Here is a 144,179-nt window from a genome sequence, read left to right as displayed (position 1 = left end):
GAAATTATAATCAGTCAATTAGCAAGCCTGATCGTCGCGAAAATACGGAGGTGTTGTTGCATGGAATGCGCTGTCAACTTTTCCATGACGTTGATTATGAAGCTCGATGGATGATTCTTCCATCGGGGTAAGGACTTGGGGTCATAATAGAAGTACATGAGTACATAGATGATATTAATAAGAAATTCTAGCGATCACTACTGGAACAAGATGAGCACTTTTGAATGTACACAGAAGAAAATATTAAGCTGAAGTTATTAAAGTCTCTTGTAAAATTTACAAAGTATTTTAACAGGTCTGAATTTAATAAAGTCAATGAGAGTCAATTTTGTAGATTTAACAAAGCTACTCTTGCTGTAGAGTCAAGCTACCCTTTACTAATTTTACAAAAATCTATAACAGATCTTACATAAATCTACCCTGCGAACATCTGACTCTACTTAGGAAGACTTCTAGAAGATCTGCATGACCATTTCTTGCCTCGTAAATATAAAAATAAATTAAAAATATTTTGAATTCCGAATTATTAGATTGAATTCAGCGTATGAGCGAACACGTTGATGCTAAACGAAACCCAAGACATAAAACTCAGGTTTGCGCTAGGTCCAGCAGACGAACTCTTCAAACCAATAGGCTCCCGTGACACTTCGGTAACACGAGACCCGTATTACGCGGTTATTCACGAGTGAATCAGTTTTTGCAACCAGATACCACACGATACGCGTCCGGTGCGTATCAGTGCACCGTCTGTACTCGGTTTAGATTTCTAGGAAGTCTTTCGTAATCGTCGATTCGTTCCTCGCCGACATGAATGACGGTGCCAGCGTCGGGCGTCGTTCGTGTACGTTACGGGGCGCCAAACCCTCCTATAAATATCGCATAGCATGACATTGCGTGCACCGTCGGTTCATGCCTTATCTATCTATCAAACACGCTGGGCTCTTTCGTAATTCACTGTGCGGACGTGGAGTCCGGTTAATCAGCGACTCCTAGAGAGAGAGTTCTGTGAAATGTGGTAACGGTTCCCCGTAAGCTTGACTGGCAGAGGCGTTTCTGTTAATACAAAGCTTGGAAATAGCAATGGTCTGGAGAGGAGTCTACTAGAGTGGCGTCTTTGACGCTCACGTGACGCTATTAGTCGCGCTGAACGCGCCGTTTGTTCGCCGTCGCGTGTCCAAGCGTACAAAGCTCGATTCACGTGAGGTTTCAGTCGCCTGACACGAGCCGCGTGAATACTTTGTAGTTCGAACGATACGAGCGTGATGTGTGCTCGAAGACTGTTAAAACTTGAAACTGATTACTGTAATACTATATATTCGTTCTATGATAAATTACTCGCGCTTACAAAGCTGGCTTACAAGCTAGCTTACAAGTCGTTTCATTGTGTAATTAAATGCAGTAGATCGGTAATCTAAATTATTCTGAAACCTTTCACACGAAGCTTTCAAAACACAGGGTAACTAAAAGTACCGATTACATTCATTTAGAAATTCCAGTACCTTTTTCTAATTCAATTTCAGAAGATATGTATAATATTATACATTCAAATAAGTGTTACGAACAGTGATGGCCTTTAAGCGATTTAACGAGCCAGTGATTTGTTTAAAAAAAATTCAATTATTCCTGAGAACAACGCAAGACGTGGGCGTATCACTGACCAGCTAATACATTTCAAGCACTCACGTTTTACGCAAGACGCAGTGTGTCCCCCCAAGGAAACGAACGTATTCGAAGGACACGTACGCGTCTCGCAAAGTGATTTGCGAACCCGGTGCGTTGCAACAAGGACGCAAGCGTTACACGCATCCGGGCTGCAGCTTGTCAAGTTTTTCAAGGACGAGCGGGCCCATCCTTGGAATTTCAATCAGTACATTTGCCTATCGCTTGACACTAAACCTCGTGCAACACTGAACAGCCTCGTTCCCTCCCGCGTATTCGGTAATCAGTGCCCAAACTTGGAATTACAAGCGGATATGAAGACATCGAGGACAGATACAATTGGAAAATTAGACAGCATAACGTAGTGTCAAGCTGCTGTACTTGCGAACCTAGAACTTATTTTAACTCGAGTTTCTATGATAAAAAGGACTGGATCGTAGCATCTAATATCCAATGATAAATCTTGATTACTCCTGGGAAGCTATTGGTGAGTGGGCAAGGGAGCTCCACGTGTGACCCTGTCCCGTACGTCTCAAACTCATTCGAATTATCTCAGAAGGTGGGCCACAAACAGGAGATTCTACTAGAACTAATCAGACTGTATTCGTTCGGCTCGCCTCTACTCCTTACCAGTTCCCCTCACTGTTGCCATTGAAAATTTCAGCAACGAAGAAAATTCTATAGAGAATAAGAGACCTACACTATCCAACTATAGAGAAAAGCAGTAACTACAGAAAAATACAGAACATTTTTCGCCCCTTGTTTTAGTGCAAAGTAGCAGTAAAATATTTGTAAGAGATACTGTTTTTCTTCATAGCAGACCTACTTAACCCATCGTCAGAGTAGTGACACTACTTGGCCCTCCCCCTTCGTTACCACACCGTCCATTCACACATCGAAATCGACCAGAAGCGAACATCGACTTCGTGTCGAGGGACCACGCGGCCACCCACACACCATGGCACGCGTAACAGTGCAGACACCTGCGTACACACATTCCCGAGTGGTGTGTATTTATAGCCGATAAACGTCTTGTTTACGCAGGCACGTGTTTCTTAGGCGCCTCTGGTCTTATAAAAAGGAAACCTGGGCGAGAGAAAGGAGAAAGACGTGGGAGGGAAAGAGCGTCACCCATCGTCGGTAGCGCGGAGGGAAAGAGGCACAGCTGCACTGCTCGCAGCACTCGTGCGACTGACGCATTAACGATGTTTTTCACTTGAGAGGCATTTTTGCGCAGTTAGCCGATAAGCCTCTTCTGACTCAGATGCCCTTCCGTTTCTGTCCTCAATGACAGCAGTCCCGCTGGCTGCTGCTGTGACCACCTATCTATAGGAACCGAATAACTCGTCCGACGAAAAACAACCGCGTTTCCCACTGGGCGTGTCGCCCATCGTCTCTCTTGTGTACCCTCGTGTGTTTGCATCTGTCCCTGGCGCAACCGCGCGCAAAAACAGACGCACAAAAGAGAAAATCGCGATGGCACTGTAACGAGATAACCGACGAGTTTGCGTTAGGAGCGAGTCGGGCACGCGACTGATAAGGGCCTGGCTATCGCGAGAGCTGTTGATAGCTTGCCACATTTATCAGTTCGCAGGACAATTGTACCAGCCGATATTTTGGTAATATTCATCGGAAATCTATAAAGCCAGAGACGTCATACGTTACGCTGTTTTCGAGCACCGTTGGTTATCTGCTGTAACTCGATACTCTTCGTATCTGCTCACCTTGAACTTTGTAGGTAATCTTTCTCTGTGGGGTAACAGGCGAGATATGGAGGCTAATCATTTCGTTACGCTTTGATGACGCGAGTTATGTTTACTGGGAATACTGAGTTGGGTGGGTCTGTCAGCGATTGATAAGAAAGCAATATAGTATTGGAGACTTGAATTATGGTTGCTGTGATGTGAATATGAGATTTGAGGTAGATCAAGACTTCCTGCTGCTCATAGAAAACAGATTCTAATACCGTAAACTGCTAGTCTAGAACTGATTCTGTATACCATCTACTTTTCTCTTATTTGATAAAGTAATTAGGATTCTATTGGATAATTGAATTGAAATGTAACTCTGAATGCAAAAAATTAGGATGCTTTTTCAATACAAGATAAGTACCGTGTAACCTAAGATTCATTGTAGCAACAATGAGGAGGAGGATCCACTGGATGTCTCAGCGTCCTTGGGCAGCCCCGATGAGACTGCTGGATTCGCTTCACGAATTACTTAGGAAGAACGTGAGGATCCTACTAAGGAGGAAGCTACACACAACTACCGTAGCAGCAGCTGTTTGGTGCAATTTCCATGGGCACACACTGTTGCAACGACAGAGAGAAATCGAGAGAGGATTGTGGGCTCAAATCCTCCTAAAGCAGCTCGCAGGTGTGCGCTAATGAGTCGAGCGACGATAATGGAAGGCTGGCTAGAAGGAACTCGGACACAATGGCTGTGTCCGGTTCGTTCGGACGTTTTCACTAGCTTCATAGTGGCTTCGTAAACGACTTTATCCAGCGTACTCTATGAACCGTGCGAACTTCCCTCCTATTTCACCTTTCCGAGCGTGTAAAGGGTTGTAAACAGGTTCCCAATTTGCAGAGTGTACGACTACTGACACTGATTAGCAAATTTCTTAGAGATCTCGACAAATTAAATCCACTGACATGTATGGATACAGGTGATCGATTATTTTCAATCATCGAAGTTACTCTCTACCTAACATAAGGTTAAATGTCCCAGTACCTGGACTCTTAAGATATCAAATTCTCAGTGTTTGCACAACCTTTTCAGCTATTTTTGTACACTTACTTGAAATGCACCTCAGTACCTGAATATACTATTTCATGATACTATTTTTTGTTCTTTTAGTAGGTACATTAGAATTCAAGCTCAAAATGAAATAATATGAAAGTTTGTATTCAAGTACTTGAAACACTTACCTTAACACACAATAAGTAAACCTTTCTTTTTTCTACTTTTTCTTAAATATATATCTGTTCTCCTCCAATTTTTTCTTAATTCTTATCTTTTTTCTCATTTCGCAGACCTAATGCTCTAATTTTTGCCAATTAGATCCACTTGATGCTTCAATTTGTACGATGTGTATTTTCAAAAGTGAAATCTGAAACTCTATCAGAAAGACGACACACTGTGATTTTTCTGCAAACGCAAGCGTCTGTTCGAACACGCTACTTTCGAATGGCAGACAAGAATTTGCTTGCGAGGTACGTTACAAGGATCTCATAGCCTACAGGGACATAGGCATCGGCGAGAAATCGGGGGGACCGGTTCTTCCGGTCGGTTTGAAGTTTCCTATTAATAGGCAGCAGAAACGCGCGGAATAGCAACGAGCGGGGAAGGAAAAAACAACTTTTGCGAATGACGAGACAAGGCGAGACTATTCACGAGAGACGTGTATCGAATCACGAATCCCGATCCTCTGGGGTGCATGTTATCAGTAAGGTTGTATAGCCACTTAATTGTATGGTAATTTTTCGGACCCGATAAAAACAGAAATCTTAGAGGACTACCTTAATTGGAAGGTATTCTATTCTAAAACAACAAAGGCACTTTTGCTGCTCGTTTCCTTCAAATTTATAGTCTTGAACATATCAAACTGAAGAGTACCTTGTCCTCTTCAGACAAGGATGAGATCACGAAAACAAGTCATAATCTAAACAAAATATTACCCAATCTTAAAAGATCGAAGTAGAAAAAGTACACAAAAGCCTTTATTCCTTCAACAAAAATCTGTCTTCTCACGAGGCAAACATATTACGCAAGAACCCAACCACCAGGCGATCAGGTGCAAAGAATCTCGAACACCTAGACAAACTCTAAACACAGAGGCGTCAAATCTTCGAGTTTGTTTTACCCGTAATCGCGTTCCCGAGAACTTCACAAGTATAATCCCATGTTTCCTAGTCGGAAAGGGTTGATCCCCAAGCTCTTCATAACGCCTTCATACGTCCCAGAGCCAGGTCAAGCCCTTCTCGCCGAATTATCGAGGCATGGTATCGATGTTTCGAGTTTCCCAGGCAAAGCTGAAGTGTACACAAGGAGTCGACGAGTCGTTTGTGTGTCGAGAGACCTGGCAACCAGGGAATCTCGTGTCCGTAAACACACAGACCTTTTCCACGACCGTTTCGTCAAGAGCTGTCCACGCGTTTTGTCACGAGCTGCCTTTGACACACTGTCACCAGGCGTAGAAGCGCGCGATTTCGCGTGTCAAGCTCAGAAATCGGCCCCCTCGGAAGCTACGAAAGGGGATGGTACAAGACTGGACCAGCGGGGGCGTCGATGAATCGTTGCAGGCTTTGTGCAGCTTGAGTTGACTTGTCACCGCTGCCTAAAACCGAGGGTAGCTAGTCGAGGGAGCAAAGCAAACGACGATGTTGCTCGTGGGAGAGGAACACGCTGATAATCGCGACGCAACGTTTATATTTGCCTCCGGAGACTGTGCCGCGTCCTGGATAGCCGAGGACAAATATCCCGCAGGACGAAAACCTGGCAGAAGAAAAACAGAAGTATTTCCAAGGAATAGAACGACGAGTTTACAAATAATTATCTCGAAGCGCTACGGGGCTTCTCTGCCCTGCCGAATCCCCCAATATACGTTTCTGGTAATATTTGTGTCTTTATGAGCTGTATGTTACTCCACGATATAAATACTGATCAAACATTGAGAGGGAATGATGTGGCAGAGAAAGAATGGAAAAATTGGTATTCTAATTGTTTGCGAAGCGATAAGACAGAAATATTGGAAAAAAATTCTCATTATGCTTTTCTGATGCACAGAGACAGGGGTAGTAATGCATATATATGAAGAAATTTTCGTAGACTCTTCATAGACTTCTAACACTATGTGACTTCAATTTTTATTACAACAGCTTTATTTTATGACTGAAACAAAGTCAATCCAGGAAGCTCGAGGAACTATACATTCACAGGAAGAGAATTCAAGCTCGTGTCAAACCTACTACATATTTAATTCAGAAACCCACACTAACATTAGACGCAAACCCAATCAAATCGCAAGACTGCAAGTACGAAGGTACCCCAAGGAACGTGTCAACGAGTTTTCTTAACGTACTTAACAAAAATACGAGCAACACCCGAGTGCAATGAATCACATGCCTAAGAGAGCACACATATCTCCGCGAAACGACGTCCTCGGGTCTGTCGAACAGATTCCGCGCACGAACGTATCTCGTAGAGCGCGAACGTTGTCCAAGGGGGACGAGCCCGAGAGGCGTTACATCAAGGTGGAGAAACAGGTTTCCAAAGCTCGGTCCACGCGCTCCGAGCGAAAGAGAAACTGAGAAGCGATGGGGGAGCGGCGACAATACCAAGGAGGCAGATGCCGCAGGACACGCCAAGGACTCGAACGCTAACGCACAGGACCGACGAATCCCGTCGTCCAATAAGCCGAAATGGAATCAACGGATAAAGAGCTCTTTTCCCGAGGACACGTACGCGCGCGCCACGAAGGAAGTCGAATGATCCGTATATAAAGACGCTCCCTCGTTGCGCGGACTTATCCCCGTTGTGATAACGGAAAATGGATCTAGCCCAAGAGGAGCAGAGGCGCGGAGAGGAGGGAGGATTACCTGAAAACTCGTCCAAAGGTTAATCCGCTTCGAGTTTGCTCGTACGCAGTTATATGCGCCACCAAGAGAACTACGGGATTCCAGGATTATGCGTCCAACATGACCCAGGCGGAGGAAAGCGCGAATATCCCTGGGCAGAGTTTCAGAGAGCGGGGCCAACTTAGCTGGGGCGCACAGTTGTGTACGAGATGCGTCCTGGTGCTCGAGAGCGCTTTGCCAGCGGAAACTGCTATGGTTAAAAGCGCAGGGTGACTCTATTATCTACGTTCAGGAGCTTTGTCAAGGGAACCGACGAAGGTACAGTAGCTGGAACACTTGGTTATTTCTGGTGAGCACGACTCTGGGGGATCTTCTCTGAAGCGCCTAGACGACAGGGTTGATTACTTGGCAGCGAGTAATCAACTGGGAACGAGCTTTGGAATCTGTGCCGAGAATAGGAATTGTTTTCTCCGAAAGGGAAATTGTTGCGAAGGACGATGTTAAAGTCTGATGGAATTTTGGATTAGATTAGTAGGCTGCGATTAAATTGCATTCTCCGAAAGCTCAATGTCGAGGAACCTTAAATAGCTGTAGGTACTTTCAGATTGAAGTTTCAATCGAAACATGAAGAATATAGTAAAACTTTAAAGAATACTATTTACTTCAAGTTTCTATTACACAAAAATGGACTGAAAAGTTACAAAATTTCAGAACCCTTCGGAGATTCTAAATTCTAAACTAATCACAATTTGTTTCTGTCATCATTAATTTGATGGGAAAACCCATTGTTCTTAAAATTATTCTGAAAACAGAATACTTCAGAGAACAATGTGCCAAATTACTAATAATAAATTTGAAAGTCTATAATATTTATTTGGCTCTTACAATAACATCAATCGACATATTATTGCCGCTACGAAGCTAAAACGAGCAAAAGAAGGTCGAAAATAACATTCTAGCAGACGGGTGCGAGCATCGCGGGTGTAGCTTCGACCAGTGTCGGGCTGTAACCTGTCAGAGAGACGCCGTTATTGCGGGCTCTCACAGAACGGTGCAGGTAACCTTTGTCCGCCGCCTCTAATTAAAAAATTCCTAGTGGCTTGTCGGCGAGGGAACTTGGAATCGGCGTCGGTCGACTCGAAATCCTCGGCGCCACGTAGTCGACTCTCGGCCAATCGGTTTCGTAAGAGCCTGTTTCGCGAGCTCTCCATCACATAATCGCTATTACGTAATCCAGAACGAATTTTGCATATTAAATTCAGATAACAGTAGGCATAAAAAAAATACCATAAAAATATATCATCGGTACATCCGACGTGGATTTGTTCCCACGAAGATATGGACAGCGGATATTAATTCGAGAGAGAGATCGAGATGTCGAGAATGATAATCAGACAATAACGAAAAGCTGGTCATTATTCTGTTACTGTTATACCATTATTCAGATTGCATTCTCAGTATTCCATGTTCAAGTTTTTGCTGCCCTATAAAAAATTCCAACACAATCTCAATCGCTGAAATGTTGCTCCTAGCGACCACCCACGAGATCTCATATTTTGCTAATGAGCTGATCCATTCTTCTCTTTATTCCTGATTGTTCCTATTAATAATCTGGCTTTCCAAACAGTTCCAGGTATCCCATCATTTTATTTTACTATGTATTATTTCACTGTGCGAATGTCTGTCGAAATGGAAGCAGATATTTAATGAAGAGACATCTCGACTTTCCCTACAAAGCAATCGCAAACCACGTTTTCCGCTAAATCAATCGTTTTCGCCATCAAATTGCCTTTCATCTGAAAATAAAGAGACAGAAGATATTCCCGGCGTTCATGCGCGCAATACACGCGAACTCGGTTCTCGAGGAGAGAAAGGAAGAGAGACTGGCGTCTCGGGAGAGGTAAACGCGACGTTAACAAACCAATTAGCAGTAAACCACCCTCCAGGCACGCAATAATTTACAGTCGACTACGCGCAATATACGTTGGTACCGACGTTCCTGGAGGAAGGAGCCCAAACAGAAGAAAGAAAAAAAATCTCTACAGAGTCCTACCAGTTTCCCTTTCGCGGATCCGAACTGCTTGTTGCAAGGGAGGAAAATGGAAGACCGTGCAAAGGAGGAAGCCGAAGATAACAGGATCGCGTAAATAAGGATACAGAGTGCACCTCCTCGGTATTACATACAGTGCACGACTGAACAGTTTCTTCGTTCCTTTGGGAGCAAAACCTAAGTCCTATATCCTATCTCACGGACAGTCTCTGTTGTTCTTACGCCCACAATATAAAGCTGGAGAAAACTGGGCAGGAGAAAGACCGCTTGCAGCGAGTCAGTGCAACTTGTCAGCACACCTGACACACTGTGCTCATAATAATCCCTACTGACTTCTAATTTTTTATACAAAGACGTTCCAGAAAAATCTCTAATGAACGTTTATTAAAATATAAAGCATTGAATGCAAAAGTGGAGTAACTTTTACTTTCTTCAAAATTGAATTTATATCATTAATTCTGTGGTTGTAAGACAGAAGGACCTAAGTCACATTTTCAAAAAATTTGAATTAAGGGCTGCATTGCACCATCAGAGTTTATACTTTTAGGAAGAAAAAGAAGCATTAAAAAAAATTGCATCAGTATCTCGGAAAGAAGAATATGTGACTTTGGTTGTTTTGCCTTGCAACCAGAATTTATTATAAAGAAACTATGTAAAATTGTCTATTTGTTCCGATTTTTTGGAGTAATGGTATTAGTTGTTGCTTCCAATGCCTTATATATAGAGTAATACGAATTTATGTACGCCAGATTGTATTTTATCTTTAATGGAGGAAGTTTTAGGGACGCCAATTACCCTTCTCGGCGGAATTCATGGCAGACTGAAATCACGAACTTCTCGCGGAATCTTTGATGCGGTCTTTAAATAAGCTCGTCTCTCACTGTCATGGTTACCAAAAAGCTCTGCTAACCGTGCCAGACGGCTACATTCTTCATTTATGACTTTCCCTGACATTATTCGTCGCTGACGCTGTTAGAATATTCCTCGCAGTGTCCTCTGGCTCTGTGAACTAATACAATAGGCCTGGGATCTCCCTCTGCGCGAGTACGCACGGAATTCAGAGGAAGATTCCCCCAAATCGTGAAAACCTCGACAGCCCTGTCTGACGAACCGTTCCTGTCAGTTACATCTACTATAATGTTCTTCGTACTCGAGAGCAAACGTATGGTACTGGGAGAGTCACGTAAATGGGCTCGACCATGATAAATTTTTAATTTCTGACCGTTCTGGGTTCCCCTATTCTTTTTAACGAAATCAAAGTGAGTATTCTCAATCTGACTAGAAAAATGGCCGCGAAATAGAAGGTACGTTGCATTAAGAAATTTTACGGAGAAGTTTAATAAACTTTTTACGATAATAACGAGAGAGATTTAAGCTTCTATGAAAGGAAGAACATTTAATAGGCTCTTCATTTATAATAATTTACATTGAGGAAAAGATACTAGACAATATTAGATAATATAATCTTAGAAACAGCTATCAACTGATTATGCGCTAACAAGAAGTCATTGTCTATTAAATATAAACGGTGTCAAGTGACAAATGGACACTGTGTCTTTATGTTTCTTTTATGTATCTACGAACTGCCGTAAACCAACTGCAGAATATTGAATACACCTAACTAGCCATTTTTTAAAGTGATACAGGTCTTCCGTATTTCCTTTCCCAACGATGTTTAAACTAACGCTTGCTATTTCTCTGGACACACTCTGACAATATAATACACAGGCATTGCGCAGCGAACTTGTGTCTCGCAATGCCCAAACCTATCCCTGCTTGTGCATAATGAGTAACTGTAAGGCAACGTTTCACAAGCCAGCCAATCCGCCGCCCACGCCGGCGCAACCACTCTTCTCCCGACTGACTTTTTTACCCGCTTGACAAGAAATTCTACGCGATGTAATGACGTAATAATGATCCTCTCTCCACTGCAACAACTTTCTTGTCCGCGAGACGTGCTCCCCCGCTGGGGTCAATGTCGACGCGATCGTTAATGACTCTGCTTCGTATCAGTATTTACAACGTCGCTCGCTTTTCACCGACGATAACGGGATGGGCAATTTATTTATTTTTTTTTTCTTTCCGATGTGATTAGCAACGCGAACAGGGAATGAAATTGGCCTCGTAAATGGACGACAGGCAAGGTTACGCAATTAAAGGGCACGGTGTAATCAGAAGTGATTAAAGCGACTTATGTACAGGGTGGAGTCGTTTTCATGGTGCGTTTAAAAAACTCTTTAGGTCAAATTGAATTAAAAGTGTAAAATTGTCTTTTTGCTGGAGGCTCTGTTTACGAGAAAATTGATTTTGAAATCTGCCGGCATAGGCAGGTGTAATTAAAATACCATTTGTTGGTAGACACCATAAAACGTATCATGTTTACGGAATAAATGGGATTCATTGAATTACGTGTGTATGGGCCAAGGACAGTTGGACAGTACAGTCAATACTGAGGGACAGAAGAGCCAGAGAAAGTTTACTTTGCATTTTCATCTTATTTTTGAAGGAAGATAACTTTGATTACCTAGTTAATCTACAACTTCATGCCCACCTTTATGTGCTCACATGTACCTCAACATTTCTGAATTATGGTCGAGGATTTTAGTTATTGAAAGTGAGATAAGATTAAAATTTAGTAGATCTGGAATAAAAAGAAGATTCATCCTTTTCGTGTACCGACGATGTTTAACAACATATGTGATGGGTACAAGAATCTAAATGAGAAACATTCACGAGTTATACATTTTTACGTGTGGCCCCTACCAAGATAAATTATATCTATTAATTCCTTTATCACACGAATTCAAATTGACTAAATAAACTTATCGTCCGAATGTGATAATAAATTGAATGAAATTGAAAAACCTAAAATTACAACTGTCATCGCCCAAGTAATAAATTTTGCCTGACAAAAAAAAGAAAAATAAAAAAAAAAGAATGTCGTCCTCTCCATTCGCGCAAATTTCTCTATCACTGAAATTTCTATATCAGTTGCCGTTTGTTTGAGATTCTCGAAAATGGTAGGCAAAGGATCCGGTCCAACCGGTTCCTGAACGTCTCGTACGATCAAGATAAACATTTTCGCGATAAAACACATTCATTAAGTATTGTCGAGGAGGCTCGGTCCTCCCATTTATCGCTCCCAACACATGCAAAAACATCACACGATGGTTTTCTTTTCGAAGTTCGAATTCGACCGTCCGAAATAGAAATAGAAACGAGAAAGGAAAGGGAGAGGAGGATCGTTTCTGATGTTCATGAATGTTAAATAACATTCGAGAAGAGGCGTGTTGTTTCGCGGCAGCCTTATACGATCCCCGTATTTGCATAAATTTGACAAATACCTCGTTACGAATTCGTCGCCTCACGCGGTTGCAGGCGAACGCATTTGCACGGGTTACGTCACAGTTGGGTCACCATGTGAAGGCTGTTTCCCCTTAAAAAATGCTAATTAATACGCCTTGCCTCGGAAGTGGGTTTTCACTTGGGAGACATTAGCGGATAAAATATTCTACAATTCCATGTAAACATCTTTAAATATCGCAAATCATTTGAAATTCCACGTCGACATTTACGTGGACACATCGTACAAGGTGACACTGAAAAAGAATATAAAATAGTTTTTTAAATAACAGAGGCTGGCCAAGCCTGTTACAAAACTTTTCTCGCGCATTAAATACATAAATAAACGTCTGCCAAGCATCATATGCACGCTCGCCTTGACAGTGAAAACCGGAGGAAATATCGTGGCATCAAAATCGAGTTTCACGTGACTAATTTTACCGCGTTCGATATATCCAACCCGTATCGCGTTCGATTTATTTTTAAGCAATACGTTCTCCGCGCCTCACAGATACCGATAAATCGCGCGCCTCCCGCGTAAGCCCCATAATCTCCCCGCGAATATCATTAAGCTGCTCGACGCGCTGAGGCAAAAGGAACGGTGCGACCAAATTGGCTGGTTAAAAATTCGCTAATAACGAAGTCGCCTTGTTATTATTAACCGCGGTGTACACGATGGCGAGGACGGGGCAAAGAGGGCGAAGAGGAGAGTTTCAAGTTCGCGGAGCCCCGACCAGCCAGCGGATATAATAAAGTTTAATCCCTTTATAAACTTTCCCGCTCACCATGGGCGATACAGCCGCGCCAGTTTCGTTCGGGAAAAACCGTAAGCCTTAACTAACTGGGCGGCGTTGAAATTACACCCAGGTGGGAAAATAAAGTCAACCGCGCCACCAGCAGAGATTTCGCAACAACGTACACCATTTGTTTAATAAGTGGAGCCAAAACCTACTCCTCGCTCTCCTCTGCTCGGGATTTCTCTCGTTTGGAAGAAAACGCTAGGGTGAGGTCGATAATAACGCAAAAATTCTGTTGGATTTGTCGAGCAAAGAAGGGGCCGAATGTTCCTTCTTCCATAAGGGAAATTTAATTAAGAGCAACTTTCATCTTTTGAAAAAGAAGCAATGGTCTGGCACGAGTGAACGGAACCCCTAGAAGACAGACTTCGAATTTCGCCCTGTCGTCTTTAAGATATTCCTTGGGGCGGTCCGTCTGCCCGAAGGGGTCGAGGTTCAGGGTCAATCCCCGAACCCGTCCTTCCTTTCTAGGATCCTTCTTTAGGCTTATTTCCACTATTACCTCGCGATTTTTCTTAACGACTGTTTTTAACTGCAGACAAACCGCGACGACTGTTCCCCACGGACAAATTGTTGTGAAGTGCAATCGACTCGTGATGAATATAATGGCTTCTGCTACATGCAGTGTAGTTGGTGAAATAATTATGAAACTTGTGTCAAGATATGTTTCATACAGTACTATATCTTGTAAGAAGCACAGAGATTTAGGATTCTTTTTAGAAGCACATTTCTATCGCCGCCATCTTAATTGAAATTCGCCGCCACGACAATCACAAGCTATAAATTTCTCTCGACATGGTTACAGCAGCATCTTTATAACCAGAGGCTGATTAAAATAAATTTTTTTCTCACTCTGTGATGCTTGCGTTCCTTCTCAGCACTTGAAATTTAAATGGATGAAATAGTATAGGCAGATAGATATCCTACATTCTCACTCATTCTATGCTAGTCATTCATTATTCTCTCTCTACTTCTGGGTGTGGTTCTAACAAGACAGTACTGTACAATTTTTCAATAGGTATTTTAAAAACTTATGAAATGTACTATTTTATGTAACAGAATACCACAATTCGTCTTTAATTGACGTTACACGAATTTTCAAAAATGACCCGCGAGATGCATCATTTCTCTCTGTACTTTGCTATTATTGACTGTTAATTTTAATCTGTTTAAGACACACGTTTCTAACGAGGACTCTCGTACTAATTTCCAAATTGCACGTCCATTCTGCACACAATGCATAAATCATTCTGCTTTGCCAATGCTATTGGAGTACATTTTCATCATTCTCTGCTCACAGAGAATGGCAAAACCCACCGCGTCTCGAATACACGATCGTCGATTGTATTTCGTCGAGTTCAATATATCGATTCCTATCGACCGTCGGAGGCGCCTCATTTCGAATATTTATCACTCCCTGTGTTGAATATTCATTCTCGACGTGGCTCGCAATCATAAATTTCGCTTGGTAGCGAAAACAGCATTCGTCGAATCGTGAAGACATTCAAAAGTTTCCGGTATAGATACACGCCCCTCTAACCCTGACATTTCGACTTGATTATTATGCACTCGCAATCGGCGAGAATTATTATATTATGCTGTCACGAGCACTCGTTCATTTCGAAATTCTGTTTAAGTCGACTTATAAAAAAAAAGGTGAGATGTAAATTTATACCTACTCTGAAACTTTGATTCTGTCACGATAAGTTTTATAAGGAAACTGACTTCCTAATTCCATTTGTACAAGATAGAGAAATCTCGAAATAAGTTTCAACAGATGTTACTATTTCATTTCTCTTAATCATCTAATAATGAACTATGCTCAGTCTCTGATTTTAAAAGCATACACATTCGCCTGACACAGCCGCGAACCTGAGCTTCGCGGCTAGATACACATACCTTCGTCTTATCGTTATCTCTAGTAAGCTTATATATGCGCGTCAATCTCATGAAACTTTGCAACGCTAAACCGTCAAGGAGAAAGAATTTGTATGCAGGTGCTCTCGACGTACACACAGAGAAATGTTGTTATCTCAAGGAAGAAAAAATCTCCGAAGTTATGCGAATAAGCGGTATTTTCCACTATATCAACAAAATACTCGAAAAATTCGAGAAATTCACCCCTGAAAAAATGTCCAGACCCTTATAATACACATAACTCCACGAATTTCAAATTAAATGCGAAAGCACGTACAGAATTTCACTTATTTTCGCGGGGAAACCTAACAATTTTTCGTCGAACGCTATCCCTCTATTTTTCAACGTTTGATTTTGCACATAAATCGAGATATCTATATCTTATGGAAATACAGTTTTTTTTATTGCTAACAAATCGATCCATCAGTTTTTAATTACAACTAGTAAAAAATACGATTTGAAGGGTTCAACATTGATTCTCATTAGTTCCACTGTGTCCCCTTTATTTACACTTCTGCACGTTTCATTAGAGTTCCCACTCGTTTATTACTTCCTTTGATCCTCTGATATCTCACAGCGGTAGTTTTAATAATACATGAAAGTAGAACTCGCAATAAAAAGTGGACTCAAATGAAACGTTTATTCAAGCAGTGAAAACCATAATTTGATTTAAGAAGAAGAAGAAATAAACAGTAACAAGCTCAACCCCCAATCTCTAATCTCAAACTCTGATACGAGTTCTCAAAGTTAACCCAGTCATTTCTGGGACACTCCGAACATGAATCATAAGTTCAGGTTCCCGAACGCCTTAATGAGATCGTAAAACGCGAGCAAACAAGAAGCCACCACCCTCGCGGATATAACTCGCTGCGTGTATAAAAATGGAGGGCATACATCGAAGGAAAACGAATTCGAGAGGCGGCTTTCCATCGACAAATGGCCGTCAACTGCGGAACACTGCCGCTCCTCGAGCGTAATTTATTTTTGGTTAAAACGCGAGTAACGCGCAGGGGACAAACCCTCGGACTCGTCGCACTTCAGTGAAAGTGGGATTTATAGGTCGCGTTGCGGCGCCAAAATGTCTCTATACGCGTCTTCTAACGCGAGGGTGATATCGAAGGGTGGCGGAGGGCGGGGTTTATGGATGAAAAAGGGAATCACGAGTGGCATAAATTCGAATCGCCTCCCTAGAAAAATGCCATTGAAATATCAACGAGCAAGGGGTTATATTACAGGATACTCGCGCCCATGTCCCATCTTACGTTCGAGTTTTTTCCCTGGATGCTTACTATGGAATTTGTAATTCGGTGTTGTTCGACCATCAAATATACTTCTTCGTATGAGATAGTATCTTAAATATAGGTGGAGGGCTGAAGTTATGATAAAGAAATGGTTTCAAATCTACGAGAAATAAATCTATACACATGGTAGTTTACTCTCATGTGATGCAAGAGATGTGGCCAACAGTCTTGCATTATCAAGAATAATGCATTTAACTCAATAACTAATTAAATATTTTTTTTAGTGGATAGATATACTTATTCTCATTATCTAATAAGTAAACGTTTCTTGCTAAAAAAAATAAGCTACTTATCAATTATACATAATTTTGCAAGTAAACTACAATACCTCATAAATAAAATAATTTGAAAATTTAAAATTGAATGTTCTCAAGAATGAAAGATGGGTTTGTCGGGTCGAAAATTCAACATTTTTAATCGAATACCATAAAAGGGTCAAAAATGTTTCGCAACACGATGGGATAGAGAGACCACCACCCAAGACAATGGAAACACGTTTATGGAAATTTTACGAGCTCACTTTGAAAGTTCACCCCTTTTTTTCGTCGACGCGTAAGTTCGAAAATAGCACGAGATGTGCATCATAATTTCGGAGGATTTTATCATAGCACTTTTCAAGACTGAGCAACGCGTCCAGGAAATCCTTTCAACGATGAAATATTCTGCTCTCTACAGCCACTTAACGGAGCTCGATGGCATTTAAACTCATATGTGCACCATTTGGTGTATTAAATGATTCCATAAGCACTCCTTAAAATGTCCGCGTCAGAGAATATTAATCATGCGAAATACAAGCTCTGCCTTCGTACAATCACGCCTTTGTTTGGCCCAATCCCAAATTATATCAAAGACAAAAAGAAACACAATAAAAGCGTAAAATGGCAAAAGTATTGTATACATCAAACCTAAGACGCATGCATAGTATACTAGGGATGCACGTTTGAAATTTAAAGTTTTCAGCGAATCACCTTTTCGCCAAAGCAAAAACAGGACAGCTGGGGAGGGACTTTTTAACAACATTCCCGGCGTTCGACCCGCTTAAATGCATCACGGTGGCGTGATCCCATGCAGTTGGCCTTGGAAGCTGCTAGAGCGTCAAGAGCTCCTCTCCTCGCTCGCTGGCCCTGACGTGGTGGCCACGGTCAAGGCTACGATCACCCTTCCTCTCTCCTCCTTCCCGATCTTTCCCCGCTCTTCGTCCCTACACACCATCCACCGTTTTATTCGAACACACAGGCGTGCTCGCCTTCGAAACAGGATAGACCGAACCTCGAACTGCATTTCAAAGCTTGCAAACCGCGGTCTGCAGAATACCGAAACGCAAGCCTGGACTACGCTACAATTCCTTCTGAGTTATTCGCGAACTTAGTTTATTCTATGCCTCACTGGAAACTATCTTCCAACACGATGAAAGATACACGTACGTTGTATAATATTCGTGTCTTGTTTTTGTGTATATGAATTGATGGAAAATTCTGTATAAGATTATCGAGAGTACTGCATGTCCCATGTAAAGCAAGAACTTGAGTATCTAATTCAAAAAATACCATTACGATGGAAGAAACACAAAGAATCATTAGGGTGGCATGTTTCATAATAGCAAGGTCAAAGATAGAACCAGAGGCGCCAGGATAGGGGGGACCCACTTCCTCAGGTAAGGGAAGAGGATCAAGTCGAAAATAAAATGTCACGTAACTTGTGCAGTAGGGGAAGATTTCAACAGGGACTGCCCATCGAATCGGTGGAAAATAAACAGAAATAGGACAGGTTCCAAGAGTGGATCTAAATATAGGATACACATACCGTGTGTGCGTAGTATTGGGTGAGGGGCTTCGTCGTAATCGTCATGTTTGCCGCCCTTCGTCTTCGCCTTACTATACTCGCGCACAGTTCTAGAGGACAATCTATAGGTGTCGTACACGGATACCTACGACCTATGTATCCGTGAAACAGAGGAGGTTGGTCTTTCATTCGTTTTTTACAAAACGTGTGACCGACTCGATGGACTTTTCTCCTTTGCTCTCACGAACCCCACCCACTTGAACCTGTTATTATGTTCCCAAAATAATACATTGAATTTTATACACCACACATAAGGAAAGCGTAAGCTTACTATACGATACTCCAAAACACAGTTTTCATAGATAAGTATACTTTTTAATGAAAACCACTTTTTGACCATTCATATCGTATGTAATTAAGTATATTTTATGTAATGAGAATGATATGATATAATGACACCTACGATGGCGTAAACTGATGTATAGTGAAAAATGTGAATACTATACAATAGCAAATTTATATTTTAGAAATGCCATTTTCTATCAATGTTTTGAATATCGTACGACTGATCAAATTTATGACTTGCAATTTGCAAATATTTTCGCGCAAATGTGTCCATGACACACATTGAGACAAATCCACCGAAAGCAGTTTTATTACAGTGTAAGAACTATTCAAGAATCTTGGAAACTTTTCAATTTCGAACCCTAAACTATATTGTGACGTACGTGGACGCGACAGTGTCGCAAAGCGGGCCGCCAAAGAGTTTCTTAATACCAGCAGCGACAAACAAGAAGTTACTTTGTCCGACCTATCTCTCCTACTTAGATCTGCGCGTTTCGGCCGCGGGCTTTGAAGAGGAATCGACGGTGTCGAATTACAGGCTCAATTCATCTGTAAACTTCCGCGCGATCGACTGTCGCGCGTTTTCTCGTGCCGCCAACAGTCCTTGTTCAGCCGTGTGTGCAACGAAGAGGAGACACAACGTTCGCCAGCAAAGTGTGTTATATTCCCTCCCTTAATTCTTTTCTCACAAAAGATACCGACTCGCTCCTTCTCTCGCGGGAACATAAAAGCCCTGCCGCCTCTCTTTCGTCATTTGTACCGTCACCATCTGGTTCCTCTCCTTCGGGGCGAAAGTATTTCGCGAAATGCGCATCGTCTCTCCTTTTCTCTCTCCTCGCGCTCGATTATTTATAGTCAACTATAATACCCGCCGCAAATGCGAAACAACTTCGCCGACCGAAGAAATGAAAATATTCCTCTCTCTCCTATCTCGCGCCTTTTTATACGAGCTTCGAAATCGTGCTATAAAAAGAAAGGAACGGGAAACGTGTGTGCTTTCCATACGGAATGCACGCGCCTTCACTCACTTAACCCCCTCCGCGGGGCTTTTTCTCGCACCCCCTAAACTTTAACGCGACACCTTCGAGGGCGTGACAAAAGCTCCATATATCGAAAATCCTTCACGATCCCCTAACGTTTTCTGCTGTCCCTACGGCAGCCCACTTTGTCTTTCACGACGTATACAGTGTAACAAAGATACTTGAAAGAATTTGCGTTTGTAATCATTGTAGCGTAAAGCTCTTAAATTGAAATATATATGGGAAGAAGACTTTTTTTCGAGAAATTTCACAGTAACTCGAGCGAGCAAAAGTAATTTTAAAGATTTGGTAAGAAATGTGGAAAACTCGAAGATGATAAGTATAATCAATTTTTTCTCGCGTAGCAACTGTAAGAGAATTGCCATTTATAGATACATATGTTTGTGATTCATCGAAGGTACCAATGGATCGAAATAGAAGTGCAAAAATGTTTAAAATTCATTTCTTAAACGTTCTGAATCTATCCTCGACATCCATTTCGATTTAAAAACTGGGATAAGATGCTTCTTGGAAGTACGATCAACGTGCAAGAGGATCAAAGAAGGTCGGAGTATCATTAAAATTGAATGGCAGAAAAACCAATAAGAAAAGGTAACATTTAAAAACGTTTCCAAGGTCGGTCAAATGTCGACTAAAACGTTAATTGAAAGGCGTAAAACATTCAAAAGTACTAAATAAAGCTTCAATCCAAATAAGTAACTCTTTGTTCCGGAGAAGTCATTTATAAAATCGATTTCCTTAAATAAAAAATGTTTCAGCTATATTACATTCATTAGCAAAACACCCAATGAAATGCAAAAATAACTCTCAACGAGTTTCGTCTCCTTCGTTATTCTTATCGACCATCCATGCACAATTTCCCTTTTCAAAGCTTTCCTTTTCAACGAACCATCCCTCTCGTCTTTAACGAGACCCGCATCCAAACAGATTTGATATATTGCGCTCGTAATGCTTTTGAAGATTGCAAAAAAATGCAAGCTCCCTAAGCGAGTGTTCCTAACTCGTTGATGAGGCTACAATTCGAGCGCGGAATTTAAGACGAGGCGCAATTTAGCGAAGCCACTCTAGTGTCATTGTAAAGGCCTGAATGGAAATGGGTAACTTTATCTGTGATGCGAAAGAAACGTTCCTTATCGACGTCATTGAAACGACCGACCCGAGGCCAGGAGGAGAGGTTGCGTGGGAGAGAAACGTGACCAATTTGATAAGGGATCGCGATAATTGTATTCTTACACGTTTGTGCCTGTAGACCTCACACAGAGAGCCATCGGCAGTATCGTGACCGCCGGGGACAATTACTGTTTGTAACGAGCCTAGTCGTTTTCCACCCTTCGATTCGATACCGCGAATCTAACCAAGTCTCGCTAACACGTAATATTTGCAATCCTGGGGGCGTTGCCTTCCACAGCTTTTCACATATCTTTAATATACCGTGTTTATTTAGGAATTTATCTCCACTGGCCCGTAACATTGTATCCGATAAAATTTTTGGCGGAATGAATTTCAATAGCAAGTACGATAGCTCGCTCAATTCAATGTTTCGCAGACAGTGAAGATTGTACGTGGCGTCAAAAAATTAAAACCCACTAAATACAATATTTGTGCATAACATTAGACATTAGAAAAAAGAGAATATAATAAATATACGTATAAAATATGTTACTATAATGAAGGTACCATATTCAAATTTTCAAATATCCCGCCAAAAATCCAAACATGACCAAAATATCGCATTAAAGGAAAAGAGGAACATGAAATATGAAAACTCACCGTGCTCTATCGCTGAAGAAATCGACCTTGCTCTTCTTCTTCATGATAGCCTGGGGCTGATGCAGCGGGCTGACGCTTGGCTCGCTGGTCGCCGGTGGCGAGCTGGATCCAGTGCTGGACGATAGCGAACCAGCCCTTCCACGTCCAGACTCGATCAACTGTGCCTCGGTGGTGCCTCGGCCGTTCGCCGATACATGATTCCCGTGGGTAGGTGGCCCAGCCGAGACAGCCAACGTGGGCCTGGTGTTCTGACGATTGCGTCGTTTTTTCTTCTTCGCTTCGTTCTCGTCCTGTCTGTTACCGGACGCGTTGCCGCCAGCGCCCGATGGCATCCAGTCCAAGTCCTTCTTCAGGTGGCCGCGGCCGCATCGGCAGCCGCACGCTTTAAACGCCAGATCGTAACCCTTCTTCGTCCACAGGTTCTGGTGACGCTGCCGCTCCGACCAGCTACGAGCGCGTCCACAGCTCTTCAGATACGTCAGCACCGTCTGCTCCCAGGCGTCGAAGCACTCGCGATGCATGAACTGGCCCACGGGGCAGCTCTCGTTGTTGCATGTTACCTTGACCGCGTCGTGCAACGCGTTCAAACGGATCAACGCGTCGCCCCTGAGGCACTCGCCGGTTGGCGTGCAGCAGCGGGTCGTCTGACTAGTCAGCAAGTTGGTGTTGTTGTCCATCATGTCGTTTAAACCACCGCTGCCAGCAGGTCCACCCCCGTTCTCTAATAATACTCCACCGTGGCCGTTTGCGTGACGCCGCGGTGCCATCACTTCGTCTATTATTTGCTGCAGAAACACGGCCGTTTTCGTTCGATTTATATCTCGACACGATTCCGCGGGAAAAACTGTCCCTTCGAATAACAGGTAGTAGACTAGCCACAGGCTGGTGAAACTTCGACACGCTCGACGCGTAGTCACGGATGTACCGATCGACCGATCGAACTTCAGATCCCTGGTTGCGCAACGGTTCCGCGAAGCGCACTCTGTTACTTCATCTTCGCGCAGTTCCCGCGTCTTGCCTGTACCCTCTCATGCACAACCATTCAATGATCGAAGCGTGTGGGACGCCGGTCGAATCGCAGAGACACACCACAGAAGTATCGAGTACAGGTGAAAAGATCGCAACGTCGACAAGAGGTTAGTCATCCACTGCTGTTTTCAGTCCCTTCCCAAAGAGATATCAAGGTCACTGGGCGCCACTACAGAATCGTGAGAGCCGCGTGCGTCGAGCGCCCCGGAAAGAAACTCTCCTTATCTCAACGTCGACTGTTTCTTCGTTCGGCGAAGTCAAGGTCAGCGTGGTCTCAGGTGAACCATCAACGATGTTCAATCACGGCACGCGAATACGGTCCGAATCCCGTGTGCAATGTTCACCGAAGGTCCAAACACTCGAAACGGCCCGCGATCCTTCTCGCGAGGGGCGCACGTCGTCGAATGACTCGTACCCGAATGTCAGGGTCACCGGGGGGGCGCGGAGCGCGCGCAGCGTGGAACGCAGTTTCGCGATCGTGAAAAGTCGTCCCCGATGACGCGTTCACCGGCGTTTTCTTTCTCGTGCACCACCACACACGCGCAGTCGACACGATGGACAGAGGTAGTTAGCGGGCGAACGAAGCGAAATACTTAAAGCAATACCGAGGCTCTTCTCCTTTCTTTTCCCTCTCGTGCACGCACTGAGAGCCGACGACGAAAAACACTTGCTCGCACTAAGGGTGCACCAGTCACTGAGCGCCGGCGACGACAGCGTGCCGGCTGCCGTGGCTCGGCGCGCGGGCGAGCGCGAAAGTAAGGTCCCATTGGGTGAAAGCGAAAGCAGCGTGGTGGGGGTCACGGCTAGCGCGCCAATCGATGCGCGCCGTTGTCGTCCCTCCGACGGGCGCACGCTACCGTTCTATGTCTCCCTCTCTGTTCCTCGTCTATGCCTGTCCTTCTCCCGGACGGACGCCAGCCGCTGCATACGCGAGCGCGCGTTTTACTTTTCGAAGCCGGCGAGGAGGCCGGCGAGGAGGCCTGCGAGAGGAATAATCGTCGAGATACGTGTGCGCGCACGTACCCATCGCGGATGTGTGCGACGCCACGGACGATTCAACACACGTAGGTCGCGGACTTACGCGCAGAAATCGTAACAAGATAATGTTGGCCGAATTGAAAATTCTGTTCTATGCAGGAGGATCCTGGGGCTGAGGGGTAAAAATGAAAAGGGTAAGGATGCAAACGTATCGAATTGATGTGATTGATAATGACGAACCTGGGACAGGTTAGGTCAAACATGGCGCTGGGTTTTCCCTTTTTTTGGGCACTAGATTGACGGTGTTCACCAAAGGGAGGTTATAGTTATGAGTAATTTTGTAGTTAATATTGTATTATAAGATGGTATTTTGAATATGGGGGAGGATGAACATTGTCGTTTGAAAGTTTTCGTGAATTTCTGTCGTTCTATGAGTGGATGCCTACGTGCCCCGCTTCACGTAAACATATCTAATTAGCAGTGACATAGCGCGCTTGTTCTGGCATACAAATTACATGTGAACAGGTTAAACTGGTTTATGAAATGGTTTTTCTAATAATATTTCAATGTTATATAACTTTTCTGCAATCTTATTCATACTAAGTATGCTCTTTTGGTAATTTAATCTTTTTGAAATATCTGTCGATTCTAATGTTTAAGGTTCCCTCTGAGCTGAAGTGAAAAACTTTGAATTTTGCTGCTGTACATAGATAGAATCTTTAGAAAGCAGTATATGCGAATGGTAAGTCACTAATTAATTACATATAACAAAACATTGTTTAGATTATGCGACAGTACTGCTAAATTCAAACTTTAAGTAATCGTTTCTCCTTTAACGCCAATATTTCATTGAAATATGTGCGTGTAAAGTCATGAGACATGTTTCTCTGTGCCCTTCGGCTAAAGATACAGAACATTCCGCTCTGAAAATTGAACATCAGCTTGCTTTGAGGTGTCATGTGTATCGCGCGCTCTCGTGGTCAGTAAATAACCCGCACCAGTGTTGGTGTGTACTGTACTCGCGACAGTCTTTTTCCCGAATGTGACTTCTGTCGTGTGTACTCTGGCTAGAAGGGAACGCTGGCTATGAAACGATTTCGTGTCTCACGAGGTGTAAATATTTACGCCTGCTGGCCCTTGGGTATATTACGTCGCAATTCTAGAGAGAACTTATAGTTCTTTTTGCGTAGAGAACACACTGAAGACTTTCTATATTTTTACCATCTAACTTATTCACGCGTATTCGTTTTTGCTTTAAACTCTTGTTTACGCGTATTTCTTAATAAGTTCGTTTCTTGTTCTAATAATAACACAAAAATGATTATTAACCGTGAACGCCAGTTTTAAATAATTGCGCCATGGTAGGATCGCTGTCCTGACCAATCACAGACTAGAAGCAACGTGAGAACCAATCAGAGGTTACGTTAGAGCGCGCAATATTTTTTGCTGTAGCTTATCCACCGCAAGGCACACGAATTGTTGAGTGATCATTCATATCTCAGTTACATAATTGTTCGTTGATACTTTTAATTGTTTTTAACGTTTACATTCAAATTTGATCGCGTTCTATCTACGAATTCTCTTATTTAACTGTGTGATACATTTAGTGCAAGTGAAGACTGAAGATTAGTTGAAATCGAAGACTTAACCTAATATACAGATGAGGTTGGTATATTAGTTATCTTATGAAATAGATTCAGCCACTTTTCTTAAAACATTGCAACAAATGTTTATCAGCACAATCATTCAAATTTCTCCTCAAGCTTTTAAACGAAATGTGTGATTTTCATAAATAACAAATATTTTATCGTAACGCGATTGAAATTTTCTTTTAAAATATATACCATGTCGAAAGCTATATACTTCGATTAAATCTGTTAGTTTCGATAAGATATACGTCTGTGATTAAGTAGTCGTCGAAGAAGACTGTTTATTTTACGTTAAATTAATGTGGATCGCATAACAGCGTCATATATTCGCGGAAAACTGACCATCGCATCGCGCGAGATTAACTTGTAGAACAGATCAGCCATCTTTAAATTTAACCAAGGTTGCGGTCAGATGATCCTGCAGTTTTATTTTTACTTTTATTCTCAGATGCCGACCGCTCAAGGAACGTCAAGAGCCACTTGACGAGATTTATTTGGAATCGAAGGCGCTATTCTGGATCGAAGCAACGATCACCGATGACGTGAGTACGTTCACACGTATCATTCTTTTCTTGCATTTCGATGTTATTACGTGTACTGAGGGAACTCACTTAGCGTTAGCTTGTAAGAAACGACCTTGCGATAGGAATCTCGATAGCTTGAAAAAATAGAATTGTGTTTACTTCGGCGTAATGCGAATCTGAAAATATCGCGAATGTGTTTATTGATAAATAAATCAGGCCTGCTCTCTTTCTCTTTATCTAAACGCTTGACTTAGCAAGTTGCACAAATAACGCGCAGATTATATATTTAACGGGGCAAAGCGTTGCGTTGTCTCTTATCGAGCCATTCGGCTTATCTGCGGCGAAGGTCATTAATGGCAGAGGTTTCGCATTTGGCAGCGTGCGAAAAGAAAGCAAAAAATAGCCTGCTACAAAAATAAATTGCATAAAATACATACAGTATACAGTGGGTCGTGAAAGTATAATTAAAGATCCTTTGATACATTATTATCTCGTAGTCCAAAGAAATGTTCACTTATCTCTTTATGTAAGCTTATGTAGCTTTACTAATTTTAGACTTATTATGTTAGAGTATATGAACAACTTGCTCGTATCACAATATTATTTCATTGGTGGAAATAATTTGTTTACGATTTACTATTCGAATTATATGTTTCCTTTTTTATCGGTATAAAAATATTGTTATCTTACATTCAAAGCTGCTGATAACACTTGAGATAAAAATAAATATTCGTATCTCATATGTAGGTAACTATTCATTTTCTTCGTTAGCTAATTTACATTTTTTATTTAAATTTCGTGTTAAAGGCTTCTCCGTAGTACGTACCTAATCTACTCAATCCTATTCCAAGTCTTAAAGAATAAATTTCTCAAACGATAAGTTAACCTACGTATTTCTTTCGCCGATAAGAGCTCTTAATTTCGACCGTCTGCATATTTTCGCGGCTCACTGTGCATCGCCACCCCGTCTGCGGTCGCCGAAGTTTCCGTTTATTCCCTTATCGCAGTGTCCTAAAAACGAATATGCTCGCGCGTCGAGAAAAAAAGGAGGGGAGGGAAACGATTATCGAGAATGCCAACGTCTGCGAATTTTTATCACGTGATGCACGTGTTCGTGCGGGCAGGCACATAGCTGACGATTATCGACGCCCACGCGAATGCGTTCGCGAAAGGTCCAACGATGTTCCCAGTATCGATATTTTAAATATTAATGAAAACACGGTCGATCAACGACGCAACGTGACCCCAATCGCGTCCATGGAATCAGTCTAGAATATTTGGCGTAATTTTTGAGCGATTCCCACGGGCATCGAGGTACCGTAGCGAACGTGAGGGAAAGAGAGCAAAAGTGCTATCGGGCGCGCGCATAACAAAGAGTCGATTTTGCCCGGCTGTCGGCTCGCGTGTGTGCTCGTGCGACCGAAAACCACGCGGCGAGTCGGCTCCTGGGACACCGGCGAAACGAGATACGTATTAGATTACGTTGCATAATTTTATCGGCGATCGTAAAGCTGTTACGAAACGTGAGACTCCCAATTCTCTAACGACGTGAGCCATAAATAACGCGTGTTGATCAAAATAACGTCAGGCCATCCTTGATTCCGGCTTTACGCTGTCGTTGATACGAGCCGTGTCGATTTACACGGGGTGTATCTTTTATCGACTCGGCGAGGAAACGTTGCGTTTGTATCAAATTGTAGCCATTTTCACCTGAGTCGCGTTACTGCCTCGAGCTTCTGGCGCCTGGGATATACTATTCCACTTAAATCGAAACATTTCATCCGTTATGGCGTGGATTTAGCACGCCAAGGGAGCTTTTATGTTGAAGACCGTCTTGAGGAATTAGAGTCCACTCAGAAATATAGATACTGATCTCTTTTCTACTGTAACTGTTTAGTCTTTCACTTACAAGATTATTTCAATCGACTCTCTATACCCTTCACTCTCGAATCCTGAATCTACTTTAGTTCCACGCACGTTACAGTTTGACTTTCCTCAAAGTCGTATCCCGAAACGTCTCTGAAACGTTCCCCATCAAAAGCAACCTTTCAGACGAAACACGAACAACTCGCAGCGCAGTAAATGCCGCGTACGTGACAAAAACTCGTCCTCGACGCCCCTTTTTTCCCTTCGTTGCTTTTTGTTTAAACATTCGACGACCGTGCGAAGAAAGTTGTCCGACATTTTACGACTCTCACGTGACGAACACCCGGACACGGCAATAAATAAAACGACACCTCGTACCTAGAGGACTCACGGCGTGTAAGTTGTCGAATTGTTCGCGGAACGGTGGAATTCGACATTCGGTACAATGGATCCCCGGGGCTGTTTATGTCGAGCCGTGTAAATATTGTACGGGGGTTGGGAGACACGGGGTGTTAGGAGGAATCCAGGTCAGTCGGTGGTTGAGTATCGAGGCTTACGCGAAAGCGGGGTGCAGCAGCCACCCCAGAAACAGGATGACGCGGAGGCATCCGAAAAAGGATAATCCAGCGTCCTCGAGAGGGCCCCGCATGAAAAAGTTGTTTTGATCGTTTCGGGTTTCTAGAACGGTGACCGTGAATGAGGCTTTGGCTGGTATACGACTCGCTCAGGGGGTTCGGATACTCGGGGAGGACCAGATGTCAGTGAAAGGGACACGGCCCTTCGGTTCTCGCCATAGGAACGTGCTAGGGCGCTCGATTAAAAAAATCCGAGGGTTAGATGCTCCAAACCGAGATCGGCCAGAGACAATTGGCCGGAAGAAAAATTTCTTCTATTCAGAAGGGGGAGCTGGGGGATGTAGCCTTATTGTTGGTCCTCCTTGGACCGATGGTCGAGTAACGAAGATTAATCTACTCGGCGACTTTCTTCCGTTTTACACCTTGACTTTTGTGAAATCGTGTTCCTTCTATAGGAATCAAAGGGTCGATTTTGGGATAGGGTAAAGGTAGCAGAGTGTGAGTTCAGGAAAGAGGTGAGATGGAACATGGAAGAAGTGCTTCAGTAGCTTCATGAGTTCCTAAATTATTTTTAAAGCAATTTGGATTATATTAAACAGTCTACTATTTAAATATTGTACATATAAGCCTATTAAGGAGGAAGAAAGAGTATTTACTAATCGTGCGATATTTCTCTTCTGGGGGCTTCTGAACTCAAAGCTAATTTAAACAAAGATAAACTAATATGTCAATAACACATAAGATTTCTTCAACTCTGTTTTTTTTAACTTCAGTAACGTGATAACATTTGCCCCACTGTGAAGAATATGATCCCTTCTACAAGTAGATCTCATTGTTCCAAGACATGGGGGTAATATCAAACACTTCTTCAATGTGATTCCCTATTACAAATTTATAGTGCCTTTATAGTCAAAGTATTTCCCGTATCCAATACAAGAAAAAAAGGGAAAAAAAGGAAATTGAAAGGAACACGAATTCATTCCCTATAGTGAGTATATGCGTAGGGACTGAAAAGGGTATGCTGGCGTAAGCGTAGTTTTCAAAGTCTCGGTGCAGTTTCGCGCGACAGCGATGCAGGGTGAACAGGGTGGAGGATGTCTGCTGGTGGTTCGCTGGGTGGTTTTGAAGGTTGGGGGCACCGGGTTGACCGTGGGGTGCTGGAAAGCGGGGGTGTAGGTCTAGGTTCAGGGGCGGCAGTGCCCGGGTGGGCGTGCACTTTCGGTTTCAGGCAGCGCATGCTCGCTGCACTCTGCTCCTCTCCCTCTGCAGTCGAGGGTTGTACGAGCTCGTAAACTTTCTAGCGTGTAAAATCCACCACCATCATCGGGCGCAGTCGTTTGGGAGCGCGTCGTTGGAATATACGCAGCGTCTCTTTTGCGTTGCTATCTCGTCGTGGTTGAAAATTGCAAAACATTGATGGACGAGCCAGTTCGGGTTAGCTCTTTCCGCGTTTCCGCCCTTGAATTCTACTGCGGCGTCTCTCGCCTTTCACAGACTTTCTCTCACACTCGTAGACCGTCACTAACTCAAACTGAACGCGCCCCTTTAGGATACGCGAAGTCCTTGGGACTCGTGATTTCTGCGTAGCAAACTTCGACGCGAACGCGACGACTTATACGCCACTTTTCTCTCTGACATACTCACTTAGCATTTTGTCACTGGAATCGATCTCGAGTTGGGTAAACTGTGTAACATGTTCAAAAGAGACCGCCGACTAATGACTATCTTTTTCGCGAAAGCTATTCGACCAGTTATAAATTATATCCATTTTAAATCCTGTTTCTTTCTCGTTCATTGCGAACCACGCCTCGCCACGACGAATGTGCACAGAATCGACTTGTCAAGATCAAGGGTTACGGGATAATTAATTTCGTCTCATTATTCACGCTGCCTCGTGTAACTGTAAGCAATTACTTTTCGCTTGAAAAGCAGGTGCTGCCATTATTCCAGCGAAAATTTCGTTTCGCTGTTGAAGTATGCAATTCTCGGAAATTTCACAGAGTAACTTCCGCAAGTGGTGGAACTGTAATCTAACGACTTGGATGTTCCTGTCAGATAATTGAATGTCCAAGCACAGTAGATAGGGAATACACGTATTCTTCATACGTAGTAAGGTAGAAAATTGATTCAGACATTACATGTACTAAAACGAAAAAATCAATTAGCAATTTTAAGTCAGTAGTTCAGTACTAGCTTAAGTAGGCCACTATTTCTTATCTTAAACCCTGAATTGAATCACATGTATCAAATGGATTTAGAATACCTAATCTACAAATATAATTTTGAACATTCCGACAGAGGAAGCCGATAAAGCAATTTAACTTTGTCGGTAGAACTTCAAAGGCTCACTGAAATCTAGCGGAGCCCTTTGAAGACCAATTCATTAAGTATGCAACATTGTCTTTTAACGAGGTAAGAACAGCAGCTACTGTTGGCATAATGAAATACAAAGCCTCGACTATATTTATTTCAAATTCTCAAACAAGGAGCAACGTACGAAAAATCGGCGTACATATCAGTCGAGCGTGTAGCGGAAAGTTTAATTAACGATCGCACTGTTCTCATTAGTAAAATACGTTCCATGGAAATCCCAAAAAAGTATAGAAAACGATGGAAAGGGCAACGAACACGGTCGAATAAAAGCAATTTTCGAGATAGCTGTACAATGTTGCTTAGACCCGAATAGGCGCGCTGAGGAAGCGTTAGAAAGCGAAACGAACGGTTGGTTTTCGGGCTTGGCAATTTGTTCACGGTAGACTCGGCTTATTTCCGTCGCTAGGCGAAGCTATTCATAGCGTACCGACATGCAATTGCATAAAGCTAGTGGATACGTTGACCCTAAGTGTTACGTAACTCGTGTCTAGTGCCAGCTATCAGCGGAACGATAACACAACCGCTCGATAGTTGGTCCGTCGCCGTTGTATATATGTATGAGAGAGACCGTTTGTGCCTAGCTCGTTGTATTATTCGCAATCTCGTCGTGCCTTATCTTTCGGTAACGTCCATCGACTTTCGAAACAAGCGTTCCGTTTGTATGCCGTTACACCGCGATCGAACAGACTGCGCGTCCCATTCGCTCTCCTCTCTCTGTTTCTCTTTCCCCCCGTGTGGAAACGTTACGGTAAACGACATCGCTGATATCGATACTCGCGGCAATAAGGATCGTCCTCGTAAACGTGCACCGTGAACGGTTACGGATAAAACAATCGGGAACGGGATTAAATTCGCGTTCGATAAGAATTCGATGACCACACTGAAAGGATTACCTATTACGTACTGAACCTCTTCAATGATTCTGTTTATCGCGAAGATAACGTCCTCGTGACACGATCGTCATCCAAATATCATCCTACATAAGCCGCGTTCGTTTTCTTCAGTTCGATATCTTGTTTTTATCAGGAGTATGCGGGATCCCAAAAAATATTCAGGATTTTTGAAAATATTCGGGATTCTCGAGAATGTTTGGGATCCTGAAAAGATTCAGGATTCTAGAATGTGTCGTTATTCTCAGAAATTTCAACAATCCGAATACCTTTGAGTTCTTCGAGCTTCATGATCGCGATGGATGGAATCAGATAAGAAAAATTTGATCGAAATGGCTTGGAACATGATTATATGATTGACTACTCATGCAGAAATATCTACTGGTATTAAAATTCTCCATTGTCAGAATTTTCGAAAGTTGCAATTACTTTCTACAACTAACGTAAACATTTCCGACTAAGAAGATGTGTAATCTTTGGAAACACAATGGCTTTCGGATTCTAGTAATTATTGGAAGGATAGAGAAACTTCAAAATGTCGGGGATCCCGAACATTCTCGGGAATTCTAAATATTTTCGGGATTTCGTCCCAATCTTGAGAAAAATTCACGTCCTAACCGGGATCCCGTACACCACTGTTGTTTATGTAACGCACTTGATGTTAATTGTAAATCGTTTCTTACGAGAAGATCAAATATGTCTACTACTTTCGATGATGCATGTCGATGTGAATAGGAAAGCGTGTCAATGAACTCGTAATGAGATCAAGAAACCTTTGATCACTGAGAGGTCTTTAAACTCGAAACCTAGTCAAGTCCAAGTGTACTCGCACTCACGTAGTTACGTAACGAATTTTTAAGTTTCTTCTTGAGAATGAAAGATCGTACGAATGTTAACTTTCTCGTTTTACCCTTAACAGAATATTATTTATAAACCGTCATTGTTTTGCCAAAATTAATCTCTCAAATCCATATTGTTATGAGATAATCTGGTATAAGTAGCATTTACACGAAAGTCGTGCAAAGTCGCGATCTAGCAAGGAAAAGGGAATATCTTGGCGAATGTGCTCCCCGCGGTGAGCGAGGGCGCACCTGCAAATTCATCACGAAAGAGTGCAACGATCTACTGGCATCTGGCAGCACATCGTTAGGTTAGGGACACGTGTTGAGCGTGTTCGCGTACGTCGCGTCGTTGGATCGCAAAGTTTGCCTCGAGCGAGTGTAGAAATACACAGGCGCGAGCAAAGTTTCTGACAAAGCGTGTCGGTTCGATGGCTCCTAGAACGCTCGCCAAGATCGAAACTGGGTTACGCACGGTAGCCTCGAAATAAGTGAGTGAGAGAATCGACGCAGTCGCGGTCAAAATTTGTGTTCGTTCGAAAAGTCACGTTCACTGTGTAATCAACATTGGAAGGGGAAAAATGGTCGTATAGGTCTTAAAGCCTCCTAAATAGATTCAAGTAGGTTAGACTTTTATAGGATTTGTTATTAACCTTTGTAAAATTAACAAAGGTAGCTTGACTACAGTAGGAGTAGCTTTGTTAAATTTGCAAAATCGACTCTTACTGATTCTGTTAAACACAAACTTTTTAGAGTACTTTTGTAAATTCTATGAGAGACTTCAATAACTTCAGCTTAACATTTCTTTTTCTTCTGTGAAGAAAGAAATTCAGCACCTCTACAGTTAATCCACTTATACTATTTTGTAAAAATATCTTTTAATATAAGTAGGTATCTGAAGTGAACTGAAGGTGATTCACCTGATGTAATATTTCACATATCTTGATAGAAGGATTAGTAGTAAGAGTTGCAGGAAGTTTGGTGAATCATTCCATCGTCCAATGTAAATGAATGGTAAAAGAAAAATAGGTGATAAACTAGTGTGCAAGCTTAGTGGTTGTAACTCGATTTCCTCGCGAATCTGGAGCTGCATTTACATTTCTCGAATTTCCCTAAGCTACCCTCTTGTACACGTACCTTTTGTTCGAAAACTGGTCTGACGAAAGATACCCGTCTAATCTGGTTCCTTTTGTGCACATCTGCAGGCTGACGCGTTCCCTCTATTCAATCGCTGAACTCGGATATTCGACCATGAGTTTCTTCTCCCAGGGATTAAATCTCTTCGTATAAATCGAATTCAAGTGGGACGACTCATTTTGACCGGTTCACGTGCTCCTCTGTGGCGTGTGTTCTTTTTTCGAACAGCTTCGTGCGGTTCAGCTGAATGGAGACACGTGTCTCGTTACCGAATTCGATTCCGTGATATAAGATTGACCTAAGAAACAGGTTTACACGCGGTATGAATCTTGGAACAGGATTTGCACTCTTCAAGTGAAATAAATTCAGGGTTATGCAGCTAGGCACAGCCATAACCGAGTAAGTAAAACGCAATGAAAAGCGAGTTTACAGTTCATCTGTCGTCCGTATACACATAAGTTTACGATTTTAATTCGTTATCGATTGTGATCTATCGAATCAGGTTTCCTTATGTGTTTATGGTACATGTATATAAAAGAAATATCCACGTATAAGGACTCGAATGTTTTTTTCATGAAATGCAGATGTAGGTAATTGATTCTAAGAATTAATGACCGAAAAATTTGAAAAAGACTTTCCATAGGAGCAGATAGATACTCGTAATAAAATAAACCAAATTCTATAAGAAGATTTGTTACATTTTAATCCAATATTTTCAATCACAGCAAAATAACAGCTCTGTTAAACGTATTCAAATTTCAAATTGGTTCCTGTCTTGTTTAAACTTTTACAGAACATGCTCAGTGGTTCATAAATCCTATTTAAAACAGTCGATGAGCAAGTGCAGCTCAAACGACAAAACAATTTTCTCTCGAGCAAAATCCCAGCTCTTCGTTACAATTCTTTACTTTCCCATTAAGTCTTCGCAAGCTTCTTACGCGACTTCTTCCGTTTCGCTGACAAACCGCAACCGTGGCCTCAGACGAAAGGCGAGTTCCGCCGTTCCTCGTAATCGCGATAATTTCAGGCGGCAGTATATCATTCGTGACATTCGATTCAACGAATCGTCCTTTTTTCCATGGGATTTCCAGCGTACATCGTTCCGTCGTTTATCGGACGTCTGTCCTCGCGGAGGCGCGCAAGCAGCCATAACTGCGGCGTGTACACGCTAATTGCACAACGGTGATTCACTGCACGCATTTGTTTCACCGTGGTCCGAACAGAGGGAACGGTCGTCTTAATTGCCAGACGAACGGATTTATGCTGGCGTACGTGCACCTTACCGCGGCGTAAATTTAATTACGCTCATATCCAGACATTGTGCGCGAGAGTAATTAAAATATTCGGTCGCATCTCGCATAAACGAATAGTCCTAGCGGTTTGAATTCGATTCTTTTAACGATCGAGAACGGTGCCTCGGGAATTTGTTAGACTTAGGGTGAAAGTATCAATTACTGTATGAGGGTCGAATACTGTGCTCCCCTTTTACTCTCACATGTAATAAAATATAGCACTATTAAATTGAAAGTATTTATTTCTTTTCATAAACTCGAATCTTAAAGTTAGATATTCTAATTGAAAACTAACATATTTATGCTTCTAAAACACTGTAAACACGATAATGGCACAGTAAGTGGCACACAATATTTATTCCGTGAATTTTTACGTGCGGCAGTAATTGGTGCATGAACTCTGTTTTGCATTTTAATTACCATCTAAATAGTTCCTAATAGTCACGAAAACATTCCTGTTAATAGAAAGAATATTGAACTTAATATAAATGCGTCGAGATGTTCGAATAAATGAAGCAATACCGTTTAATTGAACGAAAACTGAGACAGGTAACATCAACATGCACAGTAACTGGTACATTTACCCTACTTTGTTCAGGCATTACGTACAATATTCCTTATCGACCCGCGATCTGAGTTTCGACACGAACGTCGTTCGACTAAACTCCAGTGTCAACTTACGACTTCAGTGTGTACACGGGTATGATAGAACTTAATCGAAGGGCTGCAATTACGGCAGATAGCGTAGCTCGAAGCCATCGATCCCGCCTGGCCAGCGAGCTCGATCTCCGCGAAATTCGCGAAAACGTGATCTGGGATCTTATCTGTCGGCACAATGATTTATGATATACGCTGGTATATACAATTCAACCGATAACCGGACTAGCCTGAGCACGAGCTCCGTGGCACGAGAGAGCGAAGTGTCGGCCGATCACCGATAAAGCTCGACCATCAAAGTGCTTTCTAGGATCTCGCCGTGGGGTCAGAAGCGGGGCCAGCGACGATTTACGACGTTTATTATTGATAGAGCCGTTCGACCGGCGGAATCGAGTATGCGATCCTTGCGCGATGCCTTCGTAGACTGTCTCGATACGATGATCAAGCCCGAGTTCGAGGAAAAAACGCGCCGGGGAATTGAATCTGTTAAGGAGCTGTTAGGACTTCCTAAGGCAGCCCGGAACAATTTGTTATAGGTACTCGTAGCAAAGGGTAACAATAAATCAGTGGATATCTGCCATAGTAATAGGAGTCGGTGTATTACGAAATAGGTACCTATGCTACTTATATGAAAAATTGAAATGATGTATTTATGAGCATGAGAAGTTTCATAAAGGTGTTCAAATTTGAAGATTTAAATATACAAATGAGAGAACTTTTAGATAGGTATTTAAACACTGAGATTTTTTAATTTTCAAATATTCAAGGCCACGTATTTCGAAAATTTGTTTATAGAATATACAACTCTCAACACCTGAGTGTTTTTTTTCCATTCAATCTTTATTCTATTCTTTCATCTCGTTCTTCCATCGAGTATAAAGGAATAAAGAATCTTTTTACATTAACTGAGTAAAGGTTCAGAAATTATCTTGTAGTGGGTCTGTGTTAAAAAATGTTTTCTCAAACGGTCCCATAGGCCAACGTGAACCGTTCACCACGGAAACGAGAAGACACCATTAAGTTCCAATTAACGTGTCAGCCGCGGAATTGGACAGGCCTGAGCTCTCGGCGAGCAGTAACTCGCGTCGTCGAACGGGAATCGCTGCAATCGCCTTCTCTCCCACGTATCGCGCGAGCTTTCGCGATTAGATATCGGGAATCGCTCGGCGACCGTTTTCTAGCTACTAGTGCCCGATTAGATAGGACAGTAATTACGGAACAATGACCGACCGTCGGCCGTTAGCACCGAGACCACTACGTTGCCGCGAGAGCTCGTTCGCAAATCGATACCCGACCTTTGCTTACGCGCCTTCCACCCCCTTGCCTCCCCCCGATAATTTCGATATCTAACAAATCACGATTACCTGTACATACCTGTTCGTTCGGCCGTGAACGGTGAATTTACAACGCTGAGTTTAACACCGTTTCGTGATCCTGCCCGTTCCTCGTTTCTTCCTCGCCTCTTTTAAATCGCCCCCACCGTTTACGGCCATTCGTACATCTTTATTATCGTAACACGGTTATTTAAAGTCCAGCCGAGTTTTATGCCCGTGCAACGAAGCTTTTCGACTCTATGGCCCGTTCCTTTGATAGCGTTAGGCGCTCGAGAACGGGCCCGTGGGTTATGCTCGCGGAACGTGTTTATCAGTGTAAAACATGGCCAATGAATTTTGTTAACTGAAAATATGGAGTCAGTCACGCGATTCGGCCGATTCGTAACTTCTGTTTAAAGTAGAAAGGAATGGTGGGAAACATCGTTTCGAATTCCTGCATCCTCTCTTTATTCTCAAACGCATCTGTATAGGGAGAGGGAATATTTGCTCTTCTTCTTTGAACGTAACATTTCCTTGCGATGATACGGTGCTTCTGTTTCTGATGAGTTCGGTTTAAATCTGAGAGAACAGATTCCAATCCTCGAAAAATAGGACTGTTGAGAGAAAGTGAGGTTTAGTTCTTCGCTTGTATGACGTTATCTAACATCGTACATGTAAATGGATAATAACATCGATTTGTGGTGTGCTGATATTGACTATGGCAAAATTGAGAAACGTGTTTCCCTCATCTGATCTTTTATTGCTTAGGTTAAACCTCGTTTGCATTTAACAATACACTTCCAAGAAATTTCTGATAGCGAAACCTTCTTCGACACCTCGTAACGATCATTCTTTTCGAGGTAGGTCTTCGTCAAAGTAGGAATTCGCTCGTAAACGAAGTTGTAGCCTTTAGAAACGAGCATTCGAGGCAGACGTGTGTTATCGACCAGGGTGTGCGGCAACAGATTGAAAGGCGAAACCGACAGGTAAGCCGTGTGTCGGTGCAATGCATACGTAACAGTCGTTACGTTAATGACCAGCCGCGCGCCAGTGAAGTACGTAACCGAGCTTTCGGTCAATAATGAGCATTACGCTCGCGACCGAGAGCCTAGAGACGAGGCGAGACTAATCGATGTTGCTTGCCTGGGGAATCGATTTCTTTTCCTTTTGCCACGGAATACCTAAAGCGCGAAAAGAAATAATGCGTCTAACTCTTCCAATCAATTTCCTGTTTGACATTGTTAATGAACGATGACGGTGATTCTGTCGTTAATAGGCATTCAGTATAACGCGATACAAATATCGAAGGTCAGGTGTACTGATAACGCCAGTTTTTCTTCTTTTGTTAAAAAGTTGAGAGGTGGAAATTATGGACCCTAAGTTGTATGTATTTGGTGTCTAATGATGTGTAGAAAATTTATATTTGCAACTGTGAGAGTTGAATTACAGTACTAGGGGAAGAATATTCTATTAAATAAAAATTGTGTTTTTTTGTTTTTGAACTCTTTATCTCGAGTGTTTTTGAAATAGAACATCGATAGGAATGACTTGATTTAAGCGTGTAAGAGATACCATTTGCAAGGAAAATTTGAAATTTTAAAGATTTGAATATTTAAAATTTCGGAAATTCAAATATTTAAATTTATAAAATCTTGAAAATTTAAATATTTGAAAATTCGAAAGTTTGAAAATTTAAAAATTCGAAAACTTGAAATTTTTTAAAGTAACTAACCCGGAATGAAAATGGTAACTCCACGGAACACCTCTATATCCATTTTTCGGCACACTTCACGAACTTCACGTCAATTCACAATTGCAAATTCGCCTGTAACAACATTCCTCCATCGTGTCCTAGATCTACCTTTCAAATCATCGTCACGCATTCAGCGGTAGTACTAGAAAAAAAAAAAATACAATAACTCTCAGCTGTTTCGCAACTCCGTATACCCGTCCCTGCGAAAGCGAGCGTACGTGCTCCAATGCTAACATGTGTCACGCGGCGCAAACGATCGGTTCGTAGTAGCCAGCCGGCCTAGGTTCGCGGTAATCCAACCTAAGAAAAAGGAAGAGGAAAGGAAGGAGAAAAAGAGACGGTCGGACGGGGGCGAAGAAGGACGGAGAATTTGTCGCAGGCCAACGACCCATCGGCCTAGTTTTAAAATCCAAAACAAACCCGGTGGTTGGCGTCAATGGTCCAAGCGAGCTCAGTTTCTATGCGAACGAGGCTCTGGGCGTGCGCACGGGCGAGCAGCGACAAAGTTCCCCTACGCGAGTAGCCGAGAGTGGGGGACACCCCGTGGTCTTTCTTCCCCTCCGTTGACGATTCCCGCGCGCGGTTTTTACGAGCTCGTAAAAACTCTTGCGTTTTCTTTATCTACGGGAGACCGAAGCGTCGCTCGAACGATACGCTAGCACGATTGAAAAATCGCCGGGCGATTTAACGAGCGCAGCTGGAGCTCTGGGCGGGTGGTCTCTTTGAAGGGGGCGGGGGTGGGGCACTGGTTCTCGTCGCCTTGTCGTTGCCTTCTGTTCGGGGAAATTTATAACGGGCCTTTACGATGCGCGTAAAAATACATGGATGGGTGGTGCGACTGGGCAGGTCACGTGTGTAGCTTTTGGCAAAGATTTCTTCTTCCCTGCTGTCGAGGACAACTCTGAAACGCGGCCGCCCTCGCGCGACCCAGCAACGACGCCTCGATCATACGCTTTTATAGCGGTATTTATGGTTGGAAAACGTTGCCCGGGTAGTTAGCTTATCTATATTTCTCCTTTTGTTTTCAATTCCGACCGTGATTCCCGAGCTGCCGTAATAACTGGGATATCGTCGAACCAGCTGGCAGTCATAAACCGAAAATAGCGCTATAACTTCGTAAGTTATGACGTCACTGTTTCCATCCGACCCCGAGAAGAAGCGAAATGTAAAGAACGCGATGCGGGGGCGCGACTCGCGGGATCCTAAGAGGCGAGAAAAGAATCTTTATCGAACGAGAATAGGCGTGTCGTTGCTTTATGGTACATTGCCCTTTTTCTTTTTGGAAGTATTAAGACGTTCAAATCCAGTATACGGTTATAAATATTTCATGTAATATTCTGTTGCAACTGTCCAGTGTAGTTAATCAAATGAATGATTTTAAAATTCAGTGAATTGCGTTAACACACTCATGACACCATTTGAGCCGCTCAAATCACAATTTGGTTAACTCCTTGAAACAGAAGGCAAAGAAAAATGATATATCCGATAAGATTTTACGATTTCATGAAAATTGGATAGGCAATTATAGTAAGAGTCAGTCTACCAGCAGTAACACTAATGCAGAAGTTAGAATTGCTGGTGTCGCGGTCGATTGGTATAGGAAAGCATAATTCCCTATTGGGAAGGCATCGATTGAACGAAACCTTATATTCTGGCCCGGCTGAAATTCGAGAACGTCACGCTATGGCTTTCTTCCGCCTATGAATTAGTGACAAGGAAATTCTTAGGAGGCAGAGACGATTTCGGGTTGGCTGACGGTTTCGTGCCGTTATTTGGGGAACGTGAACACATTCTACCCTGTCGTGGGAATCGGGGATATGATTCCGACGAGACCAGTAATTTTTTGGAGTTACGTGTGGCTGAAGTCGATTGGATATCGATGACTTATCAATGCTCCGTGACAGCGTCGCCACAGAAAACAAAGATACAAGTAACAATCAAAAAATCGATAAACGTATCCATTCTAATGTCCGAGCGCAGTCCGTACGATTCAGTTGTCGACAACGCGCACAGCAGAATTTCTTTATGAACAGCAATACGATTCCATTGTGCGTGGAGGTGGGGAGAGGTATCGGGCCCCGTAGCGCTCTGATTATGCAAATTAGCGAGCATTCATCCGGCCTTACATTGTTCGACGTTATTGGGAGTGTACGCGCGGTGAAGTATTGTAGGTTCGGAAGGTTCGTGGCGGTCGAGGAAGCTCGTGTTGCCGATTTAACGAAACAATTTCGGCCGATCGAGGGTCCCAGCGTTTTTGTTGCTCCAACAAAAGAAGTCCCTGGGTCCGTGGGCCGATCCTGTACGCATACACGCACCTTCCCACTGGCGTAACGCGACAATCGTGACGTATTGACACGCATCGCTTAAAGCTGACATTTATAAACAGCGTGTCGAGGTACACAGAACTTTCATTCAGCTCGGGCATGATTACGCGAGTCGCGTGTTATCGGAGAAGGGGGCTTGCGAAATCGGACGCGCTGGTTTCTCGTGAACGAGGGACTGGCGCAGATAAAAAAGTATTGCGACTAACGTAATCCCTTTCTAAGACACCATCTGCGAGCTTGAAACACGAGGCGATTAATTAGATGACTATGATTGGCGCTGGCCTCAAGTCTTCTGATGCGAACAGGACGAATTCAATAGTACCGGCAATTTAGACAATGTCTGTAATTAACTGTGACCCAGCTCCGAGACTTCGCCTCTATAATTTCGGTGTTGACAATAACGGTTGATCAAATTGCAGAATCTAATGACGAGGTAGACACTGTCAGATGTTGACGCAAAAATTTCTGGGGCTTAATACGTCGGCAACCTTGCCAAATTTTTAAGATCTTTGATGAGTACACTCGTATTTGAACTCTTTCAAATACAAATATTTCTTATTGAAGTATGTAAAATACACGAAGTAAAATTCTATAATTTACTTTGGCTACAAATCTCATCTCAGACGAGTATATAAGGTTTACAAATGCCGACGAGATTAACATTTAATATCAGTTAGTATAAATAAGAAAGTGTAGGTATTTCATCCATTTCCAATAATGTGAGACTATCCAAATACTTATGCAGTGTAATTGTGTAAAAACGATATTCGAGATTATTTGTCTTCTTGGTTTTTATTTTAAATTTCAGATCTTTACTCCTCTTCGACGTATTTATATAATTTTCATAATTTCACGAATTTTCGTTATTCTTTACAGTAATATAGTTTCATAAAATAAGAAAATGAATAATATCGTTTCAAATCATTTAAGATCGCTGTAAGTATGAGTCTGAGTTCTAGTTGACTGTTCATCAGTCACAATAATTCTCTGAACGTCATCATCTCGATTGTCTTCGAAACGGTTGCATTTTTCAAGGCGTAATTCCACGGAGCATAGAGAGAATTCGTCGTGGTTTTTTGCTTGCCTCCATGGTCAGATTAATCAGACAGTTTTCCACGTAATCACGAGTCACCGCTCGAGGGAATCAGAACGAGGAATTCAGACACGAAGCTCGTGAACGGGCGGTTTATCGTTTTTCCTGGCATTTCATCTTCCTGCACCAGCCTCGAAAGGCTATCTCGATGGTTACTTACGATATATAGGCCTCTCGTAAATCGTGCACGATAAGCAACTATTATTGTCTTAGAGGCGATCAATTATGGGGACGGCTGACACGCGTTCTCACGCGAGAACAGGTATTAAGCCTTTCGCTGTTTAATAAAATGTTAATGCTCGGTGAAAAGGAGTTATCTCTCCGTAGTTCAAATTACCTGTATTGATTTCTTACGTAGTTTAAAGGATCCCGTAAGATGTAGTTCCTAGCTTAAACTATGAATTATTACTTTTATTTGGTCTAGAGCAATATCTAAGCATAACTGGTTTATATCTAGAACTTGCTATATTTAGGCTGTGAAATGGTTGATATCCTACATAAAATTATTGTGAAAGCAGATATTAAATGCAATGGGAATTAAACTATGATCGAATTACGATTGAATATTCTAAAATTAACAAAGGGAAAATATGTACATACATGTTATACTCTGTACAAAATTTGACTTAGTTTAGATAATTTAAAAAAATTAAAAAAACAATGTTAAGTGTCACCGTTTAAAATTCTATTTTCGACTCCATAATACCCTACGCTTGAAAAGGTTCTTACCATGTCCTGCCTATTCGGTTCCCTTAAACTCAGACGACAAACGTTCAAAGAAGCTTCACGGTTCATAATCTCGTCGAGCTGCTAACGACTTTTGAACGCCATCTGATTCACGAGCCAGTTTCCACGGGGCACATCTGCTGACGGATGAAAATATCTGGAGCAAAGGAGACGGGAGAAAAACAGTGAAAAGAAGAGCCGCGTTTTGTACCCAGCCGTGTTTTCTTTTGTCCCGTTAACGCATGCCTCTTTACGCGGCTGCCAAACGTTTTCGCCCGATGCGACGATAAAACCGCGCTAATCGCATTAGCGACTGCGAAGTGCAGTGAACCGTGTGCCTTCGTCCTTGAAAAGTGCTCCCTGAAGGGTCCTCCAGAGAAAAGGACCCATCTCCGAGTCCTTGCAGCCAGCGTGAAACGCAGCGAGGATCCTTTGATGCGCCTTCTCACGCGACCCTTATTCTTTGGCATTGACGTCATCGTATAACGCGGAATGTAAATAACGGCTGGGCCACCTACCAGGCCCTTGGGCAGACTCTTGTGTTTTAATATGACAAAGGGTGCGACAGATGCGCCTGCGTGCAGCGAAGATCGCTGTCATCTATGTTTGACCACGTGCTCCTCCTTTGGGACATCGTTACTGTCGACTCGATGGAGCGTTTTTAACTCGTGACGGAATACCCCTCGAATTTTCTCCTCAATTTCCACCTGGACTCGTTATTTTCATTCTTTTACCTCTTCGAGTAGAAAATTACGAGGATCCTCGGTGAGCAACATCTGGCAACTGTCTTTTATATTATATAATCGTATCGATCGTTCGGTTCTTAATTAGGCACTTCGGTGTCGTTTTTCTCGTAGACAATTCCAGGGGTCTGACCGGTCCATCTCAAAGAATAAAAGAGTCATTCTGGCAGACCAATTAAGTCGAATTAAGGGTACTAATTAACCGAAGGCGCACGCTCGAAGAGACAGGGTTGTTGGCATCAATGATTCATACCAGACGCTAATTTTCGAGCAGAGTCTCGCAATTAGCAGAGACTCGGGTTTAATTGATCGACAGAAGTCTAGTCTGCGAAGGAGCCTCGGTCTCCGATTTCTCGTGATATCTATCTAACCGGATCGCTCGGCCATGTGGTGATCGTAGAGCTCACGGAATCCAGTTCAAGCACTATGAAAACCAGTCATTGACGTTGATACGAAGCCAAGATCTAGTCTCATCGCTCAAACTCGATACCAGCAGATGCAGCCTCGGTGCACCTCCGACGCGTTGCCCTGACACAACAGCAACGGGGAAAGAAATCTAGAACGCTTAACCTGGCTTTACCGTTAGGCAATGTTCGGTCTCAGCTGGTCGGCGACCAAAGCGAGCGGTCCACGTTTTCAGGCCTTCCTTATTCGCTCCCCTAATGAATAACGACTCTTTCGACCGCCTTATTCGTCATGGAGCGTCCGATACACATGAGAAATAACCATTTTAGCAATGATACATTATTCGATCATTAATCCTGGCCAGTTAATCGTGCCAAACATTTCCTTCGATTCTCCGTCGCTGACTGCTTTCTCGCTGAACGAAGGTCCTCTCGAGTCGATGCTCTTACACTGCCTTACGGCCGTTCGAAAGTTGATCGATTTATCTTAATTGCTCTTCGTATCGATTCTGTTAATTTTAAGTGGATGGATTAACGTAGCGTTTATCTGCTCGGGATATTTAACCCTTTAGCATTCGTTGATTTACCGATGATACGTGCTATCGTGAAAGGTCCATTTGTTTGAACTATATGTGCATATGTCGATCGTAAATACAGATACGGTTGTTGTAAGTATTAGGTTTATACATTCATCTTCATGATAAGACTTCAACTTTCAAAAGAATGAGAAACTGTTTTTAACGAAAAAAATAATTTCGTATGCGTTAATTCATTCCATGACTCAGTCTTGTATTATACCTATCATTCGTGATTAATCTCTACTCTTTTGAAAATTCTCAAGTTTCTTTAAAGACCCATTCATTCTAAATGACTACATTCGCAAATTACACACTTGCTGTAAATATTTCCTACAATTCTATCATCTCGATTAATGTCGAGACGTACAATCACCTCTTCAGTCGTACCACACGTGTACCTTCTACCCACCTTATACAATCTGCGAGTTTCACTATTGGACTCGAACACCAACGTTAATTTCCCAAGCCGGTGTTCCACGTCCAGGTCGCTTCTTTTCCGTGACACGGTATTACATAAGTGATCGAAGGAACAAAGACGACTTAATCGTCGGACGTTGTCGGGAGAAAGTCGATGAAACCACGGGTCATCGGAACAGTCACGTCTCGTGAGGAACGATCGAGGTGGCGGAGAGTAGGTCATCGAATAGGACGGTCGTATAGGATAGGGCACGATCCATTCATACATCCCAAATTCGGTGAATCCTGGCGACGCGATCCCATCTCGGCGTTTCCTTTCGTGGAATCGCCGTTGCGTAACCACGCCACGAAAGCGGAATCGTGCGTTGCGCGAACGGGATCGGCGAACGTGTCGCTGAACAGTCGAGGAGTAGGGGATCACGAAAACGTCGTTTCGAGTGTGTCGAACTGATCACGCTTTTTTTTTCTGTCCTTTATATGGCCTCTGTCGGTCGAATAAAGCGACGGGACACCGGTTGCACCTCTGAGTATCATTTCGCGCACGAACGGAGAAAACAAATCGCTTTGAAGTTGCTCGAGGATCCAGTTTCAAAGGCGTCGGGTCGAAATTCCGTGCTACATGAGAAATTACTCGGGGGAACGCTTATGACGTAGTGGAAGCATCGAACTGAGCAACAACGTCGTGGTATAGTTATACATATTAAACTTTCACGATGAATAAATTTGTTTTGTCAAAAGTAGATGAGTCTTCGCGCGTGGAACGAGTTACCTCTTCTGAAGATAATAGGTTCACCCGTGGCTGGTGTGGTGATACTCATAATTCTTCTCTGTGCTATGAGACCATGTTTGAAAGGCTATTATTCACAGTCCGTATTGCTTATCTACGTAATTTATTTCTTATATTTGCTATAGGAGATATCCAGAGATAACTATGATAGGAATTGAGCGCTTGAATTTTTGCGTGTCTACATACTTTTTGTGCACTAAATAATTTTTTATTATTCGTATTGATACTACACCAGTTGAGGGTTAATAATCTGTTGGGTTCTCGCTCAGTTTACAATACTATACAAATAGGACGAGTCAGACTCGTCATAGAAACCTAAGGGGATAAATCTGTAGCTGTAAGACAAATAGATCTATCTCACATTTTCAAAAAAATTTAAGTTAAAGTCTTAATTGAGATATAGAATCTAGAGTCTAGAATATTTGCAAAAGGAAGAAAAGGGTTCACTTGAAAATAAGGGTTCAAGAAGACAGAAGTTTGTAAGATAGTATTATAGTTGAAAACTTTAGACGCCAATCTCTTGAAAACGAAAACATGAAACTTAGATCATTTTGCCTGACAACCACAGAAATATATGTCCACGAAATGAATTTACGATATAGTCAAATATTTAAAACAAAATGTTCATTTCAAGTCCCTATAGATTAGTTTTGAAAATATAAAAGGAACCGAGTAGGGAAGCATTCTGGTGAGGAAAATAGAGAGAACAGCGCAGCCTTTGAGATGTCCACAAAGTTGCTATCTAGCACAGTAGAGTTCGTTGTGCCTTTGTGCTTCAGCAAATTTCGCCGACCATATGCGAAGACGTTGTTCATATCCGCAAGAAAAGCGTCGCGCAGACGATAAACCAAAAAAGTCGTCCGGGTTTCGTGAGAAACGTTTCTCGCGTCACATGTTGTTACGCCAACGAATTCCAGGTCCGTCTGTCGTCCAAATCCTTTCATCGAATCCAGTACCACGTGGCGTAAGCACTACATTCAACGAATTAAGAGACGTTGCGCAGACCCGTTATTAGCGGAATCTCGCGATATCGTCTTAATTGCGCGATGATTAACGATCCGACATAAAACGATGGGTCTCGTTTTGCTTTCTACGCGGAGAAGTTATTACACGCTGCCGCGTGTCGTTTATTATGATCACCTGCGATCTTTTTATTGCTGTTATGATTAGTGCCATTACTGCTGCTAGATGGATCTTTCAATACGATACGAAAGAAAATAGTAGTTACTGTCGTAGTGTTGGTCGAACAGCGTCCGCGATCAAGTAATCAAACCTCTGGTACTACATATCTGCGGTGTTTATGGATCTAGATAAATAAGAAAGTAATTCAGAGAATTATTGAGAATTCAATTTTTAATTGAAAAATATGATACAACAGCTAAGTACTTTCATAGAATGTTCTACCAAGCAAGCTTAAAAGGAAGGCAAATAGCAACTAAAGCTGTTAAATGTTTCTTAAAGAATTTAGAAATAAACATTTGTACCCGTTTATCATTTCACAGTAAACATCTGAAATTCAGTAAATATTTACAGAATGATAACCATCGACGAAGCTCGATTCCATTCGAGCAAAAGCGCCTCGTGCGCCACGCTGACAGAGATATTCTATCAAGAGTGGAGGCAGTTTTCTCGGTGATTTCGGCTGATGCCAGAAAATTCTGAATGAAGATTGCTCGGCAGAACGTAAAGCAGCTGGCGATAAGCCACGTTTCCGTTCCCTTCGCTGACGTGCGTTATCGATCTGCCAAAAGAAGGACACAATCGTCAGCCGTGATCTACGCTGGAACGATTTCCCATTTCCCCATAAAATGAACGCCGATCGTCGATACGCGGCGCAAACATAATAATTTCTTCCGAACCACGACTCTTATCGTGTCTCGCGTGTGTCGCGCGCCCGGACGTAGCGTCATTCCGTAAACAGCCCTTCAGATTCTGTCAGCTACGATTAGGAAACCCCTGTTGTAGCTATCGACCTTCGCCGACTCGTCAGAGACCTATCGTCTTCGCTCCATATCCACAGGCGACCCAAGAAACGTCTCGTAACGTTTTACTACCTAATTTAATCGACGCGTCGTCGTAAAGCCTTCCCTGTTTCGCATCCGATAATTTCGATCGCCTGCGTCAGTGATATATACGTCGAATTTGCATTCACTGTGTAGTCGTTTTACCATAAAAAAAAGTAGATTACTTGACGGATCCAATATGAAGCTTCTTTCTGTGTTGGCTTGTAATATTTATCAATCTTTAGAGATGAGCTACTTTGGATGATTTAACGTAGGAGGAATATTCAAGAAAGTTGAACCCATTCGCGAGGAATGGTTTTCCAGCCACTGTGGATGTGTTAAATTTTAGGCGATGTTGGGATCTGGTGTGGAAGTGAATTAATAATCACTTAAAAACACACTAACTCATTAGGTTATCGTGATGGTAGGCTTCAGGGGCTCTTAACTTTCAAACTAAATTAAAGCCGTTCACGATTCTAGCTCGTTATTCTACGGGAGTAGGTTAAGAGTAATCTCGTATTGATTGAACTTGATGCTAGATCCATGCTGCGGGTACTATCCTATTTTACACCTAGATCATTATTGAAAGCAGTGAAAGTTTCATGGTCCATTTGTCAGAGAATCACGCTACCTACTCGCAGTATTTTCTTAACTCTGTTGATGTCAAGTATCTAATCCTTTCTAAAATCATAGAACTTTGCTTAGGTGTTTGCATTTGCGTTGAAATACATGTCCACGAAGTTATAGGATCAGCAGTGTCGCTTCCGGGGAGGTGCGCGAGCCTGGAAGTTGCGCCACTGGGGCAACTCGCTCGAGCGCACGCTACGCTCCTTTTTACAACCTCCCTCTCTTTTATTTGAATCCCTTCCACGTGCTGTGGTAGCCTGTCCTCCTCCATTGTGCGCGGTTCGTAACTCGTTTCGAGTGTAGCCGAGCTCTCTTCGTCGGTGCTATCCTTCCCCAACTTTTTCGTCCTCCCTGGGCTTGGCCCACCTCCCTTCCCTTTCCCCCTTTCCCTCTTTCCCTGTTCGCCGACGCTGCAGTCGGCTGCATCGCCGAGACGCAGTACGAGTTTGACCTTCGCTTTGTCCTCCCTCCCGTGACCGCACCCACACACGGTAGAAGGGCGATTATAAAGCACGCTCGATCGACGCGAGGACGCCCTTCGCGCTGGCTCTCTCTTCCTTTCATGTCGGTCTCCATATATTGAATCATCGCCACCGTTCCCTTCCTCAGTTCACCAAGCCTTTAACTGCGTCGCAATTTCGTTGCTGGGTTACCATCGTTTGGGACCACGCATTACTAATACTGTGTTCTTGGACGTATTTAAAATGTGTGGACTTGAAGGCGTGTAAACCTTATGGTAGCAGTGTTGAATGTCCAGATATACGTAATTGTAGGTCACTTAGGTCATTGAAGGGTCAGTTGCCATACGTTATTTATCATTGTTTATTTCTTTGTGGGAAGTCTGAAATTGGACGAAGAATTTTGAGGGCAGTAACCATGGAGAGTTCAGTATAGAAAGTAGTTAGAAGTGATGGGGAAATTTTTATACAAGTATTTTTATATTTTTTTAATATAGATTTTTATCACTTGATATGTTTTGATAATTGTGCAAATTCGATTGATTCTGAGCCAATTGATAAACTGTTTTTACAGTCTTTATCATAAGTCTGCTGCTACATCATTTATGAAAGATAATGAAATAAAGAATTGCTGTTCTCTCTGAGAGGATCAATTTGTGAGTTTAAGTATTTCATTAAATCTTTGCATTAGCTTGTCTTATCTTCTACATGTATCTAAAATGCACAGAACATTTACAGAGGAAAAATTAGTCAAGATTTCAATCGAGATTGATTCGAAGCTTAAGGTATGACTTGTACATGCAAAGTTATCGATTCATTTCTTAAAAACATTCAGTTCACGTGACTCTTAACTCTGCTTAAATTTATAATTTTTGTCAAAATGATTTAAGGATACGCAATCTTCTTTCAGTCCACGGATAAACATGCCATTCCAGTGTTAAATAATACTCATTACGATTGAATCGTACTAAAACCATGAATGTCAGCTTGTAAGAGTACAGTTGAATGTGACTTGAAACATTACTGAATGTTTTTAAATAACTTGCAAAAATTAGTACAATGATAACTTGTGAATTGTCTGGAATTTCAGTGATCTTACTACATTTCCAAGATTCTCGAAGTGGCACTCAAAAATTACTAACAAACCATAGGAATGCCCTAAAAGTATTAGAAACTTCACCAATAAGAATTATTCTTTGGAATAGTTGTTAAAAGCAATAATGCGCATATTACTTTCCATACATAAAACGAATCTCAATGAAAATACCACTCTTTCAAAAACTATCTAATTTGAGGTTCTGCTCTTAGAGTTACGCGAATTAGAAAGGTGGACAATAACACATCGATGACGGACTGACACATTAATAGCAGAAGTTTGTCGCAAAAGTTGATTGGAGCTGTTTTATTCGTTTTATGGATGCCGTATTGCAGCAGGCGCTCAAGAAGAACAGAAAACAAACGAGCCCCTCTCGGACATTCATCAGTTCGATTGATGGTCGACAAGGGGTGACAGCGTTTGTTTTCGTCGCTGTGATATCGAACGCCCAGTTTGCCTCCTCTTCGCGACCAGTTATAAATATTTCGCGGTGATAAGCTCGGAAAGCAAAAGAACCGACCGATTAGATTAGCGTATGGTACGAGTTACCGAGGATCATCGTGGTGACGCGATGTACTTAGGAACCGTTATTCGTTATGAAACAGTGAAATCGGACGATGGTACAATCAACTGTAACAGCATCCTTAAAAATGCAAATAATTATGAAGCGTCGATAAACATAAAATTAACGATGAGTGTATGTAGAAGTGTCGAGTTCATTATATCATCACAAAATGACGCGCGATTCGATAGTGGAAATGGTTTAATAAGTCAGAGGAATTATTTGATAGTTCAGGTGATCCATCTTTATCTTATCAAGTGTCGTCTGACGCAAAAGAAAATTGTTTTGCTATTTTCCTACAATCTTTTTCGTATTAATTTTGTATTACTGGTATTGTATGTATTACTGGAAGTATAATCGAAGAAGGGTTATTCAGAAACGTATGAAGTAACCCTTTCACCCAGTGTTTGTTTCTTGTGACATACTATAATGACAATAACGTTAAGTAAGCCTTGTAAGGAACCCTGAAATTGTTCGATGCGCCACCGAATGCTACTAGAATTCGGAAACAGCTCGCGCAAATGGAATGAAAAGGGGAAAAGAAGAGAAAACGACAATGATGTTAGTGAGTCACGCGGACTCCTCGCTACTCGCGTGCTCGTTGGCTAAAATGACGCTAAATCTGGAATAGGCGTGTCCAGCGACAAAAGCGAGAACGCTAACGATGCTCATCATCCTCGGGTAGGAACGCGGCCGCTGTTTTCTCTTCTCCCCTCGATTTCCTTTTTTCCCTCCCGAGCCGTGGTAACATGGCCGATTGTGATTCACGGGGCGACTAAATGTGGCGCAGAAGACGGGCCTTGCGTAATAAAACATTCGTCATCCCTCCCGCTCTTTTTCCGATCCGAAACAGGACGTTGTTTATGCGAAATTAAAGAAATTCCAAGCCAGGAGCGGTGCCTCACGCATGTGTATCGCTCCGCGTCCGCGTCATTAATAATCAATGACTCACGAGGTAGCAAAGGTCATCCGGGCCGATGATTACACGAAAAAAGAAAGATGATTTACGCGATCTGCTGGTTTGACTTCGGTCGACAAGCAGAAAGATTAAAATATGCGTTCAGTGCGCGTGTTAGAAGTTTACGACTTCGTTTGCACTCCTGGACGCTTGTATCCTCGTCAACTGGCGAGAACAATGAAGCCCCAGGGGTCATAAAGCATGAGACACCGAAGGAAAGCCGTTTCTCGAGGAACGTTAAAGGGGTCGAAAGAGGAAGAAAAAAATTAACGATCAACCGCGACCGAAATTTCCGTCTTAAGATGTTAGATAACCCCGTCTTCGGTGCCTCCTCCTCGAGGAACACGCGGGGAGAGCGTACGAGGAACAAAGGAGAGTCCTCGGTCTGGCTACTGATTAACATTCGCCCGGTAGCCGAGCCGTGTTAATTATCTCGGTTGCAGGCGATTTTAGCGGGCCACCGCCGAAAAGTGCAGCGGCGCGTGCACTCGACCGTGCGCGCGAGAGTGTAAATTAACTGCCGATACAATGGCCGACCCGTGCTCGCTCGTTCTTTCCGCTTTTTTCTCTGTGTTAACGCGGCCGTCCGGCAACCGTGTACAGAAAATTCCTGCCCGCCATTGGGAGACGGCGGGCATGCAAATTCGAGGGATTCATGCTCGAACCGGGGCGGGGTAAAAGTGCATTCGTGCACGTCGGCTACAGGGAGGCTCGTGGAATTTTGTAGCGCGATCGTTCGATAAATGCTCGAATAACAAACGAGCTGCTGCGCCTCGCAGAATCTCGTTGCAAGTGTTTTCGGCCGCGTAATGAGGATGAACGATGATGGTTCTCGAAGCTTCGTGGAACTTATCTTGGGCGCTTCGTTGTTGCTGCTTCGTCGTTCTTCATCTTCGGCCCGAGATCCCGAGGTTTTTGGATGTGTACATCCAGGAGGCTCCACTTGCGGAGAAACTCACTTTGATGGTGTCATTAGTGCAAATTAGATTCGCTGGGTTAACCACTGATGATGTAGTTGAGGATTTCAAATTATTGAGCGGCAGGAAGAACATTACAGAACAGAAGAAAAATATTGGGGTACGCATATACATGTTTACTGAAAAGAAAGTAGAAACAATATATCGAGTTACATAATACATACACTCGATACAAAGCAAATAGTATTCTGATAAAAGAAAAATAATAGGTAAACCTTATTAACCCTTTGCGTTTTGTCTTATTCTTACGTGGGTCGGTTCATCAATAGTAGTGGGTTAATTTTACTTACATTAAATACAGGATATTAAAATATTAAGAAACTACAATACTAAAATGATTTGGAAACTGTCTTTATTTTGCCGAATTACTTCCATATTCGAGGAGTACGTATTTAAAGTGGAACTTCGTACATGTTATTTCCATCTGGTAGCAGGCCTACATGTGCAAAGGGTTAAACGTTCGTTCGTGCCAGTCGGGAACAATCACAGGAGACAAGGGCTAAGCTAAAAAAACAAAGGGGTCTGAGCAATGCATCGAAACGATAAGAGAATCGAGGTGAAACGATAATGAAGCGCTATGACGAATCTCACGGAAACGCTCAATAAAGGCGAGCGTTACTGCGCAGTTCGCGGCTGGCAGAAGTTGGAATCACAGTTTACATAACAAACATTAGTCATGCATTCTTTCGTCTGGATTTAATCCCGAACCATTCGGGGAACTCGCGGCACTCGTGGAACTCGATCGTGTTGGTATTCTCCACATATGGTCTACCACCGATCGCGAACTACGACGGCGAGCACTTCGAAAATCGCTGGTGCACTGGCGCACAGCTTCGAAACCTCGGCGTGGTGTTCTTCTGGGACACGATTCTCCCGAGGAAACCGCGAGAAAAGCGCGAGAAAAGCGCGAGACATCGCGGCGACGAGAGTGGCTCGTCGAATCGCAGATGGCTGCCGGAGACCCACTGGCCCAGTTCCGCCCAGCTCGCTCCATCCCCTTGCATCGCTGCACCCTGCTGCATCTTGCGTGACGTCATCGCCCACCCTCGACCACCCGTAGCTGCACAGGCTACCCCTTCTGCACCGCTGCCGCCTCCACCCCTCTTCGAGTTCTCTTCGCTCGAGTCGACTCGGCTCGATTCGGTTCCGCGCCCCTACTCCACTCCGCTCCTTCTCCCTCGCAAGGAAAACGCATGGGGTGTGAAAATTAAAGGCGCCGCGAATTAATATCCCTGGAACTGCGCGAGACGGAGACTTATGGCGGTATATTTGATACAAAGTAGCCCTCTTTATTTCTCCCCGTGGCACTTTGAGCTACCATTCTTGTTGGAAAATGTGACTCGTGTTTTTTTCGAAGATGTATTAGGATCGACGATTTTTCTGTGTTGTAACATTGTGGGAGGTTTAAAATGGTTTAAAAGGTGGACAGTTTGAATTTGTGTTTATGTCGTGGGTATTGGAATTTTTTAGTTTTCATTGACCCCTAGAGATCATGGCCGTTACTTTTTTATGTGCTGTATTTCCTAGTACATCCTGGACAGTAACTTTCATCTTTACTTGACAGTTTTATCGCCTGCTCGTTCGTCGAAAGTTTTGCGATTTGCCAATATTTCACTCCCCTGTCCATTGCAAGCTGGACATCCACTTTCCGCGCGTCCACTTTTATGGCGCTTACAAGAACACTGTCTCGTAGGAAAAAACAGGAAGCATATCCTGTGGGGTATACTGTCTTCCTTGTCACGCAATCCAGCTGATAGTGTCGTCTTATTAAAATGCTAATTTTGTGATCGTTCAAGCGACGGTACTCAATGCAACTTCAGCTACTTGTACGAATTATTAAGTAGAAGACTGTACAAAATTTATAAAAGGTACACTATTAAAAAAATTAAAAGTTGCTTTGTGGGTACCTGTAGGACTTAAAGAAAAGTTAAAGCAGGTTTTCAGTAACTCACGTCTGACTAATTAAACCCTCGTACAATGAATGCAAGGTCACTTTGACCCTAAATATGGTACAAGGTGTCAAAAGTCTAATAAAATTATCTCACTTATCTCATGTATCAGGTGTATAGACAGTAAAAAACAAGTAAAGTGTAAGTATTATGTTCAAAATGTCTTTCTACATAAAATTACGAGGGTTAAGCATGTCCCAGTGAATGTAAGTGGTCACTGACAAGCTCTCGTTCTAACACTTCGTATATTTAATTTCTGATAACACGCGGACGCAGTGATAAGAACGGCGATGGAGGTTCGACAAGGTATCGCCCGGCGGCGCCACCAACCAGAAACACTTGGCGGTTCCTCTCGACCCCCAACTCCCAACAGTATCTTCGGTTTGTTTTACATTCGACGAACGATTGGAACCGCGCTCCGTTCGCTTCGATTTCACGGTCCTGCGAGTCGACGTTGATGCCGAGGGTCGAGTCAGCCCGTTTTAATAAAATGTAGATCACTAGGGCCGATCATTGTGATTTAAGTCGCTTCCCGGAGGGAAATTATACCGTCAACTATATTTCAAGCGCACGACCTTTCCGCCAGCGTTATTTATACGTTCCCCAAGTCAGCCACTTGGGATTTCCTCTGTTCCTCCCACGGTAACTCAAACACAGCGTTCTCGATCGACGTCCCTCGTGCGCGCCCATTAATCGCACACCCGTGATTCCCACACGGTTCAAACCTCATCGTGTCGCAGCCTATTCCCTAATTTTCATTTGGTTGCTACTAGCAACTTGCTAGGCAGTCGTGTAATCGATCGGAGTATCCTCGTCACGTTGTGTTTCTCGAACTTCAGAGGAGATCGTGTGGACAGCAGATACTTAATCCATTAACAGTTGCGAGACTTGCCCTGTACATTATAAATCTTATTCATTATTTTGTCGAGACAAAAAGAACATTTTATAATAACAGATATTATATAGACGACCACTAAATGAAAGAGAACCACAACAAAATTGCAATGACTTACAAAAAACTGGTGTACTCTAGTGCTATAAATGCTTTAATTTTTTCAGTTTGTAAAACGTTTTAGAGTCTAAAGGGAAAAGGAGAAATAGTAATGTAAAAAATATTGAGCTAATCTTTGGTATTCCCTTTCACGACAATAACATGAAAAACAGAATTCAGCAATATACATTCACCACAAAAAATAGTGAATGCAATAATGTATTTACACAACTTACCCCTTGGAACGCATTACACAGCAGGTGTGTAATACAGTACCTAGCCAACCAGACGAATGTGCAACGTCTTCTGTGTAATGTATAAAATCAAACCAAAAATGTCAGCTCCTGAAGATTGTTCATAAGAAGTCTTTTGTCTCTACGGGTCAAAGGAGTTCACTATCGCCCGTCGAGAGCCTCGCGTATCCTAATGATAGTCTCACTGCCTGCGTAATGCAGACGTTGGCCAAAATATTCGTGCCGGTCGAAGAGTCACGAACCGTTCTCTCACCCCTGCTATTTTTCGCGACCCACGCGCTGCCTACGTGGTTGCAGCCCGGTGCATACGTGCATTCGCGCACGTTGGTTTCACTAAGATGGAAGAAGACAGGCGACGAGGGGAAGTGCATCGCGCAGCGTTGCCCCTAATGAAACTGGCGGGCCATGGGGCCACGAGTGCGCGCGCGCGTTCTAGAGAGGCGAGTTTCGCGTGCAAGGGAGGTGATTTACGATGGGACGTGTGTGTTTTAAGCTGGATTGCATACGGGAGCGCGGAATGTGCGCTTTTTATGGCCAGAAAAGAATGGGCCAAGCATAAAGGCATCGCGCGAACCCATTGAAATTCAGCGGGCCTTTATGCGTGCACGCCACACCGGTCGGCCGAGCTAGCTGCCGAGGCCTCGCTACCGGTTTCGGTCCTCGTTTCGCCGTCTTTCGTGGGACTATCGTGGGCCCGTTGCGCATCACCGTAACGCCGTTCGACAGAGGAGGGGAGCTGGTACACAGGCCGAAACAGATCCGCGTGCACTGGTGCCAACATGTGGACAGGTCGAAGTGCAGCTATTGGCCATGCCGGAGCCACTGTGAATACGAACCGAATCCCATTCCCAGGACGCTTACGGGCGGCTCGATTTAAGGTAGTTTTTAGCTAGACGCAGGAGCTAAAGATTTTCTTCAAATCTTGAGCAACGATAACTTGGACTGCAAGAAAAGCTTGTGCAAAATATGGAATCGTTTCACAGTATAGTTATTGAGAAATTATTAATGAAAGTTAATGTATTTTAGTATCGTAAAGGTGCAAGTACCCCAGAGTTCGCGAAGTGTTCGCGAACAGTAAGGAAATTCATTTTTTTTAGAAATTAGGTCCTATATCCTATATGCATTTTTGTAATATTCTGACCTACCTATCTTTTTTCTTTCTTGGAATTAATCATTCTATCCATGAGTCATTTTGGCAAGATTGTAGCAATGGTAGTTAATAATTTAAGTGGGCGGAATAGTATTATAACAGGATTCTCCGTGGCTAGAGCGGATTCGAGTCAATGTGGCGTAACAAAGGCGAGGCATCTGCGTGCACCATGCACATTAATGCATACGGCACAGTAGAATTATATTCCAGGCGCCAGTGCAACATGTGTCACCGAGATACTACATTTTATTGCCATGAATGGTTAAGCTCCTTTCAGTAAACGGAGATGCACCGGGTCTATTTTATTCCTTGAGCTGGCCATAAAGGGGCGGCGCAATTTTGCGAACCCCACGACCTAAATTCGGGTCAGCAAAGGGAGGGTACATCTGTGCCCTAGCTACTCGTTGCATGAATTATACAGGGTCGAACCTTTGCAATCGAGAACCTCCAGTTTCATTTTTCCAGTTTTGGAACTTGAATTCGTCAAGTCAGGTTGGGAAAGATGGTTTGATTACTTTTTCATAAGAAGTCAACAAAATCTCCTTCTCGCCATATATAGCTACATAAATTACGATTTTAATAACAGGTAGTTTCATGCTTCATTTGAAGTTTTTTATCATTTGTAAATATAATACATTACGTGGCCCCTTTAAACCATGTAACATTCATCGAGACTAGTTTTTGCTAAACTCATTCTTCAGAAAAATATTGAAGTTATTCCAGCTACATACCCTACCCTTTACACATTCTATAATCATGAAGAACTTTCTTAAAGTGCACTTAGGAACCAAAAAATTTGTGGCTTTCGATAAGATCATAACGTGTTTTACAGACTCGTAGCTTCAGTAGCTATTAAAAAGCCAGCGACCGTCAGAAAATATCAATCGTACAACGAGCGAGCAGGAAATCGAACTGCAGCGTGACCCACATACTCGCCGCAGATGCGTCCCCCATACGTGCCGCACCCCTGCTAATTTCCATTTTAAAGATCGTATTTTATTCGCGCATTTAAGCGCGGCCTACCCGCGCGTTACTTTCGAGCTCACGAAACGTTACGGGCCGGTGAACGAGCGTCGCCGTCATAATTTTATTCGAGCTCGGTACGATCGCAAAAAAGGAACACGATCGAGCCTTTACTTGGAGGTTCCTCCGTGGCGGAATGCCACGAAAAAAGGCGCCGCGAGAGCGGCCCTCTTATGTAGTCCCCGTCGATCGGGGATTTCATCCGTCGTTACTTACGATCGCGCGCGATCGTTCCGACGTCGGCGCCTTTTTTTTAGCTCCCCCACCCTGCGCCCTCCCTGCCATCGCTGAGGAAGGCACCGCGAGCCAAGAGGAACGCGACGCGGTCGAACAAAGAACAGACATAAATAATCCCCGAGTTTCCAGCGGGCGTACTGATAATTAGATTCCAAGGACCGCCTATTTTGGCCGAGAGAGTTGCGCTAGAAAAAGAATCTCCCCGGCTGGAATCGTCAGGCCTCGCTGGAGCAGCCCTCCCCGCCCTACGCCCGCTGTCCTCTTCGCCCTCTTCACGACCCACTTTCGTTCGACTGTCCTTTTTTCGACGGTGCCGTCCTCTCCATTTCCTTCGCTCGTTTCCTCTCGTCGTGCTCCCTCCTGCCGCAAACTTCGCCAGCAGGAGCAAACAAAGAGGAACTCCCACCCTTGGAAATGCGCGCGGCATATTTATGGCCGAAAAGCGTCGCTCGCTTTGGCGTCGAAAGCAAACTGGGAGCGGGCTATGTACAGGCACGGCCGCAAATGGGACAGGAGAAGAAAAAGCTTAAAGTTCGGAATTTTGGAACGTTAAGATGTGTCTCCTTTTCTGTCAGTTTTATATAATTTTACTTCGTGCGAAGTTTATGCCAGGATCTGAATAAGCGTGGTACTAGGAGAGCCACAGTGCCTCAGGATAGCTTAGAATTTTATAGAGTATCGATGATAGGGAGCATGGATCAATTTAAAAATTCTTCTCCCGAAATATGCAACGAGAAGTTTCAAAATTGTAGACGAAGTCTTCTATAAAAACTGTCGTAAAATTCCGAAGAATATCGCCATCTTATTACAAAAGTGGAAATTTCCCTAGACTTGAAAGATCCACTACTGGCTGCGAAATAAGCCAAAGGACCCAGCCTGATGGATTTGTGGCACTCTGTAAGTTTTACGACGCTCACCTGTCCCTCTTTTACGATCCTGGAAAATTCGCAGCGATAAAACGAATCGCATTTGAGCCGTTCCAAAAACTTCATTGTCGTCTGAGTAGCTTTCCCAAGGGTGCAGTTCAACCCGATGCAACCTGCAATCGAGTTTCACCGAGGCAGGAAGAAACGAACGGGTACAGAGTGGCCGTAATGCAGCCCGACGATTTAATTCTACGCTAGTATCGGTACTTTTAACTATGGATTTTCAATAGACAGCGGGGATCAGGGTTTTCTGGGCCCCCGTACAAAACGCCATAGAACGTCCTTTGCGGTACTCCATTCAGCGAGGAAGAAATAAAGTGGAGGAACTCGAGAACTGCTCCAGTTGTGCACAATAGGCCGCAGGTAGTCGTGGAGCCCTGTCCCTCTGCTGCCCCCCTCCGTCACGATGTCTCTTTCTCTCTGGTTCCCGGGGGTTGTAAGAAGATGCGCTCCGTAAAAATTGTTATGGCATAATAGAAGCAACAATGGAGGGGATTGTTACCGGTTTACCGGTCGCGGTGCAGCACGCAATCGTCGTAAATTCAACGTGCGAACAGTGATACAATGCGCGCTAAATCATCCCTGATTCGCATTTAAAATGGGTTCTGAGTTATTGTCTGGGCTCGGGACGCGTTCGTCTTCTAACGATGGGATTGATTGTGTGGGAACTTTTATTGCTATAAAAGTCCGAAAGTCCTCGTGTAATATATTATGTGTAGGTATAGACACAATGAGTTATTTCGCTGAGAACAGTTTAATTGTTTTTTTATTTAATAGTTAAGTAAAATATTTCATGTGCTAGTTTCACATTGTGCGTCAAAATATCTCTTGTGTGTCATCAACCAAGGTACGCAATTCATTTTTTGCTCTCATGCAATCACGTCTTCATACTATGCGCAATTATGCACCGTATGCTATCAATTGCCAGGATGATTTCATCGAATCCGATCCCAAGAGCTCAGCATCTAATTCTCGTAAAATAAGGAGTCGACATTCTTGAAAAGAATTTCCAGGAACGTCTGTAACAGACGTATCAAGGATAAGAGACTGGCAGATAAGCCGAATGGGGAATTAAACGGTATGCCTCTCGAGACGATGCTGGATATTGATTTTCCTTTCTTGCTCGAGCCAGCCGGGTGTAATAAAGGGCCATTAAAATCGGCGATTCTTCACTCGCGGCTACGTTCCCTCGCTCCCCCTTTTCTTTTTCTTTTTTTCATCTTCCCTCGCTATCTTCTACGCAAATCTTCACCGTCTCGATCGTTCGCGAACTCTATTGTTATCGTAATAGAAAAACTTCTCGACGCTGTATTGCGCGTTTTATAGGTGCCCCTTAGCTGGCTTGAAAAGTCTCGATGGCACGCATAGGGAAAGTAAATATCGCTAAACTGATCGAGTGTGTTTCGCCTGGGCAGGAAATTTCCCTCAGCCGGTATCTGACGCGCGCGCGCGCGTGTAGGTACATACGTATGAGGAACACGATGGAAGCGAGAACATCAGAGGGGCTGAAAATATGAAAGGTGTCAGGAAAGCTGGAGGAACGACATCCGACGAGAACGAAAGTGATTTAGCCATAAACATACGTGCCACTCGCTGCGACGAGACGGGAGGGAAGAGGGTGGAGGGTTGAGCTGGCTGGCGCGTCGGGGCTGTCAGGGGGCTGCGCGATATTTCGCTGTTGAAACTCACCGGGGCCACATTTCTCTTGATTTAGCGAAACAATCCGAGCATCTGAATTTCAAATATGGCGTCTACGTTCCTCTCCGTCTATACGGAGCTGCGTGCCACCCTCTGGATGACCTGTGACGGTGTACGAGACGCTCGCGAATTAGTTCGCGGAAGAATTCCACCCGCGCCCTTCATTTATTCGGCTTTCTTCTTGAGTGGAACCAAGCAATTTCCACTGGGGAACATCCTTTTCGTACGATGTTCTCCTCTTTCGAGACCTCTCTGCTTATTTCCTTGTGTATGATCCAGGAATTTTTGTTTCATATTGGGGCTTATTGCCTTGCTTTTCCACGTCTCTCAGACAGCAGGAAAGTGGACGGTTGTTTGCGTTTAGAATGGGAACACATTTGCATTTGGTCTTAAACTTCAACATTGTTAAGTGTTCATAAGGTTTAAACACTTTCAGTTGGAAGAGAGTGTATACGAAATTTTCGAAGATTCAGATTTTGTCAGTAGAATATGGAAGTTTATGTAACACAAGTGTCTTTTGATTTATCGTATTTTGTTTCTAGTATATTTAGCAAGAGGCGACTTTCCTTTCCAAAAGTGTCCTTTCTTAGGTGCTATGTATTTCTTAATTCATTTCTAAAGAAGACAAATATGAAAGAATGGCTCAATATTCCACTTTATATTTTGTCAAAAAAATGTATGTACCTATATCTTAGGAACTCAAATAAAAAATCAAAACTGCTTAAAATTGATTCGCCCATCTAGATTCTCCACTGTCGTTCTCTATTATCCGCTATAGTTGATCGCTCGCTGTCCTCATTTTGATTCCGTCATATGTTTGGAGCTTCGATGGGGATCGAAAGCTGCGTGAGGCTTTTTCCCTGGCGTGTCCAACGATTTGTCGAACGTGATCGTTGTATTTCGAAGCAGTGTCCTCGATTAAGGGCAGATTCGTAATATCGCCGATCGTCGCGTGAGGGATTGCGACCCATTGAGCAACCATTTTCCGTGAAAATAATGATCCAACGACCCCTGGGTCCTTTCGAGGACCGTTCGTCGTTCCATAATTCCCGCACTCTCGATATCTTCAACCTCCTACGTCTATTTTGTAGCCCGAGGGGCCTCTAACGCATCGAAAATACTTTCTTTGGTGTGCGACGATATGGGGATGGCGACGTTCAACGCAACCCTCTGCGCTTTTCTTTTAATTAATTCTGTTGGAGGGTAAAAGTGGTACGCACTTTCTCAAGGGTTAGGTTAGTGGTATAGATACTTTCTATTCGAGAATACTTATTGAGATAAATATACTATAATAGTTACTATTAGATCAATAATTCGATAATAAATGATAATGAGAAATAATAATGACATACTTAAATGCAGATCAGTTTCTTTAGTATTTACTATCCTATCTGCAGCATCAAGGTAATTAACTACGCTTTATGTGTATAAATACACAACCAAATCGTTTCAGATTTCTTACAAACGATCTCTATAGCTCAATATATGCCCCCTGAAATGTAACATGAATCGAATTGAACGTTTTCCTACCACCAAAACTTGCTTCTCGTACACCAAACGTCTGTCAATATTCCCCTGCATGAGACGAGTTTCCATGGAAATGCTCCCAGCACTTCACCACCTAAAATGCGCGCCAATTTCGAGTAGAAGTAAAAGGTTTTAAACACCAGCGAGGGATTGCACGCGCAGCTCCTGGTCGGCCGTGTAGAATCCAAGGTCGCGATAATTTGCAAAGGGGGAGGCAGAAACACAGGAGGCTGTTATGTGCGAGTGGCAGCTGGGAGGCAGCCAGTTAGCCGGGTTGTGCGGGGCCCAAGGTCTCTCGCTCCTAAGGGCCCCTATTACGTATTAACTCTCCCCTCTCACTCTCTCTCTCTCTCTTTTCCTCTTCTTCACGCACACGTACAAGCTTGTAAAGCAATTTACATCCGTCCGTTCCTGTTGGATAAAAAGGGGGAAGACGTCCTGCTCGACCTTCCCGCGAATTCGCTCACGTGCACGTGGATGTGGGTCAAACTGCGTAGCCAGGCCTAGTTCGCGTCGGATGAAGCAGGAATCGAAGGCGTAGAACAGGTCGTCTCTTTCTCCCCCCCTCTGCTCCTCGGCCCCTTTGTTCAGCGTTCCTTTTTCGTTTCTTCATTTTTGAATGCCAAATGAGCGAGAGAGGGCCAGGAAGTCACGAACGAGGCGCCGGCTCGAGGAATTCGGCGGCTCAGCACGTGTTCGATCCCTTTTATTTGCGCGAGAGATCGTAAAGGATTTCGGGTACCGTGTGACGATTCTGCGGGATATATTTCTGGAGCTTGCCCTTGATCTCTCGAACAGATGGTTCTTTACGATCGACCTGCTGCGCGCCTCCTTTCGATTAATGCCGCGCCAACCTGAGTTATGCTATAGCGATCGACTTTGCGTTGGTCTCGAGTCGCTTATCGAATTGTTGCGGAAGACGATTTACAGCGGGCGATCGAGGATACGCGAAACAGATAGGCAACATGTAATTTCACCCATGTTCGTGGCTGTAGATATAATCTGGCTGAACGATCGTGAAGCCTGTAGCAATTAGTGTACCCGTGTACTTACTGGATTTGTATTGCCAAGTATGAGAATTTGTAAGAGAAGTGTGGAGCATGTCGAGGCAGAAGAGAATGCTCGTTCTTTATCCACTTTAGAAAAATTCAAGTGACACCAGCATTCTGTTATCCAGTAGTCGATTTTATTTATTCAAAGTAATTGAATTTTGCCGACGGTGGGAGAAGAATGGATATTTGTTCGTTTGATCTAATTGCACTATTTAGAAATAAATAGTCTAGAAGACCTACACGCCATCTGTGAATCGAATGCTACATGGTGGACATATTTACCAAGAATGCAAATAGAACAATCAAGACCGAAGTACAAGTCTCTATAAAAGTATCTGATTTTTGGAATAACACGCATGTGGTACTGCCTCACCAGATATCGAAGCTCCAACTTATTTCTGTCCACGCAATCATTCTTTGGCTCTGCTGACACCTTGTATGTTCACCCAAGCGATCGCTCTAAATCCCATCGTCAGCGTTTCTCGCTCGCTTCCCTCTCCATCTCCCGTACATCACAGATCCCGACTTGCTTCGTTCCTTGACAAATGTCAGGGAACGCCTCGCGTAGGCAGATGCCTAATTTACCAGTCCTGATTTTTGCTCGCACCCCACGAGGAAAGGGCGTCGAAGGGCGAAGCGAAATATAGAGAGAGCCCCCATCGATGAATCTATATGTACCCCTTCTTGATACGCTCGCGCGTGTACGGACCTTTTCCATATGATGTATCGGCGTGATTACCTTGATGTAGATCCGTCGCTGCGTTTCGAGCCGATAACGCGACAGGACTACGCGTGCTCCCTTTTCTCTGTTCTCTCGTCGCCCCGCGTGTATCGATGAACGCATCGATCATCGTTGCGCCCGCGATTTTTCACAGGGATCCCGCTAGGCGAAAAAGCCTTGCCGAGATTGAAAAGCCATTTCGATATCTGGGGATACGATAGTGGGCTTTTTCTATCCCGACGCTGCTGCATCGCTAACACGGGCCTGCTTTCGAGAGTGTTTCACGCGTTTAGAAGCGATTAACGCGTCGCGACAGGCGCGTTTCATGACTTATAAAGCGGGATCATGGGAACGATAAACGAATATTTCTGCGTAGTAAAATTGAGTGGTTTGGTATGTAATGGTATTTGGAATTTCTGTACGTGCTAAAGTAAGACAACAATCAAGCTTTGTTTCCTAATCATTAGTAAAGTTGTTCGAAAAAGTCCGACGTACGTATGAAATGTGTCTGACTCGAGGCTTATTCTACTGACGCCACTTTCTGACCTCATACACGTCGGCAGTAGAATAAGTCCCTAGTCAGACACATTTCATATGAATTTTAGATGTTTCTTCAAGTCGATTTTTCAAAATTAAGGTTTTTACGGGATCTTACTGCTTTCTCATAATTTTATTAGAATAATAGGATTTTAGTTAAGTTGCGTTGTCAGTGAAGAAAATTTATGTTAATAAATGGGTAATCGTAATCACATTCGCTTTTCGGTTCTCCCAAAAAATAACAAAGAAAAGGACTTGGGCTACTCTGGCTCTGAAGTACAGATATGTTCTGAGCGATCACCCAAAGTTCCAGAAGAATATCTTCTTCTATCCAATTCTGGGATACTTTCACCTCCATAAGCCGTACCGTAAATTCTTTCCAATTTCTTCTCCGCGATGAATCCATTTCTTCTCGACATAAAGCAATAGCGTCCAGTATAAACGATTCCTTCCGCGTCTGCCGCGGAACAATCCTGCCCAGCGATTTACTTTCTCCATTCGGTTTTATGGAAGGCTCTAGTTCACGGTGTCTCCATCGAAACGAATCGGGGGGGAATTGGACGGTCCGGAAGCACGCGTCGATTCGCCTGAAATCGTCCGTGGCCAGGAATTATTGCCTGAAATTACACGTTTCGCGTGCCGTTCCTTGCTGTACCGAAAGGAACGTGTGCTGCCCTCGTGTATCGTTCCTATTCTCTGCGACCAGTTTTCCCTTGAAAACACCCTCCCGATTTTGATGATCGAACACGCGACTCGGCGTGCCCGTGCTTCGTGGAAACGCGCCGCAGGAAATTCGAGAGCACTCAGTCGACCCTCGTCGAACGATTATAGGCTGTTTATCGATAAAGCTGAAAGCGCGCGAAACATCTGTCGCCGCTGATGGCGTATAGCGGCGCGATTATAGATGGAAAACCGATTCGACGCGTGCCTCGTACACGTCCCCTACGCTTCCTCCCACGTCGGGGCGTCTTCGTCGCGCCGATATTAATCTTAGGAATTGAAAATGCTTGATGGAGTTTCTTGCTGCGCTTTTTGCTGAAAGTGTTCTAAATAAACGTGAGCGAGAAGAATCGAGATGCTTGAACTGGATAAAGTGAAACACGGTAGAAGGGTCAAAAGAGGGTAGTTTTTTGTAGAGACTTTGAAATGTCTGTTACTTTTTTGTGGGAAAATAGGGTGTAGTTCTCTATCTCAAGAGTTGATTTTGCAGGTTTGATTATCCGCTGGAAATTCTGTCCGACATTCATAAGAATTCTCATTTTATCTAAAGCTGTTTTTAGTTAACTTTTATGTATAATTAATAGTACGTTGGTACAAAATATAGGTACTTTCTCCTAATCCCCTTTAAAGCTCTTACATCTCCCTTACAGGTATAATTAAACCCATAAAGAAGCGATTTAAAATCCTTAACTTTAAAATATTCAGAGCATTTTAATTTACGTAGCTATCTACTTAAAACAGTAGCCGCGAGGCAAAGCTTAGACTACGATAGCCCAGATAATTGCTAATGTGGAACACAGTTACAAATAGTGTATGCACATTTAGAACTTCATTTATTCGCTCACCGAAAAAGAGGCATAGGAGGAATAATAAAAATCTAATTTATTTTGCCTCCCTCCTCTGAAAGCTCTGTAAGTAGTTCTCTTTTCTTTGAAGGCGCAGCTGCCCACGCAGCGAAACAGCCGAAGGAACGGGCGCAATGCAAAGCGGGCATAAACATCCGCGCTGATTTAACGTAAGATGAAAGCCGACGTTACTTACAACGCGATCCCGTGTATTCGCATCCGCCGAAGAAAAATGCTCGCGCGAGGCGCTCTCGCTGTTCGGTGTTCGCATCGCATTACTGTCATCGCAGTATTTTCGCCTGTTATACGTATGTTGCATGCACGAGGCGGGAAGGGTAATGCAGTCGAAGCGGATGCGTGGTTTTGCACGTGAGTTACGAGCCGTTCCTGGTACCGCGAGATGGAACGCCGTGAGATATATATACACGCTCCCTCGACAAACAGATTCAAAATGGAGCCATATCTGATGGCTTTCGTCAAAGTAGCTGGAGAGCCGCGAAACGTCTCGCGCTGGAATCCCGATGGAAAATCCCGCGACGGGCCTGGCACGCGTGAGCAGAGCGCATCGGGATATGCACCGCGAAGGGGGTTGAATTGAAACGAAGGAGACAGACAGCCGAGCGGAGGCATTTCTCTCGGCGGCAATGGCGAGCCTCGAAGCGGACAAATCGTTATGATCGTCTGAACCGTCGAGCCTCCATTCATCTCCAGGAGCAATTCCACAAAGTGCCGCTTGCACGGCAACCGAAGGAAAGATGACCACAAATCGCGCGACGCTGGCGGGTAATGTAGGGTTACGGCGACGCAGTTATCCCCATTAAATTCATTTCCCCATTAGCGTGTATCCAGGGCGCGTACGGGGACGTTGAAACTATGGGTTATCGGAAATCGCTTCGACGCGGTGGCAAGGGTGCAGCTTCTGTCGATTAAATCGATTTCCGGGGCAGATGCTCCTATTCGACCCAGTTCCCGTGACTCATTGTTCTTTCCCGCTTTCTGTGGACTTTCCAAGGAATCACCGTCCCATTAATTTTTCTATTATCCACCGACCGTGACGCAATCGGCGGGCGTCGATGTCGGAAAGACTGTCCCTCGTAATTACAAGGCTCCCGCGCGCCGACTAATTTTTATTTAGATCGCGCAGGTTTGCCACGTGTCACGGGCTACCCCGTGACTCAATCACTACCGCCCGCGAATTTTCGTGACGCGGCGCCGTGCATTTCACGACGCTGCCAGGTCTTATCTACCCCTGCTGTCTCGTTCAATTTATTCGTCGATCGGTCCCGTTTAGCCATCATATTTCATCGCCGTCGCGACTCGCTGCAGCGAAATCAGAATTCACCCTGCTGGGAGAAGGAAAATCGTATTTAAAGAGTGAAAACCACCTCCAAGGTTGAGGAGGAAAATACATTTTCGTAAATATATAGAAAACTAGTGCAAGTAGAAAAGACGGTCAATACTTACACAAAATGCGTGGTTATTTAATAACAGTGAGACAACATAAACGAAATTCGAGATATTTAGGAAAATATATTTTCCAACCCCTACACATGAATATCAGCAGCTAAACAATATACTTGTCCAATATTTTTCGATGCACTACTCATATAGGTACCACGTTTTATCAAAATCGATGGATGACACTGAAGTAATATCCCTTTTTATTTGGTAGTAGTCAACATTGCACACTAAACATTGAAGATCCGTGTTTCATACAATATCCTCTTCCATTTCTATGTCCAGCCTGCGAGGTCCGTGTATAAAGCGTATTACGCCACCTGCGCAAACGTCCCTTCTTTGGAATAACGTGGTCGCCTAAGGGCTAAACTTTCCAGCAGCAGGAAATAGAGAACAACAGGGCCGGCCCTTTTGCTCCCTTCGGGCGCCGACTTAATGGCGTCCGATCGGCCATACCGTTGTTTACGATTAGGATCGTGGCTGCCAGCCGCTGAGACAGATAGGGTCCCTGGGTCCGTCTTGACATAAGAAACATTTCCTGGAATCTGGAATAGCGGCGTAACCCGTTTTATGGATTTCGTTATCGTCTATTCGGTCGGTTATTACATACCGTTAAGACGATACCACGATCGCTCCTACCGATTGCGTTCCACCGATTTATGATGTTAATGGCGGAAGTCTCATGTGAAAGTACCGTTCTCGCAGCCCTTCGAATTCGAATCCCGAAATTTGAAGAAGAAAGGTACGTTTGAAATGATAGTATCGAAACAAAGCTCAGACTGTGGTAGTTCAAATAATTACCTAGGACAAAATTACGTATTTGGTATCCCTTAAGAAGGAGTGATAGGAATCTGATTTAGGTTGAATAGAAATTAACTACAATTCTTCCTGTATACTAGCGTGAGTGATCCCATCTAAAATTACTAGAATTTTATTTTTCTATGAATAGTATATAATTTACATGCTGCATCCTCTTTGGAGTTGCTTACCTTTTCAGGAATGATCAGTACCTATGTATTCCCAGAATGTTAAAAACGCTTCCCCATGGGGAAGAAGAAAAATTGCTAATCATACATAATCCTTTTTTAAATACCGAAACTTGTTTGAGTTAATGAGTCGTTAAACAACGGAGTTAGCCCTCTGTGCGGCCATTAGTAGCCGACGTAGTCGTGGATGGTGGTCGCGCAACGAATATCCTGGACGACTCTGAAGAGCGACAATGTTCATCTGGGGAGTTGGCATGGAAAATCGATGTAATTGTCTAACTACGGTCGAGGAAAAGCGTCGCTGGTACGTATCTCCATGTAAATGGAGGCTCGTGTTTTAGGGGCGGCGATTTTATTTTTCGGAGCCCAACGCGAACCCCCGCTGGTCATGATTGACACGGGGCTCCTGGAACACGCGTGTCGTCCAACCCCAGGGCCGAGCAGGATTGGGGTGAAGCGAAAGGGGGAGGGTTGGTAGCAGGCAATGGCGACTCGTCGAGGGTCCTTCAACGTTGCCACCCCAGTCATTACTTCGGCATTAACGGGGGATGATTCTCCCTCTCTTCTTCACGGATTCACTGGTTCATCGGGACGAAGAGAGAGAAGGAGAAAGGGGGCTGGGAACGAAGCTCGAGAAAGAGGGAAGAGGCCCTCCGGGGAACGAATGTCGAGCAAAGTTAAATCAGTGGATTTACGAGCGTGGCCTTCGTGCCTTACCCTGCATTCCTCGTTTTGCAATTGCGGCGTCCATCTTTGTCCATCGCGAAATGACAAGGCCTCTGTAATCAACGCGACGGATTAACTGTGTTTATGATAGATGTTTTAGAGCTATACTGCTCTATGAAGAAGGGCAGTTACTACAGAAATATGTGAAATTGAATTGTTTGCATCTGTAGATAATTTTGAACACTTTGCGTCTTCTTTTAGTTGAAAATAGTACGAACATATTTTTAGTAGATACTGCTTTTCTTTCTACATAGTTGAGCAGTATAGAAGTGAACGTGCTTCTTTGTGCAATCTGGTGGGATAAATTTGAAATATTCTTACGCTTTAGAATAATGAGAAAAGTTTATGCACATAGGTGTTCATAGATCAAAATAGGATTCTAGTTGTACCAGTTGTACCTAGTGCCTAGTGTTGTCTTCAATTTTCCAATATTTTCTATATTCTCTAAAAAAGAGATTAGCTAGAGGTCTAAAACTGAACCTCCTGAAAAAAGTGATTTTTCGAAATAACATTTTCACACAATGTTTGTTTTACATCAACAAAAACGACGTAGCTCCTCTAAAAAATATATACGAGCAAAATACTCCATACAGCTGAACGAAGATTGTCGTAATTGTGTTTATATTCGTGATTGAAAAATATTTGCCCAAGAGACAGTCTCTGTATGGACGTCTGAAGGACGCATGACGCATTGGTTACCGAGAAACCTTTAATCTCGGTCGGTGGTCGTCTTCCAATTTTGTTTCGTCAATTGTTTCAGAAGAGTCGACTCACCACGGTTTTGGATCATTCATCGTTGGCGCACATTGCCCACCGAATAGCCGCAGCTGCTGTGGTTTCCGGGCTCCGTTCACCAGTTGGCTGAATCCTTGCTGAAATTGCGTTCTTCCTTCGGTCACTTCACTGCCACAATGTTGGCTCAGTGTCTCAACGTTTCTACTTTTTTCACGAGATTGAGGATCGTGTTATTAAGTTTTTAGTCAATATTGTTACTTGATATCTTGTAATTTGCAGTGACTACGATGAAAGGCATTAGAAACTATAGAGTTAGAGAAGAAAATTAGGAAGTATTTATAGATTTTCTGTCTCTTTTATTTGTAGTGTCTATTTTCATACAGTTACTACTAGGGACTAGGGAAAATTAGACTGTGTATTTAGTCTGTATTGAAAATAGTGACAAGGGTTTAGAGATCAGTTTCACACCTAAAATATGGAGTCTTCTACTGGGAAACTTCTATTTCTAGTCCTCAGAACAGAAGAGACGTTTGAGATGGATCAGTGATGAGAGGTCAATCTTCTGGTTCTACCTTTATGAACTTGGACCGTAGTAAAAATCTAGCTGAGTCACACAGAACTGAATCAGTATATCTCAACGAAAACTACTTCATTCGTACGATGGAGATCACAGCCACCACAGATACGGTCAGATCACAAATTACACAGGTTACTCAGATCTCGTTTCGAGCAGATTTGTCAATGAACGTTAGCTAAAGCAAAGATCAAGATGATACCGATTCACTGCTCCTAGAATCGCTTACGAAATTCTCTCATAACGCATCTTTGCATTCATGATCCACTTACAAATGAGGCTATCCTTCGTTGTAACGCGTCCAAGACATGCTCTCGACAAAAAAGAAAAAAAAAAACGAAAAGATCGGGATCGTTCTCCTTTCACGAGTCTTCTCGCTCTCAGCGGGTAGCTGACGAGAAGAGGCGATGGATTATTGACCGGTACGGTAATACGACGCTAGACACGCGAAAAGTTGCGCAATCAAGCGTCGAACCGCGGTCCTTGGACTCCATTCTGGATGGAAACGTTTGTGCTCCTTGGACGGTAGCTCTGCGAACGGTGGCTACTGGCAGTGCAGCGTGCCTGCAACGACAACCTAGTGAAAGGCTGCGAAAATGTCAGATCGCGGCGTGCCGGTGGCCACGATTGGCAATAACTTCCTTGTTTAGCGATAAATCGATTGCGGTTCGAGCAGCCTTAGGGTGAAGAACGACGCGGTGCCACTGCGGGACCGTTGCTCGACTGATCGTCTTGGATAATTTACGACGTTGTCGCTGTACCTGTCGTAACCTGTCAAATTCAGGATATTTTATACTTCTAGATGCACGAAGTATCTTTTTGGATAATAGATGATTAAATAGGCAATAGGAAAATAGGATCGATAACTTGCAATAGAATGTAGAGTACAAAGCTGGTGGTAAGGTTGCATTTGGAAAAAAGGGTATCTATATGGTTACTGTCGGTCTACAGTCGTAGATAGATAGAATCGTCTGATAGCACATGTACTTTCGAACGTAGCTTATTATTAGCAAAGTGGTCATAACTACTAACTGAATCGACGTATTCCCCATATACGGAAAATTACTATTATGTTAGCATGCAATCTTATCAGCTTTGCACCGTAGTTACATACCTGTATACAATGGGTCTCTGTAACGTAGGAGATGCAAATTAATTAGAAAAGATAAAAACTGGGAAGTAGGAAATTCTTGCTAATTACTGTACTTTGAAGTTTATCTAGCGAATTATGCGAGTGCTGCGTTACACGGAGACACACTGTATAACACATAAAAAGTAGATAAGTAACAAGTGTTGTCACGTACACCTGGCACGTCAACGAAATTTATCACTTGCTTAAACTACTTAGAGCTAATGCATATTCCCGTCCTCTTATTTTCTTCAACTTGTTTATCTTCTTCGAGCGTTTAATTTGCTTTCCAATAACAAGATGAGCTCGACTATTCGATATTGCTCATTATAATAACCTACAGCTGATCAAAGAATATTCTCTTCTGTCATCACAGACAAATTACTACGGTAAGAGACCCTATTACTGTGCCTCAACCTATTACTGTGCTTTGCATAGATTTTATGTGGAAATCACAGTAACAGGTTCAGGCACGGTAATAGGGTCTCTTATCCTAGTCTAACAAGTTAAACATTAATTAACTAGACGAAACATGGAATGTCTACCTGTCTCTCAAATCTACTCACATTATCGACGCATTCGGATACGTCTCGTCAATCACATAAAACTCAAAGGCAATTTACCTGCGACACGGTCTCACGAGCACAGCCAGTTTTCTCAAAAGCTCCCAGGCAAGTGACCAATCGATACTCACGGCAGTTTTCTGGCTAGTTCAGGGATCAGCAATCCCGCGAATTCATCGCAAGAAGACGGCAGGTTCACGAACCTCGAACCAGTTCAAGGATGCACGTGGTTCGCGTCATCGTGCGCGGGATACGTGTCGGTACGCGTCGTGCGCGATCGAGCGATTGCATCGCGAGAGGATCGACGGGGGCTGCTGCAAATGCGAGCTCAGGTTAAACACACTTCTATTCCGATAGTTTATGCCAAGTGGAACGGTTCTCGTCAGGCGAATTCGCGCGATGCATGCGAACGAGGATCGAGGCGACAGGAGGAGAGAAAGGGCAATGCACCGCGCGGCGTTCTAGCCCGAGGCCGCGTCGCGGAGTCGCGAATTTTTCTGACAATTAGCAGACGACGCTTATCGGTCGTCTCGTAGGAATATCCCGGGCCAGGCACTCGTCGGGGCTTATCTCGAGTACGGTTCGCTGCTTTTTGACGAACTCCTGTTTGCTGGAGCAAATCAGCTGAGAATCGTTTGAATAAACACCGCTTGAGCACCTGTCAACCGATATGGATTTGCACTGATATGAATTTGTTGTACAAATAACGCTAAGGAGCTGAGGCATTTGATTATCGCGGCATGGAGAGGATGCATACATAGATGGTAGAGTGTGGATGATAAAATAATGGTCTTCGTTTATCGTTTCATTGAATGATTCATATCGTTGCAGCAAAGTCTCTTTCATGAGCGAATAACTGTGCCTCGAAGTGTGCAGCGGTGCTCGCGTGGAAAGTTTGAAAAGAATGTCTGATATTAAATGTCACTTTGAAGCGAGAAGGTGACTGAGGCGTGATATTTTCGCGCGATATTTCTACTATGTGACTCTCCGTTATATTTCTGCACATATTGCTATCTTGTATTTACAGCGCTTCGAGCCAGTTGCTCGTGTCGCGAGATAAGGCTAAGTAAATGCGCGACGCGCAACCCACACTCGCAACATTGTATAACCAGGTAGAAAACACATTAGAAATTAACAAGGAGGAAATTGTGCACGTGCCAGGCGCTGCTGAAGCGTTATTGGCCGAGTCTAACGCCGATGTAACGGTGCAACGTCCGAAGCCGACCACCAACTAGCTCAAGGAGAAAGAACATTGGCTTCGTAGCCAAGAGTTTTCACGCTTCGCGGACGCTTGTTGCCTTCCTATGGTGCACGGTGCCACGCTAGAGAACTCTTTCGCTCGCCTGGTTCCTTCTTCCTTCTATTCGTCTACCGTGACTTAACGTCACGCGAAAATCGCTTGTTTACTTTGCGTTGTATGCAAATGTAAAATGATACGAAATATCGCGTGAACACAGGCGATCCTGTTACAGGAATCGGAACTGAGAAATTGAACTAGGAATATTTTTCAAAGTATCCAAGTTAAAAAATTCGAAAATATGAAAGTTTGAAGGTGCACAAATTTTCAATATTTGAAAATTTCAAATTGGAGAATCTGACGCGTGACTATACTCACGTCGACAGACTATATATCGCGACTATTATCGGGCACCTCTGCAACTGTTAACAAAATATACTCTTACGACATAATTTGGACTACATTCGTCTTGGCCACAGTTCAACAACAACTTGAATAACGATGTAGACTATTCCCAGCGATCGTAACGCGTACACACACTTAAAATAAAAACGATCTTTATCTCAAAGCAGTTAGCAAGGCGTGAACATTTTATAGAAGCCCTAAAATTATTACAAATCCTGGAACTACTTCTCCGTAATAAATATTTGTGGATCGATGATGGTCGTGTTGAGAATGCCGCAATGCGCGCATCATCTGCAACGATCGTTCCATTCCCTGTCCTTGTGTACGACCGGGAAAATACGACGACAGTTATCGTCCTTGCTGGACGCGCGAAAGGGGTTTTCGCTGAACCCTCGTAACATTGTCCTCGCACATGTTTCCCTGACAACCATAAATAGGTACCTTGAAATTTGGTCGGCACTCGACCGCCGCAGGTGGCGCAAGCTTGTCCTCTCGTAGAAGCACCAGCCGGTATAACGTTGCTCAAAAAGAGGGACGATGGCTTTCGATTGCGACCACAAGCTTCCTGGAATTTCGATCTTGTTCAATACCCTCAGGGTTGCTTCTTTCCTCTTTCTCTTTCCACTAGTCTTACTTTAGAGAAGGTGGGAGAAGCAATTTGGAGACAGAATTTTTTTTAATCAGTGGAACTGCGAATCGTTCATAATGGCGAGGGAATATGAAATACAGAAAAATTTAATAGTTTTGTTGATTATTCTTACGTTTAGATGTCTATACTTTTCTGAAATGAGCTTATTTTAAAATCATATATTTTATTATAGTCTCCTTCAACACTTAGGTATTGTTTCTCAAGGAAAATTTGCTTATTATGTACTTAGAATGTTAAAAAGAATTATACAATATTTTATGGGTACAAAATATACTCCAACAAAGCTTCTCATCTCAGCATCTTTATCTATTAGGGAGTCCCATGGAAATAAGTTTACCACGAGTGAAGAGCTTCACATTAGAATATCTAAAAATCAATGACTCACTCTTCGTATCAGAATTTCTGTACTTAGTTTCAGAAGAAATCTAATCTCTGAAATTACCAATTCGTTAAAGTCGGAGGGCAGAGAACGTACTCCATCGAAGTCCACGGTTCGCAAAGCTGGACGTTGTTCAGCGACCGCGCGGAAGGATCCCCTTCGCGATGCAGACGCGTGCACGAGTGTTTCCGTGGCAACCGCGAACAGGCGTCCCCGATATTTTGCGCTGGTCTCGCGTGTGCAGAGCCGAGCCTCGGGAACCCTCGCGTTTCTTTGTGCTTTCGGCGATCGGCCCGGCCGTTTTGGATTAATTTCCAATGGGCGGTCGTAAAAGCTTTCGCTGGGTCCACCGCGTCCCTGGACGCACTCTGTGGCCCGTAATTTCCCGTATCGACCTATCTGCCGAGATTTCGCTGCGTTACGTCCGCGGGAACGACCGCAATCTTGGTAATGGAGAGGAATCTGTCCCGTGACGGGTTCGCCTCGAGCAACTTCTTTTCTGCACGGTAAATCGTCTCGAAGGAGGGATCGTTCCGCCGTTTCGTCTGTCCGCTATTCTCGTTGCAACCCAGACACGCTTCGAATGGAATGCTGGACGATTAGATGACGATACCACCCATCGATAGTAGGAAAATGAGTCGAGGCACGCAACTCGTGTCGTGAACTTGGGAATGTTAACCTTGGTGAAGAGGAAATCTTTGGAGAGCTTAACCCTTTAACAGTTTTATAACATTGCAAATTTGGATTAAAAAACGTTTTTTTCTTTTAATTCTCTGAAATACTTATATGCATTGTAACAAAAATTGTTTTTTATCTGATTTTTATCGACACATTGCCATGACTGAGTTTCACTCGTTATAAGCTGTCAAAGGGTTAAGTTGCATGAAAATAGAGCGAGGCTATAAGTGCATTTTCATTTTCTTCGTACTTAAGATCGAAGTAATTATATTTCTATATAGATACTTTGTTGAAAAAGGGACCACACGATCTATTAGACAGGTTTGTAATTATGTGTCACCATGTGCATCTCCAGACTGCATAACTTGATAATCCAGTCAATTTTCTAAATGATGCTTTAAACGAAAAGATTTCAATTGAATAGGTGGTCCAGGGCATTAACCTTTCATCACCACCTAGTACTTTCTGTGCAAATAGAATTTGCGAATCGTTATCGATAACGATTGTGTTTGTTTGAAGAACGCTTAGTGGGTAATTAAACGTACCAACAAAGTGTGTACTCTAAGCGATAAGAGGTATCCCGACGAAGACTCGCTATACAGACTCCTTAATTGTATTTTGATGAAACTGGGGAAATTTGCTGTGAATGTCCGGAAGATGAGACCTCGAGGAAGCTATAAAATTCAACGATGATTAATAGGCATCCATCAGCTCAATCGAGATATAAAATCGCGCTGTTGCTGTAGAAGTCATTGTCTAGTTTTCAATGGAAGGTTTAATAGCTACAGGGATTTAGTGTTTGATAAAATTTCCAATGATATTTTACAGTTCGTCTAAGCGGAAGAAGAACAGAATAGATGCAGGAAATAAATAGCTGCAAAATAAATCTTGAATAAATATAGTCGCAATAATCCGTGAGTGAATACTCTTGGCAAAATTAATTCAGAGATCGTACATTTTTATGTGATTCTTTCACCTTTTTCCTCTTCTTTTCTGAAACAAATTAGCATACTTATCGCGAGATCGTGTGGATTTATGCTCTGACACTCTCGATTCGTGCGATTATCTTATCGTCAGATAGAGCTGTTTAAAAAGTTTATTGCTGAATAAATCGATTCAACGCTTCGTACTCACTACTTTTTTACAAAAAAAGTGCAATGGATAGGTACATGTGTAAATTGATCAATAAGTTGATGACGGTAGAAGTCTCTTGAAGATATAGAGCAATAAACATGTAATCTTAAATTTGATGAGATACTAACAATTTGTTCGCTTTTATGATTATGAATACCAGATAATAATTCTCAATAATATGTTTATTAGAACTTTGTAACCATTTGTGTAAACTTCTACTGCCAAAATCATTTCAGATATTTTATCTTTTTAATTTATTATAGCAGTTGTTGAGATTGTCCATCTCTAGCGATTAATACAGTATTGCCAACTAAAAAGAAGAAATAATTAAGTTTATAGAGAAGCAGCGTTTGAATTTACCGCTACATGTTTTCATTGAGAGAAAGCGAGAAATTATTTCGCCTAGCATTATCTATCATCAGATTAACTGTGTGAAATTTTCCGATTTCAATTGTATCATTTTCCCCTTTGAGTTTTCACTTTTCGAACATTTCCAGAAGTGACACACAACAGGGCGAAACAAAATGTATCGTTTGGTAAGGGAAACGTGACGGATGCGAGATCCGACCCACGTGCGACCGGTTTCATCAGCGACGTTTCGAGTCGTCCTCGAGTGCCCTCGAGGGGGGAACTGAATCGTCAGTTTTAGAGGAAGGAAACATTGGGGGTGGCGAGCGGCCGAAATTCGTGGCATATTTCGCTGAAACCGAGTTTCCTTCCGGTTGGTTGCCTCAATATGTTCCACGGATGAAGCAGAACGTCGAACAATACACCTTTCTAGATGAATCATGAGTCGTCCCCGTGGACGCGTATGGAATTCCGATAGACGTTCTTGAGAAAAAGAGATACGGGGCTTTTTTGGGGATGAAGAATTGTGTTCGAGCATTATCTTCCTTTTCAATTCCTTCCCATATGGTGTACACCATAACTGATTTGGGAATATACAATATAGTTCATAGAGTAAATCTGCAATTGAGTAAATATTCAGTGTTCATTATTATGTTCATAAGATGAAAATAAAAAATGACGAAATAGCGTTAAGGCTTCGTTTCAGAATTATTAATTGTTGTAAAATAGCCTAAAATTCGCGTGAAATGTGTCTGAGTTGGGGCTCATTCTACTGCACTAGTCAGGTCAGACACAGTGAAGTCAGTAGAATAAGTCTGGAGTCAGACACGCGTTTTCTCAACAAGTAATAACTCAGAAATGAAGCCTAAAATGCAATCGTCATTTTATCATCATTTTTGGGTTATTTTAGCATGTGGGATCACTCCTTAAAATTTCTGACACCTGTTATCGAACCCTCCGTATATCATGAATGAAGGTTTTCCATTCACAGTCGAAAATTTAGCTCATACAAAGTACGCATGAAGTTTATATGAGCGAGTCATGGTCAATTTGGATTTTCAGAAATTGAAGTCCTCCTAGCAGAATCTTCACAAGCCTTTCGTGGCGTGATCATCTATCTCAAGTCCAAATAGATTAATATAATGCCTTTCCAGAATGATTGCTTGCAATCCTTGAACTCTCCTCGCTGAATTTACCTGCACGCATGTCGATAACACGAATTCCATCGAAAACAAGTCAATACTGTATGACTATCTGTCGGATAAGTTGCGTGGAAAATTATGCAAGATAGAAAGAAGAAATCTCCGTCGGATTTGAAAACAAGATAGAATTGGAAAGCAATCGATTAGATAAGAGATAAGACAGATTCTCCTTGACCTCGATCCATACATTCAATCACCAGGTTTGTCTGGTAATCTCGCCTAATTGCCATCGATTACATGTAACCGATGCTAGATACCCTGTCGGTGAAAACTCCTCGCCTGAACAATGACAACCTGCTGGTCGTCGAAGAGAATCGACAAACTACTTCACAGGATTACACATTCGTTCACGAATAAAGGTCTACTTATGCAACCGACGAGCCGAGCACCAGGCAAAGAAATATTATACATATTAGCGAAAAATCACAAATATACAATTACAAATGATAAAACCCCATCAATATGTGCTGGGATCGTGCTTGGCTCGTCGGTTGCATAAATGAACCTTAAGTCGAAGATTCAAATTTTCTAGAAATCGTCTGTCCGTGTATCTGTTCACATACTGTTTTATGGGGATCGTGGAAAAATCGAGTAAAGGTGATAAAAAGTTTGCCAAATGCTTGCAAACACTATTTGCAAACAGCGTTCACAAGTAAAACTATTTATGAATACTATAATAGTGTTCATAAACTGTTCACTGGTGTACACCCAGCTTTAGAAATGTAGGTTTCAGGAATACAAATTCATATGAAGTTCATGTAAAAAACGAGACGGTGGAGCAGAGGTTAAACCGACTCACCCTCTCAAATATCAGTTATACCCATTTTGAACGTTAAACAGTTTGCAATATGATGCTCTGCCTCCACTCATATTTGCCTTTGCGATTGTTCCATTGGGGCAGACTAATTGGACCGTTTTCACGAACGTTTTCACGGCTGGCCGCTAATCCAGCAGAATCGGTAATTTGTGCGGTCGTTCCGCGATTCGCCGTAGCTGGCTTGTTTGCTCGGGGCGTTAGTTACGCGAGAAAAGTCATGTTTGCGGTGATTCGATGCGATAGCGATTAACCCCGGGACGTTTGCTTCGGCGTGCACGCGTGGCCAACACCGTACAGACAAGCTGCCTGATACAGAACCTACTGTACGCAACATTAACCCATGGCTCGATAATTTACCATCCCCCTTGATAAATGTAGCTACACCGCAACAAACGAATCGCTGCTACGCTGTTTCTATTAGAACGCTCAGACTCGGGCTGATCTGTTCCTGGTGAAGAATTTTCATCTTTTGATCTTCAGCCAGTATAGATTTTTTATGGTCCACTGTGGTCCTGTGGCATTGATAAGGGCGATTTTCATATTATGGTTTACTAGTGTCTATTCGTACACGTTGAGGAAAGCAGGAAGATAGTTATGCAGGGATAGAAAACGAGAATATAAATTCTGTATAATAGCAAGTTCAATAAAAGCCTGACAGTGTATGAAAGACTGCTTTTAAAGTAATTTTCAATCATGTCTACATTAGCAAGTTTTACATTCTTAATAGTATTTAAATCAGCTTCTTCACGTGGAAGTATATAAGTTGCACGTGGAAACGAAACTGTAACAAAGGAGTAAAGATAAGTAGGTGTAAATGAATAACTAAGCTTAAAATTACAGATTATGTTAGTAACGATTAACAGTTTGTGAAGAGCCAGTTGTTTTCGTACTGTTTTACTTATCTGGGGAGTGTCAGTTAATTTTGTACTGTAAAATTTGTTTTGTACCCTGTGTATTCCACAAAGCACTTGTAACTTCTGTCATAAACAAGGTAACAGAAAACATTTGAAACGTGAGGGCGATGAATTGATAATGAAGTGGAACGATAAATACTCAAGGTTGGACGAGTTTGTATAAAAACTCGGCTTTACCGCTAGTCGGGACATTCAGATTAAAGAGTAATCCTCGAAAAGGTTCCTCTCCTAACAATAACCAAAGATGTCTCGCGCTACCATTCTTCTTCTACTTATTGCTGTTGCCTACGTTGGCTGTAAGTATCTGAGAGTTGGTCAAATAGACTATTATTATACTTTAATTCGCTAGGATAGTGAGTTCTTGTATAATAGTGCCTAATGTTTATTGCATTAATTATTCATATAGTCAGCAATGCGATCCCAAGTTGCGGGCCCAATGAGGACTTCCTACTTTGCAGAACTCAATGTGAGCCTCAGTGCCCAAATGTGATGCCGCCCTCTAATTGCTTACAGGAATTAGCTGGTGGAAATGTAAGTGAGGGTGAACTACCCATAATCGTGGTGGTTGAGAAAGTTTGATATCTCAAGTTTTTTACAGCTATGAGAAACTTTCTTTCAAATGACTAACTTGATTTATATTACGATAACAAAATTCTTGCTCTGCAGGGATGTCACCCAAAATCTTGTCAATGTAAACGAGGCTACGTGAGGAGTGTCTCAGGACAGTGTGTCTTAAGCAGGGATTGTTGAATGCAATAAGACGATTTATTAATCATGACAATATTTTAAGAATATAATTATTGTATTGTTTAAGACGGCAAATAAATAGTGAAAATCTTTATCTTCGGATAAATTTATTCGTTTATTCCCTTGTGATCGTTAATGCCTAGTTGTATGATCATTTAAAGACTATTTGGGTCGAATTAGGATACTCAGGATGTGTAAAAGTATTTTGTAAGATTTTCGTAATACACATACCTACGAACAAATGTTTTAATCTCTCAGGGATTAGATGAAGAATGTACAGACCTTCATTTCTCTATATACATATAGTAAAACTTTAATTAATCAGATTTGATCTGAGATTTAATAGTAATCTATTGAAACTAATACAATTTTGTATTACCATTTTTATTATTATGGAAACTAATACAATGCTTCAAGATTGAGTCATGTGTTAAGCCGATTAATCGAAGTCCTACTACTTACTATACATATTATCTACTATAAAATACCTATAGCAAACACTGTATCATAGTCATTTTTACGAGAATTTTTCTTAATAATTTTTCAATTATATTAAAACGCATGTGTATCATTTAACTTAGAAAAAAAAGTTTTGTAGTAATACTATTTTCATTTTCATTTGCACAATTTTACGCTCTTAAAGGATTAACATATGATCAGTTAAAAAAGCCTTTTTAAAGTGAATGAAACCTCGACATTCTTCGCTTGCTTAAAAGTGTGCAAGCACGCATGTTGAAATTTCATTATTAAAATCTTCTTTGTCCTTAAATCAAGTTGTATACTATTGAGTTCATTCGAAAAATGAAAGGTAAATCTTATCTACGATTATATGTATTATCAGTGAATCATTCTTCAATTTTTTAACTTATCTAAGTCGAAGGCGTAGAATCGATGATTCAACTAACGCCTCGTGATTTCAGTGTGCGTGTTCCAAGAAATTTAAAATGTCAGAATCATTCATGTATTAACAATTAATCAGTTAAATATCGTGACATTCAATCTTGCTTTTTAACTGATAATGTTTTTATTAATGCAATTGGTCACATCGGCATTGAAAGTGATAGATCACGGATTTTGAAATATTAAAATTAAATTTCAAACAAAATACTGTTGATACTGTTAAAAAAAAGAAAGTGTTGAGTTCATGCAAGCTATACATTTTTCTTATAGTTTCTGGAACTTTTACTGAGCCATAGAAATACTTTTCTTAAAATTTTAACCTAATCTTCTTTAGTTATCGGTTATTATTAAAGTTCACGATCTCTACTATTTTCTTTTGCTAGGAATTTAATTTCTGATAGTATTTATATTTGCTGAAGAATCAAAAATACACGGAAATGCACATGTTTCGAAGTAGTTTTATTTACTAATAGTTTTACTAATTATTATGCATCGAAGTAGTTTTATTAACCCATATACATTCTACAATACGATTTTATTCAAACTTATTTTATCCACCTTCTTCTTAATTTATCTCTGTTTTGTAACAATACCTTCAAAAGTATAGTTTTCTTGGCTTAAACGTAATTTTTCTCAATGATTGTAGGTATATTAGAATTAGGGAAGTGAAAAGACATAAATAGTTTAAAAAGTTTTTTATATTAAACACAAAAGTGATAGCTTAACAAAAGTAAGCGAGATGAGAATTGTTATAGTACAATAATTAGTGGGTACCACTAAAAATAAATCAAATTACACCGGATCGAAGAAAGCATTCTACCACGCATAACTGTCATGATGTTTTACAATTTGCTTAAAACTAAAAGTTCCTTTCACAATCTCTGCCTTTTCATCACGATTAACAATCACGAGTTAGGACACATTGGTTCTCGCTGTTCTTCACGTAGCCTTGTTTACACTGGCAACCAACTACGCACCTCTATAACAAAAAATCGTGTAGACATTAGAAACTAGTTCACACATGGTCCATTGACAGAAAATCACACATGTTCTCTGTACATTTTTTTCTCCTCGAATTAAATGTACAATTTAACCTCGATTAATCTGATTAAAACGAGCTTCAAACTTGAAGTATCTTCCTAATTAGTTTTATTCATACTTTGAGCTGGTTACTATTATGGTATACAGGGTATCCCAAAACTATGGGACAAGCCGAGACATGCATATGCTTCATGCAAATAGAAATCGAAAAGTCCTGTACCGTTTTGCAATCTGAAGCATATTCGAGATATCGTTGATTGAAATTTAGGTATTCGGCTAACGAGGCATATCTCAGCTTGTTCCATAGTTTTGAGACATCCTATAGATCAAGTTTCAATCAATGTCTAACTGCACTCTTATTGGCATTAAATCATATAGAGCTGATCTTGAATAAGAGGAACTGTCAATATTCAAGACCTGCTTAATCGAGGTTTTACTGTACTACTCTTTCAAACTTTTTTATAAAACGTAAATGAAACACTAACCAGTACACAGATAGGTGAAGCTTTTTTGTCACATGTGTCCACACAGGCGGATCCACATGCATTGAATTCTTCGTTAGGACCGCACTCTTCGGGTCCTGCTCCATTTGGGAATGCAGCTGCAACGAAATATTGAAGTTTCAAATACAGTCTTCTTTCTCGGATTTGAAAATTGCATTTCAACGAAAAATCGCGAATATTAAACGATTATTATTAAAATATGTAAACGAATAATTTGATTTGTTGGAAATTTGATTACTTACTGGTGTAAGCAACAGCCACTACGAGTAAGAGAAGAACTACGGCGCGAGACATGTTTGTAGGTTGAAGAATACGGATTTGATCGACGCTTTGACTGGTATCGAACGAATACTGATTTGTCTTGGTCGTCTTCAGCTTTTATACGATCTCTCAGCCGTAACCTTCACACTGTGGCCACTTCCCCTTGCCGCGTTTCTCTTCTTAAGTTTTGTCACTTCCCACTTTGTTCAGTTCGCGATTTCGTCGCTCCTCGTGAATTATCACGTACACTCAAGACGATCGTATCGAGAGTTATCTGATACGATATTTTGTTTTCTTATTGTAGTGTAGTAAATAACGTAGGATTGCTTTGGATCGATGCAATTAATCGATGCGATGATAGCTTATCTTACACTTTATCCGTAGGTAATTATATGTCTCGAGAGATGAGAAATATTGCATTTGACACTTTGCTTTTGATGGGTCTCACGATTAAAGTTGCTGTGTGGAACTCTGTGATTTGTAATTAGTATTTAAGAAAATAATAAGTAGGTACATCTCTATTGCTTCATTTCTCCAAAAATTAAGTTATTACTTCATTTGTCCAAAAATTAATTATTTTGTTTGAATTATAATGTTTGAGTTATGTCATTGTTGTAGCGAATGAGCGATATAAACTGTCTGGAAAAGGACTAATTTCTTGATGATTTATGATTAATATTACCAGATAATATATTTCCTTTTATTTTAGAAGCCTCTAGCGTAGATTAATAAATAAGTTTTGTATTTTTCCAGTATATTTCCTTTGATTTCGTTACTAATTTGAACCTCTAACAATATTAATAGTTTCTTACACAGTCGACCATCAAGTTGAAACGTTCTGTGGAATACATTATCTAAATGTGTACATTTTTCTCAAGAAAAAACTGCAGCATGCATAGCACCTCGTGCAATCAATTAGCGTGCTTTGTGAATTTTGTCACTTGTTTTGCATTCTGTTAGATCATCAGATTCGTTGTGCACGAGAACGAGGAGACGATAGTCATGGTTCTCATCGTGACATCGTTTCCAAGCAATTTTATATCATATTTATCGCGAACTGTGTAAACTCATTTGTTATACTGTTTCTCTAATTTCACCAAGTCTCATTTCGTATTCAACTCGTTGTTTACAAATTTTACTGTTCGGGATTTACATAAAGATGTGCTCGAATCCGATTTGTTTCTACGAAATAGATAACCGGGAAATATCGTTAATTGGCTGTAATGTAAGAGTTACAGTCTATCTTTCAGAATAACGACCTTTGCCACTGATTTTGCCGAGAAAATTGTAATTTACTCCTTAATCTTGCTTCCAAGAAAGCAGATTGGTTTCTAGGCTCAGTCCAAACAATTCCTGTTGTTCGGTAATATTAAATTGTTAACTTGTCCTGATTTAATACAGCTATCTCACCTACAGAAGCCTGTAGGTAAGATTTAAAGGCACGGAAAAAATTCAGCCCATATTCTATGCTATTTTTGGTCGCCCTATATATTTAATAACAGATTTTTTTACTTAAATCAAATAATCCTTTGTTTCTAATGTGGATTTAGAAATAGGAAGGCTTTTTATATATCGATTAAAGATCAAGAACAAAGCATCTGATACAATCGGTAGCAATCCTTATCGCAACTGCCTTTACATTTGTTACTCAATTCACTTCTCATTCTTTCAACTCTATTTGAGCTAAGCTCAATTATGTCTTAAAAAGGCACTAATCAGTGACTGAAAGCCTCTAGTTATCATTAACACACGTTTTGTTCGATCGAAAAGGATACGAATCCTTTTAATGAATTTAAATTCGATTGAAGAGAAATATTCTAGAAGCATTTCGTTAAATCGATCGATTCGATTGAAGCATATCTCGTGAAGTAAATACACCGTGAAATTAGACCGCGATAATTCGCTAAAATTGATGATGATTCGATTAGATAACAAGGGATTTGGAACCGTTGTATCTAACGTGGAATCCTTCCCATGTAGTTTGAACATCGTTTTCGCCTTGACCGATGGTAGTAAATATTTTTCTGGTAAGTCTTCATCATGTTACGTACGAAGTAAATAACGCCGCGAGATGATTCTGTTATCGGCATACATTTGGGACAGCATGGCTATTAACGAGCTCTGATCTGACTGAAAGGTCGTGCTCTTTGACACCTTGCAGGCCTACTGAAGTTTCTGTGATTGACCGCCTTTAATGCTGTGCGTATATAAATATATGCTTGTATGCGCAACACAATATAGTAGATACTATAAGTATATCATATAAGTATATAAGTCTAGATAAAATATATAAATGATAATGAAAAAACGCTTAAACGTATTTTATAATTCTTTATTAACTGTAATGTTTATTATTGCTAAATAATAACGTTTTACTTTATATTAAAATAAACGGTATATCGTATTCCATGTCCCAGTTGTGAATAATTACAAATTATAGGTAGTGTAAGTAGTATTATTTAATAATCATCTATTTGCATGTGAATAATCAGTAACAGAGAAAAAGGTACTAAAAAGCAATTATAAGTTTCGAAAAGTTAATAACAATGTGTGGATACGTTTCTGTAGTCCTTCAGTAATGTTAACACTCTGCTTGGGTAACACAAGTTCCTTCGTTGTTCCTCAGATAACCGTCTTTGCATTGACAACCGATTACACATTGCTGAAAATGAAATAAGTAACTCTTGAGTTATAACAGTAAGAATATATTGCGTGTAATAAGTATAGGAAGTTACAGACTAGATTTGTATTGTTTAACTGTTCATTTCTTGTTTTTGTTACGTTGATAATTACGTTTTTTACATTTGTTACGTTTTCTTATTTTATTACATTATAGACGCATGTCGATAAAATTATCAAGACGTATATTCTAAAATACGTATGACTGTTGGTTGTTTGAAATCAATAACGAAAGTTGTAAAAATGCTTCTGGGACTCACTACATTTATAGAATCAATCATAAAGATTCAGAATAAACTTTAAATACTAACATCAGTGCAGATGGTCACTTTAGGTCTATTACACATTGCTGGACAGGCCGTTCCACAATCGTTCCACTGCTCGTTTAACCCACATTGCTGACCAAACGTACCTTAAAGAAGACAAAAATATTGCGTTATTGTTCAGTGTCATCTGCTCAAATCCAATGATTATCGGTTTACTAGATTCATCTAAAGTCGTTACATCCCCGTTTTATTATAGGGTGTACGACAACAGGTGTCAGAAATTTTAAGAGCTGATCCTACATGGCAAAATAGAACAAAAATCAAAAATGATGAAAATGTGTTTGAGGCCTCATGTCAGAATTATTAATTGTTGAAAAAATGCCCGAAATTCGTGTGAAAGGTGTCTGACTTAGGACTTGGGACGTATTCTACTGCTGGCGTAAATTAGACAGGCCAGACATAGCAGAATCAGTAGAATAAGTCCTAAGTCAGGCACTTTTTACACGAATTTCAGGCGTTTTCTCATCGATTAATAATCCTTAAGATTTCTGACACCTGCTGTGAAATACACTGTATACATATATTCTCATTGAGCTAATTTTTATTTATTCTAAAACGAACACATCAGCTTAAATAGAGTGATTGCAAATACTTACTAGCAGAAATTACTGCTAGGACGAGTAGAACGAAAAAGAATCGAGACATTGTCTTGGATAGTTTATGACTGACTAGAACTCGTAGGCATTACTCCCCTTTATATACTGGTTTACGAAACACTGTATACGAAGATCGACACTTGTTCTTTTTCTCCTTGATTTTTCCTCTTCTACTGATTTGCTGAAATAGTATCTCTTGTCCTCTTTAACTAGTTTTCTCTCTCGTCTTGAAAATATGTTAACGTTGCATATGAACGCGGAAGCCTTGTCCTATTCGATTGCTTTCTGCGCGTTGTGTCGATGACGCTCCTAGACTGTCAACTGCACGTATCTTGCTATTATATAGTTACTATTGGTTATAATAACATAGATAAACATCTACTTATTCAGGAAAAAACACATTACTGTGGAACAATATAAATATCGTATGAATAATCATGTGAACTAAACATTCTTTTAACTTTTGCAGCAGTGTTATTCCGTTTTGTAATAATGTTTATTTTCTGTCAATTAGGAATATGTTTGTAGATAAAATTATTCACATAAAAGGTTACTTTTTTCCGACTTGTCAATTATCTAGGCTAGCATTCCTTAAAACTGAATATAAGACGTGACATGCTTTTCTTGAAGGACGGTTAACTTTCTTCCCACGGTTGATTCAATGCTTTTTCGTAATAGTCTAATGTTCCATTGCTATCTATTGTTGTCTTTCCAGTATCATTGAAATGAGGTCATTTCATTGCATTTATTCTAGAATTTTCTATGAATTAGTTTCCGCAGAAAACGAGGAGAGACTTTTCCCTGGTTGTATCAGAAAGGATATTTTTTTTTCGAGAAATTTGGTGAGATAATTTTAAATAATATAAGCATTCACTCAAATTCTGATCATTTATTGAAAAACAGCCAAAAACATCAACATATAATGATATTTTATTGAGTAACAAGGTACAAGAAACAATCCCTAAATTTGGTAAACATCAATCAAAAAGTTATTAGGGTTGTGTACATTGTGCAAGTGGAACGCAATCTCCGTCCTTGCGTACAAAGCCAAATTTACATTCACACGTCCCTGGTTTACACACCTACAATAAAATTTTTATTTAATATATTTATTTTAGATTACATTAGAAAATTATAAATACTTTATCCATCTCTCTCTCTCTCTCTCTTTTTTTTTATACAAAAGTGAGATCGAAATTCGGGCCTGAATAATGTAAATTATATAAGTAATAAACTATACCTACCTCGATGCAAATGGGATTAGGGTCTTCGCAAGTGGGTTGGCAATACGATCCACATGATCTATAGACTTCATTTGGTCCACAATATTCATCTGCTTCTATGACTGTAGAATTTTGAATACAAATGTGATTATGACCACCAGAAAAATAATTTCAAAATGGCGATACAATAGGTAACTATTATAACGGAAGATTTTTTTACCTGTACAGAAAACCATCGCCATAAACGCGAAGAGCACGATCACTTTGCAAGACATACTGCTATCAGACTTTATCTTTGGAATGTCAATTCTTGTACTGTGGTTTCTTGCTTGCAGCACGAACTTTTATAGCACGCACACAAATAATTTATCTGTGTTTCGTTTGATAATGCAACTACGTTAAATATGAACTTCTCAAATGAATCAGCTTAAGATACACATACAGATGTTTTATTACATCTACTACACTCTAAACAAAAATGAAAGTCGTCTCTTTAATTGTGCAACGCTGACAAAAAACGAGGTAGATAAATGTCAGCGTTGTGAAGAATGGATTATTTGGTGAACTTGTTTCGAAAAAAGTATAACTTTTCAGTTGATTTTAGGATGAATCATACTTTCATTTAATTATACAGGATGCGTATGAATAACGTGTACAAGCGGGCGGGAGGTAGCTTTTTATGAAAAAATAATAATGATGATAAATAAAAATGACACAAGTAGTAGTTACCGCTCTACTTTATTCAAAAATAACTAACACCAACAGAAGAAAAAGTATAAACCCATTATTTTAACAAAAGAAATGCATTTAAGAAAAACTATTTCATTTTGAAAATGATTATTTAACCGTAGTATGATGGTTTACATTGAGCAGCTGGGAGACAACGTCCATTTTCGCGTACGAAGCCAGGTCTACATTCGCAGATCTCTCTATTCCGTAGGCATATCTAGAATTAAATTTATATTTGTTATATTCATTTCAGAAGAATAGATAAATATATAATATATACATATATTTAGACTTTTTAAATGTGTTCGTGTTTTTAAACTAAAGAGGCAAGCACATAAGTCTACCTTTTTTGGTGCTCTATACGATCCAGTAAAATTGTTAGCTATTATTATTTTCTTAATACAAAATTAATCTTAAAGTATACGATTATGAAGAGTACATGAAAATAAAATAATGTTACCCGAGGACAAATGGGATTGAGGTTCTGACAAGTGGGTTCACATCTAATTCCACAGCTATTCAACACTTCGTTCGGTCCACATTTCGGTTGATATAAGCCTGTGGATACAAATTTTTAATGAAACTGTGACTACTGCTCCCTTAACGAAATGTAATAGATTGTACATTTTTAGTGGTTCTGTTTATTTTAATATTTGAGATAATTTTCGATACTTGAAATACTTTTTAATTATAAAATGAGAAATAGTAGTTTCGCAGGGAATAATTTAAAATAATAATAACATTAATCATCGCTCTATTTTATTCAGAATCAACAAAGAAAACTTCTTAACAAAGAAATACTTCTAAGAAAAAATATTTTAATATTCTATTTGAAAATCATTATTTAATCTAGTAGCACTCTGATTTACATTGAGCAGCGGGGAGACAACGTCCATTTTCACGTACGAAACCAGGTCTACATTGGCAGACATTTGGTACACATATCTAAAACAAAATTGATGTTCGGTATATTCATGGTAGAAGAATATGCAATAGCAAAACATGTTCTTTTATCAGTATTCAGAAATATATTACAGCCCTCTTACATGAGGTTGTTTTTACAAAATTAGAAAGGCAAATATATAAATCTATCTTCTTACGAATATAAAGAGTATACGAAAATAAAATTTACCTTAACACAAATGGGATTGGGATTCTTGCAAGTGGGTTCGCATCTCGTTCCACATTCTTTCCACACTTCGTTAGGTCCACATTTTTTAATTATGCCTGTGGTTATACAATTTTTAATGAAAACGTAATTAATGTCAAAATACGAGTATTGATATACTATACGTATAAGTCATGAGAGACAAGATATGATGAAAAAGAGTATTCTTACTTGAACTCAAGACCACTGCAATAAGAGCAAACAAAATGATCACTTTGCGAAACATGTTGGTGACGAAGATATTCAAACTTTGAGAGTTAAAATTGTAACTGTTCACTTTCCAGTACTGCCTTTTATACGGTGTACAGAAGTATGTTATTTATAAAGATGTAGATGACAGAAGACTATTTTATCAAATAAAGAGCAGCTGGAATAAGAATTAATGATCTTTTTGCCATTATTTAGTACTAGCTCATACAAATTAAAATAAGTGTCTGAATCATAAAGTACATTTGCGCACATCACTGACCTTGCTTGAATAAAATTATGGTTTTTCAATCGATTTTATTCTTCTTATTTTACTGTCAGTCAGTCTTTTATTTTCATCCAATATAGAAGTGAAGTACATAGACTCCTTTTAATGCAAAGTAGGTCACACGAATTTACAGAGCTCCACTCATATTATGTAGTATTATTTACATATATTCTTTTCATGATAATTAACCTTTTGCCTGAATTAGTTGATTTAGCGCTATTGTATTGTACGATATTCTATTGTATGATATTCTCCTTAAGAATGTAATTGTGTTACTGAATTCATTCTTCATTTCTTTCGAGCCACTTACTTTTGTGGAAGGTGAAAAGGAGTTATTTTACGTTTTAGATACATATATTTTGATTACGTTATCTCTTTACGTGTGAGTATGTAGTTTCTGTAGAATTGGTAGTAAGGTAAGGACCATTTGAATTTGAGTATAAAATCGAGAATGGTAGTTTTGTCAAATATTTCCTATTTCTCAGAGGAAATATAGTTTTAAGATACTGAATGAGTGGGATTTCTTTAAATAACACTAACATTAGTTGCCACTCAACTTTATTCAAAAACAACTAACACCAATAGAGAAAATTATAAAATCATTATTTTAGCATATTCCTAAGAAGAAACATTTGAATTTGGAAATTAACATTTAACCATGGTATAAAGATTTACAATGAGCAGCTGGGAGGCAACGACCTCTTTCACGTACGAAGCCAGGTCTACATTGACAGACGTTGTGTGCACAGAGCTGAAACAAAATTTATGTTTTCTGTTTACGTCTATTCATTATAGAAGAACATGTAATAGCTAAATACATATATTTTGACTATTGCTTTGTCCTTCTGTTAATCTAATTCTGTAACGATATATATATTTTCTTTAAAATACAAAATCAAAGTTGAAATATATAGAATATATGAAAAAATTTACCACTGGACGACAATAGGGGTTGGGATTCTGGCAAGTGGGTTCACATCTCGATGCACAACTTTTCAACACTTCGTTCGGTCCACATAGAGCTGTAGAAATAAAATTTTCAATAAAAATATGGTTATTGCTTCTTTACATGTAAATCGCGATAGAGAAGGTATTATGGAAAAACGTGTACTTACGTGAACTGAGGACTACTGCAATAAGAGCAAACAAGATGACCAGTTTGCGAAACATTTTGTATACAATAATATTCAAACTTTGACTATTCGAACGATGGTTATTCAATTTTTAGTGCCTTTTATACTGTACTCAGGAATAGATATAGTATTTATGTTCATGGTTTACGTAACATTGTTAAATATGAACCTGTTAAATTTATAACGGCGTGGATGACGTACGAATGTTGTATCAAGTAAAAACCAGCTGGAACAAGAATTAAATGCAACTGTTTCTACCATTATTTAGCATCAGTTCATACAAAGTAAAGTAAGTGTCTGCGTCATAAATACAGTACCGACCTTGCTCGAATAAAAATATGGTTTATTAATCAACTTTGTAATAAGTCATACATTTGTACTGGTCTTGACAATTCTCTATATTTCAAATAGTTTTGTCCTTTGATTCTCATTTAATATAAAAATAAGATAAAGGCCTCTTAGTATAAAAATAGGTTGTGAGAATTTATAGGGTTCTTTTCACAACAATATTGTTTGGTACCATCTTTAATTCAACGAAGAGTTATATTCTTTTGTTGCAAATAACGACGAGAAGGAAGAACTAGAAATTAAATACGAGACACTATTTCTTTCGAATCACTTGTTTCCATGGAAGATGAGAAGGAACCTTTTTTCAGTCGTATTGATAAAGGTATGTTTCCAAAGATTTCATTAAGTCGAAATATTAGGAATAACACGAAAATTAATTTAGACTTTAATTATTTTATTCAGGAATAGTTTACATTGCTAAAGAAAAAATGATAAAACTATTATTTTAGCAAAAAAGAATTGCAAGAGTTATTTAACTTTGTAAGTGGTCCTTTAAGTAATTATTATTTAGGACACTTGCTCAGCAAGATACACGGTCCTTGTTCATATTCACGTACGAAGCCACGTTTACATTGACATTGTTCTGGCATACACTCCTATAACAGAATATTTTTTACAATAATTTTACACTTCCTATTATTTAATTATACGTATGTAAATGCACTTGCAATTCGGGAAACAAAAACATTGAATCTATTACTTTTTTGCTATACACACATATGTACATGAAATCGAACAAAAATTGTAATTAATTTTATTTTAATAAAAAACAACATGTAGTATTAAAATGTAATACATCGCGGGAAGTATATGAGAAATTAACTTACCTCAATACATATGGGGTTGCGATTCTTGCACGTGGGCTGACATTGAGATCCGCACATTTTCAGTACTTCATTCTGTCCACAAGCTTCAATTGTATCTATAAATTATGAATTTTTAACAAGGCTATGACAATAACGTTCTCAAGAAAACAATATAAGATTTTGATATAAGAAGCACTATAAAAGAACATTTTCTTACGTGTGCACGCAATTACCGCCATAAGGGCGAAGAGGATAATCACTTTGGGAGACATATTTCTAGGGTGATTTTCGAACTTCTGATGGTCAAACTATTGTTTCCTACCTTCCAGTATGGCTTTTATACTCTGCATAAAAACATGTTATCTATGCACTGTATAGTTAACATGACAGCATTAAATATTAATTGTTCACACTTATCAGTGCGCTAATGACATACAAGTATTTCTATAAATGAAATTCAAGTATCTAGAACAGCAACATTGTAGTCCTTCTGATAATTTAACGGTGTTTCATAAATAAACCAAGTAATTTTTTACATGATAGAACATGAGTAAACCATGTGAAAATAATTTTCTCCAAGTAGACAAATTTTTGTATATTATACATTTGTTAGCAAGTACCTTCTTACTGTGTTGCAAAAGTTAATTTAATTTTTTTCACTTCCGTTTATCTCCTCAAAGTACGTAATTTTTTATGAAGCATTTTCAGTGAATTTTCCCATCCAAGATGTTAAGACACACATTTTTTTTTAAATTTCCAATTTAACGATTTATTCTCCGTCATGAAATTAAGATTCCCGAGCTTTATTATAGTAACATAAAAATTCTAAATCCCCTTGTTCGCTTCGAAGAAGCATTTTCTGTTAAGTCGACGCAGCGATTTCGCTAGCATCCACTTGTCAATTGCGGAGCATTGTACAGAGCGAGCAATTAACGCTGGTCGACGCGTTAGATCGCGCGAAAAGGGTCGAGCGAATTTCGGCTGATTCAATCGGAAAATTTCCGAGCGACGGTTCCCTTTGTCAGCTGCAGCGTCCGCGATCAATCTAGCCCCGGTTCTCGAATCCACGTTTGCTTTTACCTTAAATGCTATTTCACCGTCGTCGGGCGAGACAGCGATCGAGTGAATCCGACCGAGCACCCTACCCCTGCATTTTCCTCTCCTCTGTTCTCGAGCCCACCCCTTTTTACCTTTTTATTTAGCCCTGGCTGCTGGAGTCGGCGATTGAATATCCGACAGTCAAAATGCTATTTATTATTGAGCACTCCGGAACCAACTTCCTCCCCATTTCGTCTTCTTTCATCCTCCCTGGCCCGTTGCACGCCGTGGCACGAATAATTCGCCTCGACGATGCTCGAGCACCCTGCGGAATACTTCTCGTTTCGCCTTGTGTTCCGCGACTTTCCTGTTCCGTCTCGACCGAGAGCCACTTGGCTATGCTGTTCACGAATTCATTGATTATAGGAGGGATCGCGAGTTAATAACTGCCGATGCAACTTACTCGATTTCGAGTTTTCTAAGGGAAACGCTTTGTTGCTTATTGACGTATGCACTGGGTATTATGGAGCATAATTTTATGGACTTTCTCTTTTGGTATTGACTATTGTTAGTTGATATTTGATCATTGACTGGCTTTTATGCGAGCTCAACTTTTTAGGTTCTGTATGAAAAATATTCATGAATGTATCTATAGAAATTAACGAACTGAAAAGTTGAGGCGTTTTTGTATGCTCTTAGAAGTCATTCTTCATAATGGAACAGCAGTAACTGCATTATAATAAGTTATGGCTTTAAAATAACCTATGTAGGTACCTACGTATTCTTGAAGTTAGTCTGAGCGTGGAAGAATTGAAGATAGATGAATAATAATATAGTAGAATCAATACGAGCCATAAATGACCCACGTAGTGTCATTCAGTTCATCTTAGGATTTAATCACACACTCTGAAATGCAGTCCAAAAATAAAACCCTCAATTTTTGTGAAAATTCCTTTTTCTTTCGTTAAATTTTCTTTTTCCATCAAAACCAAAACGTAGCAAACTATTTTTCCATGACGTCGAAGTCTGGACTTAATTGCTCGGAAAATTCAAGCAGTGCAGTTGCTCTGCAACCCTTCGATATAATCTCGACCGACTTATTCAGCATTTGGACGTGTCTGAATGGCCTCGAAGGCACCCCGTTTTCTCGTCGAGGACGACCAGCAGCCACTAACGGCGGAAAACTCGATTGGAAGTTGTCGAGAGGCTCTGCTCACCCCCGTTCCTTTCTTTTTTCCGACTACGCCGCTACCCTTCATTCTCCACTCTACTTTTCACCCCTGCGCAATGTCGCGTCACAGGAGGCGACCGTGGCTCCTTTGTGCTAACGAAGGGCCATGATTTTACCCTCCTCTGGTGAAACGCTCTTTCTGACACACTGACCCTATATTAACGCGTCCAATCAACGATGCTCGACCTCGAATGAGACTAAACGTTTCCTGTTTTTGAAGGGAGTTTCTTGGGGTTCTTTAAGGGGGGAGACCCCTTGTCGTATATAGTGTTCATTTTGGGTTGGGAAAAACTTGCAAAATAATTATACAAGATAAGATATAGTCAAGTATAATTTTTCATGACTTATGGACGATTATGTTTTCGAAGTGGAAATACTAAACAAAACTAAAGTAGTGATTTATATAGATAATTATATTTATAGCTTTTTATAGCGTAGCATTAAAAGAGTACGTATTCAGATTTATTTGTTGTTTCACATTCAAATATTTTTTAATTTTATTCATATTATCACGATTATCTGAAGATTATATCAAAACCTTTACTTACATAATATTACTCTATAAAGTTATAATCTTCAAATAATCGTGATAATATGAATGAAATTAAAAGATGTATCATAATTCTGGACGGTTTAACTCTTTAAAACACACAGTTTATGTTCCTTGCCTACTTTAATATATTATCTACATATACACAACAAGAAGCTTAATTATGATTAACATTCATTTCACCTCCCATCTTGTCGCGATAACGTCTTCCTTGGGTCAACGTATCTCCAAGGACATCGTTAATTAAATAATACCATCAATTCTGCTCATTGAAATTTCACTATATTTGCGTAAAAGATAGCAAAAACATAAATGTATCTCGTGTATTCCTATCCTCGATCTATTCAGACTCGGTAATTTCCCGCGTCAGAAATATCCATTAAAACATGAAACGTGATGGAATTCCCGAATATTCAAGGCTTCACGCGTTCATGACTCCACATGTAATTCGATAACATCTCGACGGCACGCAGCATTCTCTTTCATAATGCCTGAGCTAGACGCGTCAGGGACTTCCGAGATGCGAGACGAGCCAGATACATGCTTTATCTCGGTCGACTGTGTTCGAAACTGGTGCACGATTCAGTTCGAGAGTCGCCTTTAATTATCGTGACCCTCTTCCTTCCGATCTCGAGGTGCTGCTAAGCACGCTCATTCGTCTTTAATAGAGCATCCACAGAGACAGGGGACGAAAAGAGGGCGCAAAAGAGCCAGGACCAGTGGGATAATCCTGTGACGCAGGATCTAATCCACTGACGAAGTTGCGTTTCTTTTGAGTATCGTTTCTTTATCCATTGAATGTATCGACTTTATTTATTTACTATTTTTTTTTTTTTTTTTTTTACTAATGTATTGATAAGTATGAGTAATCGAGAGCTCAGTAGTTATTAGTTTAATTCTAGTTGTTTGTTCTTTTTGCGCCGTTTATGCATAATCTCAAGGAGTTTACGAAGAATTTTTCCCGCAACCTTGCCTCATTAAACTCTACTTAATTAGAAAATATGTGGTTTACTGCGAATGCGTGAAAGACAGAAAAGAGGAGAAAGGGGAATACCACAACGGTAACCTTGCATAAACTGTGTTTAGTCAACTGATCTGACGTGCAGGAACATTTATGCGACGCATGTGGATATATAAGCTGTTATTGTCTGCTTCTGTGCATCAGTTTCGAAGCAAACAGACCTACTGGAGTGTTGTATCATGACGGTCAGAAGCGAGTACGCGTTGTTCATCACCTTGGCGATAATCTGCTCGAGTGAGTCTTTCGCTATCAAATTACGTCCCTCAGTGAATTAGTTTTCTCTTCGTGAAATATTTCTGCGATTTTTCGAACAGTAAATTCGATGGTGTTATTTGGCAGTTCAAATTGAATTTAATTTTTAGCCTCTCTGGCGACCCAGCTGGTTTGCAATAGACCAAACGAGGAATACCAATGTGGATCCGCGTGTCAAACTACTTGTGCCACTCTGGGCCAGCAGTGTCCTATCATTAACATTGTGAGTCACGTAACGAGAAAGCTGTAATTACCTTACAACGTTTTCGTCACGGAAATTTATTTTTTCTAGAGATGCAACGATGATTGCTATTGCAAGGATGGTTACGCCAGGGACTGCAGAGGTGTTTGCATCCCCATTAAATCGTGCCCTGGTAAAGGGTGTAAGCGGTCAAGAAAACCCCCATGCCATCCACCTAGTCCCTACAATATTTGTGTTTAGGAAGTATTACGATCACGATCGTTCTTTAAGTTATATTTCACATTCGTTGTTCGTAGTTTGTCTCTCACGAAAATACACATAATATTGTCTCCCATATTTGTGTCGAGTTTTTGGAAGATTTATATTAGCTAAGTTCGCGTGACTACGATTCATACATTGTCAGTAAGGCTGCACATAGGAAACAGGAAGGTTATTACGCAGTAAAATGGAACGATAAAGAAATACGAGGAATAAGCGTTAGTGGAAATTGTTATGAAATCAGTGCTTTTTTTTCTAATATTGAAGTGTGATGTTTTAACACGTGTGGTTTTAACAGTACTGAGGTTAAGTATGTCGTAAGTGATATTGTACCTGGATGCATATTTTGTAAAATAAAAGAGGCTCTTAGAGTGATCATTGAATCATAAAAAAGTATAGGGAATTTGTAATCTTTAGTACATAGTATCTCAACTAACTAGATAACAACATCATAAAAAATATTAGACGTCTTTAGGATTACAGTAATACAATTTCCTGAATATTTATATTATAGGCCTTAGTAGATCTATTATCAAAATTATCAAAATTACCTGCATCTGATACTCTGCGCAAGAAAACACAAACCTATTATATACTCATAATTTTTCATGGAACGTTAAACCAAAAGAGTCATTAAATATTTCATTCTTGTAGAAGCAAAATAATAAAATAATGTAAATTCCACGATTATTCTTCTTTTATACGAGCATGTCCGCAAACTGCTATACCGACGTGCTTTTCAACTCTCTAACAATCCCTGCTTAAGTCGTAGCTAGCAACAGGATAATTTCGAGACTTTTGTGGACCTCGGAACGAGCCAAAGGCGGCTAAAATTCACTTTCCAACGAGCCCAGCGTAGCGTTTACTTTAAGCCGCTTTCGAGATTAGCGGAAGCAGCCGTTGTTCGGTTGCTGACGAGCCAGACTTCGCGAAGCTGAAGAGAGGCCGCTGTCCGACGAGGCAATCGGAAAGTCAAACAGTTCGACCAGCCTCGAGTGGAAGAGGCGCTCTAATATTTGGACCCGTAATGCAATCCACAGAGTCGAAAGTGCCGGGCCCTCCTATCGTTTCTATTTTCCTTTTCTCTTTCCCTCTTTCGTCCGTGACCGTGCTCTGCTTCCTTGCATTATCGCGGCGATACGACAAAACCTCGCGTGGAAAAATGAAACTTTTCGCTAAGGTCATCGCTTATCGCGAGAAGTTTATCGTTTCGCCTGTCTTCTTGCTCCTCGAAGCTTGAGTCATTATTTTAATGTTTCATGAAACTAGGAGAATCATCTAATTTTATTATATGAAATTCATCGATAACTTCATTTTTTAACTATAATATAGTTATGGTGTACACGTGGTGCTATGGTCATGCAAAGATAAAGAAACTACTCTATATGCATGTTTCTTTGTATTGGTAGAAAATTATAATACAATTTTTCTGATGTTCATTATTTATACTACAGTTTCATCTCGTATAATTTGAATTTTTGCGTTCCTATTTTAAAATCTAAAATATTTAAAAATTTTGATGGTGCTGTAGTTATGCTCCGCAGTGTAGCTGACGCTTCTAGTAATTGTATGGGTTAATATTATTCACGCTTGTGTACATACGACTGCCATTCCTGAATGACGTAACAATATAAGCATCAAAGAATTTTTTACCAAGAATTAGCTATCCTTTTAAGCAAACACACTTACTTCAGAGATGCTGTCAAGTGGCAGCACAGTGCCAGTCAGTAAGTGACTAGTAATAGAAAAATACATATCGACTTTGAAAAAGAATCTCCAAGTCTTTATAACACAGTTAACCTTCAAGTGTACGGCGTGGGTCAAGGGGTCATTGAGGATCATCATTCTTTATTCTTTTCGTTAAAGACTTATCTAAATATTAATAAATATGTATCTTATATGTAAACACAGTTCCCAATGAAACTATATTTATTACTAAAATATACACAAAACGGTAGATCCTTGATACCCCTGCAATAGCAGAAGTACGAATTTTTCACCCTAGCACTCTAGGGATGACGTCTACATATTTCACATCTGGATGCAGATTTACACGATAGTCAAAAGTGAAATACAGTTTTCTCGAGCTCCATAAAACCACTCTGCAGCGTCGCTGTACAGAGGCAGCAACCAGCAACCAGCAACTAATTAGAAATTTCGGGCGTGTGCTCGCTCGCGATTACACGTGCGACACGTCGAGTAGAGCCACGAGCGATCCGCGAGCGAATGACGCACGCTGGAATAGGAAGATAGGTCGAGTGTAACGCATACACGCAAAGAGGCAAGCCTCGGCTCGAATTTCGCATGCTGCTCGGCACGTGCGCCACGCCGATTCCCCTTCGGTCGGTGGGACAGAGAGGGCCTAGGGGGATGAAAAAGAGAGCCACCTATGCCTGAGGGGTTGCTCGAGTTCCTACCAGGCATTTGTTTAATTGGGAACTGACATGGCCGCCGCCGGGCCACCCCTGCATTCAATCGCCCCATCTGCACGACCGCATCCTCGTGAAAATGCGCGCTGCTCGCACGTGTGCCCGTTTTTCGCCCTGTGACCTTGATTTTTTTTTTTTCCACCCCTCCCTTGCTCGAGGACGAACGCGCGACATTCCGTCGATGGTGGATCCGACTGGTCGTGATTTACGTGATTTAGGGGCGGATCCAAAACGCTGACGAAGCTGACGGGGACTCGAGGACATGCACGTTTTATGGTTTAATTCGTGGTCTAGGAAAAAAGCGTCTCGAATGCGTGGTTTCGTGGGAAATAGTTGATGCAGACGTTGTTCGTGCCAGGATGAAATATCTGCGGTTGTGAAGCAAAAAAGTGACATGTTTTTGTTTCGGAGTTACTCAATATTGTTGTTTAAAGTTTTTTGATTCAATACTGTCTTATAAGCTTGTATCTTCTTGGCCCTTATTTTTAAGTGAAAAAACTTTTTTAATTACCATTCTTCTTAAAGTCTTAACTCGAATTTTTGAAAATGTGACATAGATCGTTTGTCTGCCTTACAGAGTAGATATGTTGTAAGGTTTTCTTTTATGAAGTGTCTGGATTTTTTAGAAAAATATACAAAAGATTCTTCGTCACCCGCGATAGGCTTATCCGTTTTGTGTTTAATTTCTTTGATAATTGTACGTTTACCAGCGCTCCTAATATTGAAATATTGATAATGGAAAATCGTTCTAACAAGCTCCAAGACACTTCAATACACTCCAACCTGCTTTAACCAGTTTCTATCCACCCACACGGATCTCAAGTTTCTCAAGCAGTAACAATCGACTGTTAAAGAATAAAATCAACTCTCTTAATTACGTTGTTTTCATTATTACTTGAAAGTCATTAAGAATTTTAACTAGAAGGTGAATCACCTTCCATTACAAATTCTAATAATACACAGGTTCTTTGCATAAACATACCGTCTATGTAAATTTCCACAACGAACCATTCGATTCACGGTTGTACGATCACTGCTTCTCTCCATGCATAGTCGATTATTTTCACAGTACACATTCGTGTATCAGAGTCTCAACAGCCAACCCATGCGGACTTGCAGAAATTTTAGAGCGGAGACTCGAAATGCGTACGACGCAGTGAACGGGAGGCAGATTATCCCCCTTTGTTAGTTCACTTGTCATGCAAGCTGTTATCGGGAGCGGCTCGTCGAGGGGGCGACCGCAAAATTTTCGGCAACCAACATGGCCGCCTGGATCTCAACCCCTCCTTCGAATAGCGACGAAGTTTCCCCGTGTATCCTTCGTAGGGGACCAGAGGTCGTATTCGGGGCGCGTTTTACGCACTGCGTATATCATTATCGCGAGTTCATTTCTGCTCGGTTAGACTCCATTGGACGTCGACTAAACGCTGGATCAAAGTAACATTCCGCCATTAGACGCCATAATTCGGTCTTAGCGGGATTCCTGCGATCGAGGGGAGGAAGTGATTTTGTTCGTCTCGTTATAAAATACATGAATAGACTTGTGGGGAATATACAGGGTGTTTCCATACATGTGGGATATTTTTGGTGGGTATATTCTAAACGCGAAGACAGTGGAAAAAGTTCGCGTGCGCGTGTGTCTAGAAACTTTTCATTTGTTGGGTATAAGCTATTTTATATTGCGAACGATGTGATAGGCATCTTTCTTTATGATTCGTAACTGTGTGCTACTCATTCATGAGGCAGGAATATCTCTGGGCCTTGTTGGACCTTAAAGAGATTTGAGCATAGGGTAGTTTTTGAACTTTTTTCATTATCTTTGTGTCCAGAACTTATCCTCCAAAAATGTTGCACGTGTTTGGTAACACCCTATATAATGCAATAGATATAGAATTTCTACATTCAGTAGGACCTTTTAGGTCTGGGCAAGTTGATTCCATTGACGAATATAAGAAAATGACAAAAAATATTCATTTTTTGGGGAACCTTTCTGGCAATTCTTATTTAAGAGTGAGACTCTGAAGAATATAAAATTAGGAGATTATTGTATCGTTTATTTAAATTTTATTTTAAAGATGGTATGTAAGTTGAAGACAGTATAATTTTAATTGCATATAAATTTTTGTAAAATATAACATTTCTATCTAAACTTATAAACGTTTGTACATCCACAAGTTTTGAGTAAGATTAATATAATGCAGTTTTAAAAGAATTTTATTGAAAGGGTGAAATTAAAGCTCCGACCCTCAGATATGAGGTGTCTTATAAGCAATTGGAAGCGAAAAAATACTTTTCAGGCAAACACTGTGTCCTTTACGCAAATTGAAAGGTAGTTTCCCGACTTCCACGCGGAGGATAAAGTGGGTTCAATCGTATCGTATTTATCCTGGGATAATTAATGAAAACGAGGGGAGAACGGAAGAAGAAAACAGGGTAAACAGCGGGAAACAAACTCTCGCGAGGTCGCTTCGACCCAATACCTTCTCTACAAAGTCTCTCCCTTTTTCGATCCGCTTCCCCTCACTTCTCGGCCTCGGGAGGGTAATTCCGAGGAATTTCCTTGAGCAGCTGGACTCAGCCAGCGTTTCAACGGACGCGTAGTGTCCGTCGATATGATAATCCCAACGAAATGTAAATAGCAGACAACGCATGAATATTCAATGAGCGCGTAATAAACGCGTTCGCGTTTGTTTATGTGCCCAGGCAGTTTCTGTTAAATTATTTAAAACCAACCACGAACAGATTGATAGAGAACTAGGAGCCCACCAAAATCCACATGGAAAAATGGTCATATAATCATAGAAATCTTGCAGAAGTCTCCTAAGTAGATTTAAGCAGGACAGACTTTTGTAGGATTTGTTATAGACCTTTGTAAAACTAGCAAAAGTAGCTTGACTATAATAAGAGCAACATTATTAAATCTACAAAGTCAACTGTTACTGATTTTGTTAAACTCAGGCTTGTAAAGGTGAGAATACACCAGTGTTCGTGAAAAATTGAGCAAGTGCGATAGAAAGTTTGAGTTCTTTCATAAATTGTACAAGACACTTCAGTAACTTCAGTTTAACATTTCTTTTCGTGCATCAGCGACTGTAACACAAGATTCTGTACACCTGTTTCACAAAGAAAATTGCGTTCATTTTGTTCGTGATTCGAATTTCCTTCGAATTTGATTGCGGACCCCTAGAAGAGGCAGCAGCTCACGATGGGACGAAAATTTTCATCGGTCCCGTAAGTGGCTCGTTACTCCAGCGGTTCCTTTTCTCCCTGCGCCGAAGAGTCCTCGACCAATCGACTATTACTCTAAATGAGCGTTCGTTCATACGAATGATCGACAAATCGATTGGAAAAATGATTGGGTGCCGTGTGGGGGGCTTGTCGGACAATCACCGTCTGTCGACCAGGACGAAAGAAATAACGACCGTTGAGCAAGATTAATACGTTCGTCGGCGTGGAGATCGTTTGACAAGGGGCTGTCCTTGCGCGAAGTTTCGAGATTTCTATTAGGTTGCGGAAGGAATACAGATATCTAACCCTGATTCAACAAGATTCTCCATTTTCATTCTGCAATTAATGTGTAACGAGCTACCCGAGGGTATTCGACGACAAAAGATCGATTCCAACGTCTCACTGTTTCACTGTCACGTACCTGTTACGACAGAGTCACGAACCTACAATAGACATCGTCCATCGTAATCCTGGGGCTAACGAGTGAGTCAGCTTGTCAGTTGGTCAGATATAATTGAAAGGCTTCATCTCTGATTGTTGTTTACTGAGCATTTTCCACATGGAAGAATGTTACTCTTTACTGGTATGCAATGAATCGAAGCATTTCCATTGACTCAATTTTTAATTTTTTTAAATGAAAAGAATTCTTCTTGGATAATTTATATAGATTTAAACTCTGTACCTGAAACCTTTTTTGTCATTTTGTAACAAATTTATTGTCATCCTGTAAAGAATTTAATCTTGAAAAAAATGAGCTAGGGTTAGGCTGGCTGTGAGGTGCAGAATTAATAAAGTGAAAAGTTGTGAATTCGATTCAACTCGTTTCCATTCGGTTCGACTTTGACTTTTACTTCAAATTTCCACCGAGGTGTTTTAAGCTACCCGATAATAAAGTCAGAGATAATTATTTTTGTTCAACAATGACTGCAGTCACAGTCACAAGGAAAAGGTAGCTGCGAAGCAACAGATTCTGGTACAAAAGAAATCGATCGAAAGGTACTTTCCTCGGCTCTGGACGTTAAGAGGATTCCAAGGCAGAAGAAAAGGGGGCCGTTAAAAGAATTCACCCTCTGTAAAGTGGACCTCGACTACAGAGGATCGCCTGACGCGCGCATTTGTTCGCGGAAGTCTGCGAATGATATTGATAGTACCGAGTCAGTGGCTCTCCTTGTGAGAAAAATGACACCCGGCCGAGAAGTAGCCACTCGCGGAGATTTAACAGAGGATCTCCCTTCCGCTATGGAGATCAGCCTGAAAAATTCTTGAAGCACACGCGCGTCAGGGGCTAGATCGCGTGGGTGCAAATACATCAAGGGTGATAAAGAATGTGAGCCGTAGTTAAAATTTCTTGGGAAGCAAAAATGATCGTTTCCATTCATGAAGCTTTTTTTAAAAAAAAGTATAATGTATGAAAACATGTAGGAAAAAAAATAATGGAAGAATGGTTTTTAACAGAAACTAATTTCATCACAATTTGACCAAACTATCTACTTATTCATTTTTTGATCTTGTAAGATTCTCCTAAGTAGACTTCTGTAGGACCTGTTATATACCTTTGTAAAATTAACAAAAGCAACTTAACTTCAGTAAAAGCAGCTTTATTAAATCTACAGAGTCGACTCTTACTAATTCTACTAAACTCACAGTCAGACCTGTTAAAGTACTCTTCTAAATTCTACAGCAGACTTCAATAACTTCAGCTTAACATTTTTTCTGTATAAATATTTCCAAAGATTTACCTACCTGTTTTTCTGAATCAAGAATCCTTGAAGAAGCTGATTCCCTGACCTATTATACAAGATTTACCATTACAAACTTCTAAAGGCTTGAAGAGTCCAAAACCAATATAAAAAACTTAAGAGTTATTCATCTTCAGCGGAAAATATTCATCACCGCCATGTCCAAACAAAGTACACTTCAAACACTTGTCGTGCTTTGTTGTCGTTATCTGTGACGTTAACTGGCATGCACAGAGCCACAGTGTCACAGTTAAGCTTAGAGTCCCATCAATTTCAGCAAGGCACGATCGATCGACGACCTTTGCACTCGAAAGCCTCCTACGCCCGAGAGCTCCGCGAGGCCTGCCCAAAGAGAGTCACGCATACCGCTAACTACCAGAAAGGGAGGCAGATCAAGAGAAATAGAGGCGCATCGAGCGAGCCGAAATCCCAGCATTGTCTCGACGCTGCGTGCTCTGCTCCCCAATACGGATAATCTCGGGAGGCCGCGTTCCTCCGTTCCCTGTGGGAGAACCGATAACGCCGTGAAACAGAGCGAACCGGCTGCCGAAGGGTTGCTGCCAGCAGAAGAGACCCCGCTTTTCACCCGCTCGATCGACGGAATTTAAAGTCGTCCCTGTTGTTATGTATGAACCTGAACGCATAAATCGCCGCGCCAGCCGTGGAGGATTAAAAAGCGGGGGTGGCTGTCAAAGTACGAGCGACGATCGAAACAATACCTTTTTTCGTTTTGTTTGAACCGTGGGACGTGGTAGCCTGGCAATCGATGCTTTTCGTTACTTATTCGATTTTTTGCGCGGTATGAGATAAGGTATTAAATTGTGATCGTAAAACTACGATAAACATTGCTTTCTGGTAAGCCTGCAACATTATGACTCATCGTGTATTTTAAACGTTCGTGGTGTTTAACGTGTTAAAAAGCTAGATAATGTTATGAAACGTTCATGCAAATGCAGTAATCATTATAATAGCAAATATGACATGTGTCGTTGTAATATGTTATTTCGTTGAATATATCAATATTTCAGTATTTTAGACGCAAGACAGTAGCGATAAATAAAATTACAAATTCGGATGTGTCTCGCATTGTTCCTATTTTGAAACGTGGATGTATAAAAAATGGCGCAGGTGTATCTAGTCGATTCCCATTTGCATTATGTTCGAGTCACGTTGCCAGGACGAAGATATTGCCTTACCATTCGGGCTGCTTTTATCTATAGCTTTTATCCAAGTATTGTTCACCGTATCTTACAAATGAAGTTGTAGACACATAACTATTTGATGTTGATAAATAACTCTTTGTTTATCTATCAATCCCCGTCTGCCTATGACGTTGCACGTGTCCCTCTTTTCTGTTCATATTTTAGCTATATCCTGTTCCTCCTCTGACGCAAAAGACTCAGACATTACGAAGGATAAATCGATGCTCTGTTGCGCCTCTAAAATTCGATAATACGCGCTCCACGTCCGCCGATGTTATTAACGTTCGCTTGGAAATGAATCACGCGTCGACTTAATCGCATTAGCGATAAAACGCCTCGGGCCATGGGGAACGCTGCTGGAACGCAAATATTAGCCTACAATATTTTCTCTCCAAATGTTGCGTGGCCGCTTGGACGCAGGATATCTTATATTTACGCTGGTATTTCCAGATCCTCCGCGATGAATCCTCGGGACCGACAGAGAAGCGACGCGATAAGGACGCGAGTCGCATTAGCAAGTGGTTTCCGCCTGGCAGAGCGAGCCCGTTGCTTGCGTCAGGTGCTATTTCCGACGACCTACTCCAAAATCGGTGAGTACCACGATCAAACACGCCGTGTAGATTTTTCTCCTTTCGTCGGCGCGTGTTAACTTTTTCTGCTCGTCGCGAAACCAGGAAAATAGCTCTTTCAGTTTGCTTTATCTGTTTGACTTACCTATCGCCGCGAATGACTTCAGCGGAAAACAGCGTTCGATTAGACTCGTATTGGAATACCCTAGCGCTGCGCGTTTGTTTTAAAATTCGTGGAAGTGTTGATAGAACACTTACGCGATTGCAGTTTTGGCTTGACATTTTTTTTTTTTTTTTTTTTTTATAAGAGCATACCTTTTTTATGAAGATAGCTTGACTGTAGTAAAAGCAGCTTTGTTAAAGCTGCAAAGTCGACTATTACTGATTCTGTTAAACTTGAGCCTGTTAGAGTACTTTTTTAAAAATTCTGTAAAAGACTTCAATAGCTTTAGTCTAACATTTTTTCCGTGTAGTATGCATTCTGTTAAATTTCAGAAGAATTTGTCTTTCTTCTAGAGCAAAATTCTAATTTATACCATACTTACTTTTAAATTACATGTGTAAAGATTCTTCTACAGCAGGACCTCGATTATCCGAAGTAACACGAGATTCAAACCTGAAGTATTCTTTTCAAAACCCATATTACCTCACTGTTTCAGTCTTAATTGAAAACCCACTGTATTTTTATTATTATTACACCTAATATGTACAACTTTCAATAACAGAAATGTTAGATATTCTTGGTTAATCAAGGCTCTACTGTACTAGTGAAATTGTAACGTTCCGTGTAAATCAATTAGTACAGAAAGTTGTGGTTTGCTCTGTGTATTAATTCCTCAAACTACCTCGACAAACAGCTTCCTCCGCCCTCAGTCTAAATTGCAAGAAACGAAAGAAGTACAAAAAATCTACATTCCCCTATGTACCTCACGTGCCAACACTGCGAACGCATTAGCCCAACCAATGTTTGTTTCCAATTTCCACAGTCGGCGGAACAGTTAAAACGAGCCAGGGGTGGAGACGCAGACGCGAAAACCTGAAATAATTACGCGTCGCCAAACACGCGGGTTACTCCGTTTATCGTCGCGGTGCAGTTGGTAAAGCGAAGCGATAAGTGGCTCCATTGCCATCGGACGTTCGCGCGATGCAGCGGTCAGGCCTCCGCGAACGCTGACGCGTCGATAATCACAGCGAATCGGGTAATTACGACAATAGATCCGCCGCCGCGATAGAGGAATTCAGGGCTTGTCGAACGAACAGCGGAGAGGGAGGAGGGTGCAATCGGGGCTAGCCGATGTTTGGCCAAACTCGAACCTATCGAATGACTCGTCCCGTCCCAAGGGTGTTTGCGCGTGGAAAGAGAGAGCCAAGGTATCCCTGGCTGTAGATTCACGTACAAATTTAGTAGCCACCCTTGTGTGCACTGTCTTCGCCGTGTTTCCCTTGTAATCTCCTGAGGACCGAGCTGGTGCACGTACGCTCGATTTTCTTTTCCTTCGAGCACACCCCTACATGTCACCTCATTTTCGAACTGCTCCTTATGTGCTCCACGATTGCTCGATGGAGGTGGAGTTTTCAGAGGGATGTTTTGATTTGTTTCGTAGGAGCAGGGAAAATGAAAGCTATTTAGAGGGGGTTGTTAATGATAGGATGTTTATTAGTGACGTGAAAGAAGTACAAAGGTAGTCAATTTTTAATACACTACCATGTATAAGTGATTAGGTATTTGAACACTTTCACGTTATGGAAATGTGTAAAATTCTATAATATAGCATTGGCTACGAATCTCATCTCATCTTAGACGATTATATAAACATATGAAGCGTTCTTTTTGGACAAAAGTGATTTTGAACATAATACACTCTAGCTCTGGGGTTCACATGTTCATTTACTCTAGACTCGAGGTCGTTATTGAGCTCTATGTGGAAAACGATCGCTATATCAAAGAAAGTGAATTAACTTAATGAGTAGAAACCTCCTTAATAAAAAAGACTTACACAAAATTCTAAAGTCGACAGTAATAAGAGAAAAAGATCGTGTTTCAGTAATTTTACAAAGAAGAATTGCTGACGCTTTCCCGACATTGATGGCGGCATTTTATCGGGGACAGCTTCAGGGCCAATGGACAGCAAAAATTGGGCCGATCTACGTGATCAGAATTTAGGGGACGGTTGTCCGCGACACAGACGAGCGACCACGGGGCGCTAACTAACGCTATAATCAAGTAAGCAGTTTAGTCGAGCGATCCGGTTACGTCGACTTAGTCTTCCGTATCGACGAGGCGTCACTGATTGGTTTACAGATCTGCTGAGCCAAACTCAGACGCTCAAAGGCCTCTCTAGTTAGCTCTCGGTCCCTTTTCGCTCGTCCCTTCTCCGCCGTTTCATTAATTTTCCTCTGATTCCGCCTCGCCTCGCTCCTCCGTCCTCGCGTTTATCGAACTTCGCCTCGATGCCTCCTGCACCTTTGATTTCGCCAGAGCGACTAAGGTATCTTCACTCAAGAGACACTTGGATTACAAGGGCAAGCTCTATAAATAAATTACGCTTAATTAGAATAAAAATTAATTGTCAGGAGACGTTTGAATCGTGTCGTCTACGTCGTTATGAGATTATCCGAGAGAGCTGAATTCACAATAAGTTATCGATAATCGGAGTAGATTTAGACAAGTGATTAGTCCATGAGTTAACATTAAATCGTTCAAAATTCCTCTGTAAAATCATCTGCTATGAGTAATTAATTCCGTTTAAATGAACGAGTTTCATGAAGCTTGATTTCTTAATACTCAATCCTGATACCTCATTAGACAAATTATTGATAAATGTTGCAATCAGTTTTCGCGATTTCGGAATGTGATTCCAAAGCGTCTTATCTCAACGATTTATCATTGATTATCAACAAGTATTTTCAGAAAATTCATTGGAGAAATTCAACTCTAATAAAATATGAAACGTAAGAAACTTTAGCCTCCCCCAGCCATAAGTGAAATAATTCAGACTACGGTCTAACTGATTCGATAGCTTTCGGTACTCGATTCTCTATGCATTATAAATCGATTTTCAACGACCGACAAAGTGATTCGAGAACTGCATTGCGGTAGATCCCAGACAAAAGGCCGCTCGCGTAGAAGCGTGTGCACGCGATATTAAATTCCGCTCGAAGGGACGTTCGACTCGAAAGCGTCGCGATACGATGGGGGCGAATTTATCGGCGCCGAGTGTCGAAAAAAAGCACTCGCTGTTGGCACAACATTAGCGAGAAAATTCATGGGGGATGGTACGACGAAGAGTTATGGCGAACACGTGCCGTTCCTCGGACACGTTAGATGACTGTACGTTATTCTCGCGGAAGAAGAAACCCTTTTCATGATTCTGTCGAAACAAGTGCCTGCCCCAGGACTAACTAGGGAAACATTTATCCTGTTCTTAACTGATTTTTATACCTATTCTTTTTCAGAGTGCTATTATAACACTAGATTATTTAATAACTTTGAGACATTTCTTAAACATTAAAGAACATAAGAGGTAATCAAACACTGGAAGAAAGAAATACAAAATTAGTTAACTTACTAGGATAACAACATGGTAAACATATAAACAGAAAGCAATAGTTCATTGAGATCATTAGATTTAATCAGTAAAAGATAACAAGAAACTATTACACCTTCTGATTAGATAATAGTTAACATCATACCAATATATGTACAATTACTTACAGTATTTGAACTTTAACCCTCAACTACGGATACCCAATTTTAAGATATAAAGAGTTCGATTAGAACCTATTGGTATGAAATATTTTTAAAATCAATGTGATGTTAATTAGAATGATGAAACGAGGTATGACATATGTTCCCAATTTTGGTTATAAAGATCTTCATATTTAAATGTAAAAAAATATATCATCTGGAGTCTGACGAACGCGATACCAGTAGTTAAGAGTTAAAATAATTTCTCGCTCTAAAACTTTCGAACTACTCGAAATTGAACACCATCTTCCTTAGTCCATTATCCAAGGGTTAAGTCACAGGTTCGCTAATGGCTCCTAAAAAGCGCTATCTCTTCTTTTGTTGGCGGCGTGAATCGAGTCACGTGTTTCTAACGCTTCACAAGGGTTACAGATCACGCGAGAGAATTCTAATTTCAAAGGGAGACCGGTTGGGGTGCGTCAGATTCTTGACGGACGTGAAAAATGTCACTCGTATGCAAAGCAAATTGTGCCACCGCGTTCGCGTTTCATTATTTCGTTGCGAGCGAACCGCCTGTCTCCACAGGGAGTTTCCCTCTCGCGGAAAATTTAATTCTCAGCCCTGGGAAAATCGTAGCCATGCCTGCTCACCCCTCCCACCCTTTAATATAAGGTCACAAGGAATATGGCGGCGGACACCTGCGGTCGGCCTTTTAAAAATGATTAACCTGCCGAAAGGAACGGCTGGCTTGGCCCGCGTGACGCTCGATGAAAAATGAATGTCGTTCTGGCTTTTAGGACGACGGAGATGTCGTTAACTCTTCCTGAAAGTGCGATTTTTAATGATTTCCTGGGGCCAGGAATTACCCACTGTATGGAACATTAAGGGTACTCTAAGCTATATTGTCTTAAGAGTGCATAATAATAGCAGTTGTATTTTAGGGGGTACACTAGAAAAGAAAATTGAATTTTTTCTGCTTCATTTTTCATTATAGTTTGTCAGTGTACACTATTGCGACTAATTCGTATAATTTATTTCGTTGGATGAATTGCACATTTCTCTTACTTCCTTTATTAATAGCGAATTGATCCCACCTTATATCTACCCTATCAATTGCAGCCTAGGATTTAGATTTAGACGTATGTTTAAACGAGGAGTACCCTGAATGGGCGCAGATTGAATCTTCCTTCATTCCTCGCTTATTAAATTTGGCTTCTGGTGTCTTTGTACCCAATTGATCTCTGATCGATCAGGCCAGCGATATCGTGACAGCATAAACGATTATACGAGCAATGGGCGACACGTCGTCCTGACAAGCGATTTGTCACGCTAACGAGTCTCCATTAATGATAGCGTTTCGACAGACATAGGCACACGAGCACGCGTGCACGGAACCGTGATTCCTCAAGTCGATGCACGGCATCCGTTCGGTGGAATTTCATCGAATTAAATTCGATGGCATGCGCGAGCGAAGTCGAAGAGGGCGGAGGACGTCGTCGTCTAAATTAGCATTTTCGAGGGGGAGGATTACTCCTCGCTAAGAATTCTTTTGTCAACGAGCAGCTCGCGTTCCTTGGAAAACTCTCGACTCCAGCGGCCTTATTATATTCTTTCCAGACGAAATTACCCTCGAAATATACAGTGACGAGCAGCCGTGTGTCCTATAATTGTGAAACGTTTGACTCGATATTAAAATAGCTTGTTAAGTCACCACTGCACTCAAGATTCGTTTCAATTTTGTACCAATTAGCGTTTGTATAGCTCTCAAAGTAATGTTGCATATCCTCCAAGTTTTCTAATTATCTTATTATGATATTTCTTTGCAAAGAATAACTTGTTATTCTATTCAATCTTATGTAATAATTTACCGATTTTCATAATGGAAACATTCTAGTAAAATGTGATAAGCTGCACAATGAGTTTAAAAAAGTGAACAATCTTAACTATAATGCAAGCCTAATGAGTTCACTGCTAAGCTTCAGGAAAAAGATTTATAAATTCATCACTGTTATCTTCTCCACTCGATCTCCAGGAAATCCAATTTTAGGTTTACCATAAAGGACATAGTCAAAAACTTTCTCAGTTTTCCTCGCTGTTCTACCGAGATCATTTACTCATTCGATAGCAAAACTCCTTCAATCCTGGCCCATATCGTAACAAGTAGCCGCTATCCAATTAGCCATCGAAGCATCATTCTTAGACAGTATCAGAAACGAAAGCAACAGTTTTCTCCTGCGTTGGTCGACGCAAGGAGCATTCGATCCCTCGGTTGTCCAGCGGGGCTTTTAATGAATACCGTGATTGAAGCCAGTGCACGAGGGTCCAATCGATCGCCGCGAATCACGAAGAGGGTGTTTGCCAGCCAATCACCAGCCTCTGTCCGAGGGACGAGCGCTTTTTTCTTCCCCTTTTGATTCGACGGGATTCATGAGTTGACTTTGTGCAGAGCGCAGCGAGTCCATCAGACTGTCAGAGCTTTCCTTTGTGCAGGGGCTAATCGAACTTCTATAACAGTATCGATGCAAAAGACCTTGAATTTGGGACTAGCCAAGTCGTATGTATTCGTTTGATACTTACTCCTCGGGTCTAGAGAGCTTTGGAATATTCAAAGTTTCCCTTAATATGTAAAATAAATTAGGAATAGTGAGATACTTTTATCACCTCTCTGGTTGTGGAATAAGTCTCTGAAATCCTCTTCTACGAATAGAAGACTGAATAAGGTATGACCAAACGTTCTTCCTTGAACGAAGAACTCGAACACTAATTCCAAACTTGGAACGCATCTCATTACCTAGGGCAGCAGATTTTTAAAATAGACTACTTACAAGAAGGGTCCAGAATTTTTTCGAGGGAGCGCTCCCCAAAGGTTCGGCCAGGCATCAGCTGCATTAGTTAACAGGTTGATCAACGAGAGTTTATCGTCCCTCGGTCTTAAAGGGGCAAAAGGAAGCGTGTACAGCTCCCGAATAAAATCCTCGAACGGGGGGGGATGCAGAGGGGAGAACTGGAGGGCAAACATTTTTCCTCGCTCACTTCGAGAGCTAATAACCTCTGCATATTTGATGGGATTCCATTCTGTTGCGAGAGATCGTTCCCCGAGCAGAGCACTGCGCGGTTCGACGTCTCCGTCGTGGAAGGGAAATCTAATTTCTTTTGCTAACACGATACAATTTTGATCCCGTCCCGCAATCTGAAAGCTTTTATGTCCCCGAGGCGGGCAAATCTTGTATCCTCCCGCGTTTTCACCTTACGCTCCTGCCCTGTTTCCGTTTCTTTTCTTTTTTCTCTCTTAACTCACATCTCAAGGACGATGTATTAAATTGACCGAAGCATCGCGGCTTATTCCGTTTGTCTCGGTTCGCGAGTATCGATCTTCTGTACTTTCGGGGAGAGCTTCTTCTTTTCGAAGAATGACAGATAATTTCTTCCCTTTCCCTGCCTCTCGAAGGCTTGCTGTCTCTCGACGGAGGGACAGGGGACCTCCTCGGAGACCTCGCGTCGGTTTTCTTCTGTCCTACGGTTTATTAACTCTCGGTCGATTAGTCGACCTCCTGATATCCACCGTTCGATGGCTCCTTCGGGATTTACGCTCGAATCATTCTTTTATTCTTCTGCCACAATTACTCGCCCTCTGTTTATCGGAGGCTTTGCGCAAATGGGAATCGTGCTTTTTTTGAAATGAGGATTCTAGCTTCATCTGTAATTGGAATACTCGTTAGGGAAGTGTTCATTAATTATATTATTTATAGTTGAGTATTGTAACTCGTGGTATTCGTGGAATCTTGGCTGCTTTAGATAATTTTTTAAAGGGGTAAGCAGTATTGCACTTTCTGCGTAATATTTAAGAAATTCGATAACATAAGAATAACCTATTGGTAGTTCATCACCATCTTCGAAATTTCTATTAAATAACATCTCAAACTTCAAAGGTGTCTTTTAAAAATAAACTCGAATATTATTCTAATGCTTCGTCAATTAATTTATATTTCAGGTACAATCGAAAACACTTAAGTTTGAAGTAACAATGCAACACCAGCTAGAGTCCACTTGGCAGGCTTGTCTTTAGTCTTCAGATTGAAAGTCCACACGTAAGTCGGTCCTCGAGTTCTTGTCTTATAAACAGGACACTCGTACATGTTCCTAAGATCCTGTTTATCCTGTGTGATTGCGCGTACATTGATCACAGGCATCGCTGGGAAAAGCTCTTTGGGCTTCGAATCCACTATGATACCCGTCTGAACGTCCCACCGTGCTCCTTCCATGAAGATCCCATGGATATAGGCACCGTCTCTGGGGGCCGAGCTGTTGCGAACGTAGATCAAACATATTAATATTAAACACGTCGAATCAAGGTTTCGTTCGATATCGTGTCTAGAAGATTCTGTGTCACGCACGCGAATTCCTCTTTGTTCTTCTTCGTCACGTCACACTGCAAACACATCTTATCGAGAGGTAACTCCTGCCTCCTCGCTGTAGACTGCATGATGGCTGTCAACAGAGACTGAGGATTGAAGAACCCAGCCAGCCAGACAGAAGGTGGTAACTGAAACAAGATTTTCGTAAGCCTCGTCAATTTCCCGAACAGCATTTGTGCTCGCTTATCACGTGTCTTACGACGAAGTCTGTAGACCAGGTTTCCAACTCCCTGATTCGCAGTAACAAGTCGACGAACCACGCTCCAAGTCCTAATAAAGAGGGATAAGCTCTGTTGGCCCAGACTGGCGGCACCTGGTCAAGGAACAGCGCGTTTTCTAGGTCCTCCATGTCCGAGGTGATGGTTAGCTCGCCCTTCAGACCTAAGTCCAGTTCTCGCAGGGATCGCTTTATCTCTGACGTTAAATAATTCATTCGCTCGCATTCTTGAAACGCTACGATCACGTACGGCGTCCTTTCCTCCACTTTGCCCATTATCTCGGTCATATTGAATTCATCGGGGAGCTTCTCCATTATTTCATCCAGTATTTGTTTCACCTATGGATCGTTCAACTTGAGGTATCGTGTATTGCTACCAAGTGGATCGTTACCTTGTCTTCTCTGGTCACAGTTTGCCCTCCAGAGCTGCCTGCATCCCTTGGCTGCATTTCGAATACAGTTTTAAAGAGATTCTCCGCTGTCATTGTTAGGAAACCTATTTCAGCGTTTGGGTGGAGGCCGTAGAGATAAGGCGACTCTGGCGGCATCGCTTCGTCGATGTACGCGTGATAGCCGACTAGGTCCGTGTTGGGTGGCGCTGGGAATCCTTTGATGTGGGAAATGATTACTTATTCAACGTAGGTAATGTGCGATGTGGGTATATATTCTGTGAGAGACATAGAGGCTTACAAGCAATAATTGAAGCAAAGGAATGGGAAATGTAAAAGGTAGAATAGGGAATAATTGAAAGTAGTTGCATGACGTAGTAAAGTGACTGTACCTGGTGCTAATTGCAGCTCTCCATCAACTAAATCCGGCTGCATTAATTCCTCGAGGTACGAGACACAGAGCCTCCTGTCCCAGTCATCAGTGATATGTCCTCCATACATAATTTCTCCAAACAGGTACCTTCGTCCATTAATTTCAGTTAGAGCAATGCTCGAATACTCTGCGTCAGCAGTAATGATGTTAACACAAACCTCAAGTCCTCCCAAGGCACCTTCGGCGTCGCTTCTAGATAATTGTAGAGAACGCTGACGCTGATGTGCAGATCCCCCACGTTGAAGGGGTAAATTTTGTTCCACCCTTGCGGGCCGAATTTCCGTCGCTCGGCAACTACAGCGTGGAAGTAACACAGGGAGAACAAGATCGCCTTGAACTCGGCTTCTTTGCTACACATCTCCAGCGTTTCCTGAGTGAAGTTATCCAATGCCTTATGCAGATTCGCTTGCATCCCTGTTGGTGGCTCGTTGGTTATCTTGATGGACGACTCCAGGATCCCCTAATTCGTCCAATTTTAATCTCCTGTCACTTTAGAAGGAACCATATAAAAAATTCAAGGTTACTTGGGGAATGATGTGCCCTGCGGGTGTGCTAGCTGGTTCCGCGCTCATGAAAACCCTATAGTCTGAATGAGAACCATCTGCAGCTATCTCCAGCTTCTTCTCCAGCAATGGGAGCCATTTTTTTACTAGATGAATATTCTGCAAAACCACCCAATGACCATTCTTAGCTGCCACGTCCATGGCCTGCTCCGCAACAGTCTCTTGACCCTGGCCCAGGGACACGTTGTGAAAATTCTGATTGTCCAGAGTGTAGCCTAAACGACGTCCCAAGTCCTCTACGTCCTGATCGAATAGAGGTTGGTTAAATTTTCAAGGCATACGAGGAGAGTGTTGTTGTCTCTTGTACCTTCAGAGGATTCACTCCAGGAGAAAGGATAAAGAAGATTGGAGTGGAAGGACTGGTTTCCTCGAAAGACTTGGCGAATTCGACCGTCCTACCCTCGATATATCTGGACCCCAACTTCTCCTCGATAAATGCAGCGATTGCGTAAGTCATTCTGTCGGGTCGCAGGGCTCTCAGCATGCAGAGCCTCTGTATCGTTGTCTTATTTTTCCATTCCTGCGGGAATTTCTCTCGCTCGGGGCACTCGCATTCTACCAGCTTCTTCCATCTCTTCGCAGAACTCTCTATGTCTCTATCTAAATTACTATGCAACAAAGACACTGTTGTATTGATCAAAGACACTATCCTATTTCGAAATTTTAAGAAACATACATTTTCAAGACAAAAAACAGAAAATTCACTAAATCGAAATTTAAGACTGCATCAGTACTGTTCAACAAAAATTTCAATCACTTATCTCGCTTACCGAAACTCTTCTCGGCTGGCAAGGCTCCTTATCCCACCCCAGCTGGTGTTGGTGAGGAAGTCCACGGGCGAGGTGACGTGAGGCGTTATGGGGAATCGTAAAAGGAAGTCCAGTTCGCCAGCGGTCACCTCGCGCCGCGCCAGCAGAATCTGGAACGCCATCTGAGAGGCGAAGATGAGTTTGTCGCATTCGAACAGCCCCCTCGTCGTGTACATGAACACGGAGTAGGTGATACATTCGATCAGGTTCTTCACTCTGCCGGAAACGTCCGGGGCTGGATCGGCCTTCGAGATGGCTTTTTGAAACACCACGCTGAAAGCTTTCAGCGAGAATTGATAGATTGGATTGATGGTGTTCAGATCGTTCAAGATAAAGTAAAGCAGTGAAGCTCTGGCGGCGGCGGGTCGATACAATTCTCGCGCAGCGTCGATCTCTCGGCTGGTTCCTCGCGCTTCCGTCACCTTCGATTCGATTTCCGCCGCTGTTCTCTTGGTCGTCTCGAGGTTCTCGACCAGCGACGTGTCCTCGAGTACGTTGCTGCCGGCTGACGACAATCTGTGCACGGAATCGTTATTTCATCGTTCACCAGAGACGCTTTACTCTCGTCGCGAGGAGCGATATCGCCAGCGACACGGGGAGATAAATTTGATACAGGTGCTAGAAGGAAGTGGAAATGGAAAATGTTATCTAGTAGAGTGTCGCGTTACCTCGACAAAAGGGAGTCCTCCAAGCTGTTCAGCGTGATCTTGAAATCGTTCTGCTGTCTGGTGAGCTCGGCCTTCAGCTCCTCCAGATCTGGCCGCTCAGCCTTCACAACCTCAGCGAGCAATTGATCCTCGAGGCCGTCCCTCGTCACCGTGAAATTAATTAGGGTAGTTTGAGCCTGCATCTCGGGCTTGTAATGAGGATTAGCCAGCTTCGTGTGCAATAATAACCTGAACAGCGGATTGTACTCGACCTCCTTGTCGCCGATCTTAATCGCCCGACCCTTCTTAATCAAGTTTCTGCCTAACAGAGGATCTAGCACTGGGTCCACCGTTTCGCCGATGTTCTCGACGAGAACCGTCGACCCTGTCGCCAACGACTGCTCGATAACATCCAAGTAACCCTTTTGCCCTAACCTAATGACTCTAAGTTCCTCCCCGTACTTCTGCTTGATCCACTTAATTCCTTGAAGCTGTGGAAGAACAACGATTTAGATACGAGCGACAATAGTAAAGTGTCTGCTACGAGTTCGCGTACTTGAGGATCGATCATTAGAGGCCAACGATCCGAATTCGTGAGAATCGTCGCGTTCTCCGTGGACATCCGATCGTTTGGCAGCCCTTCATTATTCCATTTGGCTATCTGGGTGTCGTCCGTTAGCAACGAGAGAGGGTCCAACCCCTCTGTGATTGGAACCGTGGGCTCGACGGTTCGTAAGAATGGCAGCCACTGCTTGTGCTGCAAATCCTGACGGAATTGTTTCGTGAAGCAGCCGACGTAGGATATGAAGGCTGTTACTATCAGCACGTCGCCTGGCAAGGTGGATGCTTGTTGCATGAAGCTTAACAAAATTTAGTTTCATTTCTATGAACGCAGTTATTACTATAATACTAAGCTGAAACATAAGTTCGTACTTTACACTTCTTTCTTTTTTTTCAGTGTAAGTGTTAATGTTCATGCATCCAAATATATTATTTTATAATAGATATCACGTTCCTGTTAGACATAACTATGTGTTATTGCTAAATGCATTAAATTATTGCTGTGTTTTTTCGTCAAGTTGAGAAAGAACATCTTTGACATCTGCTACAGCAGAGTCCAACAGAGGTGTTATCGTTTCCGATACTCTTATTGAGAGTATCAATCCAAGAATAGGGTTTCCTTTTAGTTTTCTGAAGACTCAGAACTTCAAATAAAGTACTAAAAAAAGTCGTAACGCTGTCTACACAACTCACTTGGCTACAGAGTCCGCCCATCGCACATTCTCCGACGCCAAACCTCCAACTAGTCTATTGGCAAGGGCGATCGTAGCATTAGTCGCGTCGGCCTCCTGCTGGCACTTCAGTTTCTCGGACGTCGCCTGCTCGAAGTCCGCCGTCAATTTCGCTAATTGTTCTTCCAAGGACTGTTCCCAAAACACCACTCAATTTAAACTTACTCGAAGTTATCGTTGAACACATTCGTTAAATTCTACATACAGCAACTTTGCGTTTAATCACGCCGAGTTTCTCCTGAGCAGCGGCCAGTTCAGCGTTCGCTGCCGCCAGAGCTTTTCGTTTCGGCTCCACATCGCAGAACACCTCATAGAACTTAATGATATTGATCACCCAAGCGCACAGACCTGCAGCTGCGGCTGATTTCGATCTAACAAACTCTGGCTCGAACTCGGAGTCCTTCAGATACGGCTGTATCGCCTTGATCACTTCTGGATGAATGTTCTCTTTGTCGTAATTGATCAGAGAATCAAGGAAAGTGTCGACTTTTGCCATCACGATCTAAGAAATGAATTAGTTTTATCTGGACTATATAGCCTTGGATTTCTTTATCGCTTTCATAAACCAGCCTATATTCTTAAAGCTATTTGCCCCATCGATGACCTTGCTCGTACCTTGGCGGCCTTCCAACTCCTATCCTTGGGTACTTTGCCAGACGGAGCCAAGAGGACCATCACAGCGGCTGTTACGTTTGTCACTGCCCCAGGAGGCGAACCGAACGACTTCAGCTCTGTAAGATTCGCCTTGTTCAGCGTGTTCAGGGCCTCCTGAGCGGCCAACAAGGCTGGCTCTGCCTTCATCAGATCTGCTTCGCAGTCCTTCTGCTTCTTCGACACTTCCTCCGCTATTATGGCGACTTTGGATTCCTCCTCATCAGCTGTGGAATCAAGGGAGCATTGAACACGACGCTCACATCGTATTTATCCTCAAGTTTTACCTATAGCCTTCTCCTTCTGCACTTTCTCTGTCTCCACGCCAACAATTGCAATCAACGCATCGGCAGCATCATTTTTTTGCTGCAGTTCCACCTCTTGAACCGCCAGCTTTTCCTTCAGCTTGTCCACCTGCACAGCAGTCGATCGAAGCTTTTCCAGACCGTTCTCCAGCCTGGCCACTCGAGCTCGAAGCTCCCTGGACTTCGTCTTCAGCAGTCTCGTATACAAGCAGATCTGCTCGAGGAACGACTTCGGGGTCGTGTAATTGTAGCGACGCTCGCTGGCCAAGTAATGACGGCTAGCTGCGTTGACGCTCGTGTGGGCATGGGCCATGAATTTCGCGGCGGAATCTCTGCGTGTAGAGCATTGGTAAAATAATTAAACGGACCCAGATGTAATCGTTGAAGCTTTGATGTAGTGATCGGTGTTCAAATACGATACCTGTAACTTTCTGGTAGTTCGTCCAACTCCTGCAGGAACCTCTTCGATACAGACATCAAAGCTTCTTGCGGCCATTCGTGGAACCAGTTTATCGCCGTGCAATTTATTATGGCCGGGAATTTCCTCGAGCGGACCCTTAAAGTGGAGCCGACGGGGGAGAAGCAGAGAACTATTCTAAGCTGCCTGCGTACCCGGTCGATGAAGAATTTCCAGCAATTCTCACGGGTGTCTAGCATTCCTGCACCCTTCACTTCGTTTCTGACCCCTGTGGACGTTCATCGATAGATCAACGCGATGCTAAGTGATTATATTTAAAGTATAGTTATTCTTCTGTAACTCGATCCTTTTTTATTATTGAATAAAGAAGTGATAAGTATTACAAGTGATATGAAAAATTACTTAGTGAGCAAAATTAGAAAGCAGCTTATGCTGAACAAAGTAGATAGAGTTTAGAAAGTATAGGGTGTTTGGTTACGGAGGGTGAAAAATTTAAAGAGTGATTCTAGGTATCGAAATGGAACAAAGATCAAGAATAACAAAATTGTGGTTGAGTTTAAAAGAAGAAATGACTATCTTACCCACACATTTAAGGGTTTGATTTTTGTGTTATTCTAATATCTATAACTACCCCTTCAGTTTTCTTTCACCTGTAGCCAAACACTTCATATAATATATTTCGAGGATTAAGAATTTAAGAACGACATCAACTGAAGTTCCTTCATATTTCGTCGCAAGAAAGTTTCACCAATGACCTGCTATTATATTTTCCATCTCATCCTCAGCGAATAGGTCTGGAACCTCGCCAGAGGCAAGCATATCATTGATCAGTACGAGGAACTGTTCGTTCGCCACCTGTGCGTCCGTCATCAGAAAGACGATACCTAAGTTCTTCAACCCTGACTTCGAGTATAAAACAGCGAGCTCCAGCTTGAGATCCGTGATTCCGTAACCCTTCTTCAGCTGAATTTGGAAGACTTCCAGGGAGCTTATGAAGGCAGCCAGTCGCGATAAGCTTTGCTTGCCAGAACCTCCCACACCTACCAAGAGAGCGCTGCCCCTAGGGGATTCTAGGATTCTGTTTATGCGACATACGTGCATCATGGCGTCCTCGAATAAAACTAAGTTCATTGCAGCTACTAGGTCGTTGTAGCTAACCATTGCTTCTGATAGTAGTCTGTGCAAGGTTGCCCAGTCTTTTACTGGCATGTACTTTGGCTCTCCAACGCCACCTAAAGGTTTTCACTTTGGTAGATTATTGACTTTTAAAAAGGGAATTCAATCTTAAAGGTATTTCTAATAAAAAAATATTCGACTCTAGTCTATCGTCTAGTACCTAATAACTTTCAACTAAAACTTAATCTTTAACCTTTACCTGCAAAATGACAATAGATATTAGGCTTCTCCAATACTGCACCCTCGTCAACTTCGTCCACATTTTTCTTCAGGATATCCAGCTGAAGCTTTGAAAAGCTCTCTATATCTTTCTCATCTGTCAATTTGTCACCATAAACACGGTGTGTCTCATGGACCCAAAGCCTAATAATGTCCATGGGGGACTGTAAGCACTCATTGCCGCTGAATAATAACCCTTGAAAGCAATTAGAAAGGTCGCGAAGATTAAAGATATAATGAAACTTCACGGCTGTTGGTAAGAACATCTGGGCGCAGCGGTGATGAAGCTGAATCGCAGCTTGGACAATATTGTTGCATAATTCGGTGACGCAAAGAGGAAACCTGTAAGACGAAGAAAGATTAAATTAGCAAATATTATAAAAATCTTCAGCATTAAAAATCACCTGTGTTCAACATTTGACAAATGCTGCGACAGAATAGAAGCATATATCATCGTGAGGGATTCGATATTAGGGAAGCTGACTGCAAACACTGAGAAATGTCTCTGTAGTCTCGGATTGATCGTGAAGGAGCCAGCCGTAGGGTTCATGCAGCTGACGTATTGGCAGTTATGAATATCCTTCAGCGTCAGCTTCGTTCTGTCGTACCAGTGACCATAATCCAAGTGCTGACGAATCAAAGTATGCGGTTGAACAGTTCCATACGCGTCAACCTCGGGCATATTCATGTCATCGATGAAATACACTAAAGTTTTATTCCCTGGTGGACCGTAGTTTCTCCCAGCCTTCTTCTCCAATGACTTTTCCAGAATCTTTTGCAGCATTTCCGAAGATGTGTAAAAATTGAAAGGAACATTGGCCACTGCGTAGTTCTCAGGTAACTGTAAAAGCTTCTCGGCGACGAGGACAGTCTTTCCACAGCCAGCTGTGCCCACGAGCATCACTGGGTGTTTGTCTGCCATTAGCAGGTCCAGAAAGTATTTGATTCTAATCGATTCAGCCGTGTAGACTAAAACTGCTTGCAGAGGCATTTCTGGGTCCAGTTCGAACTTTGGAAGACGCTGTGTCCAAGGAACGAAACTCTTCGTCTCAGAATCGATATAATAATCGAAGACAGTGCCCTGAGAGGGGAATCTGACGTGCTTGAATTCATTGGTCCACCACTTGCTGAACTCTACTCGATAATCGATCGTCTGATCTTGGAACATAGAGGATCCAAACGCCCAAACAGCAGCAAACACGAAATAGAGCTCGTAATGCTCTTTCAGGAAGTCACTCCCTGTTAATTCTGGCTTGAGAAGACAGTGCAGAAGATGGCAGAGCATTTCAACGTGCGCCATGTCAGCAATCGGTGTGATTTTTTTAAACCTCGATCTCAGTGTCTCCAAACAAGGAGGAATATACTTATCAAATAACATCACCAAATTGGATTTCTCGATTGGTGACGTCCTTTTCTCTACCCAGCTAGTTACGTAAGGGTTCCAGCCCAAATCTTGAGGGTTGATATACAGAATCCCTGCTCTGGATACCGTGGCGGGGGTAGCAGTCCTCAAATTCGAAATCTCGAAGAGTAGCCTCATCACAGGAGTCAAAGCTATTCTTTCATTGCTGGCTAAAGTCAAAACTTTATTATCATCCATCACAGTGTTCAAGGATTCGATCCACATAGGATCGATGTCGCCATCCAGGACAATCCATTTAGGATTCTCACCACCTAGATTCGCCTGCTCTCTCATGATCACTGAAAATAGACCGTCTTTCCATTCTCTGGTCGCTGGATTGATTATCCCAAACAGTTCGTCATTGGTCACAGCTTTTGGATTCAGATCATTGTACACAGGCTTCCTCTTCATATTTTGATAAGTCCTAAACAGAGTCTTCCAGACTTGAGTCTTGCCTGACCCAGCAGTGCCCACGATAAAAACCGAGTGTCTTACTTCCAACAATTCCTCCAGTTGCACAACCTTCAAGATGAACCCATCCTCAGGCTGAAGCATCAGATCTGCCGCTGCTTGCTTCACCATCTTCTCAAACTCGACGTCGCGTTTCCTAGGGACGTCCAGGGCAGGAAATAGGTCAGCTATTAAGCCCATGAAGACGGGCAGGTCGTCAGACACAACTTTAGGTATGTTAAAGTCCCTCAGGGCTCTCATGAGAACTTGTTCTTCCGGTCTGCCAGGATCGCCCCTCTTCAGGCTTCCTGCAACCACGAGGACCGACTTTATCGCGCGCAGACCCCAGTCGTAATGGTCTTGCTTCGACAATAACTCCTTGCAAAGGGTGTACAGCGTAATGAACTTCCTGGCCAAGACCCTGGCGTCCTGGAACCCCTCCGCCACCAGCATGATCTCGCAGATCAGCTCAAAGTCAGGAACTACCATGGCGCATGGACGAAAGAGGGCCTTCAGATTCTCTGGTAGCTCCGTGCGACCTGCGTACCCAGGATTCATGGTGATAAATATACCAACCGTTGGCTGCAAGCTGATTATCTCTCCCATGAAATTAAACTTCTCTTTTTTATCTCTGATAGCGTCTTGGATAGACTTCACTTGCACGGCGACAACTGACAGTACCTCGACGGTGATTCGATTGAACTCGTCGAAGCATCCCCAGGCGCCAGTTTGAGCTAGACCCTTGTATATGTTGCCGCAGGACTTGTAGTCCATTTGCTCGGAGCAGTTGAACACGTAGACCATTATACCTAGAGCTCTGCCTAGATCTTTGGTGGTTTCTGTCTTTCCAGTTCCAGCTGGCCCGGCTGGGCCACCGCCCATGATTAGATGAAGGGACTGGGTCAGAGTTATGTAACATCTGTCTGTCAGGGGTGTTATAACTAACCTAGATGAAACAGAGGAATAAGCAATTTAAATCAAGCACCGTAGTATAATCGTGAGCCTAAGGACAGAGAATAAATCGTATCACATGTGGACTCTGACCTCGGCGTGTTTCCCAAGTACTCGTGCGAATATTTGAACTGCGCGTCGCAAATATTAGCGAAGCAATCTTTCTCTTTCTCATCCCACCGATGACGGAGTTGACTCTGCCACTGGAAAGCCTGTGACGTTTCCACCTTCGACTGCACCAGCTTTGCAACGACATCCCTCGAGTGCACGTCGATCGTGCAGATCGTCATCACCTTTTGCCTCTCCTGTTTCGTCAGCTCGCCAATTAGCAACGTAATCAGAATGCTCAGCTGGGAGATCTGTTTCTTTAGATAATCCTTCAGCGAGTTGTCGTAACCTTCCTCCAATCTCGCGAACGCAATGTTCACCTCGGTGGTCCACCATATTTGCGTGCCGCAGAGAGAAACTTGAGCTGGATAATCGAACAGCCATTGTTCTCGAGGCTTCTCTTCGTAGGACACTACGGCCTCGCTGAAGTAATATCTTATGGTTACTCTCATAGCTTGTTCTAAGCGGTTCAACCAGGCTTCTACTGCTCCCTCGCAGTGCATCTGGCAATTCGCGAACTCGACGTACTCGCCATCTTTCGCAAACATACCTTGCAGGAAGAAAATAAATTATTATAGGAGGAATATTAGTTCCTTTTCTTTATTTATTCGAGATTAAGTTTTCTTGAGATACTTTGGATATATAATGTTGACAACAAGGAGGAGAAGATTTAAAAGAAGACTGCTACCACAGTTCTTTTATAACTTACCTGATACTCCTCTAGACGAACTCTCACCCACGTCTTCGAACTTGAGACGTGCCATAGAGTCGAACAGTTTCGTCAAATGCTTGGCTACAACCTCAGGTTGGTTCCCATTCGACAGAATATCTAATAAATCGCTGGAAGAGACGAAGTAGAACCTAGGAAACGCAAGACGCTTCGTCTCCAAGTATTCAGCCAGAGCTTTTTCGCAGAGCACCAATTCCTTTTGCAAGATGTCTAGAGCAGACACTAGACCCTCTCTATTCGTTGCTTCGACGACGTTCAACGTCTTCGCCATCTCCTCTGTCATTTGCTTGAATTCTTTATCGATTCGATCGAATCTCTCTGCATCTACTGGCAACTGTCTTCTTATATCCTCTGAGGATGTAAAGATGCTTTCCAGGTGCATCCACGTCCTTTGCACCTCGAACCAGACTGTGGTTACTTGATCAGCGATACTCAATTTCTTCTGCCAGCTAGACACTTCTTCCAGAAAGTGAGCGATGAATTTTGAAGTGATGAGATTTTGTAATTGTACCTATGAAAAAAAGACAAATTTGATAAACCCAATTTAAGTGTTTAATCGAGTTTCCAATTGAAAAGAATTTTTATTTTGAGTACCTGATTCTCCTCCAAGGTTTCAATTAGTTCTTCGCTAGCTCTTATTAGAGTTGCACCAGTTCTCGCGTGGATTTCCTTTTCGAACTCCATTTTCGACCACGTGGCATTTAATTCTCTCATGTACCTCTCCATTGACATCTCTTTCACAGCCTTGTCTACAATATTCTTCACTTCTTCCTCGCAATCGTGGAGGTTTAGCTCCAGCAGATCCGCCAGAGTGGTTGACTCATCCATTACGAATCGCACCTAAGTGCATGGTATCTTTGCTGATCGACTCTCGAGCGTTTTCATAGCACGAAATGAAGCTTGACCACGAACGTAGAGACAGAAATGCAAGGATGAAGCAAGGCAAATGAAACGAATGAAATGTTTTGATTTGAAACGAATTTATTGAACGAAATGGGTACAGTGAAGTGTGTAATGTAAGATAACGATGTTTGGTACTGTGACTAAAGTATTTTACAAAATGTGCAGCATGCTTCACTGACATGCTCACTAACAATTATCTAAAGTACCTAAATGAACGTATTTTATGATGCAAAAAAATTTGTCGATGATAGTTGAAGATATTAAGTAAGTGGAATAAATAAATTTTAGTATAATATAAATGTTATCGTGCGCGTATTTACAGTGGACTTACGGTCATTTCTGGAGTCATGTCGCCCAGTTTCTGTAACACCGATAGCGTATATATACAGCGGTGCAACTAATTCTAATATTTCTGTGAGTACAAATTTCCACATTTTTCGAACTCTGATTTCGACACTTTACCATTAAAAAAATGTTTCTGTACAATGGTATCAAAAATAGTTACGAAAATTTATTCCGAATAAAATGGGGACTTCAGATATATATTTGCACTCCTAAATTGGTTTCACCGTTCTTTGAACCATGCTGGTACCTTAGTGCTGTTCATCAACTGCCTCCAGTGTCTTTCTCGAATGGCAGGATTCTGAAGTTCTCCAACAGCTCTCAGAGACGTCAGCATATTTTTCACGGTCGCCTCTAGCGATACATAGGTATCCCACGATCTCATTTCCTTGTCCAGTGCTAATTATTCCAACGAATTTTTAAATTGTTTCATAATTGAATATTTATTCTAGTTCACATATGGCGATATCTGGGTCATTTTGAATTCAGACTTCCAAGTGAATATTCTTCCTTTAATAAAATGGATTATTCTTCTAAGTCTTTTTTCCTATAAAGTCCTTTCTGTTAAATCTTTTCTTCCCATAATCTCGTAACTGATTTTTAGTAACGACTTTATTCCTCTTACTAAACTTGAACGCGAGGAAAATGAATGTGCTTACTTAAAACGAAAAAGTGCTGTACCGATTGCGTAAACTTTCAAAATAGAAATGGATCGAAAACACAATCACTCAACAAAACAAACTTATTCCGAAGTTCGTGCAGAAGGAAGGATCTTATGAATAAAAAATGAGCCAGGCATCGCCGTCCAAGGGTCAGTATTCTTCGTTTACCAACCCCGAATCTCTTTAGCGAACTTCTTGCACTCGATGTCCATATTCTCCACATCTATTTTTCTCCAGGGGGTCGTCTTCCAGCCCTCGATGTTACTCCTAACAATATTCACATAGTCCCACAGCTGCTTAAGCATCTTCAGCTCTCTTCTGCACTGTCTCAGCACCTTGAACTCTGGTACCATCACCTCGAACAGCGACGCAGATTCTTGTATGTCCTTCATCTGCCTCTCCAACATGAGGATCTCCTTGTGACCTTCGTCCAAGAGTTCGTATGGATTCTGGCACTCGTACTTGAAGAAGCTGTAGCGTCTGAAAGCCTCTCGATAGTGGGTTATAGTCGTGTCGAACGCGGATATTCGTCCCCTTATTCTAGACACTTCTCCTGTCGTCGGGACATTCAAATTTGCAATTGAACAATTGAACTTTGTGTCTCCTAGTTTTCTGTAAATAATAATTCTTCACACACCTGCCTGCAAAGGAGCTACTTGCTGTTTCACCATGAGTGCCAATTTCTTCGTGTTGGCCCATTGTTCTGGTAATTCTTGAAGCAGTACGTTCACCTCCTCAGGGATATCCTGGTCGTAAAACTTCAGCAGCTCGATCGTCTCCTCCAGCGGCTGAAACATCTCGTCCGTCGTTGGTTGTCTCTCTTTCACTTGCAAAAGGTACCCCATCACGCTGACGAGGCCAATGTAGTCCCCAGGTTGAATGGGTTGCAGTAAACCTTCGTCCGCCCGCCTGTTAAATTGATAACATCGATATATCTACGAGAACAACGTTAGCTGTTAGTGGGCTTAATCTTCCTACAATATTATTCAGAGATAAGGGTGCCCCATCTGACTCCTAACTTTGTCGAAGCACTTTGATACCGTTCACAACTTGAAAATAGCAAGCCCCGTCGACCGTGAATTTGTAATAGGCATTACAGTTATCAAGAAAACCGAAGTATATTCTCGAGTGTGTCCTCTTAGTATTCGATTACTTCTCGGAATAAAAACCATCGAATTTTATCAAGCGACAGGGGACAATCGTACGAGATAGAAGACCTTATAAACGATCCCAAATCCGAGAGGCTGCTGGTAACGCGATCGACCAGATGTCTTTTGAACATGCTCGACCATTTGCAGACCATGTTCAGCACCGACTGTCTGAAGGGTCTCAGGTCTACCCTGAACCAGCCGCAAAACACTTTCGACGGTTCCATTTCCTCGATCTCGAGATAGAGGCCCTCGTAAAGGTCGATTTGCTCGCGGAATTGCTCCATTTTCGGCGGTGACCGTGCCGGCCCCTTGGGATCCTGGACGGCCACCATCTCCATTTCCTCCATCGTCAATTGCCGACTATACTCGAGGAACTGTTGCATCACCATGTCTCTGTCGTCCAACCAGAGATAGGCGTATCCTGATAAAATAAAATGACAAAGGATCAGGGACAATCACAAAGACGAATGTGGACTGTGAATAAAGCTGAGTAAAAGCACAACGTTGGAACAATAGTGAATGTTTCTTTGGGGGAAAGGGACACTTATTGTTAGACAGCTTTCTGTTATATGGAGAACTAAAATCGATTGCATTTATCGTCATACAAGTAATGTAGTTACTATTTAAAAAAGAATCTATAACAAAGATAAGATTGTGTTGATCTGTTTTTGTTCACCTGTTTTTGTTGATCTATTGATTGATTGTGAGATGGAATTCGTGTGTGAAAAAATAGTACAGTGGATATGAAAGGATTTGAAGTATTACTCACATGAGTGTAAAACTTACTATATTAATTCACGTCAAAACATAGATTAATGTAGAGCATCTATATAAATAATGAAAGGAAATACCTTCAAAATTGCTACAAAACTCCGTGGCATCTTCGATTGCAGTTGCCACGTTACTCAAAATTTCATTCTTCATCCCTTTTATGTCTGAATCGTCTTCAAGTTCTTCAGTATATCCCACAGAATCCTTTTTCAGCCTCGGCATCAGCGCAGCCATTCCAATGATGTCATTTAGGAGAAGGAGGATCAACTGATCGAGTCCATCGGGATCGTCCGGTTCTAACGAGGGGACGTAGTAAAGATCTGGCTCTCTGAGTTCCAATTTTGCTTCTAAAAGTGGTTCGTTTCGCCCGACCGAGTCCATGTTCTCGACCAAGTAGCCTGACATGACGGAAAAAATAAGTGAGAAAATTCACGTGGGCAGATCAAGGAGAACGTTGATAGTATTAACCTAGGGAACATCCCACGGCCCTTCGAAGGGATTCCAACGCGATTCCATCGACGTAGGTCACGTATCTCAGCCAAGGTTCTTCGATATCTTCGGAGACTCGAAAGAGCTCCCTATTCTCATCTAGCAACGACTGAATCTGTTCAGCGGCTTTCTCGATCTCGCTGTAACGTTTCGATACTTTCTCCGATCGCTCGTCGAAGGACAATAAAGCATCCTTGCGACGGTCCTTCCTTTCAATGAGAGGAGTCCTCGTCCAGGGCTCCAAAATGGCTTTGATCTTCTCGACGTTCATCTGGGCGGATTTTATTCGCCTCCAAAGCCCTTCCACCAGCTCGCCTAGCTCTTCGATGTACTCCAAAACGCCGTCTGACTTCCAGCATAGCTCTGTCTCTCCTCGAGACACCAGGGAATCAATCTTGGTTATCTCCATCTCGATCAATTGGAACTCGACTCGTTTGGTTGTCCTGCAGATATTGTTGTACGAATCCACCGTGGCACCTAGCATGGTGCGGAATCTTCGAAAGGTTTCCATATTCTCTGAGACCTGAACAATTGACGACAAAACATAAACATAATTAATAATATTGATTGAGTATTACAATATAGATGTATCATTCAATACACTTTACTGTTCTAGAGCAACACTTTCATTTCCATGTTAGTTGCAATGTCACCAATGGAATATAGTAGGTATGTACAAATTGACCAAAGATCGATTATAATAGAAATTGAAATTTAAAGAAGAATATAATTATAAAGTAAATTTGCTCTAAATGTAAGCACCTGCCTACCTTTATAGCCTCCTCAGGAATATCAGATCTCGACATTTGTTTTAAGTAATTCACTTCTCTCAGAACAGCCAGAAGTTGAGGATCGAAATTTAGTAATAACACGGAATCTTTATCTCTAGCTAAAATATTGCGGTTCAAGCCAGTATCGACCGTGTTTGGAACTGTCAGCGCCCATTCTGTAAATAAATCGCTTTCTTTGTCGGTGAAAATCCTGATCAGTCTTTCGTATCGTCGGTCTATATTCCGTCCCTCTTCACTATTCACTATGCTGAAATTGTAAGGAGCCATTAGCACATTTATGTTTAAACCACTGTAAAGCCACTCACGGATGTTGAATAGCCCTGAAGGATTGAACAGGCAGATCGATTCGTTGCCTAAGCATGCTGACGAACGTCAGGTCTGCGGTCAGAGGCGGAAGATTAATTAAAGCACCCCTGGTGCCACGATTGAACAGTACTTCGACGACTGTCAGCTCGACATTCAGCAGCTCCAGAATCCTTGAGTAACGGTCCGTGAATTGCTTGCTTATCACTGGCCTGTCGAGCACCGTTCCAGCGATATTTATCAGCTGAAATCAGGAGATTGAGATACGCCTTATTGGATCGAAATTCTGAGACCGCCAGCTAATAATTTTGGAACTGTGTACCTTAAAGACACTCTCCAGATTCCCGCAATCGTCAAAGGCCTGACAGAGAATGGCTGCCAGTTTGCTATCGAGATCAGTGATGGATTCATTGAATTTGGCACAGTCTGCGGCGAAAGATTGATCGTCAGGTTCGAGAGCGTCGTTGGCTCTTACCGTGAACGACACAAACAGTTGCTGAAACTCTTTGTAGACGTTGATGATCCTGGTGCTGAGAGACCGACCGAGGATGCCGCCAACCTCGATCTTCTCTAGCTTTGAAAATTCCATGACGGTATTAAAAAGCCAGTCAATATCGCTCAGTCGCTTCAAGAAGGCATTCAAACGAGCAAATACCACGCTGGAATTAAAGGTCCACGGCGGTGCGTTTGGTTTCATTGCTGGCATATCTTTCCTGAGTTCGAATTGACGTTTGAACTCTTCTAAAATATCTACAGTAAAATTAAAATATTAATTTTTACTACCGTAATCTTTCTTTTAAAATCGAATCACGATGATCAAACATATCAGTCAAAAATTGAGAAAAATAAATACAGAATTTTTCAGGTATATTATTATGGAAAATATTGAATAAATTAGAAATATTGGAAACTAAATAAAAAGGTGAATTCTTTTTATTCTCACTTATCATAAGTTCTTGAAATATTAGAAGGTGTATTTGAAATCATAAACTACTTGTGTACTTCTGTATCGAATTAAATATTCTATGTACATACAACAGCTGTTCAAGATCCTCACCTCGCGATATTTGAACGCGCTGCAACGCCTCGTCGACGTCGCTTTGGAAGATAGATGATGGGTCGAGGAATCGTCGCGCCTCCTGTATCAACAGGTTGCAAATCTGTCGAAGCATAATGATCACCTTGGAGGAGCTCTGATAGTAGCTGGATTTCGACCAGGCTAATCCGACCGAGTGTATCAGCATGGCCATTAATGGCTTAGCCTCGGAGAAATCGACCTCCTCGACCGCCTTGAAGCACTTGCCCAGAGGCGACAAATACAGTGATATCTCTTTCGCTTCCGCCATCGAGGACACCACGTTATCGAACAGGGTTCGGAAGCAGGGAAAGTAGGCACTGTTCGTTTTCTCTAAAATGCTTGCCATTTTCTTCACGCGGTCCTCTTGCAATTGATCGTAAATATATCTAAAGAAAAATGTATTCTAATTAAACAAATTTAAAAGTGTCTATAAGCAAGCTTAGCCCCTTGGCTCATGGTAGAAAGAATCATATTTTGAATATAGAAACAGAAATTATGTTATCGACTTGAACGATTGAGAATTAAAAATTATTTAATTTGTAATTGATCGATCCACGATCTGAGTAAAATTATAAATCGAGAGATTAGAGCGAATTTGTGGAAACCATAAGGTTTTCTACCTCAAATTTGCTAATCTAGCGGACCAGTACTCAAGCTCGACATCAGGGGTGGGATTTTGGCCATTGTCGAAGGCAGCGTTCGATTCCTGAGTAACGACGTCGTTGACTAAGTAGGCCCATTTTATCACGACACCCTCGATAGCACTTTTTAGGTACAGATCGACAGCTTCAGGGCCTTCTGCACAGACCAATTTCTCCACTTCTGTTACCTTCTCCATCCCCGCTGGCATAGGAAGAACTGTTCTGCCATTCACTTGGCCTTTTACCTATTTTATGTAACAATTTTTTCTAAAGAAACGCTTATGGAGTTAACTATTTTTGCATCTGAGTGGCTAACGTATCTGTTACTGTGTATCATTCTGTTTCTTGAATCTTTTAAGAATGGATTATAAAATATAAAAAAAAATACAGAAGAATGATTAGAGAACTTTATTACTTGGTACAAGGTTCCACGTAGAGAATGAACATGTCTGCAGATATCCTGAACCGCAACATCCGGTAGATCTTTATGATTCTCTTGCTTGCTTAAAAGAGGAGCAAACACATTATCCACCAAAGTGGCCAACTGATCAACGACACGAGAAGACAGATCGCCCAGGATCAGCATCGAAACGCAGGCATCCTTCTCCTTCGCCAGCGGTGTCTGAGTCACTTTCACCGCGTAAATCCCTATCGACGATCTCAATTCACTCTTCCTTTCTCGCCGCGAAACCTAAGCGACACCCAACTCACCCTTAGTCCTCTGGCAAGGTATAGGAAACGACGTAGACGCAACCAACTGCGCGTTGGGCGTCAGAACAACGAAAAGCGCCCTGGGCACAGGATTATCCAGGAAGTCGAGCACAGCGTTCCTGTACTCCTCGGTGAGCAGCAGCCTGCCCCATTTCTCTGGCTTCAGTTTCAGCGACTTCTGCACGAACCCCCCGATGTACTCCAGCCTGAAATCCGCGGGTCCATCCGGGGCGGTCATCTCTGCGTTCACCAAAGTGAAAGAGGTCCCATGTTAAATCGCGTTCGTCTGAAGCTTCTCGACTGAGGCGTATAGGTCGCGGAACAGGCGTTCTCGTCTTCGCGACGAGTCGCGTGTCCTTCGAGACGGGACGCGGAGGAGGACGCGATTATTATGGCCTAGAAATCGCGCGAAAAGGTTGCCGCAACAGGGAGGGGGAAGGGTCGGAGGTTAAAAATGCCAATCGTTTGGTGGCCGTCGTGCAAGCAGGTCAAGAGACCAGGCACCGACTGAACCCGCGAACGACGTGTTCTGGCATTGGCCGATCGTGTCTTTGAGGTGAGCCTGCTCGTTGGCTCCCTATTGTCACGGGACGCACGGAATATCCTGGCGGACGACTGACATTGCACGCGATCCCTCCTTCCGTGTACTGGCAGGTACCATTTTGCCCGACGATATTAGTCCGCGTTTCGCGACCCAGGAAGTCTCCCGTCGCGGCCCTTCGATCGGGGCGATCGACGCTCTGTTGTGTGGCCCGAGGCGTTGAGGCTTTGGGCATTGTGGTGGAAGTTGGCGTTGAAAGTGAAGGCACAGTGACAATCGTGGTGCTGCTTTGGACAATCTGTGTGACCATTGTGAGTGAATTTTTGTAGTTTTTATTTTCGAGGGAGTGATGTGTCTTCTTGGAGTACAGAAGTTGCTTTGTCGTTCTGGAGGCAATGGTTAACTGCTTGCAAGGTAAGAGTAGGTTATTTGGTAATTATATTGTGACTTTGTACAGTCGACCAAGAATATATTGCATTACTGACATTAATAGATTACTGGTTAGTTTGACTGATAATGTTAGTTGGAACTTATGATTAGTTCCATGCATTTCTGACTACATGCAATTGATTAAATTCACGATGCACCTGTAGTAATAAACTATAGCATTCTGTTATCAATAGTACAAGCAATAGATAGTGTCTTTCTTCATGATCGTTCATTTAACACGAAAATAAGCAAGCCATTTTAAAGCCTTCCAAAGTCATTTATTTATGTCCTAAGTTCCCACCTTGAGGGTCATGACCCCTCATGGTTTTTACTGTTTTCTTTGTATTTTGGGAACTTCCAAGGTTGTTTCTAATTACAGTTATCTTTATAGAAAATTTCATTGCTAAAACTTTCAGTACTCAATTTCAATACGGTTACTTTCCAATATTCTATCAGTATTGTGACGCTGAGGAGGTGTGACTTAGACTTCACTGCAGCAAATACTTAACAAATACAAAAAGCATTTTTAGAAATATCTTTTCATATAAATAGCGAGGTGTTTCATGCAAACTAACAATTATAAAAAAAAATACTTATTCGAACAAAAATAAGAAATACTAATTAGTACAGTAGTACTTCAGATATATTCGCACACTTTTCTTCTTTTTCCACCAAAAAAAAATAACCACCATTTTCTACCCAAAAGTTCTGCAAACTTCTAAACACTTATCGTTAACCACGAAGTGCTTCGAAACAGACCTTAGTATGCAAGTGAACAGCAGAAGTAACAGCTCCGCTTCTTGGCCACTGAGGCGTAGAATATCGTCGATTGTTTGCTAGGAAACGTCTAGTGTCGCTTGATTGCTTGCCAGCGACAAGTTAGCAGCGATCAGTTCGATCGATCGACCGTAAAAACGTGGAAATTGCGGCGACGTAAAAATAGGAAGGTCCGTCGCTGCAGCTGCTCGCCTTTGGATATAAGCCAGGGCAAAATGATCCATAGTACTTCTCGATCATTAAAACCATTATTTCACGTCAGGGTTTAACCCTTAGCTGATGCAACGTTATTAATATTTCGCTCATTTACCACTAAATTTGTCGTTGCATCATGTTCATACATTACATAATTATGTAAAAGTGAACTCACAGTAGTCAAAATAAGAATATACAGACATTGTCAAATCATTTCTCAGGGAGGAGAGATGTCTCGCCACGGTAGTTTCATTATAACACTCATACCTTATCAACTGAGAGTCTATAATGCAAATCTGTTCAATTTCTCAAGAAATACCCCCAATTCTAAGAACACTTAAAACCAATTAAAAAGAGCGATGAAAATCCTCTTAAAAAATCCCTCCTAGAGTATAATATCAAACTACTCGAACCAATAGCCCGTAGCACCCCTAAGTCTCACCGATCGTTAGCAGGAAAAATCCCTATCGGCGAGCTATTCAACCCCACAGGCGAACAAAAGTTCCAAGTGGCGGACACAGCAAGAGCAGTCGCTAAAACGCGAAAATCCGCGTAAAAACGCGGAAAAAGAGGGGGTGAAGAGCAGCTTGCAGCAACATCTGGTGGCCCTCGGGCATTCGTCTGACCCCGCGGCTGAGGCTTCAGACTTTTCGAGAGCGCCGCTCAAACATCAGAACTAATTTCTCCCGACAGATTAGCCGTCTGCCGTTTCTCGAAAGGCTCGAGATTTTCCGCTGTTCGAGCATGCATACAGGGTTGCGTGCTCGCAAATGGACGGGGCACGCGTCGCGCACAAAGGGAGACGGGGCCGCGCTTTTCATTTCGCGGCCGCCCGCTCTCGCCCTTCGTCGAATTAGGAAAAAGAAAAAAGGAGCGAGAGCACCCTCCGTACACCCGTAGCCGCGTCAAATTACATCCACTAGCCCCTCCGACGCGCCACGAATTTCGTCCTTTCTCGGTGTATGCTCATCGCGCAAATTGGATTCGGCGAGAGGACGACAAACGCGAGGAACGTGGAATTCTCTCGATCTGTTTCCTCTGAAGCAAAAGATAGCCTGCCACTTGGGAAAACGGATCAAAAAAATGCTGGGGGTCCCTTTGACTATTTTTCAAACGGCGAGGGTGTATCCGTGGAATCTGATAGCGTACTTTCCCATGGTTTGTTGTGTGTGGAGAGTTTTATTGTGTGGAGGGAGGTCGTGCAATCCTTTAGTTACGGTGTGTTCGTGGCACACTAAGAAATGGCGATAGGAAAGTAATAATTGTGTAGAACACATGGCGTTTAGAAGTATGTCTAAGGCAGTAACTACAGTGGATAAGAATAGGTATGTCTGATCTTGTTTCGTTTATACGATAAATAGTTCGAACATATTCGTCAGAACATCAGTCGTCAGAAAAAGTAACTACTGTAACAATTAAGAGACAGTCTGTAGAAATTATTTTACAAACAAAAATCTACCTTTTTTCTAAGCTATCTAAACACCCAATACACTCTTCACTCCCGCCAAAAGTCATTCTTAATTCATTCTCAAATGTCACGAGAGAGAATGCCTAGCATCCTCTCAATCAATTCATGCTCAAATCGCTAGAAAACCACCCCTTTCTTGCCATCGCGCGGACATTTCACCATCAATCACTTTTCCTCGAAGTTCTTCCGTCACCGAATTGAAATCGTCGGGAGGAAGAGGGAAAAAAGAAACTCGCAGTCAGCCAAACAATTTGCACGGTCGTGGGTAATGATTTCGGACGTTATCTACCCTTCGACGAAATTTGTCCCGCGCCTCCTCATTCGTCATCCAAGCTGGTTCCTTTATCGCGGCAAGCGGACCGTGTGGATGATCGCGAGCTACCGAAACGGATCGTGTCCACCGGAAGCTGCCTACCTCGAGACGTTTCGACGTTTTTGTCTGGCAAGGCTAGCTGCCAGTGGAAATTGATGATCGGCAGAGGCGGCCCTGCGAGCCCGCGACTATTTCGCTTTCGAGCTTTCCGCGTGAATAATGCGCGGCCGCGCAGCTCCCAAAGTGATTTCTTATTTAGGGAGCTTTTGAACTCGATGTCATTTTTCACGCGCGCCTCGTTTCCCGTCGGAGAACCCTCGATACAGACGCCCGCTGTTGAAACTTTCGCTCTCGCTCGTGATTTCCTGGGCCGATTAGCATTTTCCAATTTCCCTTCGGCGGCTGGGCCACGAGTCGATTATGGATACGTGAAATTGCGGTCTTCGTGAATTTTCGATCGATCTAGATGTACTTGTGGGGAATATACTTGATAATTGGTGAATGGAGGGTGTAGGATTAGAGGGGTGGGAAAAGGAGAAGTTAGTTGATTATAATAGAGATTAATCTTTTGAGAATAAAGAACTTTTTCTTTGGCAATGGTACTATGGAAATGGAAGTGAGAATTTTGTCATTAAAATGCTTCTGTTTTTTAAATTAAATGATAAGTTGAGACTTGACAATTATTGAGAAATTATTTAGGAAGATCTTTGTACAGAGAATTACTGCATAGTGCATCCTACAGGGTAATCAGTTTAACTAGAAACCCTCTAATGGGTGTTGGCAACATTTACAATGCTAACAGCATTTAGAATAAATGCTGTCGACACTTGGAGGGTTTCAAGAGGGACATGCAGTGGTGATGTATGAATAAATAGAAATTCTTACGTGATACGAAATCCATCACTAAAGAATTAATGTTAATTTAGATTCTTTATTCTCCACGTTAAATACTATTTTAGAATCCTTGGAAACACGTAGCTTCATTGAACTATCTATTCCAGAATATGTACTCAGAATTCCTAGAGATCTCCTAAATTCTATATAGATTTCTAATAACATCTCCAATATTCTCCCTCTTTGCAAATTTCTAAATAATTAAATCTCTTTTTTCTTTAAAAACATTACTCGATCCCACCCCTGCGTACTTGCACATCACACAAGAGATGCCGCGAACAAGAATGACTTCCCACTCGCCTATTCCCAAAAAATTGATAATCCTGTCAACTCCAAAGTCCTCCAACCATCCGTCATTTTCACCCAAACCACCCTCGATCGAATCTCCACCGCTGTGCATCGAGATAAACGATCGTTTCTCGTGCGACCCATCCGAGATATCCATCTCTTTGAAAGTTTTCGGTTTTTGAAGCCTCCATCAGGAAAATAGGTCTCTTCCCCCGCCTCATTTCGAGAGTGTATTCATCCTGTCGCAGAAAAAGAGAAGAGTCCCGTAAGGGGCGAGGGACAGTGTGCGTGGCGCGAAGTTGATATAGTTTCACGTAATCCGGAAACGGGTCGGTGCGACAGAAGGCTCGTTTCTGAGAACGAGCCGAGGACAAATAAAAGTTGAACTGGCTCTATGAACTCGACCCTAATCGAGTGGTAGCGGAGGCGAAGGGGCGAGAGGGCATTCGCGAAAAAACAGAAACGCATCTGGCGGATCGAGCGACAGAAAGTTTTCTCGAAGGGGGAACTCAGTGCTCCTCGCGAACAAGGGTGGCAAGATGTCGCTCTGCGAACATGTCAGCGCATACGGACCGTACCGACGCACGATATTATCATAATCCAGCTATTGTATGTTGACACTCCACTCGGGAAGCGTCGAGGGGGGCTGTTAATAAGACGCAACCTTAAAAAATGGATGTACGTTCGTGGATGAATACCACGAGTGACACGAGCCAGTGAAAGCTTTATTTTTCTTTCAATCTTTTGAGATTAACGTCAACAGAACTTAACTTTTAACTATTGACGCGAAGTCTGGTAGACTCCACGTGATATATTTTTATTATTAATTCACAGGACTAATTATAGTCAATTTAATAGCCTTAACAAGATTTTTATTACTGTAAGTAATTGCAGTCGCTGCATTAATTTCTTTGATAACATTTCCAATTTTAAGTGTGTTATTTTATTTATGTTATATCATACACTCCGTATGTTATATGCTTCTACGTTCTAATTAACATCGTACGAATTTTGTAAATATTTAACACTAGAACTACCGTGGTTAATCTGTATCTATTTTTAACGATGTGCCACAATTATAAATGTCTGAAAAGTTATATAATTTTAGCATTAACTGAGAGAAATAATAAAGTTTATAAAGGACACAGTATGTATAAGAAATAATCATACCAGTCATTTTGACAGACTTGGTAATTCTAGTGTTAATATCAATGGGTTTTAATCGTAGTCTTAGTTTCTTAAAATTGGGTGTTCATTGAGGGTTTACAGTGCGAGACGAAGTAAGGATATCTTTCTTCTTTAAGAGTCTTTATCTTAAATGAAAGACAGGGAATTGAAGTGACTTTCAATGGAGATTCGCCTGAAGAAATACTTTTCCCATATCTGGAAGCATCCGAGGCGTTTTTCGTAAATCTAATAGTACAATTCCGAAAACGAGCCGGCCGCGAGATGGAATTGGCCCGACGCCAGGTACAGAACGAAAGTTGCTTCAGCAAAATCTCATCCCTCCTTACGTGAGAGTTTCCTTACGAGCACCGGAAGGCAACGCCCTCGAGAGCGTTTACAATTCAGAGTTTCATCCTTCGCGGTGTGTGAAACGGCCAGAGTGCGGAATCATGCTCAATGCACTGCTAATTTTCTTGAAAATTTATTACTTTTATTATACCAGTGAGTCTGATACCTTAACATTCATTCCACTTGCTAGAGATTTAAACAGTATTAAGGAAGATCTATTTGCTATCATATACAGCGTGACTTAAAATGACTGAACAATTGAATAAAGAAAAAAAGGTGTTTCTACTTAATAGAAATTTAATTAATAAATAATACTGTTCATGTAGTTTTAGAAAAGATTCGAGTATCTAATAAACTACATAATATGAAGGCACTACGTTAGACCATCCTCACATAAAACTTGTAATAGTAATTAACATCTATTATACACGCTATCCCATTATAATTCTGAATCACTACGCAATTCTGGAAACGAGAAAAAATCGTTACATCTGTGAATCCAATATCACCCTCAAAAACAAGGTCCAAAAGTACCGATAATTGCACGTATTAAACGCCATCAAGTCCCAGCTTCAATTTAAGCCTGCAAATTCTCAGGATTAATTACCCAGCGACCAATCGAATGTTATTAAAACGGAGGAGCTATGCGGCAACGAGAATCCGCACAGAAATTTACGGGCACATCGTGTCGTATAATTTCCAGTTCCATTCGAGATGTCTCGCGCGTGCTGGGGCTTCATAAGGCCGCCCTTGGGCGCGCGGCTCGGGATGCTTGGGTACGTCGGTTTCGGGCATTTTATGAGTTTAATTTGGAACACGGACGGCGTCGTTCGGGACACCACGGGTTAGGTTTCGGTTCCACGGGAAATTCGACGAGAAATTTAGGAGGGCCCTGGCCATCGGGGGCTCCGCGACGCGAATTTGGCAACAGCTGCGGTTCCCTCGGAAAACGGTGGTTTCGTTAACGCGCTCTCCTAAATCTCCGCGGGTGCATCGTAATTAAAGCAGTTATTACCCTTGCACGACATCGCGGGGGCATTCGAAACGAACTCCCTTTCTAACTGCGCTACGATATAACCACGCTCAAGACAGTCTCGTGCGTTTGCATGACCGCCACGGTGATTCATCGCGGCTATCTTTTGCACGACGACTTTTCTCCACCGTTCGCGGTTCCCCGCATGATTTACGACGAAGGTCTTTCGGTAGTTTCGAACTTTCGCTGGAGAAACTGCCCTGTCTTGCATTACTAATAGTGAGTATGGTAACTACGTTACACGGGGTGGGTTTCGAAAAGGGATTCGAGGTTTGATGGTATCGCGAGGCACGATATCAAGTACCGAGCAAGAACATGATTCACGGCTTGGGTTTGTAACTTATACGGGAGATACGTGGAAATAAATTCAATTAGTAATAATTTCAATGATTTCAATTAGAGATTTTCTTATAATTCATACAGAAAGTGGAAATAGATTTAATGATTCTCTCGTAATTCAACGAAGCCTTTCTTTATACTTTAACATTTCTTCTAGTCAGCGTTGTACAGTTATTAATATAATGATTGCTAAATATCGCTCATCAGACCTTCTACCAGCTGGTCATTTAGTTATTTCAAAGTGTTAAATAATCCAACGTGACATTAGAATTCTATTTCGAACCGAAATTTGTCCCTAAGTTACGTAAAATTAATGAAAAAACGCCATCCTAAGACACCCCTGCAATGTACCAAAGATAATCGCTGTCCGTCTGACCAAAAACGCGTTACTCTACTGTCACGTTCGAGTCTCCAAGGCACAGAGCGCGTTTCGTTAATACTTCGATTCTCGTGACCATCGTTAATTCCATGCGCGTACCAGAGGGCCAGACCGCCGCCGGTGGCCTTCTTCCATGGAATAATTTTTATCCCCCCAATGGAGTTAATCTTCGTCCGAGCGCTCCGAGCGATCTCGAGAGACCGCGCGCTCCCCCTCGAAAATCGGCGATTCCGCGCGCGTCGATTAACGAGAAAGAAAAACGAACGGGGCGAACGTAAATCCGCAGCGTCAGCCGTCGAGAATTTTCAAAACTCGGTTATTATCGATAGCGATTCAACGTACGACTAGCCAAGCGTCGGGGCAAGTTGGGCGAAGGTACGAAACGCGCGAGGGGCAAGAGCGAATGCAAACGAGCTGGAGGAACAGTTCGAGAAAATCTTTTTTTCTCTGGCCAGCATCTGCCTCCGCGCGGATTTCGCGACGACGACGAGGAAGGAATACAAAGCGAAGGGCTCCCGGCGAGCAAGTTCTCCGCTCGCTAATTTCCGGCCCCGAGTCCGCCGAGCCACGAAAGGATCATTAAAGTTCGCGTTAGCATCTGGTTCCCGCGTGCCTCCTCGTAAAAGCGGACGAATAAGAATAGAGCGGAGGAAAAGACGGTGCCGAGACGTTTCCAGCGGCGAAACTTAATCCCTGAGGCCAGAGATATTTCTCCCCCGACGACCGCCCCTCTGACGCCCCTCTGCCGCCGTCGCGCAGCCACTTTCCCTGGAAATGCCCTTGGCGAGCGTCTGGGAAATTCTCCAAGTTAAGCTGCAGCAAGCTCTCCATTTTCGCCCACTCCACGCCCCCTCTCAACAGGTTACCTGAGTTTCTGCCGCGAAACTGCATCCCGAGCCCTCCCCGCGCGACAACGACCGCTCTGTCGACGCGAAAGAGGAGAGGGATTCACGGTAGACGAGCCTCGCTCCCTTTCTTCTCTTGTTTCGCGTGTCTTTCTGGGGTCGCGTGAAGAGTCGTCATCGTCTTAACGCGCTAGCGCACCGGAACATTCGAATGTCTCTAAGGGGTGGGATGTTAAAAAGGGAGCTGCTGAATGCGGGACTTCGATTTTTGGACAGGTGTATGGATGAGGTGGTTCTGTTGACGGTTGGCGAGGTGGCCTTTGACCGCTTGTGTTAGGAGTGGATTGCGGGTCTTTATGCATTTCATTATGCAACATATTTCAGTTTGCAAAAACATTCACGATCCACGTAACGTGCAAAATTTTACAAAGTATATAAAATTAAATACATTGTTTAGTAACTGGAGGGATAAGGTTGCACTTTTCTAATCATATTTATGAAGATAGAAATTTGTGAGGTATGAGGTAATCCTCGTTTTTTATGGAATTTAATCATCAGACTTCTCTGCAAACACCATATACTTTATCCAGTAAAGAAATAGTAGGATATGGTTAATCAGTCAAATTGCTCATCTTCCAACTACACGTATAATAATGTGTATTTAATTTAATCTTGAGACTAAAGGCGACAACATGGTAAATCAAAAATTACTATTACTGGTTCACTAATTGTGCTTAGAAAAATTGATCCTTAATTCTTTCTAGATTCTAGATGGAGCTTGGCTAGACCATGTCTCATAGGGAAAACGTGTAAAAAATACATATAATAAAGGTCCAGAAACCAGAGTATCCCAGGGATTTTTTGTCTGGAAGGAAGTTGGACACTCTCGTTTCATAGCTTACTCGGAAGCTCTCGCGAGGAAAAATGGAACAGTAATTGCAACGACGGCAGGGCTTTGTTCGGTCCCTGGTGGTATCAAAGGATCAGAGGTTTAGACCCTAAAAGTTTCTTGATATGATGACGACGTTGTTCTTGGGCCACGCGAGTCTCTTTTGCCCAAAAATGATACTGCTTCTATTACATTTGTCTTCCTTTTAAAAACTCCAAGCGTAAACTTTTCATATAAATATAAAAATGTTTTGAAAAATACAAGTCGATGAGGAAAGCATATTATTACATTCATCCTTGTGGAAAAATTTCATTGTAGAAAATTCTCATTTAACCTAAAGTAAACACACCTATCTTTCTCTCGGCTTCGTTCTCCTCTGTATCCTCCGCCTCTTGCGAGGGTGAACGAGACTCCATCATCGATTGAAGCAGCTTCTCGAATTCTTCGAGCTTGTCGTTGCTCGCATTCTGCCGATTCGGCAATGGAACCACGATTTCTTCCCGTGTCTCGGACTTTTCCGAGCCATGGACACTTTCTTCGCTACTCTCGGAATCCGACATCCTTCTTGGTTTGTTGAAAAAGACAGATGGCCAAAATCTCACGGCAGTGGATCTCTGAAAGATTGATTAACACGATGATGTCTCTACAATTCAGATTTTAATAGTGATCAACGAAGAATTTAATCACAAAGTACACAGAATCAATATTAATCAGAAGATATTGTCAACTAAAATTAATATTATCAGGAATATTTAAAATACAAGATGAAAACTAAGTTAACCAGCAGAGTTGGAATAACGTCTCTCAGACATGATAGCAAATTTGGCCCAAAAGTGAATTGTACCTATGTGTCTCTTTCATGGTCTGACCTTTTCATGTAGACCCATATGGCTCCCATATTCATTCAATAAATCCCAATCGAAGTAGTTAAAATGTCAGAAGTTATTTGCAAAATTGTTCCAGAAGTCATTTATTCAAGTATAAAATTACAAAATAATATCACTAACAATACTGTAATACCATACATATATACTACTTATTAGCTAAATTAAATCATAACCAATCTCTCTCAAAATCAACCCCTAATACATACTCCCAAATACCTAACCAACCCCTCCCAAGTCTACTAACAAGATCACTA

At 41.9% G+C, this 144,179-nt stretch overlaps 8 protein-coding genes across 8 annotated transcripts in view; 1 reads left to right on the top strand and 7 right to left on the bottom strand.

The window, feature by feature from the left end:
- Nucleotides 1-23,286, bottom strand: part of LOC143183247 (headcase protein-like) — a 160,513-nt gene extending 137,227 nt beyond the window's left edge. Inside the window, exon 1 of the mRNA XM_076384758.1 lies at nt 21,583-23,286. Within this exon, the coding sequence (XP_076240873.1) occupies nt 21,583-22,349 (767 nt within the window). The 5' untranslated portion in view covers nt 22,350-23,286. The remainder of the gene's footprint in view (nt 1-21,582) is intronic.
- A 58,815-nt stretch (nt 23,287-82,101) lies between these two features.
- LOC143183152 (chymotrypsin inhibitor-like) lies at nt 82,102-83,299 on the bottom strand. Its single transcript, XM_076384604.1, has 3 exons — nt 83,208-83,299; nt 82,948-83,063; nt 82,102-82,400 (listed from the first exon to the last, which is right to left on the bottom strand). Exons 1-3 carry the CDS (start codon nt 83,257-83,259, stop codon nt 82,320-82,322), a joined length of 249 nt encoding a protein of 82 aa, XP_076240719.1. The 5' UTR covers nt 83,260-83,299; the 3' UTR covers nt 82,102-82,319.
- A 2,368-nt stretch (nt 83,300-85,667) lies between these two features.
- Nucleotides 85,668-87,102, bottom strand: LOC143182859 (chymotrypsin inhibitor-like). Its single transcript, XM_076384147.1, has 3 exons — nt 86,828-87,102; nt 86,217-86,317; nt 85,668-85,888 (listed from the first exon to the last, which is right to left on the bottom strand). Exons 1-3 carry the CDS (start codon nt 86,874-86,876, stop codon nt 85,808-85,810), a joined length of 231 nt encoding a protein of 76 aa, XP_076240262.1. The 5' UTR covers nt 86,877-87,102; the 3' UTR covers nt 85,668-85,807.
- A 599-nt stretch (nt 87,103-87,701) lies between these two features.
- LOC143182857 (chymotrypsin inhibitor-like) lies at nt 87,702-88,428 on the bottom strand. Its single transcript, XM_076384146.1, has 3 exons — nt 88,271-88,428; nt 88,072-88,172; nt 87,702-87,909 (listed from the first exon to the last, which is right to left on the bottom strand). The coding sequence occupies exons 1-3, from the start codon at nt 88,323-88,325 to the stop codon at nt 87,820-87,822; spliced, it is 246 nt and encodes an 81-aa protein (XP_076240261.1). The 5' UTR covers nt 88,326-88,428; the 3' UTR covers nt 87,702-87,819.
- Nucleotides 88,429-88,769: 341 nt separating this feature from the next.
- LOC143183367 (uncharacterized) lies at nt 88,770-91,698 on the bottom strand. The gene is made up of 12 exons (XM_076384893.1): nt 91,538-91,698; nt 91,356-91,444; nt 91,080-91,173; nt 90,803-90,978; nt 90,587-90,658; nt 90,470-90,521; nt 90,313-90,420; nt 90,119-90,265; nt 89,912-90,006; nt 89,649-89,724; nt 89,240-89,337; nt 88,770-88,996 (listed from the first exon to the last, which is right to left on the bottom strand). Exons 1-12 carry the CDS (start codon nt 91,590-91,592, stop codon nt 88,892-88,894), a joined length of 1,167 nt encoding a protein of 388 aa, XP_076241008.1. The 5' UTR covers nt 91,593-91,698; the 3' UTR covers nt 88,770-88,891.
- Nucleotides 91,699-92,276: 578 nt separating this feature from the next.
- Nucleotides 92,277-93,024, bottom strand: LOC143183588 (serine protease inhibitor swm-1-like). The gene is made up of 3 exons (XM_076385199.1): nt 92,927-93,024; nt 92,731-92,825; nt 92,277-92,499 (listed from the first exon to the last, which is right to left on the bottom strand). The coding sequence occupies exons 1-3, from the start codon at nt 92,979-92,981 to the stop codon at nt 92,407-92,409; spliced, it is 243 nt and encodes an 80-aa protein (XP_076241314.1). The 5' UTR covers nt 92,982-93,024; the 3' UTR covers nt 92,277-92,406.
- A 3,605-nt stretch (nt 93,025-96,629) lies between these two features.
- On the top strand, nt 96,630-97,339 carry LOC143182856 (venom metalloprotease inhibitor-like). The gene is made up of 3 exons (XM_076384145.1): nt 96,630-96,783; nt 96,912-97,024; nt 97,094-97,339. The coding sequence occupies exons 1-3, from the start codon at nt 96,729-96,731 to the stop codon at nt 97,241-97,243; spliced, it is 318 nt and encodes a 105-aa protein (XP_076240260.1). The 5' UTR covers nt 96,630-96,728; the 3' UTR covers nt 97,244-97,339.
- A 16,784-nt stretch (nt 97,340-114,123) lies between these two features.
- Dhc93ab (Dynein heavy chain at 93AB) lies at nt 114,124-143,936 on the bottom strand. The gene is made up of 40 exons (XM_076384892.1): nt 143,908-143,936; nt 143,800-143,809; nt 143,373-143,652; nt 133,134-133,373; nt 132,838-133,070; nt 132,402-132,667; nt 131,951-132,167; nt 131,761-131,863; nt 131,026-131,453; nt 130,706-130,947; nt 130,380-130,647; nt 129,589-130,132; nt 129,201-129,518; nt 128,416-128,770; nt 127,836-128,107; nt 127,371-127,751; nt 126,787-126,935; nt 126,526-126,555; nt 125,886-126,131; nt 125,271-125,802; nt 124,547-125,111; nt 122,055-124,448; nt 121,631-121,992; nt 121,011-121,487; nt 120,259-120,523; nt 119,820-120,169; nt 119,497-119,759; nt 119,087-119,383; nt 118,844-119,013; nt 118,146-118,449; nt 117,611-118,080; nt 116,904-117,458; nt 116,441-116,741; nt 116,095-116,376; nt 115,729-116,030; nt 115,530-115,657; nt 115,141-115,355; nt 114,731-115,087; nt 114,511-114,659; nt 114,124-114,418 (listed from the first exon to the last, which is right to left on the bottom strand). Exons 1-40 carry the CDS (start codon nt 143,934-143,936, stop codon nt 114,124-114,126), a joined length of 13,644 nt encoding a protein of 4,547 aa, XP_076241007.1.
- Between the last annotated feature and the right edge of the window lie 243 nt (nt 143,937-144,179).

The sequence above is a fragment of the Calliopsis andreniformis genome, chromosome 9 (genome assembly GCF_051401765.1).
Source record: "Calliopsis andreniformis isolate RMS-2024a chromosome 9, iyCalAndr_principal, whole genome shotgun sequence".
NCBI lineage: Eukaryota > Metazoa > Arthropoda > Insecta > Hymenoptera > Andrenidae > Calliopsis > Calliopsis andreniformis.
Note: the sequence above shows the minus strand (reverse complement) of the source record. Positions and strands in the feature narration are given on the sequence as shown.

Coding starts and splice junctions, on each gene's coding strand:
- LOC143183152 (XM_076384604.1), bottom strand. CDS start 83,259: ATGTCTCGCGCCGTAGTTCTTCTCTTACTCGTAGTGGCTGTTGCTTAC. Junction 83,064..83,207: donor AGTGGCTGTTGCTTACACCA/GTAAGTAATCAA, acceptor ATTTCGTTGCAG/CTGCATTCCCAAATGGAGCA. Junction 82,401..82,947: donor CTTCACCTATCTGTGTACTG/GTTAGTGTTTCA, acceptor TTTTTGTTATAG/AGGTGCGTAGTTGGTTGCCA.
- LOC143182859 (XM_076384147.1), bottom strand. CDS start 86,876: ATGTCTCGATTCTTTTTCGTTCTACTCGTCCTAGCAGTAATTTCTGCT. Junction 86,318..86,827: donor CCTAGCAGTAATTTCTGCTA/GTAAGTATTTGC, acceptor GTCTTCTTTAAG/GTACGTTTGGTCAGCAATGT. Junction 85,889..86,216: donor AAGTGACCATCTGCACTGAT/GTTAGTATTTAA, acceptor TTTCATTTTCAG/CAATGTGTAATCGGTTGTCA.
- LOC143182857 (XM_076384146.1), bottom strand. CDS start 88,325: ATGTCTTGCAAAGTGATCGTGCTCTTCGCGTTTATGGCGATGGTTTTC. Junction 88,173..88,270: donor GGCGATGGTTTTCTGTACAG/GTAAAAAAATCT, acceptor AAAATTCTACAG/TCATAGAAGCAGATGAATAT. Junction 87,910..88,071: donor CTAATCCCATTTGCATCGAG/GTAGGTATAGTT, acceptor ATTTTATTGTAG/GTGTGTAAACCAGGGACGTG.
- LOC143183367 (XM_076384893.1), bottom strand. CDS start 91,592: ATGTTTCGCAAACTGGTCATCTTGTTTGCTCTTATTGCAGTAGTCCTC. Junction 90,979..91,079: donor TTGTAAATCTTTATACCATG/GTTAAATGTTAA, acceptor TTTTGAATAAAG/TTGAGTGGCAACTAATGTTA. Junction 90,007..90,118: donor TGCAGTGGTCTTGAGTTCAA/GTAAGAATACTC, acceptor GTATAACCACAG/GCATAATTAAAAAATGTGGA.
- LOC143183588 (XM_076385199.1), bottom strand. CDS start 92,981: ATGTCTCCCAAAGTGATTATCCTCTTCGCCCTTATGGCGGTAATTGCG. Junction 92,826..92,926: donor GGCGGTAATTGCGTGCACAC/GTAAGAAAATGT, acceptor CATAATTTATAG/ATACAATTGAAGCTTGTGGA. Junction 92,500..92,730: donor GCAACCCCATATGTATTGAG/GTAAGTTAATTT, acceptor ATTCTGTTATAG/GAGTGTATGCCAGAACAATG.
- LOC143182856 (XM_076384145.1), top strand. CDS start 96,729: ATGACGGTCAGAAGCGAGTACGCGTTGTTCATCACCTTGGCGATAATC. Junction 96,784..96,911: donor CTTGGCGATAATCTGCTCGA/GTGAGTCTTTCG, acceptor TTTAATTTTTAG/CCTCTCTGGCGACCCAGCTG. Junction 97,025..97,093: donor AGTGTCCTATCATTAACATT/GTGAGTCACGTA, acceptor TATTTTTTCTAG/AGATGCAACGATGATTGCTA.
- Dhc93ab (XM_076384892.1), bottom strand. CDS start 143,936: ATGGGAGCCATATGGGTCTACATGAAAAG. Junction 133,374..143,372: donor GATAGGTGTGTTTACTTTAG/GTTAAATGAGAA, acceptor TGGTGAACGCAG/AGATGACCGCCCCGGATGGA. Junction 117,459..117,610: donor GAGGACTCCCTTTTGTCGAG/GTAACGCGACAC, acceptor TTCCGTGCACAG/ATTGTCGTCAGCCGGCAGCA.